The following is a 143,350-nucleotide window of genomic DNA, read 5'->3' as shown; positions in this document are numbered from 1 at the left end:
TGTAGCCACACTAAAATTTTCTAAAGAATAAATTCCACTAACTTAATAAATCATTTGACTCTCTACCCTCAGCTGGGGGCAGAGGGTGTGATGGGAGGAAGAAGAACCAACAACAAATCCTAAACTCTTTGTTTTCCTGTTGGTTTTGTAGTAGTGGTGGTAGTGGTGGGTCTCTTTATGTAGCCCTGGCTGTCCCGGAACTCACTATGCATAGACCAGGCTGGCCTCAAACTCACCCAGATCCACCTGCCTCTGCCTCCCCAGTGCTGGGATTCAAGACAAGCTCCACCAATGTCTAGCCTAACTATTATTTTTTTAAAGTTTTATTTACCCTTCTGTGCTGCTCTGCATTGGTGACTGTGACACTGTTGTGTAGAGTTCAGAGTCAACTCTGTGGAGAAGGCGCTCTTCTTCTGCCTTTATGTAGGTCTGGGGCCAAGTCTGTACAGGAAGCACCTTTACCCCCAGGATCCACCTCGCTAGCCCCTAAGCTCTTTTAAATAGCTCTGTTGTTTCCATGGTATGCATAAATCTGGTCAGACACATTTTAGACGCAACAAGGGACTGAGTTAATATGTTGATACAGTTGGAAGTCAGGGTTCTTAGAGGAAGAAACAAACGTGGAATAGGGGGAATCAGGTGAGGTAGTATATACATGCAATTTCAGGATTTAAAAAGCTGAGGCAGGAGGATTGCAAGCTTGAAGCCAACCTGGTCTCAATAGTGAGACCCTGGCTCAATAAACAAAATCAAAACACTGACTGTGTAAAGGGGCTGGAGGGATGGCTCAGTCCTTAAGAGCATGCACAACTTTGGTTCACAGCAACCATGTCAGGTGGCTCACAAGCATAGAGGCTCCATCTTGAAAGTGCTCTGATGACCTCTACTGGCCTCAAAGAGCACTGCAATCATGCACACACAGACATAGACATCCAGGTATACACACAAAAAAAAAAAATAAATAAATCTTAAGCAGAAAAATAAAACTGTATTACCTTCTAGTTGCAATGATGTCAACACCCTAAATCTGACATTGACACCATTCACTACTAATAGAAATTAAACTACTTCTTTTAACTATTTTCTTTTTTAGATTTATTTATTATATGTAAGTACACTGTAGCTGTCTACAGACACACCAGAAGAAGGTATCAGATTCCATTACAGATGGTTGTGAGCCACGATGTGGTTGCTGGGAATTGAACTCAAGACCTCTGGAAAAGCAGTCAGTGCTCTTAACCGCTAAGCCATCATTCCAGCCCCTTCTTTTAACTATTTTAAAGATGTAGTTTAAACCAGGTTTAAACACACCTTTAATCCCAGTGCTCGGGAGGCAGAGGCCTTCTTGATCCAGGGCAGCCAGGGTTACACAGAGAAACCCTATCTCGAAAATCAACCAACCAACAAACAAAAACAAAGAAGAAAAAAAAAAGTAGTTTAATCAGAACTGTCTAGAGATACAGCTGGAACATTTGGTTCTATCAAAAAGTCACAATGTGACTTCTTTTTTTAAGGATGGGTTTTTTTTTGTTTTGTTTTTATTTGTTTGCTTGTTTTTGTTTTGTTTTGTTTTGTTTTTTAACAAGCTACAGGAACCCAGAAGATATCTTGAGGGAGTTTCTAACAAATCTGAGGCAATTTGGACACCAAAATAATTTAGTGGAAAAAAATTTTGGAGCTAGTCTCCTAGAGACCAGGCTAGTCTCAAATTCACTATAAGCTAAGGATGACCTCTGAGCCTTATATGTGTACCATGGCATGCCCCCATCAATAAATAAATGTAATTTACAAACAACAAGACAAACAAACAAAAAAAGAGCAATGCTGGTTGGTGGTGGCGCATGCCTTTAATCCCAGCACTTGGGAGGCAGAGGCAGGCGGGTTTCTGAGTTCGAGGCCAGCCTGGTCTACAAAGTGAGTTCCAGGAAAGCCAGGGCTATACAGAGAAACCAGTGTCGAAACCCTCCCACCCAAAAAAGAGCCATATGTGGTAATATACATTTGCAATCCCAGAAGCCCAAAGGCAGAGATTGTAGACTGAATGCTACTAGACCAGTGAGAGACTGTGGCTGAAAACCAAGAGAATGGTTACCAAGGAACCTGAGGTTGTCCTCTAACCTCCACTTGCACACACACACACACACACACACACACACACACACACACACACACAATTCAGGAAAAATGTGCATTTATTTGCATATCACCTACTATTTTTATCAGGTTTTATAAGTTTGTTTGCACGTATTCTAAAAAGAAAACAAAAGGCCATGACATAGAACAGTGTCTGGGAGTGAGAAAGGGTCTTGACCCTCGAAGTTGTCTTCCATAGAGAGAGCCAGCCAAGGTACCACAGAGAAGCTGTAGCTTCAGGTACCGCAGCTGATGAGACACGGAAGCTAGGTCTTCCTGGAGCAAGGAGTAGGTATGGACCTGAGCATCCACCATAGCTGAGAGCTGAACACTGTCCGTGGAGCCTGAGTGTCACCCCATCAGTTGCTAGTCTTGAGCACTTCCAGCCCTGAGCCAATCAATCCACCAGCCTCAGGCCACTGTCCACCCTGAGCACAGGTTAGCAGCTCTGGGGATCTAGACACAGGTCGGCTTCTCCCATCGCAGTCCCTGAGATCTTGCCTTGCCAGGTTGGTTCTTGGCTCCAGGCTTGATCCAGATCCCCACTGGGACCTTGCTGCCAACTTCCTCCACAATAGTTCAGCCCCTGGCTTTCCTTCAGCAGTTCTTGCTTTGTGTGCCTTGCTCTAGCCCTGGCTCTGTGGCCCCTCTATGACTCAGGACATTGGCTCCTTGCCCCAGGACCCCACCCTGACTATGCATGCTCTGACTCTCCCAGCTGAGGCCCTCACAGGGGAAGAATTGGAATATTTAACCTGGAGTCTCCCAGCTTTCCAGGTTCCCCTAGCCTGCCCTGCAGAAGGATAACTTGGAACTTCTGATTCTGAAAATAAGACTGCCAACTCAACTATGGCCCAAGACATGTAGGTGACTGATGAAGCTTTAAGCAGGAATAGCTGTAGCTCTATCCAGGAACTGACTACAGAATGAAGAACAGACCCACCCAGTGCATCATAGCCTCCAGCCCCAGGATTGCCTGCGCTCAACCCTTGTGCTGGCTAGCTTTATGTCAACTTAATACAAGTAGTCTCCTTTAAGAAGAGGGAACCTCAATTGAGAAAATGCCCCTATAAGATTTTTTTTCTATATGCAAGTCTGTAATGCAGTTTCTTAATTAATAATTGATGTGGGAGGGCCTAGCCCATCTCTGAGTGGTGCTGTCTCTAGGCTGGTGGTACTGGATACTAAAAGAAAAGAAAAACAAACAAACAAACAAAAAAACTAGGTGAGTGTCTTAGCTAGGGTTTTACTGCTGTGAACAGATACCATGACCTTTTCAAGACAGGGTTTCTCTGTGTAGCCCTGGCTATCCTGGAACTCTGTAGACCAGGCTGGCCTCGAACTCAGAAATCTGCCTGCCTCTGCTTCCCAAGTGCTGGGATTAAAGGCATGCATCTCCACTGCCCAGCCACCAAGGCAACTCTTATAAGGACAACATTTAATTGGGGCTGGCTTACAGGTTCAGAGGTTCAGTCCATTATCACCAAGGTGGGAACATGGCAGCATCCAGGCAGACACGGTGCAGGAGGAACTGAGAGTTCTACATCTTCATCTGAAGGCTGATATCAGAATACTGGTTTCCAGGCAGCTAGGATGAGGTCTTAGAGCCCACACCCACAGTGACACACCCACTCCGACAAGGCCACACCTTCTAATAGTGCCATGCACTTGGTCTAGCGTATACGAACCATCACAGCGAGCAAACCAGGAGGGAGCAATCAATGAGTGTTCTTCCATGACCTCTGCATCTGTTCCTGCCTGACTTCCTCACTGACCTGCAAGTTTATAAGTTGCTTTGGCCATATTGGTGTTTGGTCACAGCAATAGAAACCCTAATTAAAACAACCCCTTTCATTTGCTTTCAAAAGTATTCAGGAACCCAAAAGGGAAATCAGAAAAGGGATGGTTACCAGGCAGAGAAGCAGGCTTGATAATAGATAGGCCCGACAGTCCAGCCTGTGGGGTCTACATCTGGAGCAGACAGTAGTCCCGGAGTGCATGCCCCCTTTTCTGCAGCTCGCTGGCTTTGAGTCCTCAAGCCATTCTTTCTCGATATCAGCTTCAGTGCTTCCATAGGGAACTCAGGGACAATGCACATGAGCCACCAAGCACTGCTCCTCCATACTGGAGACTTTTGTAGCCAAAGCTTGACAAAACAATATATGGAAGGATAGGCCTATCTTGGCACTGGTTCCAGAAAGGTCCGTGTGCAGCTGCTGGGCTGGCTGTTTCTGGGCCTAGGGTCAGGCATAGCATTGTAGTGGTGAGAGTTTGGGTAGCAAACAGGAAGCAAAGGGGGAAAATGACAGGAAGAGGACAGGCCAAACAGTCACCAAGCTTTGTCCCTTCTGGCCTATTTCCTCCCAGAGGAGTTTTAATATGCCCCAACAACCCATTCACATCTAACCCATCAAGGGATTAAGCCTAGCTCAGGCTTTAAGATCTCTCTGGAAACACGCTCACAGAAACACCCAGAGCTGTGACTCTCTAAATTTCCAGCTCTTTCTCCATCCCAACAAGCTGACCATCAGCTTAATCCTTAGCTGGGGATAGGGGTGCATTCCTTTAATCCCAGGACTAGAGAGGCAAAAATAAAACAAACAGACACACAAGCAAAAAGATTCATCATCGCTGGGGCTGTAGCGTGGCCCAGTGGGTATGGTGTGTTGAATGAGAATATCTGCCATCGGCTCGGAGGTCTGAACACCTGGCCCCAGAGGTGGTGCTCTTTGGGAAGGTGCAGCCTTGGTGGAAGTATGTCGCTGGAAACAAGCTTTGAAAGTTAAAGATACCACGCCATTTCTTGTTTGCTCTCTCTGCTTCATTCTTGTGGTTCAAGATGTGAGCCCTCAGATTCCTCCTGCTCCTGCTCCTGGGCCTGGGCTAGAGCCATAAACCAAAATAAACTCTCCCTAAGTTGCCTTTACCTCAGCAGCAGAAAAATAAGTAATACCATGGGTAAAGGTATTTGCTACCTAAGCCTGATGACCTGGATCTCAGACTGGATGGAAAGAACTGACTCCCAAAAGATACCCTCTGACCTTCACATGTGACCATGGTATGCAAATATCCACATGCACATGTGCGTGCACACACACACACACACACACACACAAACAGTGATACAATTCTAAAAGTAAAGAATAAGTATTTCAACCTAAAAAGTGGTTGGTACTCAAAGGTTGGCAGGCAGTCCAGTGTGGTGGCAGACACAGGAAGCTGAAGCAGGAGGATGCCTCAAGTCTGGAGTCTGAGCAACAAAGTAAGATCCTATCAGGACTTGGAGAGATGCTTCAGTGCAAAGCACCAAGTAAACTGCCCAGCCCTTGGGCAGTTTACAATCCCTGTAACTCCAGCTTCAGGGGATTCAACTGCCATGCTGTTCTGTCCTACAGGAGCACTGCATTCACACACACACACACACACACACACACACACACACACACACACACACACAAACACTCTCTCTCAAACAAAAAATGCTTTAAAAAGAGATCTCAAAACACCCAAAAGGAACTTATTCCCCCCTTCCCTACAACACACAGACATGCCAGGTATGGTGGCACACACTGTTTTTTGTTTGTTTTTATTTTTATGAGACAGGGTCTGTGTGGTGCTGGCTGGCATGGAACTTGCTTTGTGGACTAGGCTGGCCTCTGCCTCCTAAGTGAGTGACATACACTTTGAATCCAAGCATTAAGGAGGCTGAGGCAGAAGAATCATAAGATGTCTGATGAGGACAGACAGAAGGGACCGCATAATAAGTTCAAGGTCAATGTGGGCTGCAAGAGACTCTGAAAACAAATAAACAAACGCTTCTCATGTTTTGTAATATGCTAGCCTATGCTACCTGGGCACTCTGGCAACAAGAGGGCCATATCCAGATGCCCTTTGACCTTGGACCAGAACCAGGAGTCAAGATAAGCCTCTTTTTCTTGTCACTCACACAGGCTATAGAGTTGTGGGTTTTGCCACAGAAAATGGACTAATTTCTTTGTATGTGTGTGACATGCATGCACATTAGGTGTGTACACCAGGCTAGGCTCAGATTGGAGTTTTCTCTTATCTCCTATTCCGCCAAGGACATTCCTCTACAGTGAGCTAAGCTCTGGGTCATTTCCCCTAGAGCAGCTGTGTGCAGCTCTGAGAGCTGGTGACCATCTGAGTCCGTTCTCCCAGCTCCATTCTACCCAGCAGTGCCTGACATTGCCTACAACAGTCATCAAAGCGCCTGAATAGCTCCCACTGTGTACATGTGTGGCACAGGCCACACAAGCCTTTCTACCCCAGAGAGCTGCACAGTCATGTTCCCCCATCTTGCGCCCCTGCCCTGTTCTGACCCCATGTTTCTTGACCCCAAAGCACAAAGATTTCTTTTCATCTTATTTTTGTGATTTTTTTTTCCCCAACCAATTCTGAGATCAGGCATACTGAGAGAGGGGGTCAGGCCAAATAACGAGTTCTCTGAACATCCAGGAAATGGCTGCTGCAGCTTTAAGCTTCACGAACAACCTGGCCAGCTGCACGTCTATGCTGGCTCCTCCTCTTCCATAGCCACGTCATTGCTAGTGCTTTTGCTCTGTTCATCCTCTGGACCTGCAGGCAGAATGCTAGTGACAGTGTGCAGGAGGGCTTCAATCTGCTCCTCCGTGAGCCGTTCTTCACTCTCTTCTACCATCTACGAGGGAAAGGAAACCTGTCAGGGGTTAGGAAGTGAGTCTCCCATCACAGCCCACCCGGGCCATGCAGTCCACAGTGCCAGCCCAGCACTTGGTCCTGAGCCAGCCAGGGCCTCATCTAAGATCCACAGTAGGATGACACCAGGCCAAATCCCAGACCAAGCCAGAGCAGGCATACAAAAAAGCAGATTGTCTGTCCATCCGTCCATCCATCTGTCCCTCCCTCCCTCCTGCACCCCCTCTGGAGATTGGTAGTCCTGGCTGTCCTGGAACTCACTATGTAGAGCAGGCTGGTCCAACACACAAAAATCTGCCTGCCTCTGTGTCCTCAGCGCCGGAATTAGGGTTATGTACCGCCACCACGCCCAGCTTGTTTTTTTTTTTTTTTTTTAAATAAAGGAAAATCCTAACCTATTTCCATTCCCATCCATACATGAATATGTTGGATGTGCAAAGAAATTCACCTTTAGGGGGTGGCACGGCCCTAGATAAACTCATGGACTTCACAACAAGCACCTCTGTCACTGGAGTGGTGTCGCCCAATCACTTGACGCTGCTTCCCGGAGCAGCACTGTCTCTATCCCCAGCCGATGCAGATTCTACCTTTCATTAGTTCTCCTTACCCCTGCCACTCACCAGAACTCTGTAGGTGCCTCCTGTGTGACTGCAGGCACACTAAGAATTTTTACAAGCATGACCTCTTACAACATTCACTACAATCCTAGCAAGAGGCATTCCCAGGTGGAAAGCCTCCCAGCTAACACATGCCACATTGTGGTTTGGATCTTAAACGCCCCTCAAATGCTGTGTGTGGAAGGTTTGGTCCCCAGCCTATGGCACTACTGGGAGACGGAAGACCTGTTAATAGGTGAGGCTTAGAGGAGGATTCAGACTCGGGGTGCTGGAACCCTGGTCTTTTTTCCCCTTGCTCCTAGTTTCTCAAGATGAACAGTTCATAGCATGATCATTGTCACAGGCCCACAGCAAGAGGGCCATGTGTACTTGGACTGAGTCTGAAACCATGAGGCAAAATAAACCTTTCTTCTTTGTAAGCTGAATGTCTCAGGTGTGGTGTTAGAGCGAGAGAGAGCCAGCTAACACACAGTCCCACTTGTCTCCTAAGAATCCAGAACTGGAGTCTGACGAGTAGGAAGAGAGAAGCTGAAGAGAAGACAGCTCAGTGCTTAAGAGCACTGGCTGCTGTTGCAGAGGACCTGGGTCGGGTTCCCAGAACCAATAACAGCTCCTAACCACCTGCAACTCCAGTTCCAAGGAATCCAACAGCCTCCTCTGGCCTCTGCAGACCACGTGTACACTCATGCAGACACACACAAGACACAGGTACACATACACATAAATAGAAAATACTCTTTATAATTTTTAATTTATTTGTATTTTAATTAATTTATTTAATTTTATTTTAATTTATGTGTATGAGCATTTGCCTACATGTGTACTACTTGTGTGTCTGATGCCTGCTAAGACCAGAAGAGCATATCAGATTCCTTACAACTGAAGTTAAAGATAGTTGTGAGCCACATGAGTGCTGGGAACACATGGGTGCCGGCTCTCTAGCAACTGAGCTACATCTTAAGCCCAAGTAAAACCTCTTCACTGAATGAGAGCCAATTTTTAGAAGGAATGGCTGGAAGGGGCAGCAGGAGACCAAGTCCCAAGGGGACATCCCTCCTGGCACACCCCCATTCCTTTGTGTCCCCCCACAGACATGCTATCTACCAGGGACCCCACAGCCACTACACTCGGCTAGGTCGAAGACCAGGGCAACAGTAACTAAGAAGAGAACACCCAGCAGACAAAGGCAAGACCCAATATCTACACCAAGAAGCATCGGCAGCGACATGACTCCATATACATGAACAACCAAGACAATGTGCCTCCTCCAGACGGCAGCAACAGGTCTAGGGAAAGCAATGTCACCGAAGCACGAGACAAAGACTTCAGAACAATGATAAATATGTTCAAGGCCCTTAAAGAGGATGTGAATTGGGCTAGAGAGATGGCTTAGTGGTTAAGAGCACTGACTGCTCTTCCAAAGGTCCTGAGTTCAATTCCCAGCAACCACATGGTGGCTCACAACCATCCCTAATGAGATCTGACGCCCTCTTCTGGAGTGTCTGAAAATAGCTACAGTGTAATCCTATAATAAGTAATTAAATCTTTAAAAAAAAAAAAAAAAGAGGATGTGAATTAATGTCTTAGTGAAGACCGTGAGAACACCCAGGTGACTGAAATAACGACAACAATGTGGGATGTGGAAGTGGAATTTAATAAACAGATCCCTAAAGAGAAGCCAGACTTAAATAAAACTCAAAGCAAAAACTCAGGAAGTCAGCTGGGCGTGGTGGCCCACGCCTTTAATCCCAGCACTTGGGAGGCAGAGGAAGGAGGATTTCTGAGTTCGAGGCCAGCCTGGTCTACAAAGTGAGTTCCAGGACAGCCAGGGCTACACAGTGAAACCCTGTCTCAAAAACCCAAAAAGACATGGAGACAGAGTTTCAGGTTTTGAAGACAAGATAAAAGAAATGGGTAGCTCAATCAAAAAAGTTAAATCTAAAAAAAAAATTTAATTTAAAATCTAGGCATTAAACATCCAGGAAATCTGGAACATTATGAAACCCAAAATCTACAAATAATAAGTATAAAGGCCCAGAAAATTATTTTAACAAAATTATAGAAGGAAAATTCCCCAGTCTAAAGAAAGAGACACCTATCAGGTACAAAAGGCATACAGAACAAAGGAAGGATATTAAAAGCTGTGAGGGAAAAGACAAAGTTACATATAAGGGCAAACCCATAAGAACATTCCCATTCCATATTTCAAGATGTATTACAGTTATAACAATAAAAACAGGCTGGAGAAATGGCTCAGAGGTTAAGAGCACTGGTTGCTCTTCCAGAAGTCCTGAGTTCAATTCCCAGAAACCACATGGTGGCTCCCAACCATCTATAATAAGATCTGGTGCCCTCTTCTGGCATGGAGGCAGAACACTGTATACCTAATAAATCTCTTTTTAAAAAACGAACAAACAAACAAACAACAACAACACTGTGATTCAGAAGAATATCTTTAAAAAACAGAAAAATGTCAAAAGAAAATATGTCTTAAAAAAAACAGCATGGTATTGACATAAAAACATACATGCTCATCAATGACACAGAACTGAAGATGCAGACATAATTCCACATATCAACAGACACCTGGTTTCTTGCCACGTACTTTAGTTGAGTCAGTTTGACATAGCGAAAGCTGGGAAGCTGACCGATGAAGCAATGGGTTTCAAAGAAACTCTCTTCCTAGGGTCTGGCATTTTTCTCCCATTATCCTTATAAACCATAATATCCATTCTCCACTCCCCGCATTAGCCTAGTGTATAGATTCACGTGCACTCTATTTAGTATGACCTTAATGTAATGCCTTTTAAGATTGTATTCTAACATAGCTAGAGCCTTTTCCCAGTGTTCTTAGATTCCAGATAGTAGCAAGGAGTTTAACCTATTCAGTAACTAATTAAGCACTACCATAAAACAATTAAGCACTAGCCATAAATTCAGTTGTCTATAGAAAGAGTCTGAAATTCTCACTGAGATAAAAATTCTTATTACAGACTACATTCCATGCCAAGAGCAAATTAATATACTATACTGAATAATGGGAATTCTCCAGACATAGATAAGAATTAACAAGGCCGGGGCTTGTGAGATGGCTCAGTGGGTAAGAGCACCCGACTGCTCTTCCGAAGGCCAGGAGTTCAAATCCCAGCAACCACATGGTGGCTCACAACCATCCTTAATGAGATCTGGCGCTCCCTCTTCTGGAGTGTCTGAGGACAGCTACAGTGTACTTACATATAATAAATAAATAAATAAAATTAAAAAAAAAAAAAGAATTAACAAGGCCTAAGAATTCCAAGGTTCATGACACTACTTTATTCCTGAAGCCAGGCAAGAGTTTATACCCCCCTAGCCCAATTAACGCTGGGGTGTAAAATTCTTGCCTGGCCAGGGCTGGTTTGAAGCAGGCGCTAATCTCTAAGTAAACATAGTCCTTTTGAAGTCACTCCTCTTGCATCTGGAGGGATACTTATCTCTAACCTAAACATTTATCTGGTTCCTGCAAATTCTTTTTGTAGTCACTCCTCTTGCACCTGGAAAACTCCAATGTACCGTATCTGTTATGTTTTACAATTTATGATATTCGCTGTAATATAATTAGTCTAAGCTCGACCAGAAAATTACATTCAGATTCAACACCTCTCTTGTGTGTGTGTCTGTCTGTCACTCCCGTCCTAAGCTTTGCCCACCTACTCTAGAGAACCGTTTTACGCAGGCACGGGACCCAGAGGGTCTGCGGCAGTTTCTGACAAACAAGCCAAAAATATACACTTCATTTTCAACAAATGGCTCTGGTCAAACTGGAGAGTTGCATGTAGAAGAATGAAAATAGATCCATACCTACCACCTTGCACAAAACTCAGCTCTACATGGAATCAGTTACAGACCTCAACATAAGACCAGATACCCTTGCAGGGCAGTGGTGGCGCACACCTTTAATCCCAGCACTTGGGAGGCAGAAATAAGCAGCTGTGAGTTTGAGGCCAGCCTGGTCTACAGAGTGAGTTCCAGGACAGCCAGGGCTACACAGAGAAACCGTGTCTCAAAAAACCACCCTCCACCCCCCAAAAAAAAAAACAAACAAAAAACAAAAACAAAAAAAAGGCCAGATACCCCAAATCTCACTGAAATCAAAATGGGCAAAGGCATCAACTCATCGGCACAGGAAAGAGCTTTCTGAACAGAATACCGATACCAGAAGCATTAATAGCAACAATTAGTAAATGTTACTTCAGGAAGCTAAAAAGCAATAGAGAACATTATAATGTGTGCAAAGCAGCAGAGTACAGCATGGAAAACACTTTACTAATTATACACAAAATCTTTATTAATTATACATAGTGATAGGGGATTAGTACCTAGAACAAGCAAAGAACTAAAAAGACTGAAGAACAAGAAAACACCCAATTTCTAAGAAATGGGGTACAGAACTCAAAAGAGAGCTCAAAAGACACATGAGGGCTGGAGAGATGGCTCAGTGGTTAAGAGCACTGACTGCTCTTCTGAAGGTCCTGAGTTCAAATTTCAGCAACCACATGGTGGCTCACAACCATCTGTACAGCTACAGCGTACTCACATATAAAATAAATAAATCTTAAAAAAAAAAAAAAGACACATGAATGGCTGAAAAACAGTTATTGATGGCCAACACCCGTGGCCATCAGGGAAATGCTGCAAACTGAAACTGCTCTGAGGTGCCACCTCGCCTCAGTCAGAATGGCCAAGATCAATAAAGCAAACGACAGCAGATGCTGGTGAGCATGCAGCCAAGCAGAACGCCCTTCCACTGCTGACAGAGTGCAGATATGGCCACTAGGAAAACCAGTGAGGAGTTTCCTCAGAAAGCCGAAAACTGATGGACCTCGTGACCCAGCTATACACTCCTGGGCATATATCCACAGGGCTCTACATCTCACTACAAAGTCACCTGCTCACCCGTGCTCACTGCCTCTAGTCATGAGAACCAGGAACTAGACGCAGCCTCGGTGTCCATCAACTGATGAACAGGTAAGGGAGATGTGGTCTATTTAAGCAATGGACTATTGTTCAGTGGGTAAGGAATCTGCGTAAGAATGGCTACAGGTAGGAACAATCATCCCAGGTAAGGTAACCCAGACAGACCCTGAACACTTTCTGTCATTTGTCCATGTTAGCTGTAAGCTGTATGTGTCTTTCATTTAGAATGCTCATGGATTACATGCCCTTAATCCCAGCACTCGGGACAGAGGCAGGCAGATCTCTGAGTTTGAGGCCAGTCTGGTCTATACAGTGAGTTCCAAGACAGCCAGGGCTATGCAGAGACCCTGTCTCAAAAAAAACATGAACAAAACATCAACAAACGAGATGAATAGGAGGATTAAATGGGGGTGGAGGGCAGAGTGAAGGTAGGAATATGGAGAGCAACAATTAACACGAGAGGCCTTTTGAAAACCTGTTAGTATAGAAGCTCCCTAAAATGTATACACATTATAAAGAAATTCTCAAGTCGACACCTTATGCTACCAAGTAAAAACTCCAGAGCTGGGAATGGGCTACTTCTTAATGAGTCATTGGCCAAATGATTTAGTCCCCCCAAATCATAGGGTATTTCCAGGGCTACTGGTTACCTCCAGACCCCAAGGGTGAGGCCCAATTCCTGAAGATGCCACTTACTCATGTTATCCAGGATGGAGAAACAGAGCTAGTGCCCAACTGGAAGCTGCATGCCTACTGACTTACCACACAGCACTAGAAGGCACACACACTACCAGAGGAGGAAAGCAGTCACTAATAGTCACCCAGCCATGGAGATGTCTGCTGGGTACACTGGTACAAGAGTTGCAGAAATGTTATGGAAGTGACCAACTGCCTGGTGACTGGACTTAAGATCCACCCCATGAGATGGAGCCTATGTTACACTGCTAACGTGGCCAGGGACCTGAGACTACATAGGTCATGGTCCTAGGGGAAACCTACTGCAACTATTCTGCTAAAGGAACACAGCAATAACCTGACACTTAGTGGCATACTGCTGTCCCCATAGATTCCATAGCAATAACATGACTCCTAGTGGCATACTGCTGTCCCCATAGATTCCATAGCAATAACATGACTCCTAGTGGCATACTGCTGTCCCCATAGATTCCATAGCAATAACATGACTCCTAGTGGCATACTGCTGTCCCCATAGATTCCATAGCAATAACCTGACTCCTAGTGGCATACTGCTGTCCCCATAGATTCCATAGCAATAACATGACTCCTAGTGGCATACTGCTGTCCCCATAGATTCCATAGCAATAACATGACTCCTAGTGGCATACTGCTGTTCCCATAGATTCCCACATCACTCAAGCCCCATCAGAGGAGTTTCTCCTTGTGGTAGATAGGGATTAACACAGAGACCCATAACTGGACAGTGTGCCAAGGTCGAGAGATGTTGGAACTCTCTGCTCTAAATGAGATGACTTTATCAAAGCCCTCCCATCAAGGCTCAGGGATCTATGCTGAAGAGCTGAAGAGGAGGTGGGAAGATTCTGAGAGCCAGAGGTAAAGGATGACACCAAAGAAAGATACACAGAAGAACTCACAGAGACTGACAGTGCATACAAGACCTGCACAGGGGTAATCCTGTGGGCCAGGGAGAATGTGGGCCAGGGACACACATACACACACACACACACACACACACACACACACACACACACACACATACATGCTCTGCTCCGCTCCTAAGTCCAGCCCCAATTAAGAGGCAATGCAGCTGAAACCTGGGAAAGGAAAACCAGTTTCCTCCATTGGAGTGACACTAGGCCTATCAGTCACCCTCCAGGGCAAGCCCCATGCCTAGAGGCAGGGACAACGAAAAACAGACGCCATGCTTTCTATGCTTTTTGCCTTAGTTTGGTCATTTTTTGTCTTACTGAGGTTTTGTTTGTTTGTTTGTTTTAACTTTTGTAAGGCTGTTTTTTTCCTTTGAGAGAGAGAAAAGGAGAGAGAGAACATGAAGTTAGAATAAAATCAAAATATATGTTAGAAAATGTTTTAAAATAATAAAAAATGGGATGGAGAGATGGCTCAGTGGGTAAGAGCACTGACTGCTCTTCCACAGATCCTGAGTTCAAATCCCAGCAACCACATAGTGGCTCACAACCATAGGAAATGAGATCTGACGCCCACTTCTGGTGCTGTCTGAAGTCAACTACAGTGTACTTATAATAATAAATAAACTAAAAAATAAAAAATGAAAAAAGAAACAAATCTCTAAAAGTGCATTTTTATACAGATATGTTGTTACATGCCTAAATCCCAGTAGCTGGGAGGCAGGGGCAGAAGAGGAGGTGGGAAGATTCTGAAAGCCAGAGGTAAAGGATGACATCAAAGAAAGATACACAGAAGAACTCACAGAGACTGACAGTGCATACAAGACCTGCACAGGGGTAATCCATCAGAGAGGAGAATGTGGGCCAGGGACACACACACACACACACACACACACACGCACACATACATGCTCAGCCCTTCCTCAAATACATATTAAATTAAGTTTGAGACCAACCTAGGCTACATGAGACCTTATCTCAAAGACAGCATCATGTTTTAAGAGCAGACACACACTTAATAGCAGTAATCCAACACAGTGTGCCCCCAAAGAGGACTTGGAGGGAAATACCTGATCTGACTGTTTAACCCACAGGGAAGACTGTAAGCTCCTGAGTAAATGGCAAACGTGGCCAAAAACAAGCTAGCCAAAGCATCTCTGAAGAGCTCCACCGTACGAGGACACACTGGAACCACGGTGGCCAGGGCACTTTTGGGATGGAGTCCTCTGCTGTGAGCTGGGGCGGGGCCCTCTGACACCTTCCCTGGTAGATAAGAACCAGTGTCGCTGCCCTCACCACTGTCTCTAGGTCTGGTGGCCGCAATGCCAATCAGGAGTCACTAGGTGTGCCCGGAGCAAAGGGCAATAGCTCTCCATCTCCACCAGCTCTGGCCACAGCAGAAGCCTTTTTATCGCATGCAAACCCTCAGGGATAATTACAGTGGGGAAGGTGATTTTAAACATGATTCACAGTTCTCAGGCACAGAAAGAAACCTCAGCAGCAGGATGCTAACTCAAACCACTCCGAAGAGAATCCTTTCTTTCAAAAGAAAGCTTAACTACCCCTCTTACACCACCACAACGACATCAGGCCTCACATCCCCAACACAGGTCAACAGCTCAAGGCCCCATCTCAGCGCTCTCCAGTACATCAGGCAAGCAGGTCACAAGGTAAAGGCAGATGAGAACAGAAAACCCAAGTGCTAGCAGCCAGCTCTTGCTGAAAGATAAATCTCTGCATATACAAAGCTCTCTTAATCCCCGGAGGCTGCCAAACGCTCCAGAAGAGCCGCTCCCCACTGGAAGCCGCCAGCCCTAGCACACAGCTTTCCTCACATGACCCCAAAGCTAACTAAGGCCAAGCAGCTCTAATCAGAAATCAAAGGCATTTTAAAGCTTCTCTTCGTTTTCATTTTTCAAGGTTTTTTAATCTTTGTGTATGTATGCACATGTGCATGCTCAAGTGAGTGTGTCAGTGTGTGTGTGTGTGTGTGTGCGTGCGTGCACAGCCTTGGGTACGGTCCTCACCTACCTAACTTACTTGAGCTAGGGTCTCCTTTGGCTGTTCCTCCTGTGTATGTGTGTCAGGATAGCCGATTTTCACGAACTCTCCTCTCTCTGCCACCCATCTTCCTAGTGGAGCCCTAGGACCTCAAACACTACACAACCAGCTTTATGTGGGCTTGGGGGATTTGAACTCAGGTCCTTAAGTTTGTGGGGCAAGTACTCTACCCACTGAGCCATCTCTCCCATCCCACCACCTAAGAATCACAACCTGTGGTTAATACAGGGAAGCCTCCAGTCCTCTGCTCTCCAGCGTCTGTGAAACCCTCACTCCTCTGTTCTCTGGTGGACAGCATACTGCTCTAAGCCCTGGTAAAGGGCTTGTTACCTTCTGAAGCCAATTCTAGAGGAGGAATAGAAAATCTGACTAGAAAATGGTCTAGCTGCAGGGAAACAGAGTTTGTAGGAGGAGAAGCACCTGGGGTAACACCACAGCAGTCTTCTCACCGGGTGTGATGGGGGATTTTAGGAGTCAACCAGACGGTGTCCTAAAGGATCCTAGCCACCGGGGAAGGTTTTGGGTGCATCTGCTGTGTCTCTGGAAGCCTGTGTGTGAGGTAATGGACTTGGTGGAGAATATCTACTTCCAATGCAGGTGAGCGCCATCCAAGTGGCAGGGGCCAGGACAGCACCATTCTTACCCCAACTGTGTCCATTGGAGAACGTTTTACCCATATCCCAGGACACCCCAGCTCAGGCTCTGGCCTTTAGGCTGTCAGACACACACAGACCCTGTGTCAGGCTTCATACTGTTAAACCATCAGCTTCCATGATACTGAGGACTTCACTGAGCCAATCTTCTGTATCTTGGGGTCTTCAGCTTAGAGATGGCTTTCGGGGGGCCCTATGTGCTCCCATAACCTTGTGACCTACTCCCCTAAGGAGCCCCCTCTCATCTCTGTCTCTGGAAACACAGCTTAGAAGAGGAATAATGTCAAGGTCCTAATCAGACCCCAATCAGCCACTCTCTGGAATAAAAGGTGAGAATCTTGGTCCTCCTCCAACACTGAAAGTGACACTCACCAGGCCCTTGGACCGTGTCTGACATGGCTGAAGCACTCAGTATCGGCTCTCTCACTAAGAGACCCTGGAGCTTTCCACAGGCTCGGGATGGGGCCATGCTAATCCTCATGTCTCCTCTCCATCTGTCATTCAGCAGGGAGTGAATAGCATATGGTGCTGCTTAAAGCTGGAGGAGACCCAACTGTGATCCTTAGCCCAAGGGACAGGGATTGCTTTCTTGATCTTGCTCTCTCCTGTAAGCTCAATCTGTCTAATGTCTAGAACAATGAGGACACACAGACGGGAACCTGTGTTTAGCATAAAGGCTAATTCCCCCAGGAAGCTCCCTCCCAGAATGGAAGGAATTTTTATAATTTAATTTTGGGTGCATTCAGAAAGACAGAAAATACTCTAGGAAGACAATGAAGGTTTTAGTCAAAAATTAAGTACATTATAACCTCTGAAACGTTGTAAATAGGAAGTTCTCGAAGATCATAGAGGTAATTTAGCCATTGACTTCCATACTTTTTGTAAATTTTACAAAGAGCTGGCTGCTTTTGTCCCTGTTCTTGTTTTTAAATTTATTTTATTTTTTTTATTATAAATATTTTATTAATTATATTTATTATAATATTATTTATATAATATTATTTTTTTCATCATAGGGGCATATTATGTGACCCTGGCTGACCTCAAACTGCCATCCTCTAGCCTCTGCCTCTATAACATTGGGATTACAAGCATGAGCCACCAACCCTGAAGTCCTGGCTGTCCTGGAATTTACTCTGTAGACCAGGCTAGCCTTGAACTCACAGAGTTCTGCTGCCTTTGCCTCCTGAATTCTGGGATTAAAGACGTGCACCACCATCACCCAGCTAAGAACTGCATATTTCTAAGACAAGCATCAGAAACCAATTTACCAATTCTCAAAGCCAGTCTTTTCTGGCAGTGACAGGACCGCTTGCTGATGTTCTGCCCATGTAACAGGAGGAACCTGCCACATAGCTCGTGAGAGAAGCCTCTCACAGGCCCTCATCTTCACTTTTCCCCTAGAGCACCCCTGCTCTATCTCTGTCCCCCATTGCTGAAGCCCCTATAGGTATTTTTATGCAGGGAAATGAAACCATGTTTATGGTTTAGAAAATGATCTGTAAGCCAGGTGTGCTCACACTTGCGTGTAATCCCAGCACTTGGAAGGGTTCGAAGCCAGTGGGGCCGACTGAGACCCTGTCTGGAAGGGCAGGGACGTACAGAGGTGCAGAGGCAGGGAGAAGGATGAAAGGACTGCAGGCTGCCTTGGGAGATGTTGACAGAAATTAATGCTGTGTCGTAGAGAGAGCACAAGCAGAGGTGGGATGGAGAGGAAACGGCAACAACTGAGTATCAGCTAGAACCAGAACCTCACTTAGCGACTGGCCCAGGAGGGCCAGAGAGGAAGACAACATGTGGGGAGGAAACAAAGACCAGGAAAGGTGGGTGTGGAGACACTCTGAGTTTAATGTTTTTATGCAACATCTGGTTGGCTCTAACCCCTACAGCCATGGCCAGAAAGGCCTAGAGCAGCGGGACATAGGCTGCCAAACCCGCTTAAGGAATTAAATTTCTAGCTTCCCACTCCCTCATGTGCACATCAGCTAGGACCAATTGCTGAGGCCTCTGGTCTCTCGCTTCACTTAAGGCACGGGTGGCTGTGCAGGCTTTGCCTTGTCCCTTTTCTGCCTTGCTGCATCTCCGAGTGGCAAAGCATCCTTGAGTCTGCGCCCCTCCCCAACTCACCAGCTGGATCTCCACGGCGGTCATCGGCCTGTGATTCAGCAGCTGCAGCTTCTCCGCTCTGTCAAGAGAAAAGCACACATTGCTTACAACTCTCAGGCCCTCCACGACCTTCTCAGAAAGGAATGGAATATCGCTGCCACGTGGCCCTGCGACAAGGAAGAATCAGAGGTCCCCGAGTGCCAGTATCCTACAGGGTACCAGGTGCAATGCTTACTAAGACAGCAGCTGCAGAGCTGCAGTTTTAAAACCAGGCCTGAGCCGTAGTGCATGGGCTCAGTAAGTAGAGGGTTCTCCTGCAGATTTAATGACCTGAGCTCAGTCCCTGAGTTCTGCAAGGTGACAAGAGAAAACTGACTCCTGAGGGTAATCCTCTCGTCTCCCCAAACTGCACCACAGCACATACACACCCACACTCATACAACATAAAAATAAAAACACGTAAGGCACAGTTAAAAAGATCACTTGCCTGTATGGTGGCCCAAGCCTTTGATCCTAGCACTTGTGAGATAGAAGTAGGTAGATCTATGTCACTTAGTGGCCAGCCTGATCTATAAAGTGAGACCCTGTCTCAAAAAGCAAACAAACAAACAACAGAACTCCCATATTTGCTATATTAATTTTTATTTGGAAGAGGAGAATATTTTTAATTCATGTTTTCTTAATTTGATTAAAAAATAAAGATAAAATTATGTTCATTGGCTAGTCACTGCTTATAAATGACTAAGAATTCAGTTTGGAGTGTAAGATTATAAGTTGCTCAGGTTTGCTTTGATTACTTTTAAAAAGAATTTTTAAACGTTTATTTATTTATGCACGTGCATGTGCTTGCACTCGCACTTGGTTATGTGTGAAGCCACAGCATACTTGTGGAGGTCCAAAGACAATCTGCAGTTGTTTCTCTTTCTGCTGTGTGTATTCCAAAACGAAACTCAGGTGTCCAGGCTTGGCAGCAAGCACCTTTCCCCACAGGGCATCTCATCTCTACTTATAACAGGCTGGTCCTGAACTTGCTATCTAGCTGAGGGTGACCTTGAACTCCTGATCCATCTGTTCATTCTCAGATACTAGGATACATTCAGATACATTCTCAGTGTGATGCTCAATATGGATTGTCACCTTGACTGGATTTATCACCACCATGGGAAAACTACCTCTCGACATGCCTAAGTCGTTTCTAGATTGGGTAAATTGGGGTGGTGATATGGATGCCACCATCCCATGGGCTGGGCTCTTGGATTAAATAAAAAAGGAGGAAATGGGCTGAGCACCAGCACTCTTCTCTGAGTCCAGATGGAGGCTGCAAGGTGAGCAGCCACCTCGGACTCCGGCTACCATGCTTTCCCCTGATGACGGACATACCCCCATGATGGACATACCCCCATGATGGTCATATCCCTCATGATGGACATACCTCTATGATGGATATATCCCCCATGATGGACATAGCCTCCACGACGGACATACCCCCCCCCCCATGATGGACATACCCTTTCCCTCTCAAATGGGTTTTATCAGGCATTTTGCACAGCAAAGAGAAAAGTAGCTACCACACAGTGTTACTCAGATTTGAATTATCTTAGTAAGACAAAAAGAAGCCAGGCTTGTGGCTCCGGCTTGGTGGCTCAGCCTGTTACCTCAGAACGGAGGAGGCTGAGACAGGATAGTGAATTCGAGCCAGCCTGGGCTCTGAAGGTAGTAATCACCATGTGACATCAAGCTTGGTATAAGGCCCAGGATGACTTTAATACCTGATTTCCTGCCTCCTCCTCTTGTCAGGATTACAGCAATTATCGTCTGACACGAGATACACAGCCCACTGTTGAAGAGGTTAAAAGGTGACAGGGCTTCAAAGATTTATTTCATCTTATTTTACGGGTATGGGCGTTTGTCTGCATGTGTGCTATGTGCACTACACATGGATACCAGAAGAGGGTGTCAGAGTCCCTGGGTCTGGAGATAGAAAGTTATGAGGTTCCCTGTGAGTGCTGGCAACCAAACCCACGTCCTTTGCAAGGGCAGCAAGTGCCGTTAACCACTGAGCGTCTCTCCAGGGACAGGACGTCAAGGCAGAGGAATGGCTTCACCTTCTCCATCCCCACCCAGGTGATAAGTTCTACATTTCCTCCTCAGTCCAACTCAGCTTTTAGTTCTGTTCAACACAAATGGGGTTTAAAGATAATTCTGGATAAAGATGAAAAGCACACCACAGTTGCCTTAACCAGGTTTTTGGGAAGCAGTGTAAGCCATGTATTCCCAAGCCTTGGGTTCATGTCTGTAAAACAAACTTGAACTTACAGCTCATGAAGGTCACGAGAGGCAACAGTCTCACATCTGAAGTGGCTGCTATCATCACTTGCCTGTTTTCCACTTGGCATCCAAGCATGAAACACTTCTGACACAGAGAAGGAAATAACCTGTCCAAGCTTCCCAGTAGTCAAGATAACTTCCCGCTACTCAACCACCCCAGCTCACATTAGCCATATGCTTCTAGCAGAAACATTCACCATGGCGATGGTGACAACGGCCCCACAGCAGTTTCCCCACTGATGCAGGTGCTAACAATTACAGCCCGAGCACCATGAAGTTCTGCGCCTCAGCAACCCCTAAAACATTTAGCAGTCAATCTACTCAACAAATGAGATTTCACAGTAGAGAGGTGCTGGCCTCATACGCAGGAAGCCTTGTGCTCAGCCCATGGCGGATGGGAGGCAAAAGGGAGAGAAAAGATGAAAAGAAACAAAAAGGGGAGAGTGGAGAGAAGAGGGAAAGGAGACTTTGCATTGAGCCCTGAGAGTTGTCTGGGCAAACAAGGAAGCAGGGCTGGGGATGTGGTTCAGTTGCTAAAACTCCTGCCTACCATTTGTAGACCCTGGGCTCCACTGCCAGGACCGTATAAACTGAGTGTCCTAACCAACCTCTGATGGCCACTGCCAGCCACTGCTTCCTTCAGTCTCCTCCCATGGATCACAGCATCACTCTTTTGTTGTCCACTTGTCTTTCTGACTGTTCTTTGTGTCTGTCATCCTCCCCTCCAAATCCTCTTAGGGATTTCCTCAGACAAAAGGCACAATCTCAAGAGCTACTACAAGCTTTGATGGAGAAATTCATGCTGAGCTTCAGACCTCTGTAGCCATGTGCCCCTCCCCCCGCCACGTCTCCACGTAGATACACCAGATGCTTTGAAGCCAGCACATCTAAAACTACTGTGACTACTCTTTCCAGCACACTAGCTCCTCACTCTACTTCTAGTCTACAAGGACCTAGAGTCAGAAATCTGGGCGCCACCCCTCACCTCTCACCCAAGACTCAGCTCCCGGGTACTTGTACTTATGTGCCCTTCTCACCATTACCTTGAGTCTTGGTAACAGGACAACAGCTCCACCCTCTGAAACCTTCCACTTTTCAGTACAAGCAAAACATCTTTTACAAGACTGAAAGTGTGTGACTGGAGAGATGGCTCAGTAAGTAAGAGCTATTGCAGAGGATCCAGGTTCGGTTCCCAGTGCGCACACGAAGGCGACTGTCTATAACTCCTAATCCGAGGGTCTGACTGACACCCTCCTCTTCCCGCCATGACACCAGACAATACACATACATACACGCATGCTATTCCCAGGAGGTCCAGAAGGTACAAATCCTCTGGGGACTAGGAACTTAGCCCAGGTCCTCAGCAAGAGCTACAAGTACTTTCAATCGCTGTCTAATCTTTCCAGCCAAGGTCCTCCCAAAGGTCTTGGTATGAAGGTGAATTTTTCTAGTTCACCCCCAAGAATCCTGTGAACTCTGCCCTTCAGAAGTCTATCTTCAAATGTCTTCATTTCATGAAACTATCACAAACTATAGACTGACACAGAGAAGCCTCAGGCCAATCCCCAACTGCAGACTTTGCCTAGCACGCAGCACCCGGAGCCTCCCTTCATCTGACCATCTCCTCTTATACACAAAACACTATCCCTAACCCTGACACCCAGTGCCTCTCCACTCTGTCCCCTCCACCACAGCACTGAGAGCGTCAGCCTGGCATAACGCAAGTGTAATCTGAAGTGCAAGCTGAAGGAAGGGCTAGGGAAGCCCTGGCTTGTAATAGAAGTGTATGGGAACTCTGAAGAGGGAAGAAGCAGGCTTTTCTGTTCTGAGAGCAGATCTGGGAAGACAGCTAGGGAAACCTGAGAATCTACCATCTGTACTTGAGCTTGGCTGGTCTGAGGTCCATGTCCCAAAAACATGGTGTCAAACCCCTGGAGCAATGTGTGCGGAACAGAAGATGCTCGGTATGACTGCAGGGCTAACTGGGCTGGCCTGTGAGAGCAAGGGTCATTCTACATAGCTGTGTGCCTTACAGGGGCGATCTCAGGATAGGAATGGAGGCTACTAGTCAGATACTGAGAAACAAAGAGTGCAGGGCGAATCTAAAATATTCAAGAATCAGTTTTGGGTGGAGACTCGGGTAACACTAAATACAAAATTACTTAACACCCAGTGCCAGAGTGACTCGGAGTTGATCTCCAACTGTATTATGATGAAATCTACCAAGTCAATAAATCACAGCTCCTGGCCTTCCCCCAAGGACTCCAGCGGGGAAGATAACTACACAAAGTAATAAGCCCTGGAGCAAAACAGAAAGAAGGTGATTTCAAGATCAAATAAAGATGTAAAGAACATGTCAGCAGTTCCTCTGTTAAACACGGTTTCTGTCTTAAAATGCACTGGCCATCTTAGCTGGCATGCAGCCCCTTCACCAGCCACACAGGCCAAGAGGGAGAAGCCAGCCACTGTGAAAAAAGCTTGCTGGGTCCCTCTCCTGGCCATTGTGCAGCACTGCCAGGAGCTCTTGCCCAATATTATTTAAAAGGTTACATAAGCCTTGATAAATAATTAGTCTGAAGGCAGCAAAAGGGGAAGGGGGCCAATAATCCTCTGGTTATTGAAGCGTGCTTTATTCCTACGTAGATTACAACCAATTTTGAATCAGTTCGCAAGACAGTTCCTATTTTATAGGCTTCTTCTTCCCTTTCTCCAACTCCCCCCACTCTTGGGGGGGCGGGGGGGGGCAATACTGGTGATAGAGCCTTAGCCATGCCAAGCAGTTCTCCACCATGGAAAGGACACAGGGACCATATCCAGATAGTTCACACAAACACCTGAGAAAGGACTTGAAAATCAATCATGAGAAGGCTCAGGGGCTCAGAGAGGGCACCGCTCTTGCAAGGAACCCAAGTTTAGTTCTCTGAACTCATGTCAGACAGTTCACAACCACTGTAACTCCAGCTCCAGGGAGCCCTTGCCTCTGGCCTCCTGGGCCAGCTGCACTAACCTGAACTTCTCCACATACAGACATTTGCATAATTACAATAATTTTTAAAAGGAACTGCCATAGTCAGTGATAACCATGAAAACCCTCAGAGGTTTGGCTACACTCTACAAAACAAAGAGCCACCTTAACAGAGGCTTCTCACAGGATTGCCAGTCTAAACTATCTGAATATAATATTCAAAAGCCCAAGATACAATTTACAAAGTTATTTCAACCAGGAAAATATGACTTATTTTCAAAGGAAATGAAGAGATAGCAAACTCATGCTAACAAGGATCTTAGAATTATCAAAGATACTACTACAACATGAAACTAAAGTAAGCCGTCGTGAAATGAATGGACAACCAGGAGTTCTAGCAAAACGGAGTCATTCAAAAAAGGGAGGGGAGGGGATGAAGGCCACAGAGGGGGCACTGGAAAGATGGCTCAGTGGTTAAGTAAGAGTACTGGCCACTCTGCAGTGGACCAGGGTTCAGATCTCAGCACCCACATTAAGCAGCTCACAAACCCCTGGAACTCTAGCTCCAAAGGATCTGATGTTCTCTTGTGGCCTCCGAAGGCAACACACACACACACACACACACACACACACACCTGGAACTCTAGCTCCAAAGGATCTGATGTTCTCTTGTGGCCTCCGAAGGCAACACACACACACACACACACACACACACAGGATTTAGATTTTTGTGTTCAGCGTTCTTTAGAGAACAGAGGCAGAGAAGTGAGCTTAATACTGTGTGAGCTATGGTCATCCTGAGCAATAGGACAAAGCTTCCGTAGAACTGGACCAGTGATTCAGCGATATCCACCTAGCATGTGCGAGGCCCAGGTCTGATCCCCACTACCATCTAACACCAAAAAACCGAGCAAACAGACAGTGGTTTACAGAGCAACTTTTGGAAGTCATCAACATTAGCACTGATCCGCAGCTATGGGAAGGTTTTCTCCTACTGCAAACCCTGTGCTTTTAGCTTCTGTAAACTAAACTCACACATCAAAGGCGTTGGCAGGCACCTAATGTTCAGATAGACTATAATCAAGCTGTTTCTACCTCAAGCAAACACAAGTGTCAACGTCAGGTGACTTCATTGAGCAACCTTATAGAAAGTACTTAGGTTGTGTTGTGTTTTCGTTTTTTTTGCCTGTCTTCCCTCCCCTCCCTGCACCCTCCAGCACCCAACAGTGCTGGGGATGAAAGGCCCTCATACATGCTAGGTAAGCACTAGTACCGTGCTATGCTCTCAACTCAGCGCTGTAGTTCTGAACCCTGCTTTTCGTCTAGTGCAGCTGTGATGACAGGCAGTAAAGACCCTAAGACAAGACTCTGAGGAAAGCACGCTGTGGCTCTACAAGGCCATGGGTCTCACTCTCAGTTGTCCTTCTACACCACCTTAAAACAGTGCTGTGAAAAACTGTGAGGTCACAGTGACTGAATGCAGGTGCAGCTGTCACATGCAGCTGTTCAAAGGCCACATTTCCTGTTACCTGTCATCTCCTGAGGATAACTTACTTACTTGGTCAGCTTGTGGCTTTTCATTGCTGTGAGGAATTCTTGGACAATGGCTGGACTCTGGTTCCTACACGGTGTTTTTGATATGTACTTTAATGTCTAAAGATAAATACACAAAAGGCAAATATAAGATATAGAAATTGTGAGGTTTTTAAATAAGATCTATTTTATTTTTATTCATATGAGTCTAAGCATGTATGTACACATTAACACAGACACTTATGGAGGCAGGAGGCTTCGGAACCTCCTGAAACCAGAGTTCCAAGCAGCTGAGTCACCTTGCATGGGTGCTGGGAGTCAAACATGGGCCATTTCAAGCCCTAGGATATAGAGATGTGAATAAGCTGGAGACATGGCTCAGCAGTTAAGAGTACATATTGCTCTTGCAGAGGTCACGGTTCAATTCTTACTACCTACATGGTGGCTACAACCGTCTGCAACTCCAGTTCTAAGGATCTGATGCCCTTCTCTGACCTCCACAGGCAAACAGGCATGCACATGGTGCAGACATACATGAAAGCAAACATCCATATACAGAAAATCGTGACAGAAGAAATCTGAATAAGGAAAGCAGTGCTAAAGTTTAATATTCTAAAATGTCCAGAATTTCAAGTTATTTTTTTATTTTTAAATTCTGTTTCTCTGTGTGTCTGCGCGTGCCTAAGTTTGTAGAAGTGTAGGTTCCTGCAGAGAAAGAAAGCAACACTGGATCCCTGACACTGGAGTTGGTTACATGTGGGTGGGAGCCGCCCAGGGCAGGCGCTAGAAACCAACCTCGGGTCCTCTGTAGGAGCTGTAAGCACTGCACTGCTGAGCCATCACTCCAGCCAAGACAGTCAAGTGTGGTAGCACAGAGTTGGGTCTCTAGCCCAGCACCATATATGGCGCTTTGGTTTGGGTTTGGGTTTTGCTGACTCATCATTTTAATGTAATACCTTCTTGTCACTTCCTTTCAGTTCCCAACCACGTCAGGAGAGAACATCCTTAGGAATTAGTTTTGCTCTCTTCCTTTTAAATGCTTTTAGATTTTCCAGGTTTTCCCTTAAGCAAAGCATTGGGGGTTTTTGTGTGTAGAAAAGAACCTGGCCAGCCAGGTGGGGATACATGCCTTTAAACCCAGCTCTACAGACAGAGGCAGACAGATCTCTATGAGTTCCAAACCAGCCTGGTGTGTGAGTTCCAGGACAGCCAAGGTCTGTCTCAAAAAACTGAAAAAAGGAAGAATTTGTGCTTGCATAAAGAGAGTTTAGCCTTTGTCCTAGACCTGATGATCTCCAGGTCCTTGGAATGCTATACCTGGGCCCCCAGGTCATAAGCTTAACAGCATAACTTAGTGGCTGGCTCCACCTGTATAGTTTCAGAGCAAGGGTTAGCTAGCAGTGAGACCAGGGCACACAGGGCCTGCTGGCCACATTCCATGCGTGTGCCACACACTGACTGCAGGAAAGTAACATGGCCAAGTCTATGCGACCACAGAGGGAATTATGACTTGGGTATCCTCTGTTTCTTGATTCTCTTGGCTAATTTTAACCCTTTCCTCGTAGCAACTGTCACTGTGAACATAATAGCTTCCATCCTGGGACATGAGGGGGAACCCACCTCTCCCTGGGCACTGGACAGATATTAAGAATTGCTAAAACACTGTTAAAGTCAGTAGCAGTGTTATTTCTGTTCTCATTATAAGCACTAGCTCTGATGTCCATTGTCCTATAGATAAGCACAGACCCTGTGAACGAGACACCTTCACCCCCTCATGGGTAACTGCTGGGCTCTCCTGTACTGAGTTAAAGGACTATCAGTCAAATAGTCAGTGGGCTACCATGCCAACAGAGCCATTCTGACGTCTCCCTAGAGGTCCTGGGGAAATGGACCCACTGCTGCTTGCTGTGGCTCCTGAACAGATAGGACTGTTTCCAACAATCTATACTGGGTTTTTTGGTTTTGTTGCTGTTGTTGTTGTTACCGCAAGCCACAATGATGATCCTGCACACAGTGCCATGCAAGCCAGAGGAAAGGCACTTCCCTGATGGCACTGCAGAGGGTCTGCTGCGACGTGTGTGAAAGAGACAAGACTATGACTGGAACAAACATAAACCTGCGTGTGCATGTGAGGCCTGCTGTGGTCACTACAAACACTCCTCACTGTGGCTGGTCTTAATGGGATTTACCACACATTAGAAATCGCCTGGGAAGGCGCCCTCACCTAAAGAGGCATCCGACTGCCTTACCTGATGGGGGGAGTCCCACCTGCACTGTGGAGAGCACCTTCTGCTAGTGGTCCAGCTGAAAAGGATGTGGCACAAGGGGGAGGAGCATCTCACGCTTCTCACGTAGCATCCTCCTCCTGCTGAGTTAATTTGCCCTGTTGCTGATGATGCTTCCTAAGCTGTTATCAGAAACTGTTTCCAAGTTTTCATCAGGGACTAGGGACCAGCAGCTCTCCAAGAAACGTGTGGGCTTCCAGGCCTAGACAGAGACTACGCAGGCACCCAGCCCTGTGGACTGACCAACTACCAGTCGTCCCCATCCCAAATGACAGAGAGCCATTGTGGAACTATTCTGCCTGCTAGGTACTAAGTCTCAAGTACCAAGTAGCTACAGGGTTTTCAGTAACTGTGTTACTGTTTTAAAGCTGACAGTCTGCATGTGTGAGAGACATGGTTTTTTCATCTCATGAATTCCATCCTCTAGAGAACCCTGCCTAACTCAGTCCTTCTCTGGCTAGCTAAGCAGGCTGTTCGCCCAGGAGACACCTCCTCCTTCGGTGCTGCCTGCCTTCCCTGAGGTTACAACAGGTCTGATAAAATGCTTCTCATGGGTCGTATTTGTTTTTGTTTTTCTTCTTTGCTATTGCTTTAGCCCTTTCTGTTTCTAGTACAGCAAGCGGCACTGGCAACACAAAGACGCAGGAGACAGTGAAGCAGCAGCCCAGACAGCGGCAGGGGAGCAGTAGAGGGTAACTATAGAGCTGCTGGCAGCCCAAACTGTGGTGGAGGGTGGTGGGGGGACAACTGGAGAGGCCAAGCTGCAAAGGTAGCATGGACAGGCTGCTCTGACAACCAAAGATGACACAGAGCTGGCAGCAATAGCCATGAAAGAGCAATGGCAGCCACCTCCCCAAAAGCAGCCATAGCGGGAAGAGAGTACCCAGAAAGGAGCATGAGGGATGGTGAGGGTCTGAGGGAACAGAGGACTAAGGCCAGAGGACACAGGCTGTAAGAAGCCATAAGTGGCCAGGGTGTGGTGGCCATGCCTATAAATCTCCACACATGGGAAGTGCAAGCAGGAGGATCAGGAGTTCAAAACCCTTCTGGACTACATAAGAAGCCGAACCTATGTGAAAACCTGTCTCAAAACAGACAGACAGAGAGAAGAGAAACTGCAGGCACACACAGTTGCTAAAGAGTTCCAGAAAGCCAGCAAGTGTTTCGGGCCAAAGGTGTCAGGCAACCCAGGCCTGCAAATTGTCACACTGGGACTGTCAAGGGCTGAAGAGTCCTAGCTCCTAGTCCAGCTACAAAGTGAACTGCTGCCGAGAGCTGCAGAATCCTCACTCCCTAGGCCTACTCAAGACCTGGAACACTCAGAGCTGTTAGTCCCTATACCCAAAGCCTGCTTGAGGTTCTAACACTAGAGGGCGCCATGCGCTGCGGCTCCCACCTGCTAGCTATCATCTCCAAAGTAAAGAAAAGCTGCGGCAGACTAGCACTAGCTCTAGCACGCTGTAAGAGCATCCCTGCCTGCCTGCCCAGGACCCTCAGCCAGGGAGAAAGAGCAAAACGGTCCCAGCCAGGTGAATGGGACCAACTGATGGTGGTTCAGGTGGAGACCCCAAACGTGCACCTAGTGTCTACAAGTGAGGACGTTTTATTCCTCCCATTTCCCTAAGCAGCTGCCACCCTCCTGGCCGACAAGGCCCTCAGGAAGTCAAGCTTACCTCATAGGTGATGGCGTTCAAGTTCTGCTGCCCGGCGCTATGCTTGTTCTTCCCGCTCTCCTTCCGCTGCTCTTTGAGATCCGTTAGTAACTGGAACACCTAGGAAGGGGCATAAGAGACACTGGTCAGCAAAGTTGAGAAACGGGTCTCTTCCGAGGGTTTCAGACAGTCAGGCAAGGCCACTTTCTTTCTACAGCTTGCTTCCCAACAGTTGGTTTAGAGCAAGTATTATGTCCTAGAACCAGGCAACAGCTTTTCGATGCTCTCCTAGCTAAGTCAGTGGAAATCGTCCATTTGTTTAAAATACTGGAAAGATGGCTCAGAGATGATGGCTAAGAGCACTGTCTGCTCTTCCAGAGGACCTCACATCAGTCGGCTCACAACATCTGTAACTCCAACTCCAGAGGTCCATGGCCTCTATGGGTACATGCACATATACAGAGACATATTAAAAAATAATAATAATGTAATGTCATTATCTATAATAACATAGTACTAGTCCCTATTACAAACCAGAGTCTCTTTGCTTCTCTGATATAATAATATTATTAAAAATAAGACCCTTAAAAGATAACTGTGAAGACTACTTAAAAGTATCGATCACAGGCTCAGTCAGTAAAAGCACTTGCTATCAAACATAGCAACCTGAGTTCTATTCCTGTACCCTCATGATGGAGAAAACCAACTCCCACAAGTCCTCTGTCCTCTATGTGAGTGGGGATACACATCACACAGAATAAATAAAATGTAATTTTTTTTTTTTAGTTTTTCGAGACAGGGTTTTTCTGTGTAGCTCTGGCTGTCCTGGAACTCACTCTGTAGACCAGGCTGGCCTTGAACTCAGAAATCTGCCTGCCTCTGCCTCCCAAGTGCTGGGATTAAAGGCGTGCACCACCACCGCCCGACTAATTTATTTTTTAAAAATCATACATCACTAATCCTTTTATCTCAAAGCCTTTATAAGTATGTGAAAGCAAATTTTCCCAAGCTAGATATTTTAGGGGCTTTGCTCAATACAAAAGTCTAGTATAACAATTTCTTTCTATAACAGAAAGAGCATGAGATAAATGATATAATACAGCATTAAAAAAATAAGAGTCTGGGCTGCTGAGATGGCTCAGCAGGTAAGAGCACTGACTGCTCTTCTGAAGGTCCTGAGTTCAAATCCCACGACCACATGGTGGCTCACAACCACCTGTAATGAGATCTGACGCCCTCTTCTGGTGCATCTGAAGACAGCAATAGTGTACTTATAATAACAAATAAATCTCTGGGCTGGAGTGAGCAGGGACTGAGCAAGTGGGGCCGAATGGAGCGAGCAGAGGTCCAAAAATTCAATTCCCAACAATGACATGAAGGCTCACAACCATCTGTACAGCTACAGCGTACTTATATAGATAAAATAAATAAATAAATCTTTTTAAAAAAAAAGAGTCAAGGATATTGTTCAGTGGCAAACCATTTGCTTAATATGTCAAAATCCCTGGGCCTACAGCATAACAAGAAAAATGAAGGGAAATGCAATGGATTCTTAGAAGTCAACTTTCCTACAAAGACACAGACAGACACAGACACAGACAGGAACACAGACATGGACAGGGACACATTAGTGCTGGGCTGGAGACAAGTAGGACTTACTCCTGTTTCTGAGTTTCTATCAGAGATCTGAGGAACATACAAGCTCCTAGATCACTACTGCACACATGTGCAACACCGCCCAACAGTCCCCCAGCCCTAACAGTCCCCCAGCCCCAACAGTCCCCCAACCCCAACAGTCCCCAGCCCCAACAGTCCCCAGCCCCAACAGTCCCCCAGCCCCACCACCTTTGAAAAACAGCAGCATGAGACCCAATGAACATAGTGATTCCCCAGTGAAACAAACACCCAAACAGCAAAGGCCCAGCAGGACAAAGACGCTCCTAAGAGCCAATGTTCTGCCCAATGAACATTTCCCTGTGGTGGAAGCCACAGGCACTCAGGCTGAAGCTTTAGTAAGCAATACAGCAGACTGAATTAGTTCTACAAACATACACACAAAGTATAAAGCACAGACACAGAGAATACAGTGTGCAAGTGCACGCCAGTACACAAACACGCACACGCGCACACACGCGTGCGCATGCACACACACAGACAATGGAGACCTAGACCTCTTCCAACCTAGACCTCCTCCAAGACTCCAAGACTGAGTTTTCCCTTGGGACATGAAAACTGAAAGAGAATTTATCAGCCCGCCCTTGTACATCTGGAGCTGTCCTATGAGACTGCTTTGTTAGCAAACTAGATGCAGGCAAAGTTGAAGGCAGGTAAAATGCTAATACCTCCCCTCTCACCGATCTCCTTCCTCTTTTTCCATCAGCCCCCAAATTATGAACCTGCTCATTCTTTCCAAATTATTCACAATGGTGAGTCAACTCAACTTTTGTTCTCAAAATGAGGATATCAAAATGAGGCCATTTGAGAATCAAAGACAAGTAGAGAATGGTTATTATCAAGAAGCTACGCATTTAATATGAGACTTTTACAGCAGGACTGCGCTCTAAAGCAGCAGCCTTCTGCTAGGACATCTGCCTGCTCTAGAGACTCTGGGATTTTCGGAAGAGTGTGAACTATTGTGAACCAGAGCCTCCCGCTTCCCTGAAGAACCATGTGTAGTTCACCAAACTCAGATCACTCCAAGCTCCATCAGGGGCCACCTGCCCTCTCGTTTCTAAAGAAAACCAATCCAATGTCTTCGAAAGCAAAGCTAAACCAGAGAGGAAAACACAATGGCCCGCGTGGGGGTCCTCACCTCATAGTTGCTGAGCAGTGCTGCGTTCGCATCCTTCCTGCAAAAGAACAGTGAGCCGTCATCAGTTCACATCCATTTCAAGGTTAAGGGTCCACAAATGAACCCTCTAGTTAATCCCAGCTTTCTCACTCGCTCAGGAACAACCTGAACTAGAAATGCCTTAAGTTCTGCCCTGGTTAGCTGGCCCTGCACCAGCAATTTCAGATAGAGACAACTTTCCTTTTTCTTTTAATATTACTTATGTGTATGCTTGTGCCTATGAGAGTATATGAATGCACTACACAGGTGTACTGATGCGTATGTCTGTTGTGTTTATGCCTAAGTGTGCACAGAAGCCTGAAGACAGCACTGAACCCCTCAAAGCTAGAGTCTGCAGGATACCTAGACTTTTCTTACAGGTGCTAAGATCTGAATTCTGTTTCTTATTATGTAGCAAGCATTCTTAACCACTGAGCTATCTCTCCAGCACTCAGACTTTCATGTTCACAGACATAGCATATCACAAATTCATTTCCCTGTGGAAGACTAAGATCTATACCAAATCTATGTACATAGAAGTTGGGGTAGCTGACACAAGTTAGCTACAAGAACATGGAGGTAAACCCTCAAAGGAACCCCATCCCCAGAAGGGTCTGTAAGCATCAAGAGCATCAGAAATGCCTGGGGATCAAGTGCTGATTCGTCTTGAGCCAACATCCTTGTCTCGTTACCACCACCAGTCACAGGCATCTTGGACAGCCTTAGTCCTGCCATGTTGACAGAAATGGCCTATGTACTTTAACACTGACAGTGTCACTAGGAACTCCAGCAAGGGTCAAGGATCCTGTGAAAGAGTCACAGAGACGTCACTATCTAGTTGCTAAAAGCCTGGTTTTTCCCCTGTGTAACAGCTGATTAAGCAAACTGCTACCGATCCTGTGTAAGCACAGCTAGGGCACAAATAACTGATCCACTCCGCTGTACTACATCAGAGATATCCTACCAGTAACAACACAGACCACAACTGGCCCATTCCACACCATCCAGCAGAGGATGAACTGCTGGAAGCAGCCTGGAGCCACTATACTGTGACAATTAAGGAAACCAGACATATATATAGGTTCAGATTTCCTCGCTGCCAAGTGTAAGATGTAGATTTATTGGGCCAATTTCTTCCCAAGCTTACCCCAACTAAAACAAGATATGAGGAAATTTTAGTCCAGGCTGAGAGCTGGAGATGGCTCAGTCGTCACGAGTTCCTGCTGCTCTTGCAGAGGAATGGAGTTACGTTTCCAGCACCTACATCACACAGCTCACAACTGCCTAGAACTTGTCCCAGCACTCTCTCCCGACACCTAAGGGTACATGCACTGCACGGTGCACAGGCAAGCAGACACACACACACACATCTTTTCTTTTTTTTTTTTTTTTTTGGTTTTTTTTCGAGACAGGGTATCTCTGTATAGCTCTGGCTGTCCTGGAACTCACTTTGTAGACCAGGCTGGCCTCGAACTCAGAAATCCGCCTGCCTCTGCCTCCCGAGTGCTGGGATTAAAGGCGTGCGCCACCACGCCCGTCTAACCTTTTCATTTTTTAAAACACATTCAAGTGTAACTTGATTCAAAACCCCATGCTATCTATCACTGGCTGTGTGAGTTTTCTGAGGTGATTTCCTCTCTGTAAATAGATCTCACCAACAACATGGAGGGCACACTTTCTGCATTTGTAAGATCTCATAATGTAATTATCTAGAGCACTGCAAGGGCCTGAGAAATGTCATTGTCGTTACATTTTCCTGAGCTCCTAAACTTCTCACTTCAGAAAGATGCTCAGGTGAAATTCAATGACAGAGTTTAAGATTAGGACCTCCATGAATGGAGGCCCTCATTTACAAAAGAAAGAAAGAATGAAAGAAAGAAAGTAAGAAAGAAAGGAAGGAAGGAAGGAAGAGAAAGAAAGAGAGAAAGAGAGAAAGAGAAAGAAAGAGAAAGAGAAAGAAAGAGAGAAAGAGAAAGAAAGAGAAAGAAAGAGAAAGAAAGAGAGAGAGAGAGAGAGAGAAAGAAAGAAAGAAAGAAAGAAAGAAAGAAAGAAAGAAAGAAAGAAAGAAAGAGGGCTGGCGAGATGGCTCAGTGGGTAAGAGCACTGACTGCTCTTCCAAAGGTCATGAGTTCAAATCCCAGCAACCACATGGTGGCTCACAACCATCTGTAATGAGATCTGACGCCCTCTTCTGGAATGTCTGAAGACAGCTATAGTGTACTTACATATGATAAATAAATAAATCTTTAAAAAAAAAATAAAGAAAGAAAGAAAGAAAAGATTATTTCGGGCTAGAGAGATGGTTTAGTAGTTAGGAGCACTAGCTGCTCTTCCAGAGGACCTGGGTTCAATTCTCAACATCTACATACATAAAATAAATTTTAAAAAGAGCTAAAACCTCTTGGATGCAGGAACTACTGACATGATTTTAAGTCTACAGATGATGAAGCTGAGGTTCAGCTTCAAGGGACCTGCTCACACAGTAGGAAGCCCCAGTGAGACAGAAGACAACTATGACTAGGAAAAATGAGGCCAGACTAGGTGAAAGGAAACTAGCAACAGAGCCCCAAACCTTCAGACGAAGCAGTCGAGAGCAGACACAATGCACAACAAACCATGGTCTACTCCTTCACCAGAGTGCGCCTACACGGTGAAAGGACAGCACAGCATTGCAGAGCTGTGGGCCCGAGCAATGGCTGCTTTCCCCAGTCAACAACTGCAGCGGGCTCTCCCAAAGCTAACACGGGTCAGCTTAGGCCTCAAGTTAACAGCACAGCGATGGGAGCAGAGCCTAGCCACATGTTCTTGGTAACTCAGCAAACAGCCGCAATTTCACAAATCTGCTGCATCCCAAAGACACTGCACCCACGTCACAGGGTAGTCTTTTCAGAAAGAATCTAACACAAGGAAAATGGTGCATAGCTCAGCTGGGAGAGTGCCTGCCTAGCATGCACAAGGGCCTTGGTTCCAAACAGACCAGGCATGGCAGCCTGTAGAGATGGAGGCAAAATTATTAGAAGTTTAATGTCATTCTCAGCTACACAGAGGAGGCCAATGTGAGCTAAATGAGAGCCTGTCCTTAAAAAACAAAAACTAAAAAGTCAAATCAAATCATGTCCACTTAGTCATGAAAGCAGCTCACAGGCTTCCTGTTTCTGCCCCAAATTGAGTTACACTAGCTGTGCTCTCAGAGGAACATGGCTCCTGGGAGATCTCTTCAGGGCCAATGGCTCTATCTGAGTCACAGGTAATGTCATTTCCAAATCCCATGGCACTCTGCTTTCCTGATTGAGAAATGTGACCTTGGCCATTCCAAGTCACTGCCGGACAACTCAAGCCAGCACAGAAGGGGACAGGGCGGTGGAGGCAGGATCGCCTCAGTACAGACTGGGCCTTTTCATTGTGTTTTTGAGACAGGCTCTCACTATGTGACAGACTCCCAGGCTGGCCTGGAACCTGCTCTGCAGCTGCCACTGCCCTCAGCCTTGTGCTCCTCCTGCCCCCACTCCTAAGGAGCACGACCCTGGGCCCGAGTGAATTTTAAAGACTGTGGAGTCTGTGCAGTAGGTGGGTGGATACTCAGTGCCCTTGAGCAACTCCTTAGTGACTGAAGCTGACTTGCTATTTGAAATTTACCCTGCAAAGTTTGCTGAGTCAGTTCAACAGAAGTAAACAGGCATTTTGGAAAACAGAGTTCTGAATACACAGAACAAAATGATCTATTGACACTCTTTCCTTAAAAGCACACACCAAACAAGTGAGCAGTGCCTATTAATTGCCACACACCTGACTTGGGGACGGAGTGACGAACAGAATTGCTAAACTTTTCTAAGCTTGAAGCAGCGTGCCATCAATTCATGTTCTGAAAAGCTACCCTTTGATACCAGAAAAAGGGCATCAAAGTCAACGAACACTTCACCTAGAGCTCCCTCCCACCTCACAGCCAGCCAACAGGCACTCTCTTCTGAAGCCTATTGCTGGCTTGTTATGTATCTGTTGCCTCTCCTTTCCAAGTGCTAGCTGTACAAGGAAGATGAGGTCCAGTTTCCCAACTCTGACTATATATTAGACCATATATTAAAAGGCACAGGAGCCGGGCGTGGTGGCGAACACCTTTAATCCCAGCACTCGGGAGGCAGAGGCAGGCGGATTTCTGAGTTCGAGGCCAGCCTGGTCTACAAAGTGAGTTCCAGGACAGCCAGGGCTACAGAGAGAAACCCTGTCTCAAGAAAAAAAAAAAAAGTGTGGAAAAATAAGCTGACACGTAGCTTTGTTGTTAGTAGAGTGAGTGACTGCATGTTCAGGTCCCTTCCATCCCAAACACCACATGATGGTGTGTGTGTGTGTGTGTGTGTTAGTGATAAAGTACTTGCTTAGCATCCCTAGGTTCTATCCCCAGCACCACACCACATCATCATCACAATAATAACAGTGATAATAATGGTGTGGAAGGTGTCTGTCATTCAGTGGTACCTGCCAAGCACGTGTAAGACCGTGAGTACCATCCCCAACATCACAAAATGATGACCATAATGATGAGGAGAAGGAAGAAGAGTATATCCCAACAACAGCTGGGGGTACTGCTCAGAAATCTGCCTAGTTGCCAGGCGGTAGTGGCGCACGCCTTTAGTCCCAGCACTCAGGAGGCAGAGGCAGATGGATATCTGAGTTCAAGGCCAGCCTGTTCTAAAAAGCATGGTCCAGGACAGCCAGACCTCTACCGCAAAACCTTGTCTGGAGGGAGGGGGGGAAAACTTGGCCTGGTTTTCTGGTTGGTCTTAACTGTCAACTTGAAACAGCTTGGAATCATCAAAAGGAGACAAAGCTTCAGTGACAAACTGCCTCTTATCAGGCTGGTCTATGGGCATGTCCATGAGGGTTCATCTTGATTATTAAATGATGAAGGAGGGTACAACCTGGCCAACTGATGGTGGCACAGGCTTTTAATCCCAGCACTTGGGAGGCAGAGGCAGACAAATTTCTGAGTTTGAGGCCAGCCTGGTCTACAGAGTGAGTTCCAGGACAGCCAGGGCTACACAGAGAAACCCTGTCTCGGAAAAAAAAAAAAAAAAAAAATAGAAAATGACAGTAAACCAGACATCAGAGTCCTTGAACTGTTTCTGAAGCTTCGGTTTCCTGCCTGTGTCCTGGAAGTGTAAGATGTAATAAAAACCTTTCTATTCCTAAATTGCTTTGGTCGTGGTGTTTGTCACAGCAACGGAAAGAAAACTAGCACACCCAGTACGGTCACAACCCTGGATACCTTCCTCAATTTTCCAATAACAATAATAGCGATAATGGCTGGCGATGCAGGTCGGTGACAAAGCCTTTGCCCAGAAAAGTCCTGGGTACCATTTCCACCATCACAAAACGATGATGGTGATGATGCTGGCTGGGAATATGACTCAGTCAGTAGTAGAGTGTTTCCCTAGCGTATGCAAAGTCCACATCCCAAGATAGTGATAATGACTGGGACGTTATCTCTGGATCACACTACTTCCAGAGCGCGTACAAGGTCTTGGGATCCATTCCCAGAACCAAAAGAAAGAAAAAAAGGAAACCCCTCTATCCTTCCAACATTCCACTCCCCAAAAGATGTGGGAGGCGAGCGAGTTCCCACAGCAGCAGGGTCCCTCCCCTGCCGCCCCACTTCCAGGCACTTCCGGCCCGTGCACCCCGCCCACCCGTCCTGCTCGCGGGTCCCGAGGTCTAGCCGCCGGCCGCTTCACGGTCCCCAGATGATCCCGGCTTCCCCCGGTCGTGTCGCTTACACTTCCATGTTGCCTCTGCCTCGGCGTACGCAACCGCCGTGAGAAGAGTCTCACGTTGCGCCGGCGTTGCTCTGCTCACCAGTTCCGTGTGTGTGCCGCAAGGCACGCTGGGACTGCCGGGATGCATGCCGGGATCGCTGCGGGGCACGCCCGGTTATTCCTTAATTCTAGGTGCTCCTACCCTGGTCTAACTTCAGACTGTCAAGCGTTTTCGTAGTGCAGGTTTTGTTAGGGTTTGCCTTGGCCGCGTTAAAATCCCTAAACCGGGCATGCTGGCTCATACCTGTAATCCCAGCACTAGAGAGGCTGAGGCAGGAGAATTGTTAGGAGTTTCTGGCCAGCCTGAGCTACATAATGACTTTCAAGCCATCGGGGGCTATTTGAGACCTTGTGTTTTTGTTTTTGTTAAAAACAAAAAAACGTAAGCCAGGCATGGTAGCACAAGCCGCTAATTCCAACAAGGGGGGAAGAAGGAGGCAGAGAAAAGAGAAACCCAGTCTCAACAGACAGAGAACTGGGGGGATGGTTTAAGCACGTAGGGGGCTGAGACAGGTGGAATGCCTTGAGTTCGAAGACAGCTTGGGCAGCATGGTGAGTTCCAGTCAACGTAAACTATGTAGAGATCCCGTTTCCCATACAACCGTTAAAAATTGGGGGGGGGGGGAGAACAGATTTTCATAAAGTAGCCTTTCAGACTCAGAGATCTGCCTGCCTCTGCCTCCCAGTGCTGAGATTAAAGGTGTGAGTGTTAAAATGGTTTGCAGGGGATTATGTATTAGAAGTGGAGGGTGTCTGGAAGATATGGTGGCATATGCCTGTAATTCCTCCACTGTGGAGATGGAGGCAAGAAAATCAGTTTTTCATAGTCATCTTCAGCTACATGAGGAGTTTGAGGCCACCATAGGCTATATGAAAACTTTGTCTCAGCCGGGCGGTGGTGGCGCATGCCTTTAATCCCAGCACTTTGGAGGCAGAGACAGGCAGATTTCTGAGTTCTTAGTTCACAGCCAGCCTGGTCTACAGAGTGAGTTCCAGGATAGCCAGGGCTACACAGAGAAACCCTGTCTCAAAATACCAAAAAGAAAAGAAAAGTCTGTCTCATAAAAACCAATGTGTGTGTGTGTGTGCAACAGGTACATCCAAGAATGATAGTATTTGAAAATAAGAAAAAATTAAAACAAAATTAAAAATTATCAAGTAAATAAAATGTCATCGTAAGCCGGGCGTGGTAGCGCACGCCTTTAATCCCAGCACTCGGGAGGCAGAGGCAGGCGGATTTCTGAGTTCGAGGCCAGCCTGGTCTACAAAGTGAGTTCCAGGACAGCCAGGGCTATACAGAGAAACCCTGTCTCGAAAAACCAAAAAAAAAAAAAAAAAAAAAAAGTCATCGAAACGTTAAGACTGAATGGTGCCCTGTACCTGTCTTGAGGAGAATGGGTCCCATAATCGTGTTCATGGTGTTACTCCCTCAACAGTCTTACCGTGATTGCCCACTGGGTGCTGGTGATTCAGATGTGAATAATACACACTCTCCAGGCTAGCTGACAGCCCAGTTGGAGGACCAGTTCAGGGCATAAATAACACACTGTGTTTAGACTCTAGCACAGTCAGGGGAATGACTAACAAGGACAAAGAGGCGTCCCAAAGCCAAGAGTGTTTGAGGTGCGTTGAAAGCGGATCGATCAAAACCAAGGCTTCAGAGATAGACTCGTGGAAGACAGTGCCTCGGAGAGCCCCGCCATAAATTGGTTCAGAGATGAATGCAAGTAGGGGAGTTAATGCAAGTAGGGGAGTTGGCTGGCACCCAAGTTCAAATGGCATCCACCTAGACACCTGTGCAGTGAGCTCAACCTGGTTGATAAATCAGTGAGTGTCCTGAACTACCTGGTTTTTGTTTGAGTTTCTTTGTTTTGAGTCAAGGTCTTAAGGAGCCCAGGCTGACCTCAGACTGGCTATGTAGCAAAGGATTCCCTTGAACTCTCTATCCTCCTGCCTCTCCCTCCCAAGCAGTGCTGGGGATGCTTGGGAAGGCACTTCCTCAGTGAGCTGCATCGCCAGCCTTTCCTTGCCCTTTGTTTTCATCTGAAGGACTGGAAAGGCGGGTGATTGTCATGTGAGGCTCGGTGGGGTGGCAACCCTGTTAGCGGGTTGTTCATTAATGGGATCCCTCGGGTGACTAGCCAGATCTTGGAGAGCTTTCCTGGGCAGATGGGCAGATATTACGTGTGTCCTGAGATGCTAATCTTTACACTTCCTGCCTCCGTGTCTCCTACTCTCCCAGACTCTCCTTTCCTCACCTTGAGGAGCGTGGCGATTATCAGGGCCGCCTTCTAGATGTGCTCCATGAGAACTTAAAAAGGCTATCCAGGGGCTGGTGAGATGGCTCAGTGGGTAAGAGCACCCGACTGCTCTTCCGAAGGTCCAGAGTTCAAATCCCAGCAACCACATGGTGGCTCACAACCATCCGTAACGAGATCTGGCGTCCTCTTCTGGAGTGTCTGAAGACAGCTACAGTGTACTTACATATAATAAATAAATAAATCTTTAAAAAAAAAAAAAGGCTATCCATTAAAATATTTAACGCAGTGCCTACAATATGTTAGAACTCAAGATATTTCGAAAAACCAAGAGAGAGAGAGAGAGAGAGAGAGAGAGAGAGAGAGATCTAGTTAACTCTCCTAAATATTTTTCATTCGTTTCGTTTATTTGACACAGGATCTCATATAGCCTAGTCCCACCATGAACTCACCTATGCAAGTGAGGATAAACCTGAATAGATCTGAAACTCCTGACCCTGCTTCCACCTCCTGACAGCTGAGATCCCAGGCATGAGCCACTATGCTAGCTTTAAGCAGGATTAAGATTCAAGCCCTGAGCTTCATGCATGCTAAGCAAGCACTCGACCAGCTGTATCCCAAGGCTTCTCCTAAGGTTTCCTAAACTTTCTCTGCTCTTTGGTTAAGAACCAGAGCTTGAGGTTTCCGGGGCTGACGTTCACAGGGTGAGAGTGAACTAAGACTCTCTATTCCTCTTGCTCTGAGAGGGCTCTACTCTGACACATGCCACCAGCTTCTTTTGACAGGCACAAACTCCAAATCCTCCCTGGGCAATTCTAGACGAGTGTCCACTGCTGAGCCATGCCCTTCTCATTTCATAGATTCTAAGCGAGTGCTCTATTTCTGAGCCATACCAGAACTCTTAAGCACTTACTATAATCGAGGTCTATTTGGCATGATTTTGAAAACTTGTTTCTACACAAGGCATGGACGTTTGATTAAAGTCCTGCATTGTGTGATACAGACATTCTAGCAACTACTGAGCATGCTCCCCGGATGCTCCCAGTCCCATCTTGGCTATCTCTAGCATCTCTGGTCTATTGGTGATTTAAAAACATCCATAGCCCATAAGGGGCTGTAGGGATGACTCCAGGCTTAAGAGGATGTGTTGCTCTTGGAGAGAATCCAGTTTCAGTTTCCAGCTTGCCGCATACAGAGGCTCACTGTCGTCTGTAACTCCAGTTCCATGGATGCCCATGTGCTCCTCTGACTGCCATTGACGTCAGGCACATACATAATGCACATACATACACGCATCCTTCTCCATGATTGGAGGTCTATCATGACACACCTGGTCTCCACAGTGGCCGCTGCCCACTCTTCCAGCCATGTTCTTGTGCTGATTCAAGGTAAGCCCAGACCTCCTGCTTTGAGAATGAACATGATAGACTGAAGGAAGCCCTGAGTTTTAACCCTCAATTGCCCATTAGAATCCCTTTCTAGACTCTCTAGAGAAATACCAACTGGGCTACATCCCAACTTTTGGGTTTGGTTTTTTTTTTGTCCTTTTTTTCGTACATTTATGTATGTAGTATGCATGCACGTGTATGTATCATGCGTATGCGTAGAGTGTAGAGGACAATTTGGTGAAGTCATTCTCTCTTTCCACTATGTGGGTCCTGGAATCAAACTCAGATTGTAAGATTTGACAATAAGCAGCTTTACCCACTGAGGCACCTCACTGGATCCATCTTTTCTTTAGGTAGGCATTTGTTTGGGGGTGGGGGAGGGGAGGTGTGCACCACTTGCCACAGAACATGTGTGGAGGTTGGAGAACAACCATTGGGGTCCGTTCTTGCCTTTCCCCTTATTGAGGCAGGGCCTCTCTTATATTTGCCACTGCTCCAAGTCCCAGACTAGCTGGCCCCCACATTCCTCCAGTCTTCTCGCCCGTCTTGAGTAGAAATACTGAGACCACAGATGAGTCCCACAGCTGACCTTCTATATGATTTCCAGGGATCGAACTCAGCCGGCCAACCTTTCAAGGCTAGCTCGTTGTGCCGAGCCATCTCTCTAAGCCCTGATTCAAAGTCTTGACATTCCTACCTCAGGCTCCCGACTGCTGAGATCACAGGTATGTGCTAACAGTTATCACTGGTAACTTAGCATTTAGCAGATAGCTAGCTTTCCACAGCCTGACTGCCAGCCTTTTTTTTTTTTTTTTTTTTTTTTTTTTTTTAATTCCATAACCCAGGCTACCTTGAGCTGGCTTATGCAGCTCAGGATGACCTAGAACTTCTGGTCCTCCTCCCTCAGTCTTCCGAAAGCCGGGACTACTGGCGTATACCACCATGCTTCATTAGTAGTCTGTATTGGCCTGGAACCTAAAGCAAGCCTTTTGCCTCAGCCTCCAGAGTACTGGTATAACCGGCATACAAAACCATACCTGATTTAGCATGGGACCCTACCACTGCCCCCTACTTTGAGACAAGGTCTCACTCTTTAGTCCCTGTTGCCCACCCACCTACCCCTACCTGCCACGCCCCACCCCGGCCTCTGCCTCCCAAGTGCTGAAACTGTTTTGAAACAGGTTCATCTGCAACCCAGGCCTGGAACCTCCAGCAATCTTCCTGCCTCAGCCTCCCGGGTGCTGCTGGGATGACAAACCTGTCATCTGTCTTCACCTCAGCCAAGGTTTTATGTGCTTGGACCTCAGCACAGCTAGTGCTGACTCCCTGGAAATCACCTCTTCCTGCTGCTAGTAGCTTAGCCAGAGGTGGTCCCGCCCATAAGCGTGATTGATGAGTCACACCCACCTCTCCCAATTGGCTCTACTCTTCCAGGAGGCGGGGACAAGACAGAGGGGCAGCGGACGCCATCCGGACCAGAAAAAGCCAGGAGAGACCAGAAGGTAACCTGGTCCCTGAGGGTCTTGATCCACTAGGTCCAGGGAACGTGGGACAGAGGGAACAAACAAGAGGGAACGCGAAGTCTGTGGTGCGCTTGCTGAGTGCTGCCCACGTCCTGCAAGCCGAGCAGGTGTCCAAACTCCGTCCCTGCCCCGTAGACCTCCGGAGCCGAGTTGGTCAGTGTGGTCTTGTCTTCCAGATTCGTAAGACAGAAGCTCCAGGAGGAGGAGGAACCGCCCAACATGGCATCAGAGGTGTGTAGGACTGAGGGGACCTTGCAAAGGAGAGGGGAGGAACCAGTCGGGTTGAACCGCGTATGGGGGCCATCTCCTGCCACACAGACCTGCAGTGATCCTGAAATTCCCGACCACACTTCCAAAGACTGGCTTCACGTAGACTCAGGGATGTCCGCGTCGCTATCTGCCCATCCTGCGCCACCTAGTGGCTAACGTAATGATCTCACTATTGGCCACTTTGTCGGGCGGTTTTCCCCGCTTTTTGTTTTTGTTGTTGTTTTGTAGTTTTTTTTTTTTTCGTTTGTTTTTTGAGACAGAGTTCCCATGTGGAATCCTGGAACTCGCTCTGTAGACCAGGCTGGCCTAGACCTCAGAGGTCCACCTGCTTCTGCCTCCCAGAGCGCTGGGATTAAAGGTATGAGCTACTGAGCCCTGCGTTTTCCCTTTTTAAAGAATTATTTTAAAATGTATATTTGTATGGATGTTTTGCCTGCATGTATAGACGTCTGTGAACCACGGGGCTGGCTGCTCCCTATGTGGGATCTAAAGGAATGGAGTTACAGATGTTTGAGAGCCACTATGTGGGTGAAGACCAAACATCCGTGCTCTTACTGGCTGAGCCCGGCTCTCCAGTCCCTGTTTTTCTTTCTTTGAGACAATGGCTAACTTTTAGCCCAGGCTAGACCGCTTTTCACCCCACAACTTCTTGTCAGGCCCCGCCCAACAGGATAACGGTCCTCCTATTCACTTGTTCCCATGTATAGGAAAACTTGAGTCCCTAAATTGTCCTTGAGGTCCATCATATAGAACCGGCCAGGAAGGAGGGACCTCTCTCCGTGGCCCCAGTGACTCCCTAGGGTGTCGCTGTCCTCTCCCCCGGGCCAGGAATCCCTGGCTTGTCTTCCTATTTAGTGAAAGGTGTGCAAGATATAGGTCTCCCGTGGGCTTGGTTGGTTTATCTGGTAAATGGAATGATGACAGCTATTGGGCTTCACCTGTAAGGGATGGATCTCAAGAGTCATCGCTCTGAACTCTTAGGGAATGGAGGCTGTAGGGAAGCAGATGCCTGCATGTGTGGTCCCTTCTGGTCTTCGTTAGCTGGCAACTCACCTCCTTCCTCGTAGCTCATCATTCCGATTAAAGATTTAACTCACTTGAGTTACGACGGCCTGATCTACTTAGCTGCTGGGTCATGCGGAGGGTCAGGAACAAGGGCTGGACTTTGGAGCCAAACAGATATGATTTGTACACCAGGGTCCTTGACCTCTTAGTTCCTTTGTGAAGTAGGGGTGTTGGTGTCCACTTCATAAAAGGATGTAATTGCAGTACCATGTAATTGCAGTAGCCCATGCCTCAAAACCCAGCACTTGGGAGACAGAGGCAGGAGGGGCTCCATAAGTTCAAGGCCAGCCTGGTCTATAGAATGAGTTCCAGGACAGCCAGGGCTACACAGAGAACCCCTGTCTTGAAAAACAAACAAAGGGAAAAAAAAAAAACCCATACTATTAATCCTCCTGCATCTGCCTCCCTAATGCTGGTATTACAAGCGAGCACCACTACACCCGGCTAACTAACTATTCCGATGCTTCTCTTGTGCATTTAAATGGAATCTTACTCATTCCACTCGGCCCTCTCCCCCTTCTACCCGGCTTCCAGCTTGCAGCTATACCCTCTCCATTTGTATTGGTCCAGAACTGAACCTATCTCCACAAGCCAAAACACATGGCTGGGGTTGTAGCTCAGTGGTAAAACACCAGCTTAGAATCTCTCACTAAGGGACTGGGCTATGACTCAGTGGTAGAGCACCTGTGTTTCACAAACAAGGCCCTAGGTTAAATTCCAAATATAGGAATGGGCCTGGTCAAGGGGGAGTGTGTGTCTGGAAGCCTGCTGATGGAATTGGAGCTCAGAGTTCTGCACTCCTGGAACACAGTGGTCTGGGCTGCAGATGGCCTCAGCTTGCCTAAAGCCATTCTGTGGGTTGATACTAATTGTTCTGGCTGCTGTCCTGCTTATTAAGGAGTTGTTATTACCAACAAACCAGGCACAGAGGCTGAAAATCTGGAAAGGAAGGCAGTGGCAGGATGCTTCCTGGGCCTTCCCCTGCAGCCTCCTGACTTGTTTCTCCATACTGACTGTCTGGCCCTGACCCACAGGCCCCAGGGGCCCAGGGGGAAGGGTGTTGAAAGAGATCCTTCGAAGGTCAGGTGTAGATCCTCTCACAGAGCTGAGGATGATGCTGGAGGCTGCTTCTGCGGTTCAGAGTCCTTCTGATGGTTGAACACGGAGGGGGTGGGCTCCTAGCCAGGGGCCAGAGCAAAGTGCCTGCTCCCTTGAGACACTTCAGGGCTCAGGAGGCAGTGTTGGTAAACTGCTTGCTTTGCAAGGGTAAGGACCTGAATTTGGGTCCCAGTGCTGAAGAAGTTGAAGCTGTTGACCAGCCAGCCTAGCTGAATTGATAAATTCAGGATCAGTGAGCAACAGTGTCTCTAAGAACTTGGTGGTACACTGTAATCCCAGCACGGGGGGGGGGGGGGGGGAGGCGGGGGGGTAGAGGCAGAAGGTGAAGATCCCCAGGAATTCCAGACCAGCTTCATGTATATAGTGAGTTCTCAGCTAGCCAAGGATACAGAGTGGGGCCCTGTGTGATGGTTTGAATATTAACTAAGACACCCTGTCTCAAAATTAATAGTAGCAATAAGTAATAAGGTAGAGCACAATTAAGGAAGACACCACTGACTCCAGCATTCTTGTGTGTGTATGTAGGCACACACACACACACACACACACACAAAGCAGAGAAAACAGAGAGCACACACCCTAACCCTGAACACCCCCCAGTCTTCCTTCAGTATGTATTCGCTTTGCAAATGATATCAAACTAAATGCTTATAACATTGGTTCTTAATCTGTGGGTCATGACCCCTCTGAGGGTGGGGCTTTCCCAGGGGTTGTGTGGAGCCATCAGAAAACACAGATATTTACATTGTGATTCATAGCAGCAAAATTACAGTTATGAAGTAGCAACAAAAATAATTTTATGGTTGGGGGGGTCACCACAACAGGATGAACTCTATTTAAGGGTCACGGCTTATAACAAGCCTATCTTGTGGGTATAAACCTTCCTTGCTTTGTAAAGAGGCAAAACTGAGACTTCAAGGAGTTATATGTATACCCAAGGGGAAGAAACCTTATGTTCCCTGTGGCTTTTGCACACACACACACACACACTCACACACTCCATGTCCGCCACCAGTGTCCCTACCATGCTTTTCTGCTGGTCCTGGGTTAGCTGTTTCCTGTATATTCTGCATCCCTTCCTATGGCCTGTCCATATCCTGGCCTGTGTCCTTCTCTTTCCAAACACAAGCCTCTCTGACCTATCCTGCTGCTCTCTGGTGGCTGGAGGTGGGGGATCAGGGAATGTCGTTTTAGAAAAACAATGATACAAAAATAGAGGCTGGACAGAGTGGTGATGATGCACGCCTTTAATCCCAACACTCTGAAAGCAGAGACAGGTGGATCTGTGAGTTCGGAGGCCAGCCTGGTCTACAGAGTGAGTTCCAGGATAGCCAGAGCTACACAGAGAAACCCTGTCTCGGAAAACAAGGAAAGCAAAACAAAATAACAACAATTACACAATGTGATCTATTGGCTAGAGAAAAGTAATTTTGGTGTGGTTCCGGGAATGCCACTGTCCCCCTGGTCCATCCCACGTGGTGAGAAAGAACCCTGAATTGTGTTTCTATCATATCTCCTTGCATGCCCACCAAGTTCCCAAGCCTTTGAGCTTCAGCTGCCCTATTTGTCCAGTGAGAATAATGTCTAATGCCTAGGACGACGACCCCACGCCCTTTCTGGCTAACTCTCTCAAGGGTCCCTTTTGAGAGTCTGTTTTGTTTTGTCCTCTTGGCCAGAGCGGGAAGCTATGGGGTGGCCGGTTTGTGGGTGCTGTCGACCCCATCATGGAGAAGTTCAACTCATCTATCTCCTATGACCGGCATCTGTGGAATGTGGATGTGCAGGGGAGCAAGGCCTACAGCAGGGGCCTGGAGAAAGCGGGGCTTCTCACCAAAGCCGAGATGCAGCAGATACTGCAAGGGTTGGACAAGGTAATCTCCCTGTCACAAGCCACACCCTACATCCATTCCCCTGGGAACCCAGGCTCCTAGCCCAAATCCCTATGCCTGACATTCTCCTTCATTCCCTCCTGCTGATGCTGAAGCTGGAACCCTGGGCTGTGTGCATGCAGGGCAAATGCTCTATGCTGAGTCACGCCCCCAGCCCGTCATTGGGAGACTCTACGCAAGTGTTCTGTTCTATCACTGAGCCTGAGCCTTGTCCTGGCTCTCATATCCTGGGGCATAGGAAGTAGAATTCCAGGCCTGTTGTGTGACCTTGGAATAAGTAGATGGTTACTGCCTCAGATGGCTGGTGCTATAGTTATCACCTCTCTCCTTTTTATTTATTAATTTATTTTTATTTCGCATGCATTGGTGTTTTGCCTAAATGTATGTGTGTCTAAGGATCTCAGACACCCTGGAACTGGAATCGCAGATGGCTGTGGTCCTCAATGTGGGTGCTGGGAATTGAACCTGGGCCCTCTGGAATCGCAGCCAGTGCTTTTAACACCACCCCACCCTACCCTCTTCCCATCTCTGTCTGTCAGTGACTCCTCATTGCTCATGACCAAGGTGGACTGGGTCTGAGAGCATTCCTCAGGGATGGGGAAGTAGTCTATGGATCAGCTGCCATACAAGGGCATTTAACCGTGGTGGAACCGGGACCAAGGCAGGGAGACTCCTGGCTCCCGGTGCCCAATCAACCTGATACCCTGGGTTGCTGCTACCTTGTTCAGGTTGCTGAAGAGTGGGCCCAAGGCACCTTCAAATTACACCCTAATGATGAAGACATCCACACAGCCAATGAGCGGCGCCTGAAGGTATAACACACCCTTCTTCATAACTGATCTCTCTCTCTCTCACCTTATCCCATCACAGGCATCCTTGGCAGAGTAGAAATGGCAAGAGACTTGGGCAGGATGGGGTTGAGGGGGAGGTCCCTGGCATAGGGAAGGAGCCACAGGGTCGGCAGGGACCCCTACCTGGATGGAGTGTCACCACTTGAACTGTGAGCAGGGAGTTCCTAACCTCATGCCTTTTCACTCCAGGAACTCATCGGTGAAGCTGCGGGGAAGCTACACACAGGACGAAGTCGCAACGACCAGGTGTCCCTATCCCTCCTGCCCTCTTTTACGAACATGTCAACCATGGGCGTCCAGGAGGCTCTTAAGGCTCAGCTGCTGTCCTGGTTCTCTAGGGAAGCAGCAAACATTACGCCCTGAATCCGCCCTTCTCCTCTCTACAGGTGGTCACGGACCTCAGGCTGTGGATGAGGCAGACCTGCTCAAAACTTTCCGCCTTCCTCCGGGTTCTCATTGGAACCATGGTCGACCGGGCAGAGGCGTAAGTCTCCCGGGGATACTGCCATGGGAATTTTCTCCTTGGAGGGGATCTAAGCAAGGAATGAGTGTGGCTAACCCTAAACCAGCCATGACAGGAGGTCTGCACACAGCATGGACGATGGTTCCCCCAGGGCTGCATAGTAGATAGGGTCTGGTCTTCCCTGGTCTTCCCTAGTCTTCCCCGGTCTGTATACTCTAGCTCCTTCTGGGGCCAGAGGTGAGTCTATGTCCAACTAAGGCAGAATTACATCTGAACGCCTGGGAGGAAGAACACAATACTCAAGCGAAGTCCAAAGACTCCCGAGCCCTCCTGAAGGAAGAGAATACTAGTATTCCACAGGCCCAGTTGGGTTTGGGTTTTTATTTTCCAGGGTATTTGTTTATTTGTGTTGTTGTTTCTTTTATATGTATAAGTGTTTTGTCTGCACATGTGTATATGTGTGCTGCCCGCATGCCTGGTGCCTGTGGAGGTTAGAAGAGGGCATCAGGTCCTCCTTTCACTCAAGCAGTGAATTAGCCATGAGCCACCATGTGGGGACTGGGAGTCAAATCCCAGGTCTTTCTGCAAGACCAAGGGGCCTTAACCAATAAGCCACCTTTCCAGGCCCACAGGCCCAACTATGACAGGCTCAACGCCCCTCATGAACATGTCAGCAGTTTGACTCAGAGGATAGAGCCCAGGGGGCCACCAGGCTCTGTTCTCTGAATGTGAGATCTAGATGGCCGGGGTGAAGAGAGTTGGACATGAGGCCCTGAAGTATTAGGTGGGCTCAGAGCTCCCAGAGCAATAAGGAGCAGGGTGTGACTTATCAGCTCTATCCCCTACCTAGGACAGCCCAGAGGGCACCAGGCGACAGCATCTGTTTAAGGATTTTTGGAGACTGAAGCTCCAGGTGCCCAAGGAAAGGGCTTGACTAAGCGCAAAGCAGGCAGCCACTCTCCAATCTAGGCTGTCCCATCTTACTCCACTCCCCACCCTACACAGAAGGCAGATGACAGAGCCAAGGGTTGCTTCCTGCCAGCCTCGTCCCATGCATCCATGTTCTAATGTCCTTGGGACTGGCTTTGTCCCCTTCAGACTTGACAAAGGAGACCCTGAAATATCTTAGTATCAGAATTAGGGCAATGTCTCCCATTTCTTAACTCTGTGTCCCCCATTCATAGACCTCTGCTAAGTGTGAATGCAAAGGGATATGAACTGTGTGTGTGTTGGGGGGGGACTGCTGTTAAGAATGAGGAGGGGGTAGTGAATACAGGAAATTGAACATATTGATGGTTAGACACTAAGTGTAGCCTGGGGCTTGCTATGTAGCCCAGGCTAGCCTCAAGTTTCCTTTCTTCCTTTCCTTCTTTTCCTCTCTTTCTCTGTCCTCTCCTCTCCTTCCCTCTCCTCTCCTTTTATTTTTTTATTTTTTTATTTTTTATTTTTTTTATTTATTTATTTATTTTTTTTTTGGTTTTTCGAGACAGGGTTTCTCTGTGTAGCCCTGGCTGTCCTGGCACTCACTTTGTAGACCAGGCTGGCCTCGAACTCAGAAATCCGCCTGCCTCTGCCTCCCGAGTGCTGGGATTAAAGGCGTGCGCCACCACGCCCGGCTTTTTTTATTTTTTTTTAAAGACAGCCCAAGCCGGCTCCAAATCCACTGTGTAACTGAAGCCACCCTTGAACTCCTGGTTCTCCTGCTTCAGCCTCCCAATCGCTAGGATTACAGGTGTCCACCACCACACCCAGAGCTTGGGCTTTGTGTTTGAGACGGAGTCTCATCCACAACACAGACTGGCTTAGAACTCAACATATATAGCCAAAGCTGGTCTCAATCTTACTGCAGTCCTCCTGCCTCAACCTCCCGAGCACTAGGACCGCAGACCCGCACCATCATGCCCTTCCTGGTTTAGTCTTTGAGCTCACTGACTCACTTCCGGTTTTATCCGCAGTGAGCATCTGCTCCCTTTTTATAGGCGGAGCGCCACAGGTCTATTCTTACCTTGCCTGAAAAGAGTGTTCCGGGTGTGCCCTAAGCAAGCCTTACCTGTCCCTGCCAGACCCCAGTCCCTCAGGTCTCCTGCTTCTCCACCTGCTACAGGGAACGTGATGTCCTCTTCCCAGGGTACACACACTTGCAGAGAGCTCAGCCCATTCGCTGGAGCCACTGGATCCTGAGGTGAGTCGTCAGAGCAGGGGCGGTAGGAAGCGGCCCTGACCAAGGGCTTTGATGGAAGAGGAGGCTCCCTGTGTCCTACCACCAACCATCCACCCCTATTTCCCAATTTCCCACAGCCATGCTGTTGCGCTGACACGAGATTCAGAGAGACTCTTGGAGGTGCAGAAGCGAATCAATGTCTTACCACTGGGGAGGTAAGGCAGTAGCCCTCAGTGTCCCCTTATGGAAGCTGAGGGCAAATTGCTACCCAATCAAGACTGAGGAAAGCGTGGAGATTAGAGGGAGGGGCCTATGAGACCCTGCCTCTTCCTCAGGGTCTATATATAGACAGCCGTGGTTGCTAGGAGACGGACATTTCTTCATTGGTTAAGTTGCCCGTGCTCTTGTTGGTAACCACTCACACATTCGCCTATTAGCAGCCCTAGTGAAACTCACTGGGTCACCAACAAAGACATGAAATGTTGAGAAAAGGAAGGACTCGTCAGGGTAGTAAGAGGACAAGAGAGGGTAATGGAGGAGCAAATATGATTAAAATACATTCCGCACGTGTATGAAAATGGCATAATGAAACCAGATTTGTATAATATACATTGCTAATTGAAAACGTTAGGGGCTGGGGAGATGGCTCAGTGGTTAAGCACACTGACTGCTCTTCCAGAGGTCCTGAGTTCAATTCCCAGAAACCACATGGTGGCTCACAACCATCTGTAATGGAATCTGATGCCCTCTTCTGGTGCGTCTGAAGACGGCTACAGTGTACTCATATACATAAAATAAATAAATCTTTTTTTAAAAAAAAGAAAACTTTAGGGTAGGCTGGAGAGATGGCTCAATGTTTAAGGGCCTTGCTGCTCTTCTAGAGGACTGAAGTTCAGTTCCCAGCACCCACCCTGGGCAGAATATAACCCACTTGTAACTTCAGCTCCAGGAACTCCAGTGCCCCCTTCTGGCCTCCATGGGCACTGCACACATGTGACATACATTCACACATGCATACACACACACACACACACACACACACACACACACGTAAGAATAATAAAAACAGGTCCTTAAAAATAAAATAAAACTGTAAAGGCTGGAGAGATGGCTAAGAACATCAGCTGCTTTCACTGAAGTCCCAGGTTCGGTTCCCGGTGCTCACATTGGGTGCTCACAACTGCCTCTAAGATCAGTTCCAGGAGCTCTGAGGTCCTCTTCTGGACTCTGTGGACACCTGAGTGCACATGGTTCACATACAGACAAGAACACATGCACACACATACACACAATATTTTTAATAGAAAAGAGTTAGACCCTGCTCTGCCTTTCAGGTCTCTAACATGGGGATAACCAAACAAGAAAAACGCTGAAACCCCAGCCAGCTTCCCATCTCGCACCATGTTCCCTGCATGGTGAAACTTTTTGGGGCCTTAAGGTGGCCAGGCCAGGAAAGCAGCTGAGTAACTAAGGCTTGCTTCTGGGTGTCGCGTGTGACTGGTACCCAGAGCCTCAGTCTCTGTGAACCCTTGTCTCTCTACAGTGGGGCCATTGCAGGCAACCCTCTGGGTGTGGACCGGGAGCTACTCTGTGCAGGTGAGGCACCTTGGTCATCCTTCTCTGGAGACTGTCACTCTTAGCTTCTGCTGGTCTCAAAGACACACAAGATGACATGTGAGAGGCACAGAGAACTCGTGCCCACATATAAACAGTAGAAGACCCAGGAATGTCGTTTCAACATGACTCAGTAGCCGGTGATGGTTCAGACTTCTGGAGTGTGGCCCCGAGTAGTTTATTTTAGGCATATTTAAACACAGCACAATTTGGTGGAATTTTTCCTGGTGATAAGTAACTCAATCCTATATGCGCAATAAAACTTAAAACATGGTTACATTGAAATTCTTTGTAAAATACACATGACAGCTTCCCTGAAGATGGGTTCCGCAGATTAGGATCTGGGGGAGGATCTGGTGTGGTCTCAGCTACACAGTGCGAAAATCACCAGGCAATTAACCACATCCATTCCCTGGCTTCTGGGCAGAAAGCAGATTACACATCCGTCCCTTTGTAGTCTAACCGCCTGTGTAACCTTCTGGTCCCCCCAGTGCTTATCCATGAGCACCAAGAACCTCCCTCACATCTTGCCTATGGGTATTGAGACCAGTGCCTATGTCAGGGGTACCTATTGCTAGGGAAATTAGACCTCCTTCCGTCCTCGTAAGATCTGTAAAGAGACCCTATTCCCCTCCTCATACCCCTCTTCAATTCCCATTTCCAAGAAGGGGTCAAGGGTGAGTCTGGGCGTCCAGATGTGGGCACTTCTTGCCTTCCAGTTTAGCTGTTTTTCCCTCTCTCACCTCTAGAACTGAACTTTGGGGCCATCACACTCAACAGCATGGATGCCACCAGTGAGAGAGACTTCGTGGGTAAGACCCCAGAGTCCAGGGCTGGGGGTGTACATCAGATAGGGGTGTGCTTGCTTAGTGTGTGTGAAGCTCTGGGTTTGATCCCCTCTGCATGAACTGGGTATAAAATGGGACACACCCATAGTCCCAGCACTTGGGAAATAGAGCCAGGAATATCAGTGATTGACGGACATCCTCTGCTAATTAATTTGTGACCAGCCTGAGCTATGTAAGACCTTGTCACAAACAAACAAACAAAACCAAAATAACTACTACCAACCAAAAGGGGCAGCGAGGTTTCTCAGTGGGTAAAAAGGCACATACTATGAAGCATGGTGAACCTGACACCCTGATACCCTGAGCCCCAAATGGTGAATGGAGAGATCTGACTCCTGCAAGTTCTCCTTTGACCATCTCTGAGTGACCACACAGAGAATAAATGAAAAGAAAAGGCCTGCTGTCCCTTCCAGCTGAGTTCCTGTTTTGGGCTTCTCTGTGTATGACCCACCTCAGCAGGATGGCAGAGGACCTAATTCTCTATGGTACCAAGGAATTCAACTTTGTGCAACTCTCAGATGCCTACAGGTAAGGTCCATATCTCATACCAACCGGAACCATTTCCTCCCATCCCATTGCACCGCCGCCGCCTTTGCCAGACTTGCCTGGTGCCTCTAACAGCAGGCCAGCCAGGCATAAACAGACCCATCAGTCCTAACGCCTCTGTCCCCCCAACCCCCCAGCACCGGAAGCAGCTTGATGCCCCAGAAGAAAAACCCAGACAGCCTGGAGCTGATCCGGAGCAAAGCGGGCCGAGTATTTGGACGGGTGAGCTGGGCAGAGATGGGGTCAAGGCTTCCAGACATACCCAGCGGGAGTCCTTAGGGGACTCCATGTCTGACTCTGGTGTCCCAGTTGCTCAGTGTCACTCCCCCTGCAGTGTGCCGGACTCCTGATGACCCTCAAAGGACTTCCAAGCACCTACAACAAGGACTTACAGGTATGAACCTGGGAGTGTCGTGAGGAATCCTCTGGTCTATACCACATAAATACTTCTCAGAGTTCTGAGAGAGCCAGACAGGTACCCTTAGAATGGCTCCCTCCTGTCCTGGGCACACAGTCTGTGCCTACCCTCAGTGCTAAGGGTACCCAGTGGAACAAGGAATGAGGCTTGGGTGAAGGGCGGGGCTGCGGGTCCCTTAACTGCCACACCCCTCCCAGGAAGACAAGGAGGCTGTGTTTGAAGTGTCTGACACCATGATAGCTGTCCTCCAAGTGGCCACCGGAGTCATCTCTACATTGCAGGCAAGACTAGCCTTCACCTCCCCCACCTCTCCCCCACTAGGCCCAGACCAGGATTTGCAGGGGAGGGGATGAGGCCAGCAGGCCTGGGAGGGGGAGGGATGGATGGGATGGGTTAGATACCAAAGCCCCAGGTTTGGGCTAGGGTAGGTTTTCTGTTTTGGTTTGTTTGTTGGTTGGTTTGTTTGTTTGTTTGTTTTCTGAGACATGGTTTCTCTGTGTAGCCCTGGGTGTCTGGAACTCACTCTGTGCACCAGGTTGGCCTCGAACTCAAGAGATCCACCTGCCTGCCTGTGCCTCCCTAGTGCAGGGGTTAAAGGCCTGCGCCTTAGCCATAGCCACCTGGCTTAGCCCTATCCCAAAAGATAAAAACAAGCTAATAATGAAAATGTTTAAACGGAGAGTGGATTTCTCTTGGGGTGGGCTGGGGTTGGGGCATAACTCCGTTGCTGAGGACACAGTAGGCCAGGCTCCAGGGAGTCTCCCAAGCTCTCCTTTTGCTGGTCTTACGCCTCCAGATTCATCGTGAGAACATGAAACAGGCGCTCAGCCCTGACATGCTGGCCACGGACCTCGCCTACTACCTGGTCCGCAAAGGGGTGAGTGTGAAGCAGCCGGGCTTGGGGACAACGGTGTCACAGGAGAAAACAAACTCCCAACCACCCTCTGCCTATGTCTATAATAGATGCCATTCCGCCAGGCCCATGAGGCCTCAGGGAAAGCTGTGTTTATGGCAGAGACTAAAGGAGTGGCTCTCAACCTGCTGTCGCTACAGGAGCTGCAGACCATCAGGTGTGGCAGACCCCTCCCGCTCACCACTGCCCTTACCCCCTATGTCCCCTCACTCCCAGCCCCCCCCCCATCTGCATCTCCATGCTGTGCTGCATCCCAGAAGCTGATCCTGGGCAGCTGCAGGCTGGGATGCCCTGGCTACTCTGACCCCATCCTCTTTCTCCCCAGTCCCCTGTTCTCAGGTGATGTGACTCACGTGTGGGACTACAGTCACAGCGTGGAACAGTACAGTGCCTTGGGTGGCACAGCGAAATCCAGTGTCGAATGGCAGATCAGGCAGGTGCGGGCCCTACTGCAGGCCCAGGAGCCCTAGATCCCGCCCACCCAAAGCTGCTCCCCAATAAAATGGAGCCCTGAAGAAGCCAAGACAAGCATATGCTTCTGCCTGTGATCCTCATGAGTGGGCTGTGGGATTTGTTGAGCTAGCCAATGGGGTCATGAAGGAAGTAGGAAAAAACAAAACAAAACAAAACAAAACGAATGCCAATGCAAAGAGAGACAGGAACAAAGGTTTTTCCTCCTACACCTTAAATCCCAGATCCCCACCCCCCACCTTGCAGGTAGCATAACTGTGAATGCGAGATTAACACAAAATCATAAACTTAAAACATCCTGAAGGAATGATGGAGAGATGCGTCAGCGCTTACCCTTGCAGAGAACCCAAGTTAGGTTCCCAGCACCCACATAAGGAGGCTCACAAACTTCAGGGAACTCCAGCTCTGAGGGGATCTGGTGCCCTCTTGTGGCTTCCATGGGTACTGCACACACGCCCATCACACACTCATCAAGTACACATCATTTTTTAAAAATTAATAATCTTTTTGATCCAGGCTATGGTGGCTCACTACTTTAATCCCAACATTCGGGAGTCACAGGTAGGCAAATCTCTGAGTTCGAGGCTAGCCTGGTCTACAGAGGGAGCTCCAGGATAGCCAGGGCTACACAGAGAAACCCTACCTCAAAAAAGAAAGTAACCTTTTAAAAACATCACAAGGGCCAGGCAGTGGTGGTGCATGCCTTTAATCCCAGTACTTGGGAGGCAGAGGCAAGCAGATTTCTGAGTTCGAGGCCAGTCTGGTCTGCAGAGTGAGTTCCAGGACAGCCAGGACTGCACAGAGAAACCATATCTCGAAAAAACAAACAAAAAACTCCACAGGGGTCTAGAGCTACATGAGATCCTTTCTCAGTAAAACACATCAAATAAAAATACAGTGCAAGGCCGGGCGTGGTGGCGCACGCCTTTAATCCCAGCACTTGGGAGGCAGAGGCAGGCGGATTTCTGAGTTCGAGGCCAGCCTGGTCTACAGAGTGAGTTCCAGGACAGCCAGGACTACACAGAGAAACCCTGTCTCGAAAAACCAAAAAAAAAAAAAAAAGAAAAAAAAAATACAGTGCAATGCCAGTGGGGCACCACCAGTCTCCACCTGACATAGATCAGGAAAAGCAAGAAAGGAGGATGGGGTGGGGACCTCACTTGCCGTTGGAGGCAGACTGATGCAGAGGCTAGGGGAAGCACCCTGATCATCCTGGGTGGAAGAAACACGTTCTTGGGGACACACAGAACAGGTTGGGGGACCTTCACTGTAACCTTGTCCAAAACGTCACAGAAAACAACCTTTGGGGCATTCCTGGTAAAATAGAGCACCTATGTGCATAGTGTGAGCTTGACCTTGCGCGGTATGAACTAGAGCTACAGGCAGCGCTGTGGACATTTTTGTTGTTTTGTGGACTGCGTATGTGAGGGTTTTGAATCAGGGCTTCACAGAGCCCAGGCTGACCGTAGGCCAGAAAGATGGTTTCCCACCAAGCCCAATGACCAGAGAGCAATCCTCAGGAGATGACCAATGAGTCCTCACATGTTGTTCTCTAAGGTCACATGCATGTCAGGGCATGAGCACTCCCAGGCTTGTAATTCAGCAGCTCACACACAAACAAAGACTTGGTTGGTTGGTTGGTTGGTTGGTTGGTTGGTTGGTTGGTTGGTTAGTGGCCCGGTGGTTAAGAGTACTGGCTGCTCTTCTAGAAAATCCACATTCTGTTCCCAGAACTCACATGGCAGTTCACAGCTCCAGCTCTAGGGGACCCAACTCCCTCATCTGGTCACCTTGGACACACACACACACACACACACACACACACACACACACGGCATCTATTCACACATCTGTTTTTAAAAGAACTAAGGGCGGGTAGAGAGAGGGTTCACCAAAATGGCTCAGAGGTTAAGATCATTGACTGCTCTTCTAGAGGTCCCGAGTTCAATTCCCAGCAACCACATGGTGGCTCACAACCATCTGTAATGGGATCTGATGCCCTCTACTGGTGCGTCTGAAGATAGCTACAGTGTACTCATTATCTGTATCAAATAAATTTTTAAAAATGTTAAGCTGGACAGTGGTGGCGCACATCTTTAATCCCCACACTTGGGAGGCAGGCGGATTTCTGAGTTCAAGGCCACCTGGTCTACAGAGTGAGTTTCAGGATAGCCAAAAAAAAAAAAAAAAATAGTTAAGAAATATATTTGTATCTAACAGATACTGGAGAGAGCCTGAGGTCCTGGTTCTCTTCCCCACAGGAAAGGACTGGGTATCCAGTCTCAGCTAAATGTATACCTGCTCTGTTCTCCGTGAATCATTAGATACCAGAGGTGCATCAAAGAGGAAATTAGACTTCTCTTTTACTTATCACCAAAGTATAAATTAATCCATTTTCCTTTTAGCAACTTGTTTCCTAATTTCTTTGAGATACAGGGAAAGTGAGGCAGTAGGTTAGTGAAGTATAAACAAAGCCAGTCATAAGAGTTCATGCTTAGGGCTAGAGAGATGGCTCAGCAGTTAAGAGCACTGACTGCTCTTCCGGAGGTCCTGAGTTCAAATCCCAGCAACCACATGGTAGCTCACAACCATCCATGATGATATCTGACACCAGTTACTGGGGTGTCTGAAGACAGCTACAGTGTACTTACATATAATAAATAAATCTTTAGAAGAGAGAGAGAGAGAAAGTTCAAAAGCTTGAGGCAGGAGGATCACTTTGTGTCAGGCTAGGCTGATCTACATAGATGGCACACACACACACACTCACACACACACACCAAGACCACATGCAATTAGGCCAGAACTGCATAAAAATGGGTGGGAAGCTCATCTGGAAGTTCAGCTTAAGATAGTTCTCCTTCGGAAGTTAACCAGCTATTTTTTCAGTGTGTTAATTTTCCATATAAATAATTGTATTTTTATTACTTACTTTTAATTTTTAGAAAATATTCATGTACATGAAGTGTTTTGCACACCACATGCGTGCCAGGTGCCCACAGATGTCATTAGAGAGTGTCAGATCCCCTGGAACTGGAGTTTTGGACAGTTGTGAACCTCCATGTAATTGAACCTGGGTCAGCAGGTTCTGTGTTTTGAACTACCTTAAAACCATGGGTCCAAATCCCAACACAGAACCGGACAGAACAGGATGGATGGGAGCCTAAGGTCACTTGGCTCATCGACTTCCTGGCCAGTCTGGGCTATGTGGGACTCTGTCTCAAAAAAAAAAAAAAATCCTCTAGCCAGATGTGGCGGTGCACACCTTTAACTCCAACACTTGGGAGGCAGAGGCAGGCAAATCTCTGTGAGTTTCAGGTTAGCCAAGGCTACAAAGTGAAAAACTATGTCCAAAAAAAAAAAAAAAAAAAAAAGTCCCCCAAAGTCTCATGTCTCAATGGGTCAGCTGTCTAGCTGGTAGACTTTCGGGAGACATGAGCATCTAACTTGAACAGTGGATTAGCCTATTCCAGTGCCCAGCAGGAATTTGATCATCTATAAGATGACTGAACATTAACTTGCATCGCCTAATTATCCTTAATAAGAATTTAGCAGCTTTAATAAGATTAGGACTTGGGGCTGGAGAGATGGCTCAGAGATTAAGAGCACCGGCTGCAGCCGGGCGTGGTGGCGCACGCCTTTAATCCCAGCACTCGGGAGGCAGAGGCAGGCGGATTTCTGAGTTCAAGGCCAGCCTGGTCTACAAAGTGAGTTCCAGGACAGCCAGGGCTATACAGAGAAACCCTGTCTCAAAAAAAAAAAAAAAAAAAAAAAAAAAAAAAAGCCGGGGTGGCGCACGCCTTTAATCCCAGCACTCAGGAGGCAGAGGCAGGCGGATTTCTGAGTTCGAGGCCAGCCTGGTCTACAAAGTGAGTTCCAGGACAGCCAGGGCTATACAGAGAAACCCTGTCTCGAAAAAACCAAAAAAAAAAAAAAAAAAAAAAAAGAGCACCGGCTGCTCTTCCAGAGGTCCTGAGTTCAATTCCCAGGAACCACATGGTGGTTCATAGCCATCTATAATGAGATATGGTGCCCTCTACTGGCCCGCAGGCATACATGCAGGTAGAATGCTGTGTACATTAGAATTAGTTGATTAAAAAAAAGATTAGGATTTTATATTTTTTCTGTTTTTCTTTTGTTTCATTTTTTCCTTTATTGAATATTTTCTTTATTTACATTTCAAATGCTATCCCCTTTCCAGGCCTTCCCTCCAGAAACCTCCCATCTCATTCCCCTCCTTGTGTGGTATCTGCAGATGGAGGCAAACAACCTGAAAAGCTTAAGTATTTGTTAGCTTAGAAAGTCATTAAGTTGTAGGATAGGTATCTATAACCCAGAGGTTTAAACAGAAAGGAATAAAAACTGCACAGCTACAGGAACTCAGAAAAGGTTGGCATCAGGTTATCTTGTTTTCTTTATGGATTTTTGTTTTACAGATTGATAGCGCATACCTTTGATCCCAGCACTTGGGAGGCAGAGGCAGGTGGATTTCTGAGTTCGAGGCCAGCCTGGTCTACAAAGTGAGTTCCAGGACAGCCAGGGCTACACAAGGTTTCAAGCCCTGTCTTAAAAAACCAAAACCAAAACCAAACACCAAAACCAAACCAAACCAAACCAAAAAATAGATTTTTAACCATATCCAACAAGCTTATAAATCTTGAGGTACAGAGAATTTACATGTTAAAGATTTATTTATTTATTTTATATGAATACACTGTCGCTGTTTTCAGACACACCAGAAGAGGGCATCCAATCCCTTTACAGGTACTTGTGAGCCACCATGTGTTTGCTGGGAATTAAACTCAGGACCTCTGGAAGAACAGTCAGTGCTCTTAATCGCTGAGCCATCTCTCCAGCCCCGGAGAGTTTATATTTTAGCTTTTTAAAACTATATGGTATCCTTTCCTGGGCTATTTTTTTTCCCTTTGTCCTGGAGATGGCCTTATGACCCAGAACACAGATTTTGTACGAAAAATTTTCAAACAATCAATCATGCTTGGGTTGGAAGAGGGATACCATACTTCAACTCCAGAGCCAGCTTTTTAATAAAGTACAACAATAAAACAATATCTTATTGAATAAACATACTGGAAAAAAAAAGACCTAATATCTGCAAAACGAAACACAGTGATTCATAGGAAAGATCAGAGAAAGGTGAATACAAAGAAACTTGGAGATAAGAAAGTCTGGGTACAGGCCAGCTGCAGCAGCACAGAAAGCAGTGGCTTAGAGTATCCAGGAGGGTTGCATGCCAGAAGTGCCCATATTACCCCAGCCTAACTGCAGGAGAGTGGCCACAGCCAGAGTTCCATGGTCAGAACTCTGGGAACAGCGGGGAGATAGAACAACCTGGAAAAAGGCATCCTTTAGAAGCAGAATAAGGGAAAAGGATTTCAAACAGGAAATTTCTCCACAGGTGTGGAGAAGCACCTGTGGGATTTCAACAGCAGACTCCTGCAAGCCAACAAGAGGGCTAGAGACAGAGCAAGCTTCAGTGGGGAGCTAGCCTAGAGGTGGTCAAGGGCAGTTTACCACCCTAAAATCCTGAAGATGTAGATTTGGCTGTGCTCAGTTTGATTCCCATCCCTAAAGCAAAACTTGAAAACATAAATTCAACAGACAACAGAGAACAACGGAAAGACAGTACAACAGCACAATCAGAAAGACAAAACAAAACAGCAACCCATATGAATTCAGACATATGGTGGCCACCTTCACTTACACACAAAACCAGAAAGACTGGAGACTGGGTCTAGAATCTCATCAGATCCCACTTTTTGTCTCTCCAAATTTCTAGACACCAAAACCAGAACAACTCACCAATGGGCCCAAGCTTCGGAAGCAGGTTGGTCAGCAATTCTTACTTTCAATATGCAAATTTGATGTGGTTGTAGTCTGGGATTCCCAGGGTCTATCAAGCAAACTTTAGACTTGCTTCTTCTGGGGTCTATGCCAGAACCCTGGCCCTGAGTCTGAGGTCTCTCAATAATCTTGCTGGGGCCTCCAAATATTATGGAGTTTGTGACCCATGGAAAAAGACCATAGACTAGAGCCAATTATAATTATTTAAAAATTTATTGATCAGCTGCTAGCAGGATGAGCAGTCTCTGACTCAAATTTGAGATTGCCATGAAGGAAGGCTATGAGTAAGAACTTTTAGAGGGAAAATCACAGGAAGACCTTCAGTATCTAGGCAAGCAAGTAAAAACTGTTCTCTTCTGCCAGGTTAAGCAGTGAAGACAACTCAGAACAATCTTTGAATATCTACAGAAGCAAAACCAGCAGTTAGCCAGGTTATAACAAGTATATAGACACAGCTGTACAGTTTTGGGTGGGGGTCACTGAGTCAGGGTGACTGGGGACTTATCTTCTAGGGACGATAGCCAGAAACAAATGGCTGGTGAGAACCAAGATGGATGCCTAGCGTAAAATGGAGCTTCTTTAGCCACTCATTCATTTACTCGTGATTGAGAGAAGTTGAGTTTGGGACAGTTTACTCATTAAGGACAAGTGTTGGGAGTGACCCTGTTTAAATGTTAACTTAAACATAAGCGACCCTGTTTTAATGTTCACTTGTCAGCCATAAGTGCTTACTTACAAAGTCTTGGCCTCAGTGAAACAGTCCTAGCTTAGTTGGGATTTCTGTGGGAAAAGTCGAGGCCTCTGTGGGAAAGCACTACCCCCAGTTAAGAACAAATAGCTAGCCGGGTGGTGGTGGCGCATGCCTTTAATCCCAGCACTTGGGAGGCAGAGGCAGGCAGGTTTCTGAGTTCGAGGTCAGCCTGGTCTACTAAGTGATTTCCAGGACATCCAGGGCTACACAGAGAAACTCTGTCTCGAAAAAAACAAACCAAACCAACAAACAGAAAACAAACAAAACAAAAACAACAAAAAAAGAACAAATAGCTATACATCTTGGGGACAGGTACCTAGCAACCCATTCTGTTCTATTTCTCCTGCTGAACTTTTTACCTAGCTAATATCCTGCTTTTGGGAACAGGTGTGTTCCCCCAGATACAAAGCGATTCTGCGTGATCCCCCTCCCCATACCCTGCTTCTGTGAGCATAAAACCTGGAATAATAAAATTTGACAGCTTGATCAATCAGACTTGCTGTCCATCCTTGTGTTTCTCGCCCCCCATTCTCTCCACAGGTGGTTCCTCAGCCCCTGTTCAGCTGTCTCAAGGGCTGGGACAGACAAGGATACAAAGGCTTCCAGGAGGAGGGAAAGTCAAAACCCGGAATCACATCAATTTAGTCAAGCATAGATGTTTGTATGCTGTTAATGGGATTGCAACTTGAGAAAACACAGATTTAGTTACAATAGTAGGCTCAGGTTCTTCAAAACAGCACTGGTATTTATAGCTTAAACAGCCTGGACTGGGAGGTGGCCCAGTTGGTAAGTTGAATTGCTGAGCAGGCATGAAGAGTTTGAATCTGAATTCCCCAGCACTCACATAAAAATCAGGACACAAAGCACCCCTAACCCCTTAGCTGGGAAGACAGTAAAAGGTGAATCTTTGGCTCCAGCCAACCAGTTTAATGGGGTTCGTGAGCTCCAAGCTCAGTCACAAAATACAAGGCAGAGGGGCTTCTGAGATGGCGTAGTGAATACAGGTGTCTGCTCCCAAGTCTGATGACTGAGTTCAGTCCTTGGGACTTACAGGGTAGAAGGAGAAACAACTCCAGCCAGACATCATCTGATCTTCACACAGTGCAGGCACACATGCAAATTAATATATAAATAAATAAACTAAGATATAATAAGATGGATGGGACTGCAGACATGGCTCAGGGTTTAAGAGCACTGGCTGTTCTTTGCAGAGGTCCTGAGTTCAGGTCCCAGCACCTTCAAGGTGATTCACAATTATTTGTAACTTTAGTTCCAGGGGATTCAATGTCCTCTTCTGGCCTTCAAGGGTACTTCACACACCTAGTACACACTGATAGGTGCAGGCAAAGCATCCATATGTTATTTATATCTTTGAGGTTGCTATGTAGCCTATCCTTCTTCCTCAACATCCTGAGAGCTGGCCATAGATTAGAAGCACCATGTCCAGTTCTAGGGGAGTTTTTTGTAGCTGCTGCTGTTCTTAGTGTTTCTGTTTCCCAGGGTTGCACTGGCATGTATGTCTATGCACCACATGGTCCAGTGCCTGTGGAGGCTAGAAGAGGTCACTCGATCCTCTAGGAGTGGAGTTAAAAATGGTTGTGAGCTGCCATGTGGGTGCTGGGAATCAAACGGGGTCCTCTGGAAGAACAGCTAATGCTCTTAACCACTAAGCCATTATCTCTCTAGCCCTCCCCAGCAAATAAATAAATAAATAAGTCAGTCCTTTAAAAGAAAAGGATTGACCTTTAACCTCCACCTGCACATGGTCATGTGTATACACACATCTGAAGGCAGGCACCTGAAACAGAAACACTCAAATATAAATAAGTGGATTGGAAGCTAGCATACCTGTGCTTGGCCAGTCTTACTCATGCTGAGAATCATTTCTTCTGTTCAGCGTCACCCCCAACCCCTTAACAAGCATACTGGTAATTGCAACAAAATGTAGGTATTTGTAACAACAACAACAAATGGGGGCTTTTGTAGGAGTGGTTGGGGAACCTTCTCTTGTGCTTAAGTTCAGCAGGCTTTAACAATGCTTTAGGGAGCGGGGCAGTGGTGGCGCACTCCTTTAGTCCCAGCCCTCAGGTGACAGAGGCAGGTGGATCTCTGAGTTCCAGGCCAGCCAGTTTAGACTAACTAAACAGAGCTCTCTGGAAAAGCCCAAATCAAAACGAACCAAACAAAAACATTCTTTAGGGAACTTCCTTTTGGCTCAGTCTGAAAATCCAAATGCACACCTTGGGGTGGTTGTACCTTTAGTTCAACGCAAAGATTTAGGTTGAAACCTAAATAATATTTACCTCCGTTTTAAGAACTGGAAACTAATGCCGGGGCCTAGCAAACACAGAAGTGGATGCTCACAGTCAGCTAGTAGATGGATCACAGGCCTCCCAATGGAGGAGCTAGAGAAAGTACCCAAGGAGCTAAAGGGATCTGCAACCCTATAGGTGCAACAACATCATGAACTAACCAGTACCCCGGAGCTCTTGACTCTAGCTGCATATGTATCAGAAGATGGCCTAGTTGGCCATCACTGGAAAGAGAGGCCCATTGGACACACAAACTTTATATGCCCCAGTACAGGGGAACACCAGGGCCAAAAAAAAAAAAATGGGAATGGGTGGGTAGGGAAGTGGGGGGGAGGGTATGGGGGACTTTTGGGATAGCACTGGAAATTTAATTGAGGAAAATACGTAATAAAAAAATATTAAAAATTAAAAAAAAAAAGAACTGGAAACTAACCAGGTGGCATATGCCTTTAGTCCCAGCACTCAGGAGGCAGAGGCAGGAGGTATCTCTGTGATTTTGAGCCTGGTCTACAGAGTTCCAGGACAGCCAAGGCTTCAAGACTAGCTTAGCTGTATATGTACTTGCCCAAGAGTGAAATCTGAGCACTGTTAGCTCAAGTCTGTTAGCTAGAGGGGCTGGAGTGATGGATAGGGGGTGGGGGAGGTGGGCGGTACTAAGACCACTTTCAGAGAATGGCTGCTGCAGGTCATGTGAACCGTCATCGCAACCTTCATTTGTGACTCACACAGGTCATCACATGACATCACACAGGTCCAGGAGACACTTCTTTCATGGCCAGTGCTGTCAGTTCTACTCCCTTCCTCAGAGACCTCTAAGAAGAGACCTCGCTTCGAACCTGCCTGCGTGTCCTTTCCAGGCTTTAATAACGCCTTTAACAAACTCCCCAAATCCTTCTCAGTGTCTCTTTTGAACTCTCATCCTTTCACAGGAGTTGTGAAGAAACAGTGGGATCAGGGACTTCAGGGCTTCTTTCAGATCTTAGCCTAGTGGTCCTGAGAGGCAAGCCCCAAAGTGTGAGGGAAGGAGGGGGAGATATTAATAGATGTGAGGCAGGCAGCGGCTGACGTCAGGCATATGGGGAAACGATCCAGGACTTCAAGTCTTTGGGACTTCCTCTTTCTGCAGAGTCCAGCCTTGGGGCCTCTAGATAGCCTTGAGCCAGCAGCTGTGCAAGCGCTTGCCCTCAACCAAGTTGGCGCAGGCGGCTTCTCTAGAGAACATGTGACTCTCCCAGGTCCCGCCTCTGCCCTCCCAGAGAGGAGGCTAAAAAGCCCAGCCGCTGGTCGGTGGGCAGCCTGGCCAGTATGTCCCTAAAATGGAGTGCGTGTTGGGTCGCGCTGGGCCAGCTGCTGTGCAGCTGCGCGCTGGCTCTGAAGGGCGGGATGCTGTTCCCGAAGGAGAGCCCGTCGCGGGAGCTCAAGGCTCTGGACGGACTGTGGCACTTCCGCGCCGACCTCTCCAACAATCGGCTGCAGGGCTTCGAGCAGCAATGGTACCGGCAGCCGCTACGGGAGGTGCGCGCTCCCTGGAACCCGGGGTCTGGAAGCTTCCAGAAGTCAGGGGATGGGCGGAGGGATGCCTGTACCTGGAGATCCCCTTGTGCTCACCTAGAGGAGGTTAATATGGGTTTGCAGGCTGGGGAGGGGAGCGACCAGAGGAGGAAGTGGGACCTGGCATGCTGAGAACCGCATGGCTTCTGCTAGGCAGGCGCTGCCCCAGGCAATGGATTTTTTTTTTTTTTTAAGCTTTTAATTTTACTTCATAGTGCTGGAACTTGAACCAAGGGCCCTGTGTGTGCTTGTCACTACTGAGCCTTTTGTTTATGTTTTGAGGCTGTGTCTCCTTATATAACCTAGGCTGGCCTGGATATCCGGGTGAATCTCTTGCTCCCACTTTAACTTTCCCGAGTGTTGTAGGAGATGTTTGTACACACGCCTCCAGCATCCCGGTGCACATACCTCCCATGCTCTTTCCCATCTTGTGAAAAGTAGAATCCTAGGAGATGCTACCCACCACAGGGATTTGGGGGCGGGGGTAGAGGAGGGGGAGCAAATGTGACTTTGCACAGAGCTAGCAGAGGACCCTCATCCCTGCTCTCCTTTCCTACCTAGGTAGGGTTGGCACAGAAGCAGGTTGAAGCAAACCTGTGTGCTCACAGTCTCCTCCTCTCTCAGATTTCATTCATTCATCCTACCTCGTTTCCTATTGGGCTCTCTCCTCTTCCTCGTCTCTTCTCTCTCTTTGTTTATTATTTATGTGTGTGTGTGTGGGGGGGCACCCGTGTGCTACACGGTACATGTGGAGGTTGGAGGATAACTTGCTGGGGTCTGGTCTCTCCTAGGTCACCAGGGATGTAACTCAGGTCATCAGGCTTAGTGGCTAGTGCCTTTAACCCACCGAGTCATCTCACCAGCTGTGTGTGTGTGTGTGTTTGAGACAGCGACCCACATTAACCTCCGACTCCTAGCCATGTGGCTCCCTTAGCCTCCCCGGTTGCTAGAGTTGAACCACCACACCTGGCTTAGACTCTCCGTTTTCAACGGCACTGCCCAGCATTCAGCAAAAGAGGAAGTAAGGAGGGGACACTGCCACCGCAGGCCTTCTCTGTTTCCTTGGGGGCCCCTGTTCCCTGCTGTTGGCCTTCCTCCTTGTGGCAATGGTCACCTGCCTTTTATGTCAGGGTCTGGTCTTTCCTGTTTTAGACTGGCCTGTGGCTCTTTCCATGGAAATCTTGGCTCTGGTACTATCTGCCCTGAGAAAGAACTTGGTTTGAACAGTCTTTTGCCATCAACTGTCCTGCAGAGTTCACTTGTGGATGCAGCCAGTATTTTACAGTCTCTCCCCTGTGTCCCCTATGGTTCTCTAGGGTGCTGGAGGCGCAGTCGTGAAGAATAGACCCAATCCTTCTCTTTAGCCAGAGTCTCCTGTATCCTCGGGTCAGCCTCAGATATACTATGAAGCAGAGGATAGCCAGGGAATGACCCTGAACGTCCATCTTCCTGGCTGCACCTCTCATCTGCTAGGATTACTGGTGTGCTCCGCCATGATTGGCTTATGGAATGCTGGAGTCGGAACACAGGATTTCATCCGTGGTAGGCCAGGGCTTTACCAGCTGAGCCACATCCCCAGCGCGTGACTCCACTTCTTCTTTCTCTAGTCGGGCCCAATCTTGGACATGCCTGTCCCTTCTAGCTTCAATGACATCACCCAAGAAGCAGCGCTTCGGGACTTTATTGGCTGGGTGTGGTATGAACGGGAAGCAATCCTGCCATGGCGATGGACCCAAGACACCGACATGAGAGTGGTGTTGAGGATCAACAGTGCCCATTATTATGCAGTTGTGGTCAGTATAGGGAGAGGTTGGCTGGGGGCAAGGCAGTCTGGGCTGTCCAGAAGGGCTCTGTGTCATGGGTCGGAGAAGGGTTACTTTGTGGGCTCCATTAGAACACCATTCTTCCATCTGATGGCGGGGACCCTCTTCTGGAAGGGGGTACCCGAGACAGACAGCAGAGCCCTGTGGCCATTTACCCTCTGCTCATCTCTCCTTGTGTCTGCAGTGGGTGAATGGGATTCATGTGGTGGAACATGAGGGAGGTCACCTCCCCTTTGAGGCTGACATTAGCAAGCTGGTCCAGAGTGGGCCCCTGACCACCTGCCGGATCACGATCGCCATCAACAACACACTGACCCCTCATACCCTTCCACCGGGGACCATCGTCTACAAGACTGACACCTCCATGTGAGCAGCATCCTTCCTCTCCCCCCTCTCCTGCCCAGCAGACTTCCCCATAGGGAGAATGATTCTAGCCCTGGATCTGATGAGACCGGGGTCGCATGCTAGGAGGGAAAGTGATTGCTGGAAGTTCTCAGGCCAGCTAGATCAAGAGATCCTGTCTAGGGGTAGAAGGTAGAACCAGTGCCTGAGGTTGTCTTCTGATCTGCACATGTGGTACACACACACACACACACACACACACACACACACACAGAGGAGGCGGATTTAAAAAGCCACACAGATAATGGACCTTTGTTTTCCCACCCTAGGTATCCCAAGGGTTACTTTGTCCAGAACACAAACTTTGACTTCTTCAACTATGCGGGACTGCATCGATCTGTGGTCCTCTACACCACCCCTATGACTTACATCGATGATATCACTGTGGTCACTAATGTGGAGCAAGACATCGGTGAGGAATCCCAGCAGGAGGCTCTGTGCTAAGCTGGGTCCATTTTTATCTCAATTCCCAAGAGGAAAAAAATCCCTAAGGAGAAAAAGGCTTCAAGCATCTTTTAGCCCTCCCCTGCCTCATTATCCTCAGAAGATAAGACTCAGACTGCCCAAGCTGACACCTTTCTGGTGGGTCTTCCTTTGCAAGGAAGTGAGGACAAATGACAAGTGGGGTCTTGTCTAAAGTGACATCACTCAAAATATTGGGTCACTTCCTTCCTCCCTGTAACTCCTAATTTCTGCACAGTAAGATTTAAAAAACTAAATAAATAAAAGGACAAGCAGTTGTTCGCTATTGTCTTGGGACCTAAGGGGACTTCTGGGTCTGGTATGATATCTGTTTCTGTCCCACAGGGCTGGTGAACTACTGGATTTCTGTGCAGGGCAGTGAACATTTCCAGCTAGAAGTACAACTTTTGGATGAAGATGGCAAAGTCGTGGCCCATGGAACAGGGAACCAGGGTCAACTTCAGGTGCCCAGTGCCAACCTCTGGTGGCCTTACCTGATGCATGAGCATCCAGCCTACATGTACTCCTTGGAGGTAACGGTGATGTGGGACTGGGGCTAAGGAAGGTCCTTTGCTGCCACCTGGTGACAGCAGGCAACCAGGACAGGTAGCTAAGTGGGTACTGTCTGAGATTTCTGGCTTTTTCAGTCACTTTGTGGGAGAGTCCAGCTGTGAATTGTGAAGGCCCTGAGATCATGTTTTGGTTAAAGACAGAGACTGTCATTTCTGCATCTCAAGTGCAGGCTTGTGGGATACGTAAGCCCCAGGGGTATTGGAGAATAGAATCAAACAAGCAGTAGCTGAGGTTAGCCTGGTCTCCCTAGTGAATTCCAAGACAACCAGAGCTACAGAGTGAGACCCTGTCTCAAACAATCAGTGTGTCCCTCCAACCCCCACCTCCCAACAAAACAAAACCCAAAACCAGCCGAGCTGTGGTGGCACATACTTTTAATCCCAGAATTTGGGAGCGGAGGCAGGTGGATCTCTATAAATTGGAGCCAGCCTTGTCTATGGAGTTCCAGGACATCCTTAGCTACAAGTGAGGCCAGCCTGAGCTACATGAGACTCTATTTAAAAAAAAAAAAAAAAAAAAAAAAACCTCCAGTGGTGTGGGGCGAGGCCTTCCTGTTGGGTGACGCTCAGTCCACCTGGATGTTCTTGCCTGCCACATTGGCTCTCCTAGGTGAAGGTGACAACAACTGAGTCTGTGACTGATTACTACACCCTCCCTGTCGGGATTCGAACAGTGGCTGTCACAAAGAGCAAGTTCCTCATAAACGGGAAGCCCTTCTATTTCCACGGGGTCAACAAGCACGAGGATTCAGATGTGAGTTGGAGCTGTGGCATCAATGTGTGGCATGTTGGGAGTCATTGATATCTCCTTCCCCTACCTCTGTGCCCTGGGAAGACAGCATCGTGTGCTGCTGTTTGTGGTGAGCCTACATAGGGTGGAAGGGCTGAGTCCAGGGGCGGGGCTTTAGAAGAAAGTGCGAACTCTCCAGTCACAAGGGTAGAGGTCACGCAGCCCTGCTGTCTCCTAGATCCGAGGGAAAGGCTTCGACTGGCCGCTGCTGGTAAAGGATTTCAACCTGCTCCGTTGGCTCGGGGCAAATTCCTTTCGTACCAGCCACTATCCCTACTCAGAGGAGGTACTTCAGCTCTGTGACCGATACGGGATTGTGGTCATCGATGAGTGTCCCGGTGTGGGCATTGTGCTACCGTGAGTGCCCGCCCCCTCGCCTTCTACACTGCCCAGCTTCCCTACCTTGTCTTCGAGCCTTTGGTGACCTTTTCCTCTCTGCCTCCACAGTCAGAGTTTTGGCAACGAGTCCCTTCGGCACCACCTAGAGGTGATGGAGGAGCTGATTCGCCGGGACAAAAATCACCCTGCGGTTGTGATGTGGTCTGTGGCTAATGAGCCTTCCTCTGCTCTGAAACCTGCCGCATATTACTTCAAGTGAGTGCTCTTTCTTCCCTGGGCTGAGTCGGGCCTCTGGCCTTAGCGCTTTGGCCTGGGTCAGCCTCTGTAGGCAGCCGGGACCATGGAAGTCAACCATAACCAGGTGGATAGGTGCTGTGATGTCAGTATCCCCTTCATCACTACTGGAGACCCAAATCAACCCACCAAAATTGTGGGTTTTCTACCCATTGACCCTCCTGATCATACTTGAGATGAAATCCCGAGTTTCCTTGATTCACACAATTGTGGAGTTGTTTTTGTTTTGTTTTGTTTTGTTCAAGACAGGGTTTCTCTGTGTAGCCCTGGCTGTCCTGGAACTAGCTCTGTAGACCAGGCTGGCCTCGAACCCACAGAGATCTGCCTGCCTCTGCCTTCCTATGGCTCTGATGAAAGCCATGTGTTACCACCATTCGGCAGAACTTTGGATTTTCTGTAATTTTAGTAAATTTATTTTTGAGATAGGGGCTTTGCTGGGTTTCCCTGGCTGGCCTCAAACTGGCACTGATCCCGTTGGTCCCAACTTCTGAGATTCTGGGATTACACGCATGATCTACCAAGTGGATTTTTTTTTTTCTTTTTGAGGCAGGGTTTCTCTGTATAGCCCTTGCTGTCCTGGTACTCACTTTGTAGACCAGGAATGGCCTCAAACTCAGAAATCTGCCTGCCTCTGTCTCCCAAGGGCTGGGATTAAAGGTGAGTGCCACCACGCCCAGCTGGATTTTTTTTTTTTTTTTTGAGATTGATTTTTAATTTATTTCTGTGTGTGCCATGACACACAGGTGGAGGTTAAAGGACAGCTTATAGGAACCGGTCCTCTCCTTCTACCATGGAAGTCCCCAGGCTTGAACTCTGATCACTGGGCTTGGCACTAAGGGCCAGGTCACTTCTCCCGCTTCTCTATTTTTTTCCAGACAAGATCTCAATCAAATAGCACAGGCTGGTCTCAAGTTTGCTAGGTAGCTAAGGCTGGCCTTGAATTCCTATTCCTCCTGTCTCTGCCTCCTACTCAGTGCTAGAATTGCAGTGTGCTCTCTCACACCTGACATTCATTCATTCATTCTAGATGGAAACGCATGCTAAAACTATAGGAAACCACTTTGTGATGCTTTGTGTTCACGTGTATAAAACCGATTGATTGATTGATTATTGATTGAATTTATTTATTTAATGAATGTGAGTACACTGTAGCTTTCTTCAGACACACCCAAAGAGGGCACTGGCCTCTGTTACAGAAGGTCGTCAGCCATCACATACTTGCTGGGATTTGAACTCAGAACCTTTAGGAAGAGCAGTCAGTGCTCTTAAGCGCTGAGCCATCTCTCCAGCCCCAGTGGGAACTAATGAGACAAAATGTTTTAAATGTATTTTCTGGTGCTGGGGATCCAGTTCAGGGCCTTGCCTGTGCATGCTAGGCCGTGCTCTCCCATCGAGCTCCATCTTCAGCCACAGTCCTTCATCTGCCATTAGACTGTCACAGCCTTCTGGATGAATTATACTGCTTGTCACATAGAGGCAACCAAAGCTTCTTAATCGGCCGTTCTCAGCCTTCCTAACGCTGCGGCCCTTTAATACAGTTCCTCATGTTGTGGTGACCCCCCCGCCCCCCAAACATAAAAGTATTTTTTGGTGCTACATCGTAACTGGAATTTTGCTGTTAGGAATCCTAACCCTAGACTAGCCATTCTATTGGGTCCTCTCCTCTCCATTCCTCCTGGCTCAATTGTTAATTCAATTCAACACTAATGCCTTTCCTTCAAGAGGCTTCCCTGACTCTTAATTTAAATCATGCACCTCCACCCACAGCCTTACAGGGAGCCACACCCCCTTTTATTGCTGCCACCACCTCTTGCCATTTTGGTTTGTATTCATCTCTACTCTCATGGCTCCGGACAGCCACAGTGTTAGCTGTGAGCCACCACTGATGGGGAAGACGGGAAGGAAAGGGAAAGAGACAGGTGTCTGAGAGCCCTTTCCAGACTGATGAGCCTGTCTTCTGCCTTTCATGGACAGGACGCTGATCACCCACACCAAAGCCCTGGACCTCACCCGTCCTGTGACCTTTGTGAGCAACGCCAAATATGATGCAGACCTGGGGGTGAGCCTGGAGTGGGGGGGTGGTCTCCACACTCCACACCTCTGCTTGGTCTTTAGGCTTGTGCTTACTACCAGCTAAGCAGCAGTGGCCAGTCCAGCCGTTTCATGAGTCGGCTTCTGGGTTAAAGGGACTAACTTCCTGTTAACTCACATGGCGTAGCCAATGTGGCTTCTAACCCCAAGAAGGCTGGACTGGATCCAGGACAATATACTTGTTTAACCCTGACAAGAGAAAAGGTCTGGTAGTCAAGAGTACTTGTTGCTCTTACAGAGGGCCAGAGTACGGGTCCCAGTCCCCACATGATGGTGACTCATAGCCATCAGTCCCGGGGGACCTGACACCTCTTCATGCACATATAAAAGGGGAAACAGCCATTTATAAATTTTCTAAAAATAGTTAAAAGTAATAGTTAAAATAGTTAACTAGTTAAAATAGCTAACTAATTAAAATAGTTAACTATTTAAAACTAATAAGTTAAAATAACAAGAGCCCTTGTTAGCCCTGGCTTCTCTGTGTCTCTAGAACCCACCCTTCAAAGAAGCAGAGGTTGCAGTGAGGCCCAGGTGCCCTAGCCTGGCCGCTCTAGTGCTTGCCCTAACTTCTGTGTGGACTCGGAAGGCTTTGCTGGCCGACCCATGCCTGACCTCTTTCCCTAGAGCGTGCTTTACTAAGTGGCTACTTCATCCAGTCACCACAGCCTGGAGAGGGTCTGTGGTCCCTTGGAAAGACCTCATCATTCCAAGGGCGGTTTTGAAATTGAGCGTTGTTTCTAGAGAGACATGCTTGGGTGACACTGGAGGCTAGCTAGCTAGACATGGAACTTTTTTTTTTTTTTTTTTTTAATTTTATGTGCATTGGTGCTTTGCCTGCATGTGTGAGGGTGTTGACTGACTGCTGCGAGCTGCAGATTGAACCTGGAAGAGCAGCCAGTGCTCTTAACCACAGAGTCAGCTCTGTAGACTCAGAACTCTTTGATGCTGTTTAGACCATACCTATCCCTGTCCCATGGACACCCCCACCAGTGTCTGGGAAGAAATCTAGCCACTCACAGCATTACCTTCTCAATTATAAATCAGAGGAGACTGGAGACATGGCTCGGTGGTACAGCTTGTGCTCAGCACATGCAAGCCCTTGGCTTGTACCCCCACCCCTCCAATGCTTGGCCCTAATTTAAGGACCAGGAGATGTAGCTCAATTGATGAATGTTTGCCTCGAATTCCCAAAACCCTGGACTTGGGTCCCCAGGGAGGCAGAAAGGTAGGTGTGAGCAGTGCACACCTGTGGTCCCTAGCACTTGTGAGGTAGAGGCCAGTGGGTCATCAGTTCAAGGCCAGCCTTGGACACATAGAAGTTTAAGGCCAGTTTGGCCTATATATAAGTCTGAACTCCGAAGAGAAAAACTTATCCACTCTCCCTGTTGGATCACATCCCCAGGCAAGGCCACAGGAGATCAGGAACAGAACTAGAATGAAGTAAAATCCAACAAAGTCAGGGGGTGGATGGATGGTGGCTTTGCTTCCAGTCATGACCCAGTCAGCAGCCTTAGCCCCAGTATTATATATTAGCCCCGTTTGGGTCTGGTCTTGACTTTATTTCCTGGGTGGGGCGGGCTAACCTGTGTCATTTGCATGTGACTATTCTGACCTCAGTGTGTGAGGGGTAAATTCACTCGACCACTCTTGTCTTAGGCCCCGTACGTGGATGTTATCTGTGTAAACAGCTACTTTTCTTGGTATCATGACTATGGGCATGTGGAGGTGATTCAGCCACAGCTGAATAGCCAGTTTGAGAACTGGTATAAGACGCATCAGAAGCCGATTATCCAGAGCGAGTATGGAGCAGACACAATCCCAGGGATTCACGAGGTAAGCGGTGAATTATAAATTCACGCTGTCACGATGGCAATGGGTACTTAGTTACTTACCTCTTTTCCCTTTCCCTGCCAGTGACCCGGCCTCAGCTCCCAGGCACCTCTCTAAGCCTACACACTTTGGCTGCTGCACGCAGGCCTCTGTTTGGCTCCTGCGCATCCCAGAGACAGCCCATTCTTTAATGTTTCCACCCTGCATTTTTTTGTTCTGCGTTTCTTTTTTCCTAAGAAAGCCTCCGTTCAATGCCGAGGCTGGCCTCAGATTCACAATCTCCCTTAGCCTCTGGAGGGCCGAGATGACAGGCGTCCCTCTGCACCTGGCCCAATGGCAACTTTATAAAATGAGCCTGTGAGCAGGAGAGTGGGCTCAGTGGTTAGCGCTTGCAGCCTTTCCGGTGGACCTCAGTCTGGTTCTCAGCACCCACACTGGGTACTTTAAAACTGCCTGTAACTCCAGTTCCAGAGGATCTGATGCCCTTTTTAGGCATCTGTGGGTACCTGCATGACTGTAGTGCACACAGATGCACAATTAAAAAAAAAACGCACAAATCTTTATTAAAATCATTTCTCAGCCTGGGAGAGGGTAGCTCAGTTGCCTGAGTGTTTGTATAGCATGCCTAAAGCTCTCTATCCTACCCCAGGACTACCTAGACCAGCTGTACTTAATGCATGCCTATAGTACTAGCCCTGGAATCAGAAATCCGGGGTCATCCCTGCCTATGTAATGAGTCTGAGGCAGTCTCGGATACAGAAAACCCTGTCTCAAAACAAACAAACAGGGGCTGGTGAGATGGCTCAGTGGGTAAGAGCACCCGACTGCTCTTCCAAAGGTCCAGAGTTCAAATCCCAGCAACCACATGGTGGCTCACAACCATCCGTAACGAGATCTGGCGCCCTCTTCTGGAGTGTCTGAAGACAGCTACAGTGTACTTACATATAATAAATAAATAAATCTTTAAAAAAAAAAAAAAAAAAAAAAAAAAAAATTCTTCCTATGTCGAGACAGGTGTTGGTAGATCCTTGGTGATGATGGAAATGTCTCTATCTGTCCTCCCCAGAATGATAGCAACCAGCCAGGAAACAGCAACAGGGAATTTGAAATGTGGGCAATACGACTGAATTGGTTTAGTGTGATCCTAATTTGGATAGCCACGTGTGGCTTGTGACTACTGTATTAGTGTGGGTATGGGACTATTTCCATTAAAAAGTACGATGGGCAAAGTGCCCTGTGTCTGTACTGCCACTTGGGTGGAGGCAGTTGAGTTGCAGGACAGACAGCCTGGGCTCTGTGAGATAAAGTGCTTGCTATACAAGTGTGATGAGCTGAGTTCAAGTCCTCCCACCCCTTCCTAGGACCCACATAATGCTGGGAGCAGTGGCACACATCTGTAACTCTGTTGTCCTAATTAAAGGATGAGAATTAGAGACAGAAAGATCCGTTAGCTCTCAGGCCAGCCATGTGGTGTACACACGGTGGTGAGCTAGAGACCTTATCTCAAAAGAAGTGGAAGTTGAAGACTTTTTTTTTTAAAGATTTATTTATTATTATTTATAAGTTCACTGTAGCTGTCTTCAGACGCACCAGAAGAGGGTGTCAGATCTCATTACCGGTGGTTGTAAGCCATCATGTGGTGGCTGGGATTTGAACTCAGGACCTTAGGAAGAGCAGTCAGTGCTCTTACCCACTGAGCCACCTCATCAGCCCGGAAATTGAAGACTTCTACAAGCATATACCTGTTCATATTCATACACATGAGTACCTACGTCATACACAAGATTTTTTAAAAAAAGAATTCATTATGTGTATGTCTGTGTGTCTGTCTGGATATGTACGTGTGTCTGGGTACTCACTGAGGGTAGAGGTATCAGACTCCCCTGGAGCTGGAATCACAAGTGATTTTCAGCCACCTCGGGTGCTGGGAACTGAACCTGGCCTCTGTGAGGACAGTATACCCTCTTTTTAACTTGTTTTGTTTATGTATGTTATGTATGTATGTATGTATTTTGCACACTAGTGTTTTGCCTGCATATATGTTAGTGTGAGGGGAGCAGATGATTCCCTGGAACTGGAGTTGCAGATAGTTGTGCGCTACCGTGTGGGTGGTCGAAATGGAACCTGGGTCCTTTGGAAGGACAGCTAGTGCTCTTAAGCACCAAGCCATCTCTCCAGCCCCAACAAAAGTCAGTCCTAGTTCCACACACAGGAGTTAGGTCTGGATGAGTCTGCCTTCGAGGCCAGCCTGGGTTACATCCAGGCTATGTGGTAAGATCCTATCTTGAAAGACCCACCCCCTATTTTAAGACACACACACACACACACACACACCCCACCCAAACTTCTCTAGAGTTGAGTTAAACATAGTTTTACTCCCAGAGTTCTTCAGCTTTAAGAACAGCTGGAGGACTGTGCCTTTAGAAGGGAATGTACTTGTTCTGTGCAAGGCTGGTGTGGCAGCGTTCCTTTCACCCCAGTGCCCTGGAGGAGGAGATGGGATCCCCAGAGCTGAATGTCTCACCAGGCTTGCTGAAATAGCAAGAGACCCTGACTCGATTAAGGTAGCATAAAATTAAGCAACACCTGATTCCCAACACAGGCAAATGAAGAGTTATGACAAACACATTTACTAATTAATGTTTTTACTTTCTTGTTTGGTTTTCCAGGCAGGGTTCCTCTGTGTAGCCCTGGCTGTCCTGGCACTTGATCTGTACACCAGGCTGGCCTCCAACTCACAGAAATCCTCCTGCCTCTGCCTCCTGAGTGCTGAGATTAAAGATGTGTCTCACCACCACCCTATAGGTTTTTACACTTTCAAAGATTGTTCTTAAGACGGGGTCTCACAGTGTAGCCCTAGTTAGTCTTGAACTCTTGATCCTTTTTTTTTTTTTTTTAAAGATTTATTTATTATATGTAAGTACACTGTAGCTGACTTCAGACACTCCAGAAGAGGGCGCCAGATCTCGTTACGGATGGTTGTGAGCCACCATGTGGTTGCTGGGATTTGAACTCTGGACCTTCGGAAGAGCAGTCGGGTGCTCTTACCCACTGAGCCATCTCACCAGCCCCCTTGATCCTTTTTTGTGTCGGCCTCTTGGGTGAGTTCTGAGATTAAAGACATGGGCCACTTTGATGACCCCCTCTCCAAGACAGGGATTCTCTGTGCAGCCCAGGCTGTCCCAGAACTCGTTCTGTAGACCAGGCTGGCCTCAAACTCAAGAGCTCCTCCTGCCTCTCCAGTGCTTCGACTAATGGCATACATCACCACAGCCAGGCGTGTCCTTTAAAGTCTCTTTAATGCTGACATCAGACAGCAGGGTCTCTGAGCCAGCATCAGTTGAGTCCTGCGCTTAGTACAGCCCCGCAACAGGACAGATCTTTTAGTGGTGGTCAAGTGGATCTCCCGTCAGGCCCGGCTCTGATATTCCTTTTGCGTTGAATCCCAGGACCCGCCTCGCATGTTCAGTGAGGAGTACCAGAGGGCTGTTCTGGAGAATTACCATTCAGTTCTGGATCAGAAACGAAAAGAATACGTGGTCGGAGAGCTCATCTGGAATTTCGCCGACTTCATGACGAACCAGTGTGAGTGTCTGTTGGGCTTACGGGTTGTTCTCAGGTCGGCGTTTCCCCTTCCCGGGCATTTGTAAGAATCCTAGAAATGGGTCTGCGGAGATTACTTGCTTTGGTCTAGTTTACAGTGGTTAAAAGGAGGAAAGTAGGCTTCAGATTGGGTTGTACCTCCCTCCCCAGCTTTGGTTGGGCATCTCACTGTAGACCAGTTTGGTCTGGGACTCAAAGTAATCCAATTGCCTCTGCCTCTTGGGTGCTAGAATTAAATGTGTGTGCCTCCATAGATTTTAAAACGTTATTACATTTCTATTTAGTCAGGAGTCAGGGAGTCGAGTATGTGTGTGCGCATGCCATAGCATGTAGGTAAAGGTTAGACAACTTCAGGGAGTCTGCTTCCTCCCTCCACCACGTGGGTGCCTGCGATCGAACTTTGGAGGGTGAGTAGGTTTCATAGCAAGTATCTTTACTTTCTGAGCCATCTTATCAGCCCTCCTTGGTGTGTTTGGGTTGTTTTGTTTTAGCACCACTGAGAGTAATCGGAAACAAGAAGGGGATCTTCACTCGCCAGAGACAGCCCAAAAGTTCGGCCTTTATTTTGCGAGAGAGATATTGGAGGATTGCCAACGAAACCAGAGGTCACGGTTCAGTGCCAAGGACCCAGTGTTTCGGAAGCAGACCGTTCACGTTCTAAAGTTACAACTACCTCACTGCAGACTCGGGCTGATGAAGTAAAAGGTATTCTCCCAGCAGAGCAGATGTCCCCAGACACTTCTTGACACTAGTGTTTCTACTTGGGATTTTGCGAACTGGTACAAGGGGACTTTAGAAGTGACATCAAAGCTTTTCTTCCGTGGGGATAATAACTTACAGTGCCTTAGGCTCAGTATTATGTCCTGCTGAGAGGTGTCCAAGATAATTTCTGTTAGTTTTTTGGCCTTGGCTTTGTGCACTCTTGAAAGCCTGCTGTGTGAACATTCTCACTAAATTAAGAGCAACTGGTGAGAGGCTGGAGTGATGGCTGGCTCACAATTTGAAAATTTTTTTTTTTTTTTTTTTGGTTTTTCGAGACAGGGTTTCTCTGTGTAGCCCTGGCTGTCCTGGAACTCACTTTGTAGACCAGGCTGGCCTCGAACTCAGAAATCCTCCTGCCTCTGCCTCCTGAGTGCTGGGATTAAAGGCGTGCGCCACCACGCCCGGCTGCTGGCTCACAATTTAAGAGCACTGACTGTTCTACTGGAGGTTCCAGATTCAATTCCTAGCACCCACCTGGTGGCTAACTATGAGCTGTTCCTCCATTTCCCAGGTGATCCAAATGCCCTTTTGGTCCCTGAGGGTACCACATGTATGTGCTATGTAGATCTACATGTGGGAAAAAAAGAATCATACATGTAAAATAAAAATGAATCTAAAAACTGTTTTCTTTCTTTTGTTACTATTATTGTCGTCGTTGTTTGAGGTAGGGTTTTTCTGTGTAGCCCTGGCTGCCCTGGAACTTATTCTGTAGACACACTGGCTTCAAAATCAAGAAATCCACCTGGCTCCGCCTCCCAAGTGCTGGGATTAAAGGTGTTTGCACCCGGCCGCCGCAGCCTCCGCCTCCACCTCCACCTCCACCTCCACCACCACCACCACCACCACCACCACCACCACCACCACCACCACCACCCAGCAAATTTGTTTTAAAGTGCTGTGACAGATTGTTTACTGCCCTGGGATGACCCCCATGCTTGAGCTTCTAAACAGGCTAGTCTTGACCCAGTGAGAGTGAAAGAGTCACTCACCAAATGTCACAGAGGAGCTGGGAGTGGTGGCACATGGTTTGAATCCAGCACTCTGTTAAGTTTAAGGCCAGCCTGGTCTACAAAGTGAGTTCTAGGATAGCAAGGGCTACACAGAGAAGTGTAGTTTGCATGTCTTTAAAAAACAGGGAAGGGGTGCAGGGGAAGAAGAGACAACTTAGTTCAAATGGGAAGAAATGTTAGGGGGTTCTGTATTTCATGTCACCATGGACCTCTTATATTTTTCAAAATACCCAAGTTTTGTGTCTTAGTTTAATATAATTTTTAAAATATTTTATTATTTCCTGTGTATGACCCTCTGGAACTGGAGTTACAGGTGTTTGTGAGCCACCATGTGGATGCTGGGAGTTGAACCCCAGTCCTTTGGAAGAACATGGTCACTGGGCTGACCTTGGATGCTTTGGTCCTCCTGCCTGCCAGACGTGATGGGATCATTCCCAGTTTACACCAAACCTAGGGCCTTACGCATCCACCCATACAAACTATCAACAGGACCGACTCCTCCAATCCAAGGCCTAAAGTTTCATGCAGAACACATCATTTGTTCAGGGAAGGATGGATAAGTTAGATTTCAAAAGGATTCATCTTGTTTACAGGATGTTACCTCTGTAGAGGACTGAGGGATGGAAACCTCAAAGCTATCCAGATGTCTTAAAACATTCTATGTGACATCTATTGTCTGCCCCCGCCACCATCCCTTTTTTGTGTGTGAGTGTTCTGCCTGCATGTATGTCTGGGCACCACTGTATCTGCATGCCCTGTTCCTGTGGAGACCAGAGGAAGGCATCCGATCCCCAACAACTAGAGTTACAGATGGTTATGGAAATGTTACATGGGTGCTGGGAGTTAACCGTAGGTCCTCTCAAAGAACAGCCGTTAACTGCTAAGCCTTCCTCGGTTGTTTCTTGAGACAGGGTGTGGCACAGCCTAGGCTGGTCTCCAACACAGTATGTAGCTGAAGATGACCTTCAACTTCTGTCTCCCGGGTACTGGGATGATAGGCATGTGTCACCAGTATCTATCTGGCTTACTGCCCCTCTCTCCCTTTTTCCTTTTTTCTGCTAGGAATGTAAAGCCCACTAAACAACTGCTCTCCTATTGAGCCGTGTCCTCACTTCTCATGGCTTCTGTCTTACCCCTGGATCTATACTTACAGGTAGCTATGGGCCACCATGTGGGTGCTAGGAACTGAACCTGGGTCCTCTGCAAGTGTTCTTAACTATTAAGTTCTTTCTCTACTCTCTCATTATTTTCGAGACAGGGTCTCACCAAGTAACTCTGGCTGTCCTAGAAGCTCATTATGTAGATAAGGCTGGTCTCAAACTCACAAAAGTGTGTCTGCCTCTCCTGTGATCAAAGGCCTAAGCCGCCAATCACAGCATCCAACCCTATCAAGGATTCTTTAAAAAAAAAAAAAATTCATGTATATTGGTGTTTTACGTGCCATGTGTGAATGAGTCAGATCCCCTAGATCAGGAGTTACAGGCAGTAATGCTGCCATGTGGGTCCTGGGAATTGAACCCAGGTCTTCTAGAAGAACAGCCAGTGTTCTTAACCACGAGCCATCTCTCCAGCCCCATCACGGATTCTTGAGAATCACAGGAATCCAAGAATAGGCCCTAAAAAAATCTGAATAACAACTTAAGAGAAAAGGCTCTCAATGAGTACCTATAGGGATGGGATTCCGGTACCAGGGATACTCAAGCCGTCCCTGACTCTAGATTGTTTCCTCCGGCTTCATTTCTGAAGACTCCACACTGAAGTAAGAACGATGGCAGCACAATGTCCACAGGTAATGGCTACATTTATTTTATACCAAAAAAGTTATGTGCAACAAATAAACATTCTTACATATGTACATCTGTTTCTATTTACCAGTTAGCAAAATGCTCTCCTAAGTCTCTGATAAAGAATATCTCTATCTATAGTAAAGAGGGAATCGTCCCGGTGAACTCCTTCTTACATGAAGGCCTACTCAGGAGCTTTCGAAGCAGGAGGAGTGTTTTAGATGGACCACACTTCACAGGTCACTATTATCTATGCCACACTTAGTACAGCCCCATAACACTTCACCTCTCCTGGGCCAATCGGTTTAAAAGGGGGAAGGGAGGGCCTGATCACATTGCTCTTTATGCCAAGGTTGTTCTCACAAAATAGGATTCATACACATACTGCCTAAAATGCTAGAAGGCGGAGAGGGGCGGCTTCACTGATGTATGCGCACTGGAAGGAGTTGGGGAAGTTCACAGCCCCAAACAGGTTCCTGGACAGAACAGTGGGGGACTCTGCTGACATCTTTCTGACTTTTAAGGTCAGGTCACCCACCACCTGCCAGTATCCACCAGAATCAACTGGTGGTACCAGCTAGAGCTTAGCAAGTAGCTGCTGAGCAGTTTTTGTGGTTTGAGTTTTTGCTTTTCTAGAAACATGGTCTCAAAGTAGCCCAGATTGCCCCTGAATGAACTTCTGGGCTTCCTGCCTCTACTTCCCAAGTGCTACCATGCCTGGCTGCATTTTTTGTCTTTTGAATATAATTATAAGTAAAACAAAAAAGCAACAATATTAATTTTATTGTCCTCTATCTTACCTCATCGGTACAAGAATCTTTTGTAGCAAACGAAATACTTTCATATCTATGTGGGTGTTTTGCCTGCATGTATGCCTATACACCATATGCATGCAGGGCCTTCAGGGGCCATGAGAGGGGGTCAGATCCCCAGGAATTGGAGTTGCAGCTAAAGGTTGTTAAGCAGACATGTGGGTGGTTGGCACCAAACCTGGGTCCTCTACAAGTGTTCCTAACTGCTAAACCACCTACCTCCCCAGCCCCCAAAACTTGTCTCTTTACTTGAAAAAACTCAAATGCTTTTCAACATTCCTTCTGTATATGAATCTGAGCCACTCATCCTAGCACTTGGGAGGCTAAGGCAGGAGGAATGTCAAGTTTGAAGCCAGCCTGGGCTATGTACTGAGCTCTAGGACAGCCTAGGCTACAGAGAACAACAACCACAACAAAAGAGCTGAAGGAGAGGCTACACAACAGATGAAGCAAAAAATAATTCTTGGAATATAGCTAGTGCAACTAGTTAAACCTGAGTTGTACCAGAAGTTTACCCTCCCTGACAGAAACTAGCTGTGGGAGAGGATCAAGGGAAATCCCACACGCCAACCCCAGGCTCTGGAGCACACCTAGCCAGAACTTCTCTTCCTCCCTCAAATATGAAGTGAGGCTTCCAATGTCATCAATCACTTCGAAAGCATCAAGCACAGAATTACTGCAGGAATCATTTTCCCCCTGGTCTGCCCTTCCGTATTTATTGTTAAATCAACTAGCAGTGTTATTATTTTGTGGGTAGGCTTTTTGAGTCAGGGTTTCACTATATAACCCTGGTTGTCCTGGAGCTCATTATCTAGGCTAGGGTGGCCTAGAACTCAGAAATCCACCTGCCTCTGCTCCCCAAGTGCTGGGTGAGACTTAAGGTGTGTGTCACCAGGCCTGGCCAAACCCTGCTTCTTCAGTGTTTAAATACTCTGTCTGAAACAGTCATAACAATATTAGCAGTTTTATAACACAGTGTTTTTTCTCCCCCGTTCTATAAGGTTTAATAGATGGTACAGAGAGAAGCCTGGATTCCCTCAGGGCAAAACTACCAAATAAAACACAACAGGCTCGCTTATAGAGAACATATATTTTAGCAAAAAAAAAAAAAAAAAAAATTTTTTTTTAAAAGCTAGGGTCTCCTGTAGCTAATGCTGGTCTCTATTTTGCTATGTAGTCAAGGATGACCTTGAATTCCTGATCCTCCTGCATCTATATCCCAAGTGATGGGACTGCAGGCAAGCATGAGCACACTGGTCGGCAAATGCTGTCATTTCCAACAGCACCTGTTAACGCTCAGTGAGAAAGGGGTATTCATCCTATTAGGTCACAGGAATGTAACAAACAAACAAACAATTCATACAATCAGTAATGGTGGTACTCCCAAGACTTAGGAAAGCAAAGGGAAGCCTTGAGGGGTCTGGTGGAGGGAACCCTCTCACATTTTCTTGAGTAAGGGCTGGAGACATCTGTAATGTCAAGACAAGCTTTAACTCCACTCTGCTGAGTGATAGAAGACAGAAAAGGTCATTTGGAATTGGGACCCCAGGGACTTGTTTAGCAGAGCCTTGATATGTAAGCAGCAGAAGTCTTAGCGAGTAGCCATTCCACTGCCTTGGGAGACCTGGACACGGGGCTATGAGATGAGCTCACTGTACAGTTCTCGAACGAGGACTTGGTTTACCATAAAGACCATTCAGTACTTTCTAGACGTTCTTTAACTACTTCAGAAGACAATAGCAATGCATACACAGTAAGATAGTCACAGAAATGTTCACATTCACGGGGAAACACAACCTTTGATGAGATCAGAATTAAGCTGTCTTTGAAGGAACTGGTTAGAGCCTCCTAAAGGAACATTACAATTCCCATTTTATACCTGCCCCAGGCCAGAAATCCTATGGTGCATCAGTTTCGACTGAAAGTCGTAAACCACTCAACCATTGCTGTCTCAGAGTACCCTGTCTAGTTGCCTGTTTTTTAAGATATTAACCAAATCATAAAAAAACACTGCCACTTCTCCAACCCAAGGAATAAAATGGCCGCACAGACCTTTCTGGTAGAATGCAGGTTCAAGTTCTCTGCTTCGTGGTAAGGCAGGGAAGGAGGGATGCTTCTGCCCCAGTTCTACACACAGAATGATTTGGTTTGAGATTTAAGACAGAAGGCACTTTTAACATCTCCTCTAAGATGCTAACCAGAGAAACACAGTCGCCATGCCATTGGGGTGTGTACTCAGATCATCTCTGGGTTTCTTCTAACTGCTTCTGTGTGGCTACTGGAGTGGGACAAAGTTTCCACGTTTCTCTTCCAGGTCTTTCTACATTTGTGTTTCTTCTGAGTCAGCAAACAGTTTCTCCCGACAGTCCTAAGGTTTACAAATTCAGTATGTGATTCTGAAACACTTACTGACCATCCTTAGTGCAAGAAGAAACAAGAAGGGGAAACACTATGGACCGACCTCAGAGCACTTGGCTTGTGCCTACTTCAGTCGTAATACTGTTGAGCTGACTGGCACTGGAATCAAGGGAACACATGTGTTGAGAGCTCAGCTACTGTTTAAGAGGCTTTGCTCAGAAACGCCATAGTGGTTTTTCTCCAAAGACTACATCCACTTCCCACATCAGTGTCCTGAGAGCCTTGAAATTAAAAGGTCTAGTCACATGACATCCTGTACAGTTACGATCCATCCAGTTCTGACTAGTCAAACTTGAGCTGGGTGTTCAGACTGTTTCTTCCTCTCAGAGTGGGAGATGGAAGGGAATCAACCACCCTGTTTCTGCTGTCAATACTGCACCAGGGCTGTCAGCGCATTTCCCAAGATATTCTGTTTGCCTGTTCTTTCTTCACTATGTATCAGTCACAATGAGCTGACAATTCCTTTCTACACTTCAACTAAACTGTACAGTAAGTTCTGCAGGGGTGGATCCAATGTTTCTACCTTTATTTACAAATATCACACAAATGGACTCTAATTGAATCTACAGGTTTAAATCCATCGGCTAAAAACATATTACATATTGTAAACATGGCAATATTTAATACAGTATCTATTCTAAAATATTTTCATGTTCATGATCACATTTGTTATACCTGAAATTGAATTTATACACATTAAAGAATTACTAGCAATGGCTGCTCACTTTAGTTGAGGACTGGGGGCTAGGGCTACATTTTATTTTCTCAGAAACATCTTCAAGGTAAAGTTAAAGCTTGTCTTTGATTGGCTCGGTGTATCCTTTTTTGTATCCAGATTTAAAATGAAGACCGACACAGGAAATAGCTAGGGCCCCTTCTAATTTACAATATTTTAAAAAATCAGTTTAAGATTCTGAGGGAAAGTGTCTGTTGTGAATTAAAAAAACAAAAAACAAAAAACAAAACACCTTGCAAAATAAACTTAATGAAAGAAGTTTGAGACGGTTGGGTGGTGATCCGCTGGCCGTCAGTCTTCTTTAGGCTGCAGCTGTCTCTTCCAGGCCTCATTCAAATAAACTAGTCGTTTGTAATTGATGATGAGGAGGAGGAAGTTCAGCACATACGTGGTGACGCAGATGATGCAAAACTCTTTCAGCACAAAGTACAGAATGTAGGCCAGGTACAAAGAGCCCACCACAGACACAATGGAGGAGGTCATGAGGACCAGAGCTGCAACTGCGCTGGCTGTCATGCCTGCAAGAGAGAGACAATGGCTAGGTCAGGTCAGGGCTGGATCTGGACAGACGCTTCTCAACTGACAAGTGACAGGCTATAGCTAGAAGCAGTGTATCAATACTGACCTTGCCTTCTTGCCTGTGAAAGAAAGCAGAGTGCAAACACTGCCCATCAGTCTTAAAGCTAAATGGGCTGAACTGTACCGACAGGAGGGTTCTGATCTGTTACTACTGCACAAGGAAGTGTGCACACCAACTACGCAAGCTCTCAAGCACATGGAGTAAAGATGCTGTTGCAGTCTATTATGAGCACAGGAGCAAGGGCACCAGCTTTACTTCCAAGCCACGGACTGGGGAAGGTCCACTCTTGTCATTTCACTCTAGGTTTCCTATCTGGGGAGATGCTGCCTTTCATGTTTAGATCAAATTGACCAAAAAGCCAGACCAGGTGATTATGCCTTGTCTACACTGTGCTGAAGAGGAAAAAAGGTCGAGAGAGAGAGAGAGAGAGAGAGAGAGAGAGAGAGAGAGAACGCTTTGACACTTTAGAATGACTAATTGGGAGAAGGGAAAGTAAACCAGGCCAGTCAGCCACATCTGCATCAAAACACATCAGGCAAAAGGCAGCTGGAGTGGTATGGTGGCATATGTCCATCTGCCAGCATCCTGGGGGCTGAGGCAGAAGGCTCAGACTGGAGGCCTGACTGGATATATAGTAAGATCCTGTCTCAAGGAGAAAAAAACAAGTAGTCAGGTATTAAAAGCTAGGGCTCAAGACAAAAGTATCTGGAGTCTTCACTACCTTCATATGCACTGTCCTGTAACTTCCTAATGCCAGCAACACAAACACTATACATTGATTTTCAAGGTCAGAGAAGGCAAGAACATATTAAACTCCTGACCTATCTAATTGCTAATGAGCCAGAATTTAATCAAATGTCAGATTTACTCAAACAGTACTCCACTCACCTGTGCCAAATCATCTATGCTTAGAATCTAAGTCCGAATAATTAGTGATGACACCTTAACTTTATTAAAGAAAGTTAGTTTTAAAATGATGCAAAGGCAGGCATGACAATCTACTCCATAATCCAGTACTCAGGAGGCTATGGTAGGAAAATCTAAGGACAGACAAGGCTAGGAATGATAAATGTTTTGAAAAACAACACTTGTGAGCTAGAGGTATAGCTCAGGAGCAGATTTCTTGTCACCGAGATGCACAAGGCTATGGGGTTCAAATCCTAGCACAGCAAGCAAAGGAACAAAAAAATGCAAACATAAAATAACGTGTGAACTATTTACTGTGTTTTTCTCTGCTCCAATTTAAATAGCAGAAAGTACCTCTTACGTCTGCTATGAGAATGAAGTGGGATGCCCCGTGAGTGCTGCTACTGTAATAATTGCAGTGTATGCAGGCACTGTGATTTGTGGAAAAAGTGTGGACTTTTATAATGTGCCATTACTGTAACAATAGAATATCTTATAGCTATAAAAACTTCAACCAAAAATAAAAAAACAAAACAAAAAAATAATATATCCATTCCATATAAAAAATATAGATTAGTTTAAAAAAAAGAATAAAAGGGGAAAAGGAAAATACACTGTAGGAAGGACAGGGAACACAGCATTTGCTTTTTATGTTGTGAAAATAAAGAAAATTAAGACCGTCTGTTTGTTTGCATTTTCTTATCTATTCAAAAACAAACTCCAGAAGCACTGCTGGGGTAGGGGTGGGGCGGGGGTGGGGTGGGGCAAAGGAGCTGAGCTGAAGTGGATCTGAAGTAGGATTCCCTTCACCACACAGCAGCCTGTTTCTTTAACATTTGAACTATGTGGAGGGAAAAATGTCCAATGGTAACTGTCACACAGTCTTCAAGGAAGGGAGGTGGCAAGCTCTGGATGTGTTAGATGAACTCAGAAGAGCTAACATTATGAAAGCACGTGGAAACTAAAGTCAGCAAAGGTAAGTGGGTCTGCCTGTGATGGGACTCGCACGTGAAATGGAGCCAACACATTAGTATCATAAATGCAAACCACCTCACCTTGGTCTCCAACAGGAACCTGCATGCCTTTTTTCTCTAAGCCCTTTCTTTCCTATTAAGGGAAAATGACTGCTCCCTGAGTTGGGGTTTGTACTTTAGAAATCCCACAAAATCAACAAGTTGGAGATGAACTTCTCCCCCCCCCCATGGGACCCCCCATTTGCACACACGAACAAGCGTAATTACCATATAGCTTTAAACCCCATTTTGCTTCTTTTACTGAACCTTGCTCTCTTCACACTCCCTTCTTTAACAACTGCACACAACTTTCTAAGATGGAGATGCCTCCGCTCCCTCTGCCACTGCTTACTGCTGAGCCCCACCCAGGAGTAGCCTGCTGTTTTAAACTGCACTATCCTGAGTATCTTGTCTACACCTTCCTATCTCCGCAGGGTAAATACATACACTCAGAACTGGGCAACCTTGATAAGATTTTTTAGAAAAATTCATACTCCAAATGTGAATTGCATGCAGCAAGCCAACTCCAGACTTAGGTTAGCCAATGACTGTACAGAAGAGCTGACAAACAATTCCTAGCTGAACTGCACAGCACAAATGGGAGCACAAGCCCACCACAAAGCTAGAGTTTCAAAGGACTGTCACAAATAAGCTAGGGGGCAGGAACAGAACAGTAAAGTACAATATGTCAAAATGATGGCTACTGATACCTGACAACTAGAAAATTTGACAAAAACAAAACAACAAAAAGCAAAACACTTCTAAAATGGACATTAGATGGAGACCAGACAATTGGAAGAGAGGAACAATTTGGCAATAACTGTTAAAATCCGTTCTTTAAAAAAAAAAAACTGGGCTTTTTTTGGGGGGGGAGGGGGTGGGGGGTCTCATTAACCTCATGCGTGGAAATTGATTTCAGGGAGATAATTCAAGGAAGGAAAGGACCCCCATGGCATTGTTTAGTACAAATGTGAACCTAAAATGCCATGGACCCCCATGGCATTGTTTAGTACAAATGTGAACCTAAAATGCCCAGACACTTAGGACAGTAATATTGAAAATGAGAGGCTACAAAGTTTGTTGTTGTTGATGTTTTCTTTTAGCAAAAGGCAGGGCTGAGGATGCAGCTCAGCTGTCCAGTACTGGGTTCAATTCCAGCACCAAAGGGACAAGCAAAAGACCCACAAGACAGGGGACAGTAGAGAAATAGACATGCTGGGGGGTATGACAGCTTACTGCTACTGATTTCTTAAGATGCGATACCTTAGGATAGCTAGAGTCTATAATACAACTTTAAAAAAACAAGCTCACAAGAAAGACTGGAGTAATAATTTCCATGAATGGGGCTAGGTTTCTGGACATCATGACACACTACTAGCCATGACTAAACGTCCACTGATACCAAGGTCACCACATGATAAGAAGCAGTGACTCACACTTCACAATACAAAACTGTGCTGGACTCTCATGGTTCTCTATTACTAGCGTGTACGTTTACTATGAAGACACACTAGGGTGAAGACACAAGCACTGAATGGGTATAACAAGCTTATTTCTGTATCTCTGTATCAATACTTACCAAGTAATAACTGTAGTATATAAAATATAAGTCCAAAGACACTGTTTGGCTGGTTTAATACACCATCTTTTCCAAAAATGGAACCCAAAAGACCAAATCCTCGACCCCATCTGTAAAATAAGGAAAACCAGTAACCCTATATTTGAGATTCCCTAATTTTTTAAATGTAAAATTATTTGAGAATGTTATCCAATTCCACAATCAACTATGTTTGCAAAACACTTAAATATCTTTTTTTCCGTGACTGATTTGTGCAAGGGGAAGGCCAAACATTAGATTTCTGTACTGTGTCTGAATTAAATTGATGGTTTAATACAAATATCCCTAAAAGCTCTGTATTTCCACCTAAGACTCCCCAGGGTCAACTTTCTTTTCCTAAGGTAGGCACCCTGTTTCTTTACTGATAGTATTAGCATTTGCAAGAGAAAGCCTCTCTCAATTCAGGTCACCCTGAGACCTTTCCAAGTAGGTAGTTCTCTGTGGTAGGGGCTGTTCTTACATTACAGCGCTTAGCAGGGTCCCTGGTCTCCACTCACTCCATTTCCCACCCTAGGCTGTGACCATCAACAAAGCCTGCAGCCACTGCTAAGTTGCAGCAGCTGAAAACCACTCATGCGGTCGGTCCATTCCATAGCTGTGCTCAAACCAGTCAGGTCTCTGAGAAGCTGCTTATCGGGACATTTCACCAGGGTCAGCATGAGGAGACACACCCTCATCTCTGATGCAGAGGAGTATCAGAAACCATAAGTCTCTTCTAGAATCCTGTTTCCAAAGTAAAAAACTGGTATTTCACATTCCACTATACATTTTCACTCAAAGTTTTTCAAAATTTGTGTGAGAGCACATTTCAGAATCTTTTAAAATAATTTTTATTGAATTTGTATAAAGTTCATTCTGTCCGCCCCTGTAATACCTTTCCCACCTCTATAACCCCCTAAAATCTTACCTTAAAAAATTATTAAAATCCAATTTAATAAGGTAATACAAAGAGAGCAACAGTAACTAGATAAACCCTCAAGACACTTCAGCTTTAACCCAGAATGACAGTGCTTCCTAAACACAGACAGGAACTTACGCCTGAGAACAGGACTGAGTGACTGAGTCATGTTGCTTTAAAGGAACTCATGTCCAAGCAACAGAACAAAACCCCTTCACAGTCACACTGAAACAATAACCACCCCAATCTTGGAACTGAGCGCTGCGGAGGATGTTTATTACACAGACGTACACATTTCAAATACACAAAAGCAAGTTCCATTCCATTCCATGCACGAATTCTCTCACCCACCAAATACTCAGTGAGCAGTGGAGTAGCACACCCGAGCGAGGCACAGGACCAGACAGGCAGCACTGCCCTCATGGAACGTACATTCTAGTTACGGCCAAAAGACAAAACACCAAGTACATTACCTTCAGGACTGGACAAGCCTACTCAGACAGACAGAAGGACGGGGGTGGGACATTCCAGGTCAGCACTTGGGAAAGTGAAGTCGCCTAGTGAGCACTTGTCAAAATGCAGATTTTACTTCAGTGGGCTGGCAGTGAGGCTAGGACTGCATTCAACAAAAGGAGCAGGGGCTGGGGTGCATATCTGTAATTCCAGCACTCTGGGGGCTGAAGCAGAAGGAGTATCATGAGTTGGAGGCTAACCTGAGCTACACAGTGAGTCCTAGGACAGCCTGGGTTAAAAAAATGAGACCCTGTGTCAAAACAACAGCAAAAATAATCAAGTAGAAATAGCTCTCTCACTTGAGCTCTAGCTGTGCCACTCAATCACTTCTAAATATTTATCAGAATGATTCCAAGCTTCACGTCAATGTCTACTGCATTATGGGTAGTTACATACATGTAATAACCTGAGGTCAACGCCCAGAACCCACATAACCGACTCTAAAATGTCCTTTGACTTGCACATGTGGGCTGCGGCATGGACCTCCACACCCATCCCCGCACACATCATGTGTGCATATCTATACACAATAGTAATACATTTAAAAATTTTAGGCCTAGTAAGATAGCTCAAAGGATAAAGGCCTTTATCACTAAGCCTGACAGCCTGACTTCAATTCTCAGGACTTACTTTGGTGGAGAGAACCAACCCCTAAATGTTGTCCTCTGACTGACACACACATGCCCATACACCCAGAATAAGAAACAACACACCAATCTTGTCTGAAAAACAGCCAAGGAACCGGTATGTATGGAACATAAAAGAGAGGAAAAAAAAAGAATTTGATAAGTTGGCTTTAAAAAAAAAATCTCACTGTGTAACCCTGCCTGGCCTAGAATCATGTAAACCAAGCTGGCCTTGAACTCATAGATTTACCTGCCTCTGCCTCCTTAGTCCTGGAATTAAAGGTATGTGTCACTCTGTCTGGCTTTACGCCCGTGTGTATTAAAGAAAGATCATTTTGAAATGGGTGTCAATGTATAATCCTAGGACTTCTGAGACTCAGGAGGAATAGGAGAAGTTGAAGCCAGCCTGGGCTACATAGTGAGGATCTGTGTCGAAAAAACCAAAAGCATTCTAGGGGCTGAAAGATGATTCAGCAGTTAAGAGTACGAACTGTGATCAGTTCCCAGCACCCATGGTCAGGTGGCTCACAACTGTCTGTAACTACAGCTCCAAGGAAGCTCCCTGGCCTCCTTGGGCATTGAACTAACATGTGCCCCCCCCCCCCCCCGCCTCCAAAGAAAACCCATGCACAAAACTTAACATAAAAAAAAGGTGGGGGGCTGGAGAACTGTCAGCAGTTAGGAGTGTTGGCTGCTCTTCCATAGAACCTGAGTTTGCACATCAGTGGCCACACAGCAGCTCACAACTGTCTGTGGCTCCAGTCCCAGGGCATTTGATATGACTCCCTCTTCTGGCCTTCTCAAACACCAGACATGTATATGATTCACAGACATACATGTAGGCAAAATACCCACACACATAAAAATATATAAAATGTATACATAAAAATAAATAAAAATAATCACGACGTAGTGGCACACACCTTTAATCCCAGCACGCAGGAAGCAGAGGCAGTTGGATCTCTGAGTTTGAGGCCAGCCTGGTCTACATGGCAAGTCTGAAGTCAGTCAGAACTACACAGTGAGATCTGTTTCAAAAAAATAAGTAAATAAGTAAAATAATTTAAAATTCTATTTTAGGCATTCTAGCTTCAATATTGAAAATAGACTGGATGGAGACAGCAGTGGTAAGATGTCCATTTAACCACCACTGAAGGATTCTCAGCAGAGTGTGCGGCTGTGGCCGCCATGTGCTAAAAAATGAGATCCAGGCTATTTGGAAGGTGCAGCTCCCACAACTTGCTCACAGATGGAGCATGCAGTATGACACAAAGAAATGATGCAACACGACACTGAGGACTTTGACTTGAGCAGCTAGGCAGAGAAGCTGTGTTTTCTGAGCTAGGAAGGAGGATATGATCAGAAACTCAGCGTTGGACACAGGCTCACACTGCCTTTAGCAGCTATGGAGAGATGACAGATAAGCAAGTATAAACTTGCAGTGTAAGCTAGAGATAAATTTGCTGGTAGTCAGGATATGGGTGGCATTTCAGAGTCAGGAGACTTATGACAGCAGTAATAACCTTTGATAAATTAATGGCTATCAATCAACAATTGACAAATGACTCAGCTTCAGAGATGGCAAGGGTGAACACGTGGCGTAGGACTTTGGTGGCTTATGCTTCTGTTGACATGAACCCCAACTGTTCTTGTTTCAGTTGTCAAACTTTGCCTTCCGATGTTCTCATATGCACATTTCAGTAAAACAACACCCAAGTACATTAAAACACTGAGCTTCCTCAATAAATTCTAGATTTAAGTGGCTTTCCCTTTAATTGGCCCTCAAAGTTAAATGCACTTCCTATATATGTTGAAATGGAGGCTATGGATATCTTCTCACAACTTGCCTGCAGGGATGGGAAATGGCTCATAGGGTAAAGTGTTTGCCATGTAAGCAAGGAGATCTGAGTCCAACCTATGTAAAATGCTAGATGTGGTGGCACCTATGATACCAGCCATCGGGGAGAGCCTGAGGCTGGCTGCCTAGACAGACAGTGAGACTGTGTCAAGATTAAGGTGGGACTACCGAGATGGTTCAGTGGTTAGAGGTGCTTGCTATGGAGCTTGACAACCCAGATCTCGGTTCTATTCCTGGGACCCACATACACGGTGGATGGAAAGAACTGATTACTACAAGCTGACCCTTGACCTCCCAATAACACATAAATAATAAAATCACTTAAAAAAAAGGAAAGGAAATTGAGGAAGTCATTAAACATTGAGGCCCTGCCTTCACGAACACTGTCCTGTACAAACACACACACACACACACACACACACACGCACGCACGCACACACACACACAGGCTGAGAAACATTCTATGGACACAACTGAAAGTCATTCTACCTACTCATTTCTTATGAGCTTTTTTTTAAAATTTTGACACATGGCCTCTCAATTTGTAGTCTAGACTGGCCTAGAGCTAAACTATGTTCCCCAGGCTGTCCTTAAACTTGTGACAACCTCCCTGCCTCAGCCTCCCATGCACAGGGATTACAGGTGTGAGCCACTATGCCTGGCTGAGTTTCACTCCTAAGTCAGCCATAACCACCAGAAAACTGTCTTTGGACAGCACTGTCTTTTATATGCAACTATTTCCATGGAGTTTAATGTTGGTATTATGTCTTTTTTTTTGGTTTTTCGAGACAGGGTTTCTCTGTATAGCCCTGGCTGTCCTGGAACTCACTTTGTAGACCAGGCTGGCCTCGAACTCAGAAATCCGCCTGCCTCTGCCTCCCAAGTGCCGCCGCCACCACCCAGCTTGGTATTATGTCTTAACTACCAAAGGAATATTTGTATGAATACTTCATTTGCTAAAGGAATACTGCCAAAACACCTACACCTACATATCCTTATGTTAAACTTTTAAGACTACTAATTAATAGAAGGTTTTGCCCTCTCTTCCTTCCAGGGCTTTGCTCTGTCACCCAGCTAGCACCAACTCATTCAGGACAGTGTTGATCTAGCAGGAATGACTTGCCTCAGTCACTCAAGTCCTAGGATTGTGGACATGTCCCACACCTGCCCTTAATGCATCCCTCTGCAGGCAGCCGGCCAGCTGGGCATGAGGATGCAGCCCTATAACCCAGCACTCTGGAAGTGAGGCAGAGCACAAGGTCTAAGATGAGTGCCAGGAAGTATGTAAGGCTTAATTCCTTTTTTAAAATTTTTTTAATCATCTTCATAAAAAACAAAACTATAGTGCTAGAGGAAGAAAGCCCAACAGTAATTTCCACTAGAAGGCTTGGAGGCAGATTCCTGGGATTAAAGGTGCACATCACCATGCCCCACTATTGAACCCAGAGTATGTTGAACCAAGAATCTATCTGTCACAACTTCCCCGACCTCCAATATTTTGTGTGGGTGCTGATGGTCTAAACTCAGTTCAAGCTTACATAGCAAGCACTTTGTTCACCGAGCTATCTCCCTACCGGAATTCTCCATGTAAAGAAAAGACCTCACCATGTAGTATGTGTGTGTGTGTGGGGGGGGGGGGGGTTGTCGAGACAGGGTTTCTCTGTATAGCTCTGGCTGTCCTGGAACTTACTCTGTAGACCAGGCTGGCCTAACTCAGAAATCCGCCTGCCTCTGCCTTCCAAACCATGTAGTATTTAATGTTTGTTTTTTGAGACAGAGTCTCACCCTGATGGTCAGGAACTCATTATGTAGACTAGGAGGGCTTCAAACTCAGACATTATGTAGACTAGGAGGGCTGCAAACTTAGAGTGCTGCCTGCCTCTGCCTCCCGAATGCTGCTACTAAAGGAGTACATCACCCACACCTGGCAGATTTGGTTTTTAGCATTTGTACACATTTTTCTTGAGTTTTGCTATGTAGCTCCAGCTAGCCTGGTACTTGTTTATTGCTGGCCTAAAATTAACAGCAATCCTTCTTGCCAAATTCCTGTGTGGTGGGATTACAGACACATGCTATTATGCTGTTTATTCCTAGCTTTCTTTATCTAATATTCTTTAAATAATTATGTTTTGAGTTTTTTGGGTTTGGTTTTTGTTTTTGTTTTTTCCCCTCAAAACAGGGTTTCCTTGCTGTGCTGGAACTTGCTCTGTAGACCAAGCTGGCCTCAAACTCAGAGAGATATGCCTACTTCTGTGTGAACCAACACCACTCAGCTTGAGCTCATTTTTATACTTTTTTTTTCTTTTTTTAAAAATGCCTCCAAAACTGGGAAGCAGAGACATACAGCCAAATCTGTGAATTCAAGGTCAGCCAGGTACTAACAGTGAGACCAAGTCTCAAACAAAAAGTTGGTTCTAGTTTGTCTCCCATCATCATCAGTCCTCTTAGAGAGCTTAATACTTTGTCAATGCAGACAAGTTTAAAGAGTGAAAATGAGGGACTTTCAAGATGGCTCTGCGGTTATTATATTATGGCTGGTAACGTCAACTCCCCGGAAGCTTCACTTGAGAGCACACAGCAGCACAGACAGAAAGGTTGTGGCTGAAGGAGACTGCTCACCTTTTGCTCCTTTGGCCTTCTCTGTTACCAAGGTGATCTGCCCTGTTGCTGGTGCTGATTCCTTCACTGATACCAGAACCAGTCTTTCCAGGCTTCCCTCGTGGACTAAGGGCCAGTGGATGTCCAGGAACCTTTCAGATTTTCTGCACCAAACTGTAAGTGCTCAGGCACACAGCCTTGTGGACTTGGCAATCACTGAGTTGACCAGTGAGAGATGGCTACTGTAGGTCTGCTCTGGGTGCTGAGTCACTCACTCAACCTCAAAAATGAACAAGCCTGATGTGGCTGGTGGTCCATACCCTTAGGGCCAGCACTCAGGAGGCAGCTGCAGTTCCTGCAGAGGCGGCTGGATCTTCCTGCGTTGGAGGTCAGCCTGGAACAGTGAGTTCCAAAACAGCCAGGGCTATGTAGACACTGGGTCTCAAAAAACAGAACACAAGTTTAAAAAGCCTGAGCAACTAACAGGTTCTCAACCTCTGGGATGTGATTCAACTGTTACTGTTTTACTGGAAGCTGATTGAAATTCTTTAGTATATACAGATATAATATGTAATATATATTAATCACATTGAATCCAGAACCCTGGATAATACAAGCAAAAAACATCTGCCACCAATCCAGATGTCTTGAGTTTGACTCCAGGATACATATGGTGGAAGGGAACTGAGTCCAGAAAGTTGTCTTCTGGCATCCACTGGATTGCTATGGCACGTGGTGCCTTCTGACCTCCATATAAAATTAAAAGGTATAAGTTTTTAAATAGTGAAAACAAATTGGAAATCTCAAAGAAGAGAAAAAGCTCTGAAAAATGCTTTTCAAAGATTATCACTGCCTTATAAATTCAAACTTAACTTTTCCAACCAAATAAAACCTACTTATTTGTAGTAAGAACTAGATCTAATCCTTTTGTCTAAAGTTATTTTAATTACTCACACCATAAACTCTAGGAACTGGCTACTGTTCAAAGATGGGGCTACATTAGAGGCTATGATGTTACTTCATTTTGTATAGAATTCCGAATAAGTAGTCTAAATAGAATCCAACTGTTAATCTCTTCTCTTAATTCTATAACAGAACTTGCTAATAGTGGTCTGGGACTTATGAGGATTATTAAATTAATGCACTGCCAAGTTCAGTCACCATCCAAGAGTGGCAATGCACTGGGAAAATCAAGCAGAGGCACTCTCGACTGTCATATACAGGCTTTAACTACTGCTAGGAGGAGTGCATGCAAAAGGAGGCAAGGGAAACAGGAAATGAGATAATTATGGTAAATCACAAAAACAAAACTTAAAAATTTAAAAACCCTCTTAACTGTTGATGAGCTAGTATTTGTTAGTACAAAGGACTGCTTGTTCTTCTGTAGTTTTTTGTTACACCTGCAAAATAACTATGCATGTGACTCTGTCCAGTTTTGTAATTCTCCATCTTGCTCTATGTATTAAGCATTGAAATGTGATTGTCAGTTGATTAAACTACTTGAGCTTATATTTTACATGTCTGCTTTTCATTGCTTCAGTGATACATTTTATAAACATATCAGTCCACAAATGGATTGGAAATTAGAATTTGTGTGTGTATATGGTGCGTGTTCACATGGGTGGTGCACACACACATACACGTGGGGGGGGGGTCAGAGGTCAACCTCTGGCTTTGCTCTTCAGACACTTGTCAAACCTGCTTTTTCATTTTTCAGACAGTCTTTCACTGGGGCCCAACACTTTCTAATCATGTCAGGCTGGCTAGTTGCAAGAATTTGATGGTCTCTGCCTTCCCAGCACTGAGCTGATGAAAGCTCACTACACAGCAGCCTTTTTACATGGGTACTGACTGGGAGTTGAATTCAAGCACTCATGCTTGCAAGACAATCACTATACCAGCTGAGCTACCCCCAACCCCCACCCCGCCTCCGAACTGGAAATTAAAATTTGGCCAGGCAGTGGTGGCCAACACCTTTAATCCCAGCACTTGGGAGGCAGAGGCAGGCGGATTTCTGAGTTCGAGGCCAGCCTGGTCTACAGAGTGAGTTCCAGGACAGCCAGGGCGATACAGAGAAACCCTATCTCAAAAAACAAAACAAAACAAAAACTTGTATTAATTTACTTTACGAGTGTTTGCTTATATATATGTCTGTGCACCCACAAGTGTTACCTGGTGCCAGAGAGGACTGGAAGAGGGGGTGCTGGATCCCCGAGAGCTGTAGTTACAGATAGTTGTAGGCACCATGTGATTGCTAGGAACTGGACCTAGGTCCTCTGCTCTAAATGCTCCAGACTGTAAATTTTACAAACTTCATCACAGTTTGGGAAATACTGGCCTAGTCATAAGAAGCTACATGTATCTTTTGATGGTCAGCAGATTAATATAGATAAGATTCCAAATAAAACCCTATCACTTGAGACTATGTTAACAGATCAAATAATTTAAATTTTTAGTATTTAAAAATTAGAAATGAAAAAAAAAAGAAATGTGGAGTTTACAGGAGCACACTTTTAACCATGTCGATATTTACAGGTAGAATAATAGTATGGCCTTCACAAACCAGTGAATTAACAGTCTCACATGGCTTCTCTGTTTCTCCAGATAAGTAATAAAAGCAGAACCAGGACACAGTGGTTCCTATTTAATCTAGCAGTGTGTCCATAGGGACTGTTGAAGAAGAGACTAATACAAAGTTATCTGAAAAACCCGAGCCCTTTCCGTGAATGTTCTAGGTGCCTGTGGAGGCAGAGGTTGACGTGAGGCATCATCCTCAGCCACCCATCTAGATTTTTTGAGACAGGGTCTTTAATTAACCCTAGAGTTCACTGACTGGCTAGGCTGGCAAATCCAAGGGATCTTGGCAAATCCAATGTCATCCAGCCATTTCTGTGGCAGCACTTTATAAACTGAGCCACCTTCCCAATCCTCCCCCAAACAAAACCTAACTCTGTCAGACTACTAACAAATAACAAATCATTTTTGGAAATACCAGAATGTTCTGTTAAGCCTAAACTCCCTAAGATTTAAGTAGATTTTAATTCAAACAACAATTAACCATAAGGCTCAAAGATCTGAGGATGATTAGCTCATCAGGAAGCAGTGAAAATACTCCGTCTCTTCGTGAGTAAGAGAACACAGCAGTAGTGTTTGTTACGCTCTGAGTCTACAGAGGCTTCTGCTTGGATGAGAATCCCGCTCTGCAGACTCTTTCAAGCTAGCTACCAGGAAGAGGATATCAGAACACTGCCACTATGAATAAGTTTTCAGGTATGAGGGAGGAAATCAAAAGCTGGTTTGAAGGATGACTTTTCAGTGAGACCTCTGACACTCATATACCTAGACTGAGGCGTAGGGTGGAACACAGAATCCCTGTCACTGAGTAAACCTACCACTAGTCCAATGTCCCACCTGCAGAGGAAATCCACTCAGCACTGCAGGAGCCGCTGGCGGGGCTGGGTATGAATGAGAATGTCCTTTTTTTTTTTTTTTTTTTTTTTGGTGTTTTTTTTTGGTTTTTGGTTTTTGTTTTTTTGGGTTTTTGGGTTTTTTTTTGAGACAGGATTTCTCTGTATAGCCCTGGCTATCCTGGAACTCACTTTGTAGACCAGGCTGGCCTCGAACTCAGAAGTTCGCCTGCCTCTGCCTCCCAAGTACTGGGATGAAAGGCGTGCGCCACCACTGCCCGGTGAGAATGTCCTTGAATCAAGACCTCTCTCTGCCTTAGCTTAAGCACTGCTCTCTAATCTTTCTCTCAGGTAAGAAGTTTATGTAGGGCCTTGCTAGTCCAGGCTAGCCTCAAACTCAATGTAGCAGCAGTAGGCCTTAAACTCTCCTAGCAATCCTCCTGCTTCATTCAGCCTTCCTATGGTTGGGTTTACACATGTATGCCACTCGATCCAGGTATAATTCATTTTACTCACAGATTATCCCAAAACAAAATCCCAAATTTCCATTCTGCATGAAATTCCTGCTAAACTAGGCAGACATCTTTAATCTCAGCATTCAGGAGGCAGAGAGAGGCAGGTAGAGCTCTATCAGTTGGAGGCCAGCTTGATCTACAGACAAGAGTTCCAGGACAGCCAGGGCTACAAAGAGAAACTCTGTTTCCAAACACACACACACACACACACACACACACACACACACACACACACACACACAATTAATTAATTAAAAATAAATAAATAAATTTCCTTCTGGCTCCTCAGTAGAAAAATGCAGGCTATGGGGGCTGGGAAGATGGCAGTGAAGAAGGGCACTGCTCTTGCAGGGGATCCGAGTTTGATTCCCAGTATCCGTGTCAGGTACCTCACAACTGCCTATAATTCCACAATGAGGGTATCAGAAAGCCTCTTCTGGCCTCTGCTGGTGCCAGATATTCACACATAAGACAGGAAAAACATTCATACTCAAAAAACATGTTAAATACATCTTAAAAAATAAAAATTAATGTTTTGGGGACATTTTCCTGTCTATAGATCATCATAAAGTGAGAAAGTAACCGAGAGATCAGGGAAAAGATTTTAGAGAGATGAAAGACTGTTCAACCTGGGCTTGGTGGTGTGTCTGTAGTTCTAGGCATTTGGGAGGCTGGGGTGGGATCAAGGTTTTAGATGACAAATTCAAGGTCAGTTTAAGAAACACAAAGTGGAATCTCATCTTTTAAAAACCATCCCATCTAAGAAGCATGTCTTGGCAAGTTTAAAACAGTGACAGAAAGTGCAGAGCAGATACAATCTAAAGAAACAAAAGCTCAGTAGTAAAGTTCTTGCTTGGCACGAGGCCCTGGCTGTGTCTTGGTGTGGTCACCTTTCTTTCTGTTGAGCTTCTTGGAATCGGTGTGTCGGTAGTTTCCCTTGGCCTCACTTACAAATGTTTTACATCTCCCTCTCTTAATTCTTTCAGGGGCTCCAGATGCTCGTTAGACTGCTTTTGTCTTAAACTGTTGCCCCTGGTACAGTGCCTGATGAGTTATTACTATTTCCAGTTTTCTAACTTCCATTTCTGCTTAAATTGTTACATCTTTATAGATGCCTTCCTCATCTGTGTTCTTTACCATCTCTAAATGTTTTATTTGAATAAAATATACATTTTTACCTCCATTTCTTCTACCTTCTCAAACAAACAAACAAACAAACCCATTAATTGTTTCAAGGTCTTTCTCCAGTTTGTCATCTCTGAAACTGATTTTTCTCCTCATTTGAAGCACTTCCCTGGTTCTTTCTGTGCTTGGTAATTTTGAATGCTAAAATACTGCTTTCTCTTTTGAGTTCGAGGTTTTTTGTTTTGGCACACAGTGTTAAGCTGCTTGGGATCAGCCTTCAAAATTGCTTCTGTACTGAGAGGGTGGGTGCAGCACAACCTTTAATTAGGGCTGAGTTAGCCTCATCCCCAGGGCCATGCATACCCTTTGATGGCCTGCAAACACTCTGGCTAGTAGGAACAATCCATGTCCAACTCTGTGTGAGGTCCTGGATCACTCTGCCTAAGGCTTTCCCAGTGCTGAAGTAGCTCCCTCTCAAACAAGTGCAGATCAGTGCTCACCCGGACCTAGACCCTCTGCCTGTCTAGAGTTCTCTGTATCTTTTTCCCCTAGGTAATCTACTCCCAAATTTTCTTCCTTCTCTCCTACTCTAGCCAACTTTTATGTCTAGCCTCCCAACCAAGTTAAGACCACCAACTTTATTTGGGGTCCTTTAATTCATTCTGCAGCCTGCAAACTTCTACATGAACTGACAACCCAAAAGCTCAGGTTTGCTTCTTCCTCTGAGAAATCTCTGGTCAGTATTAACCAGTACCTACAAACTGCTATCTTGTATGCTTACTGGTTTCTTTTTCTTTTAGTGTTGAGGACAGGACTAAGGATTGCACTATATATATATATATATATATATATATATATATATATATATATATATATATACCACTGAGCTAGTTGTCTGGGCTTGGTGGCTCTGGCCCAAGTGCTCACCATAATACCTGGCTTGTTCTTTGAGATAGTCTCACTGTAACAGACTAGCCTCCAGTTTGAAAGGTTCTTCCTCTCTCACCCTTCCAAGTGTTGGCATTACAGGACAAGGCCACTATGCCCACTAGTTTTCTGGTTTCTTTTCTTTCCTCTTTCCTACGTATTTATGGGGAGAGGCAGCTACGTGGATGTCAGAGAACAATTTGCAGAAGTCAGTTCTCCACTTTGAACATGTGAGTCCCAGGAACTGAACTTAGATCATCAGATACCTTTACTCCCTGAGCCACCCATCTCACCAGCCCTGTTTGCTTTCTTAAGGTAGCAAAGTATGATGAGTACGGTCAACATCCCAGGATTTAGACTTTCCTGGAAGATGGGCCCCTGAGCATGCCTGTAAGGGATCCTCTTGATTATGTGGATTGGTGTGTAAAGACCCATTTTAACTGGAGATTGGACTAGTCCTTGATCTATATAAAATGGGGACTCTATATAAAATGGAACTCGGGCATTCATTACTCTCTGGCTGCAGACAAAGCATCCCTGATGTTTCAAGTTCCTGCAGACTATAAGCTAGAATAAACCCTTTCTCCCTTAAGTCACTTTTGTCAGGATGTCTTGGCACAACAATAGTTTTCCCTCTGGAAACTAAGCCAGGGGATTAAATTCAGCTCTAGTTTTTCTACTCTCGCTAGATAGATTACTGCAAGTCCAATGGCGATGCCTTCACTTCACATCTAAAGCCTTTGTTTTACTCAGCCCAATGCATCCTCTTTAGTAATGTCTGAGCAGTGACTTCCCTCCTTTTTCCTGACATTTGCTCCACTTTCATGTCTAATACTGAACTCTCTCCTTCATAGTGCCTTAGTGCCTTGGATTTCTTCACTTAGCAACAGCACAGAGAAGAAAAACAAACTTTAGAATGTAATCAATTAGTTTTTTTTTAAAAAAAAAAATCAAGCCTATCCTTTTTAATATATACATAACCAGAAGTTAATTCCTTTCCAATGTTAAGATGACCTGTTCTGGGTATTTTAATTGTTATTGTTTTATTTATTTTGACACAGTTTCTTTGTGTAGTCTGGTTGTCCTGGAACTCCCTTTTTTGTGGACCAGGATGACCTCAAACTCAGAGATTCACCTGCCTCTGCCTCCCAAGGAGTGCCCCACTACAGACTCACTGTTCTGGGGTTTTGGTTTTTGTTGAGGTTTTTTTTTTTTTTTTTTTTTTTTAATGTACGTAAGTGCTCTCTCTTCAGACACAACAGAATAGGGCACTGGACCCTATTATAGATGATTGTGAGCCACCATGTGGTTGCTGGGAATTGAACTCAGGGCCTCTGGAAGAGCTTCTGAGCCATCTCTCTAGCCCCTGGTCCCCCTCCCCTCATTCTAATGATGCACAGCCCTCCAATTAGCCTCAGTCTTTTCAACTCTTTCCTTTGTTTCCATACCCATTCATAAACCCTGCCATAGCAAGGCTTGGGGGTGCATGCCTATAAATTCTAGCACTCAGGAAGAGCACAACTTGAGGCCAGAAAGGACTACATAGTGAGACGATATTGCATAAAACCCAATTTAAAAAACAAAACAAAACAACACTAACCAAAGCCAGACTTAACTACCATAAACAATTCACAGGAATTGCAGTGAATACTGCAGAGGGTGTTAGAAGAGTGGTCTTAAAGTAGTATTGAAAGCCACTTTTTTCCAGGTCAGAGATTCAGAAATCATCAAATATGAAGCAATAACCCTGGCATACAAGATTGTGTAGGGAGAAAGAAGTTGATATTGAGGATAGGCCCAAAGCTGGATAAGCCCAGAGGAAAAATTGAGTGGGCTGGGAGGCTGGGGATACAAGTCTGCCTTTCGTCTTGGTGCCTACTGATAAAGGAGAAACACACAAATCAGGCTTCAAACAGCATTTTGACAGAAGCTATTCTGACAAATAACAGTCAAAATGGTTGATTGAATAATGAACACCAGTCATCAACTTCCTAACTTCAGAAACGGGCTCCGATTGATGGTATCTTTTTGTTTGTTTGTTTTCAAGCTAGGGTTTCTCTGCATAGCCGATGGTATCTTTTAGTATTATCTTAGAAGTGGTAAATAAAAGAACAAGGGACAGAATTCAAAAGTTGTAAAATAGTATGGATGAAGTCTGAGGCATTATATAAAGTAAAATAAGCTTTTCAGCCTGATATGGAGCACATGCCTACAATCCCAACACTCCGAAGGCAGGATGGTCAGGAAAGACTGAGGCTAGCCCTGCTGCATGAGACCTCCTTCCAAAACAAAACAAAACATAACACAACTTACTCACAAAACGACAACTACTAAGTAAGCTTTGCTGTACACATTTTACCTCTACTTTTAATTTTTTTCACTATTCAATTCTTGAAGTTTTATTTTACTAAACTTGTTTTTTTAAAGAGTCACATGTAGCCCAGTTTGCCTTACACGATGTAGCAAAAGATGACTTTGAACTCCTGATTCTCCAGCCTTTACCTCCCAAATCCAAGTAAACTCCATGTCCAGTTTAAAGTTTTATTCTCATTAACTTTGTCTCCTCCTCCTCTTCTTCCTCATCCTCCACCTCCTGCTGCTGCTTCTTCTTCTCCTTCTTCTATGTGCCTTTTGAAACAGGACATCATTCTATAGCACAGACTTGCCTCAAATATTTGGCAATCCTCCTGCCTTAGCCTCTTGAGTGCTGGACTAATTAAAGGTATAAGCTACCACACCCAGACAAAGGCTTTATTTTAGTTCTTGGTTTCTCTAGACAAGGTATCTCTGTGTAGCTCTGGCTGTCCTGGAACTCACTCTGTAGACCAGGCTGGCCTCAAACTCAAAGAGAAACACCTGCTTTTGTCTCCTAGAGTGCTGGAATTAAAGGAGTGTGCCACTACCAACCAGCTACCAGCTACAATCTTAACTTTACAAAATACTATACAAAGAACATATCTTTCAATTTTGCCTCCCAGCCAGTTCCAGACCTTTGGATAATACATTCTACTCCCTCAGAGAACTTCTCTATATGCTTGTATGTCTGTTATTAAGAAGAATACACGTAGACTTAAGAAAAAGAAAGAACTCCCATGAGTATGAGAGATTCCAGGGAGGAAAAGAAGGCCTCCTATCTTTTAAATAAAACAAATTACATAGAAGTATACTACTTATTAATAGTAGTGTATCTATTGTTTATGTTCTCTAGTCTTTTCATGTAATGTATCTCAGAGACTTCTGAATTAGTTCATATACAACTACCATTCTCATTATAAAAGCTAATTCAACATATGACCAAATCATCATTTTCCTTGTTTTTCTTATTGACAGGAATTAGGATTTGTTCAGACTTTTATGATAACCAATGCAGCCCTGCCTGAACCCTTTTTAACCCCTACAAACACTGTACATGCCTACAATGGATTTACTGAATCACAAAGTAGTTGTTTTCACATTACTACACTAGTGAAAAGTATTTTTCACATAGGAGTTTTACAGGTGGCCCTTGTAAGCTCTACATCTGCAGGCTAAACTATCTGTGGACAAAAAATACTTAAGGGGGGGGGGGGGATAGGGAGGAAAGTGGAGGTGAGGTTTAACTAGGCTTTAAGTAGCTATAATCCTAGATCCTTGGAAGACTGAAGCAGGAGGATCACAAGTTCAAGGCCTGTCTGGGCAACGTAGTGAGACCCTGCTTCAAAATAAAAACTCAGCTGGCATGAATCTAACTAAAACACCTGCCTAGCACAACTAAGACCTTAGGTTTAGTATCTGATACCATAAAGAAATCTGTACTAAACATGTATACCACCGGGCAGTGGTGGCGCACAGGCTGTAGAGAGACTTGCACTGGCTGCTCTTCCAGAGGACCTGGGTTCAATTGCTAGCACTCACAGAGCAGCTCACAACTGTCTGTGACTCTAGTTTCAGGAGATCCAACACCCTCACACAGACATACAAGCAGGTGAAACACTAGTGCACATAATGTAATATCATTAAATAAATAAATCATTAAAGACAAGCTTCAAAAAGAAAAAACAATGCCAGTACATATTTAAAAAAAAAAGGAAACAGAATAAATAAATAAATAAATAAATAAATAAATAAATAAATAAACCATGCGTGGCTGTGGTAGTGCACACCTTTAATCCCAGCAGTCCAGCACTCAGGAGACAGAGGGAGATGGATCTCTCTGAGTTCTTGGCCGCCTGGTCTACAGACTGAGTTCCAGGACACCCAGAACCACACAGAGAAACCCTGTCTCAAAAAAACCAAACCAAACCAACCCTTTCTCCCCCACCCCCCACAAAACTTACTCATTTGGTCCTTGAAAATGTATGTACTATATTATATCTCAAAAACAATCTTTTTTCTTTTTCCCAAACTGATACTCAGAATGCCAAACACAATGTCTATTTATTTATTTATTTATTTATTTTTGTGGTTATTCGAGACAGGGTTTCTCTGTATAGCCCTGGCTGTCCTGGAACTCACTCTGTAGACCAGGCTGGCCTCGAACTCAGAAATCCGACTGCTGGGATTAAAGGCATGCGCCACCATGCCCGTCCCCAAACACAATTTCTTGAAGGACTCACTTTTTAAAAAAAATATATTTTTTTTATTTATGTGTATATGTCTGAGCATATGCCAAATGTATGTGAAGGTGTCACCACTGGAGCCTTAAAGAGGGAATCAGATACCCTGGAGCTACAATTAGAGTTGTGAGCCACCTGATGCGGGGACTGGGAACTGAACTCAGATCTGTTTTCTGATCAGCTATGACAGAAAAAAGCCGGTGTGATTAAACGAGAGACCAGCATCACTGAAGTGAAACCTCTGCTTTATTAGGACAATAGCTGCTGGTTAGCTGGGGCTGAGGAATCTTCTGTGGTTAACAAGAAACCAGCAAGACTGAGACAAAATCTGGGAAGTGGAACTTCATCAGGTGAGTACAAAGAAGCTGTAGCACAGAGGGCATCAGGTCTTTGGGGTATTTTCTGCATTAATGACTGATGTGGGAAGGCCCAGTCCCCTCTCAGGAGAGCCAGGATGGAATAAGAATGCAGGCTGAGCAAGCCATTGAGAGCAAGCCAGTAAGAAGCACTCCTCTGTGATCTCTGCTTCTGCTTGCATTCCTGCCTTCAGATCCCTGTCCTGCCTTGACTTCCCTCAATGATGACATGTGTCTGAGATACATAAGCCAAATAAATAAACCCCTTTCTCCCCAAGTTGCTTGTAATAAAAACAAACTAGGACCTTATGTAAATTATTTTGACTTGAAAGACTCTCTGAAATGGCCTCAGCAACCCTATGTCTCACATAGGGTTGAGAACTCTTGAAATAGAGTACTTAAGAACAAAGAACATAAGCCCAATTTTAAAAAGAAGGAAATTACAAAAAGAATGAAGAGTTACCTGATCTATAACAAAAGAGGTTCTACAGTGCAGACTAATGGTTTTCTTAATTGTACAATAGTAATTCTAATTCTAATGACAATATAGAAAAAACAACTGACTATCTTATACCAATAAAAAGATGTTTGCCTGTCTCAAGGGGTGTGGGGAAGAGGGAAAGAAAAGCCAGGCATGGTGGCACATACATTTAATCCCAGCAGTCAAGAGGCAGAGGCAGGCAGATCTCTGTGAGTTCAAGGCCAACCTCGTCTACATGATGAGCCCCAGAAGAGTGGGGCTATGTAGGTAAGAGTCCCTTTCAATAAATAAATAAACAAATAGGTGCCAAGAATACACTTGTATTCCTAGCACTGAACTCAGGAAGCTGGCACAGAAGAATTGAGTTCAAGGTTAGCCTGAGCTGTACAGTAAAAACCATCTTGAAAAACAGGGAAAGGCTAGAGAGATGGTTCAGCAGTTAAGAGCACATACTGTTTTTCCACCTGTAACTCTAGCTCCAGGGGACCTAACGCCCCTGGCCTCCTTGGCACCCGCACTCACATGCACATGCCCACATGCAGACATGCACACTTGCACATAAGAATTTTAAAGTTCTTTTATTACAAATTTATTTATTTACTTTATGTATACGAGTACACTGTAGCTGTCTTCAGACCCCAGAAGAGGGCATCAGATCCCATTACAGATGGTTGTGAGCCACCATGTGGTTGCTGGGAATTGGACTCAGGACCTCTGGAGAGCAGTCAGTGCTCTTAACCACTGAGCCATCTCTCTAGCCCCTAAAGTTCTTTTAAAAGGGAGAAAAAACCCTATAAATTGTTACCTAAATACAAAACAAAAACAGGAAGTAATATGAAATATTTTCACATTAGAAGACGAAAACCCCTTAATTTCAAAGGGGAATGTGGGTAATATAAGGATTTAAATTAGTTGGATGTGTCAGCTTAAGCCTGCAATTCCAGCATTCAAAAGAATTTCTAGCTGGGGACCAGCAAGATGGCTCAGTGGATAGAGGCACATGCATACAGGCCTGACAGCTTTGGTTGGATCCCTGAATCCTATAAAGTGACTTGAGAGAAATGACCCCCAGAGCTGTCCTCTAACCTCTATAAGCTCACAGCAGCAACACATGGACACATGCATACACAGACACAAGCTTGCAGGTACACATGCACACACTCACAGAAGCAAAACTGTCATTTCAGCACCGGAGGTCAGGAGGAGGAGGAAAAGGAAGAGGAGGAGAGGAAGCAGAAAATCAAGAGAACAAGTTCATCCTCTGCTAGAGGCCAGCCTGGGCTACATGAGATCCTATTTTAAAAAGAGCGGTTGGCACAAACCTATATAATTCCAGCCACCTGGGAGAAGGACTGCAAATTCAAGGCCAGCCTGGGTTACAGTAAATTTCAAACTAACCTGGACAACTTACTGAGCCCATTTCAAAGTAAAAATAATTCTTGGAATGTAGTTCAGTTGGAAAGCACTTGCCCAGCATGGGTGAAGTCCTAGGTCCAACCCTCAGAATTGCGGAGTGTGTGTGTGTGTGTGTGTGTGTGTGTGTGTGTGTGTGTTTCAAAAGGTTATCTTTAAGAAAAAAGAAAAGGCAAAGCTATATATAGGAGTGAGTATGTGAGTGTGGGGAGAACGTGTATGCATATGCCTGTATATCTCCTACATACAAGTCAAACAATGACAGAGTAGTTGCTAGAAAAATAAGCATAAGATTTTAATGAGTCAAGCTGGGTGTGGTGGCACACGCCTTTAATCCCAGCACTTGGGAGGCAGAGGCAGGCGGATTTCTGAGTTCGAGGCCAGCCTGGTCTACAGAGTGAGTTCCAGGACAGCCAGGGCTATACAGAGAAACCCTGTCTCAAAAAACCAAAAAAAAAGATTTTAATGAGTCTTTCAAAAAAGAAGTTATCTAAAGAGCCAAAGCCCAGGTGAAAGGCTGCTCAATTTCTTTAGTAATCAGGGAAAAGCAAATTAAAACCAAAAAGAGTGTTAAATAGTACAATCACTTTGGGAAATTGTTCTATAGTTTCTAAAGAACACTCACTCTCTGACCCAGAAACTATTCCTAAAGACATACCCAAGAGAAATGAGAACGTATGTAAAAAGATTTGCAAGTGACTATTCACAGCAGCTTAGTTCACCACAGCCAAACTCTTCGAACCAGCACTCAATAGAAATGAAGAGAACTCAGCAACAGTAATAATGGCTTTAAACAAATTATATAGCCAACCAGTTCAATGAGAAATCATTATACTGAGTGAGCAATGCCAAACAGCAAAGAGTAAATACAATATGACCCCATTTATAAGTTCACACTACAGAATGAATTACCAGTGTTAGAAGTTTACCTGGAGCTGTAAAGACTGCTTAGAAGTTAAGAGTACATACTGCTCTTGCAGATGATCTAAGTTTGATAGCCAGCTCCTGAAGATGGATGGACAGACAGACAGATGGGTGGATGGATGGGCGCACACGGACACACACACACACACCTTTAAAAAAAAAAATCCTGAGAAACATCTTTTAAAAAATATAACAGTTTCAGCTGGGTGGTGGTAGCACACATCTTCAATCCCAGCACTTGGGAGGCAGAGGCAGGAGGGTATCTGTGAGTTCTAGGCCAGCCTGTCTACAGAGTGAGTTGCAGGACAGCCAGGGATACACAAAGAAACCCTGTCTCAAAAACACACAAACAAACAAACAAACAAACAAACAAACACAAAGTAACAGTTTCAAGGGTTTATAAGAACAATATGAATTCCCACATATTATTAGAAATCTCTTGAAAACAACCACTTGGTTAGTTGGTCTGACATTACCAACTAACACTATACACAAAAATGTTCATACAAGCAGTGTTCATAACTGCTGTGAACTAGGAGCAACTGAACCATCCATCAAGAGCACTGGCTGTTCTTCCAGAGAACCTGAGCTCTAGTCCTGCCACCCAAACGGTGACTCACAACTATCTGTAGCTGTAAAGGAGTCTACACTTTTCTGGCTGCCACAGGCACCAGACACACATGTGGTACTCAGGCATACTTGGAGGCAAAATACCCATACACATAAGCCAAAAAGTTAAATGTCTCAATCAACTATCCTATTCATAAGAGAACTTTACCCAGCAATGTCTGACTAATGAGCAGGTCCATAAACAAAATCTTACAATGATTTACTGAATGAGGTGAGCATGGGAGTGTACTTAGCAGATCTGAGTTTGAAACCAGCCTGGTCCACATAGAATATCAATCAGGCTACATAGTGAGACCTTGTCTGCCCATCTTTCTTCTCTCTCTCATCTGTCTTTTTCTCTCTCTCTTACAAAAAGAATCACTGAGAAGGCAGAAAAAAAACAAACAAAATTAAAGATTCTATTAATAAAGTTCAAATGAGGTAGGTATAGTGATACACACCTATAACCCTGGCACCTGAGAGCCTGAAGATAAAGAAGGAAGACCTAATGTTCAAGACCAGCCTGGTCTACATCTGAAAAAGTCAACTTCTGCCTTTCAGCTGAGCAGCCATCTTCCAGACATGCACCAAAATGACAAATACGCAGGCAAAGAAGAGAGTCACCCATGTAAAAAAATTAAATTTATTTTTCCTTTTCTTGTTTTTTTTTCTTCTAAGGCCTATATCTATTTTTTATATTTTTTCCTTTTCTTGTATCTCTTAGTATTTCCTTCATTTTAAATTAAAAATTTCTTCTATTGCTTGTATCTATATGTTTATTATCTAAGTATCCTCATTTCTATTTACAAATTTTTCTAATTTTTCTTTTGTCTACATCTTTCATTGTTTTCTTCGTCTATCGGTTATCTTAGTACTTTTCTCCTTTCTATTTATAATGTTTTCTAATTTTTATTCTGTGGCTTGTATCTGTTTTTTATAGTTTTCCTTTTTTTGTATCTCTATAACCCTCTATAAGAAGGTATAAAGAACTATCACGATTATTAAGATTGAGATAATAAATATCAGCATAATAATCATCTTATTTGTCTTATTCCCTTTATTAATTTTAAATTTTCACCTGTCTACAATTTTTCTACAGCCAGTCTCCTTTGCTTAACATGGAAAGGTAACTTTAAATATTCTTACTTGGTCAGACGCTTCAATGCTTTGGATTTTCCTGGTTTTCTCTCAGTCTCTCTTCTCTGTTTAGTCAGACGTTGCACAGTCCTTGCCTGCCCATCTCTCTCAGTTCACCGGGAGAGGCATTTTCACCTTTCTCCTATAACCATACCCACCATCCATCCATCCATCCATCCATCAGGAGCTGCTCCCCGTTCTCATTCCTCCCGTCTCCCTGGGAAGTTGTCTTAAATCGGATCCTTGGGGCACCAGCACAATGTCTCCTCAGCATGTGTCAGGCCAGCCCGAACCTCCTCAGGTCTAGTCTCCCACCTAACTAGGAAACTGCTTTGAGACATTCTTGTTTATAGATAGAGCCAAGCTGGTTCTCTTTCTACTCAGCCTGGTCTTCTCAAAAGCACCCATTTTTCTATTCAGCAGGCTCCTTTTTTAAAAGTGCCGAGGTTTTGTTTTTTGCATATATACATATATATGTGTGTGTGTATACACATATATATGCATATGTATATATATATGTATGTGTGTGTGTGTGTGTGTGTATACACAGAGAGAGAGAGAGAGAGAGAGAGCGAGCGCGCGCACCTAGGCCATGGAGGTGCTCCTTTGGCCACATGTGTCTGGAACTCAAGAAGGGTGGTGCTAAAGACATCAAGGGAATGGGTACTGTTGAAAAGGAACAGCCCATAAATGTTCTCACGGCAAAACTTGAGTCAGCGGTGCCAACACATTAGCTGGCACTGCTGTAAACCAGCACGTTAATTAAGGGCAAGATTCTTATCAAGAGAACTACTGTGTGGACTGTGCAGATAAGCACTCTGAGGGCAGAGACAACTTTGTTAAACTGAGAAGAGGAGGGGAGGGGAGGGGAGGGGAGGGGAGGGGAGGGGAGGGGAGGGGGGGGGAGGGGAGGGGAGGGGAGGGGAGAGGAGAGGAAAGGAGAGGAGGGGAGAGGAGGAGAGGAGAGGAGAGGAGAGGAGAGGAGAGGAGAGGAGAGGAGAGGAGAGGAGAGGAGAGGAGAGGAGAGGAGAGAAATATAAAAAAAAAAAAAAAATCAAACAAAAACCAGCATCAACAAAAAAAGCACCAAACTTGCAAGTGTAGATGAATCTTAGCTTAAAAAATAAGTGGTTACCATGAAAATTAAGACAGATACCTTGTTGAGCTAGAGGTCAGTTGATCAGGAGAGAGTCCTGCACTTATAGATCTGACTGTTGGTTATGGGTATTATTATGCCTTATGAATATTACAATAAAAAAGATGCAAAGCTCAGGGACTTTTACACTGCATTTAACAAGTTTAAAAGGCAACAATCTATTGGGACTGCTGACTCAACTACACTTGGTAAGGGAGGGAAAGCTCAAACAAGCCACAGGTTACTTACTAGCTTATGCAACTGCCTGCCAAGTGATGCCTTCACTGATAGCATTTTCAGGGGAAGAATACAAACTATTCTTGGGTATGCTGAATTTAAAGTACTTTTATATAGCCGAGCAGAGAGGTCCAGTAAGAAAACAGACATGCAGATCTGTGCTCAGGATAGGCCACAGGTGGAGATTACAAACTTTAGATTCCTAATTGAACCTGTTAGAAACAGGAGAGACATGACGGCTAAGGAAAAACAGTCACTGGAAGGCCCAGATCTAAGTCACTCCAACATTTAATGACTAGACACAGAAGAAGCCAGTAAGAAAAGGGAAGGGACCAAGTGGTAGGAGGAAAATCAGGAGAACGTCATGAACCATTGAGCAAGATAACACAGCATGAGAAAGCCACTCTTCAGGTTGATTCATACTTAAGAGAGGATACAGATTATGGGTAATACTTAGCAAGCCAGTTTCTACTCCACCCTTTCTGGTTGACTGGAGACAAGCAGCATCCCACCAGAAAACAACTGCTTCTGAGAATGGATGCACATGTAGTTCTTGGTTATCTTGTGAGGAGACAAATAACAGCTCTTCTGCTCTGCTCTGCTCTGCCTCTCAACGAGGGAGACGGCAGCCTTCTAAGGACTAAATCTGTGCAACCAGACAGTATCACTATTAAAAGGTCAGCAAGCAAGGGCTGGCTCACGCTCTGTTTCTTCCATATCTGAAGTAGCCGGAGAAGGTTCAATACCATCCACCCCCACTCTTCTCCAGGAGACACCCAGGGCCAGAGCTACTGCTTGTGCAGAACAAGCCTGGGGCAGGTGGCCAAGGCAGGTCAGCAGTCGGCCAAGGCAAATGGGCTCCTCCTGTTACAGCCCCAGGGTAGGTGACAGGATCTAGTGAAATCAGGCTTTGCTCAGGCCTCCAGGGAAGAGCTAGTCTTATTTGAAAATTCCATGGTTCACCTCACATATCTTAGTTTGAATAATTTAAGTTAGAGTCTAAAAAATACCATTTCTACATGTACCAGCTGAGCTTATGCCAGTCTTCTGTCCTAAAGTTTGGTGCCAAAGTCTTAGTTAAGAATAAAACAGGGGGTGGGATGGGGGGCAGGGTGGGGATGGGGAAGCTGGAGAGACAGCTCAGCAGTTTACAGCACTGGCTTCTCTAGTAGAGGACACAGATTCTGAATGCAGCACCCACACATTGGTTCACACTATCAGCAACTCCAGTTCTGCGGGAATCTGACCCCTATTCTGGCCTTTAAAGGCACCAGGCATGCATATGGTTCACATATATATACATGCAAGCAAAATATTTATATATATAAAAGTTTCTAAAACAAACAAAGCAGAGCCATTAAAACAGCCAAGGGATTTATAAGTCTGAGATCATCCTGGGCTATACAGCAAGTTGCTGGCTACGCTGAGCTATAAATATAAAGCAAAACCCTGCCTCAATATATAGTAACAACACGAACCACAAGAGATCCATCAGTACGTGAATTCATAATTTTTAATGCAATAGCTATGGAATAGCTTTTTTCCTTTTCTTTTTTTGAAACAAGTTCTCACTACTTCTGCAGGTTCTAAGATCCTCTAGCCCAGCACAAGTTAAGCAGGACTGAGCTCGCACACCAAGCCTACTCTAGCACTCCTTCAGTGAGCTTGTACAAAACTATCACAACTAAATAGTACAGACGATGTAAACATATGGAAAGGAGAACAAGGAGGCGCACAGGGCTGGATTTGGAAAATGACACATCTTCAGAGAGGTGGCACGCTCTTTCTTACACTCTGTCATAATGTGTGCACTGTTCACAACTACAGGTTACCTAAATACTTTTCTTTCTTATCTTTTGAGATGTTTTCCAAAAAACTAAAGCAAGTTCTTGCAGGACATTTTAAAATAAAGTAGAAGGGTGAACAATATTAGTTTACACTATCAGAACTTGGAAGTGAATCTGGGGAGGTGGGGCAGTAGACGAGCATTTGCAATGCTTTCTCTGCTGAGAACACATGACAAAGATATGCCTATGGCAGGCCCCTGCAACCCAGAGACAGGAGACTACTGGGCTACACTAGCTCGAAGTGGCAAGCTCTGAATTCAGGGGTCCTGTCTGAATAAATAAAGTGGAGAGCAATTAAGGAAGACACCCAACATGCATTTTTGGGCCTCCACCCACATATGTGAACACGCATACATGCATGTACCCCATACAAACACATGCAAAAAAAGAAAAAAAAACTTGAAAGTATCCTTAATATCCAACAACAAAAAAGTATGAGTTCAGTTATCAAAAATGATAAAATATCCTTAACCATTATATTAATAAATGGCATTAAGAAAAAAAGATCACAGCTAATCATGGTGGTGTATGCCTTTAATCCCAGTACTGAAGAGGCAGAAGGGAGTGGGAGGCTAGCCTGGTCTACATAGCAAGTTCCAAGATAACCAGGGCCACAGAAACTTTCTCAAAGAGAGCAAGAAAGGAGGGAAATCACAATGTGGTGTCAACTAAAAGACACTTGAGTACAGATTTCACAATAATGTCTCTAGGCTTCAAATTAAAAGACTACAGAAAGCTAATGGACCCCAATAGCTATCTTTTTAATACATCTACTTAAGAGCAAAATAAAGACATACACAGAATCTAGATTAAAAAGTTATCAAACAAGCAACTCAAGAATAATAAGATGCACTCTATCACTTGATGGAAGGATTGGTTGAAAGAACTGGAGAAAATGGACTCCTTCCAAAGTCATCTCCAAAGCCAATACAATTCTAATCAGAATCTCAAAAGGGACATTTTTAGAACCCAGATCTAAGATTCCCATGATCGTATAAGCATGCAAATAGCTCAGAAGAACTTGAAAACAAACACATTAACACTATTAGATAACAAATTTACTATGTAAAGTCACAGGGGTCCCAGGAAACTGTGGTAATGGCATAAATACAGATAAAAAATTTTCCAGAACAAGAAGTCTTATCTATCCAGGAAAGTCTGTACTAGCTCAAATACAGACAAGTCTGTATAGTGTGTGTGTATGTGTGTACACGTATGTGTATGTATGTATGTATGTATGTATGTGTACGAGCATGTTTGTAAGTGGGAGTTAGACAAAATGCTATTTAGAAAAAAATAAGCCAGATCTCTTCTTAACACTAAACATAAAAGTTCCATACAAGATAAAATTGTTAGCACTTTTTTTTTCTTTTTGATTTTTCCAAGACACAGTTTTCTCTGTGTGGCCCTAGTTGTCCTAGAACTTGACCTATGGACCAGGCTGGACTCAAACTCAGATATCTGCCTGCCTCTCCCTCTGTGATGAAATTAAAGGGGTGTCCTACCATACCCAGCCAAGCATTAAAAAGATTTTAATATTCTAAATTTTGCTAAATACTAAAGGGAAAAAAATTCAAAACCTATACAGAAGTAGAAGATCTAACCAAATATTTCACACTTCTATATATAAACAAAGACATCATAAACAAAATTAAAAGGTAAGTGACAAACTAGGAGGAAAATAAATGTATAATCCAAATATAACAAGTCCGTACAGTTATTGGGTATGGTGGCACAGGAGTTTAATCCTAGTACTCGGAGGCGAAGCATTTTATAGACTAGTTTATAGGCCAGACAGGTGGAGCTCTGTGAGTTCAAAGCCAGCCTGGTCTACATAGTAAGTTCCAGACCACCTAGAACAAAATATAGTGAGATCTTGTCATTTAAAAAAAACAAAAAGGGCTGGTGAGATGGCTCAGTGGGTAAGAGCACCCGACTGCTCTTCCGAAGGTCAGGAGTTCAAATCCCAGCAACCACATGGTGGCTCACAACCATCCGCAACGAGATCTGGCTCCCTCTTCTGGAGTGTCTGAAGACAGCTACAGTGTACTTACATATAATAAATAAATCTTAAAAAAAAAAAAAAAAAAAAAAAAAAAAAAAACTACAACTACAATCATACCTTAAAAAAGAGATCTACTAAAATAAAATAAAATAAAATATTCAAATCCTTTAAATACATACCGGATGTCCAAATCAATACAAAGGATCTATATAGCTAGATTTTACAAACAAACAAACAAAAAACTGTAAAATACAAACAATCAATAAAAAAAGCTGGGCATGGTGGCGCACGCCTTTAGTCCCAGCACTCTGGAGGCAGAGGCAGGCGGATTTCTGAGTTCAAGGCCAGCCTGGTCTACAAAGTGAGTTCCAGGACAGCCAGGGCTACACAGAGAAAAAAAAAATGTTTAAATAAAAATCAGTTGGTAGAGTGTTTGGCTATCCTTGGAGTCTTAGGTTCCATTCCAGTACAAGCATAAACAAGCCTAGTGGCATACACCTGTAATCCCAGCACTTTGGAGATAGAAGCAGGATTACAAATTCAAGGCCAGCCTGGACAACAGACAATTTGTCCCAGGACCCACATCAGTTCCTAGCAACGCCAAGGCAGCTCATAGCTATCAGTTATTGCCATCTTAGGAATCTATCACCCTCTTCCGGCACCACACAGTTGGAGATGCACACAGGCAGGCAAAACACACACATAAAATTAAAAAGTAGATTAAAAACAAAACAAAACAAAGCCCATTAAGCTTCACAGGTCCTTGGGGAGGGAGGACCGCCAATCAAGACAACAGAAGAACAGTTTTCATGTACCAAACTGGCAAAGACGTAAAGCGTGAGACTGCCAACACCAGCAAGGGTACATACAAGGTTGCTGACGTTCTCTCACATCACTAGTGTGACTTTTAGTGACAAGGGAAAGAGCTATGATGTGCTAGTGAGAAGAAAAGATATTAAATACACATATGGCTCAACTATGTTCTAAAATGACGTATGAAACGCCCTTTATGCAGGCATGGTTCTTAGACACTGTACATACACTAACTAGTGTCCTTCACGTTCCCGACAGTTCTGTGAAGTGACACTATTATGTCCCTCATTGGAAGAGGAGGAAGAGACAGAAACAGTGATGAAGTGATAGAGCCAAGGTTTCAACCCCGCTTGACTCCTGTTGACACTCTACTTCATGCACAATGTACAGAAATAAATCAAATCCCAAACACAGTGGCACTGACTTTACAACCTAATTTAGCTCTTCATTTTGTCATAGATTTTTTACTATTTTACTTCTCAAATACATTTTGGTTGACAAAAAAAAAAAAATCAATAACCACAATACAGCAACAATATGTCCCTAAAATTCCAGCAGAAAAGTTGATACAGAAATAAGTTTATAGGTCAGGTATGGGAGAGCTCACCTGCAAACACCTGTATGAGGAGGCTAAGATAGAAAGGTGGAGAAATCAGGGCTAAACCTGGGCTAAGCTTCTGTCTCAAAATAAAAACAAAGACAAAACTGAAACCAAAATTCTAAATGATATTTTATGTGGATTGTGAATGTATGAAAAACAAAGCAGATTTTACTCTAATTTCATCCTTAAGTTTTTTAAATGCATTCATTTATTTGTGTGGAAGAATATTTATTTGTATGGAGTTCAGAGGACAACTTGAATGAATCTGTCCTCTGCTTACACTATGTAGGTCCCAAGAATCAAACTCAGGTCATCAGGTTTGGCAGCAAGTGCCTTAATCCATGAGCTATCTTGCTGGCCCTTTAAAAAATCTGTGCACTTGATAAAATCTGTAATATTTATGGTGAGAATAAAGTTCTTCTGATGAATAAAAACTAAGTAATGATTAATGGGGCAGTCTATGACAAATTTGTTTTGATCACATAGTATCAAGAAAAACCTGATTCATCAGAGACAAACAGCTGCAAATGATAAGTATTTTGTTCTTTAAAACAACAAAAACAAGCCTTCAGCCCTGGCACTTAGGAGGCAGGGGCAGGCAGATCTCTGTGAGTTCAAGGCTAGGCTGGTCTACACATTGAGTTCTAGAACAGTCAGAGCTTCAAAGAGAAAACCTGCCCCCCCCCAAAAAAAAAACAGTGAAAACCAAAAAGTGCATTAAGGCTAAATTTACACCTGTCTAAAAGACTACAAAGTATATCTCCAAGTTAAAAGTATACATAATTTAAAAATGCAAATACTTGCTAACTGCAAGTATTTTAGTAAAAATAAATATGTGGTAACTGTGATAAAGAGATATATGCATATATGTTCCTATTTATTGCACAATGTAATGGCTGAATTAGTTCTGCATTAGCTTATATAACTTAACATGAACAACCACAAGCATGATTCTTTTGTGTGAGAGACAGAGACAAGAGTCTCCCTAGGTGGTTCAGGCTGGCCTATGACTCTCTTGCCCCAACCTCCCTAAATGCTGGGATTCTAGGGATGTGCCACCATTCCTGGCTTGAATTCTTAAACTACTACCGTAAGTCAGTCTTTACAGTAGCTTATGCACAAACTGAGAAACTATTCCAGGATGCTGTTCCTGAGTGGTAGTAGCATTACAGATCACTTACATTTTCTTCCTTTTGCTTGTTTTTATTTGCCCTCCAAATATTTAGAATATATTGCATTTTTTTTCCTTTTTAAATCTCTGTAATTATAGACACAGAAACTTGCAAAAAGAAAGAAAACTACTGGACGCACTCTTCAGCCAGTCTCCTTGATGACATAACTAGTTCACTCTCATAACCAGGCCTTTGACCTTGATGTGCTGCAGTGGTACTCAGATCTCACATCAGACACAACTCTATCACATTCAGACCTTTGTGCAGTCACAGCTAATACCGAGCTCCTTCTGCCCCTCAAGACCCTTTATGCTACGTCTGAACCACACCACCTCTTGGCTTCCATTACTAAACTCCTTGCTGCATCTACCCCTCCATCTCTAGTTTTGTTATTTCAGTGTTACATAAATGCTCTCATAACACATGACATACACTCTTTCAAGACTGGTGCTCCAACTTGATGTAACTCAATTGTGATAATCTGGCAGTACAAATCAGTGGTCCCCAATACGTTAAAGGCTAGTGCGATAATGCGTTTGAGCCTACTTAGATGCTTATAGTGTTCAAAGCACTAAGATAGGAATCAAACACTTGTGAAATTCTGACATAGAACAAGGATTCTGAGGAACAAATTTCAGATAGATATTGGTCTAGCAGTTTTATACAAGTACTTTATAAGAGAACAATCCAAGGCTCAGTGCTCATGTTTCTTACATGAACATGATGTGAAAGAATGCCTGGTCTTGCATTTTTCTGTTGGAGCTCTAGATTTCAGTCCTTTCCTGAGGTAAATCTGTCACATTCAAAGACAACACACGCTGTTTAGTCTTGCTAATGGCCAGTTTTCCAATATCCATGCCCTTCCAAATGCTATTTCCTGCAGTTGTTTCTAATCATACAGGAAACAATGCCTGTATAGTCTTAGTTCTACCTAGTGATTTAGCCAGCTTACCACGACCTGATCCTCTATGTTCACAAGACTCACCACTCTCAGAAAGGGTTACCCCAGTGTCCTCAACCTGTGGGTAGTAACCCCCCAAAAAACATCAGAAAACATAGATTTTACTATTCCAGTAGCAAAACTACAATTATGAAGTAAGAATGATAGTAACTTTATGGTTGGGGGTTCACCACAACATGAGGAACTGGATTAAAGGGTCACAGAGTAAGGAAGAGTGAGAACCACTAGGCTACCCCAACACAAATTCAAAACATCCCCTTCTTTGCAGGTGCATAGATTATTTTCTTTCTTCACAGGGTTAACCTCCTAAGTCCTCATGATAGCTACTTTGCAGAGTATCAGTTAACTACTGGGTGTGACAAAGGGCAGGCCTTCACAGATCTAGGCTTAGAGGGCAAACACTCCACAAATTTTCTTCTTGAACACCACACCTTAGTAATGTCCTTCTTAGTCCATAAGACTGCTGTAAAAAGCTATACTAAAAACTCAGGCATTTTCTTATGCATTTCTATGGAAAAAAAATTGTCAACACTTCTTATAGTTGTTTTTTGTTTTGCTAATACAGACACCACTAATAAACCAGTATTCCATCTAAATGGAATTTAAAGTCATGGTAAAAGGCTAGGCAAGGTGGCACACACCTGTAAACTGAGTAACCAGAGGCCGAGCAGGAAGATTATAAAGTTCAGGCCAGCCAAGGCTATATAGTGAGACCTTATCTCAGAGAACTCAGGCCAGTGAGATGGCTCATGGGTAACATCCACTGATGAGCAAGCCTAGAACCCAAACAGAGGTATGAGAAAAGCTGCTTCACAAAGTCCTCTAACCGCCACATATGCCTCCCCTCCCCAATAATAAGACAGAGAGAAATACAAAAATAGTAAAGTTGTTGGAGTCCTGAACCAGTCTGCTTGCATTTGAGTCAGCCAGGCCTTGCCATTACACTCGCTGGAATACATTCTAGTCACACACTGTGTGCCTCAGTTGCTGTAAAGCAGTGATGAGCTGAGCTCAAAAGACTGTTCCAAAGATAATAGATGTGCAGTATTTAGACTGCTGCCCAGCAGAGAAGAAGCCCACCCTGGAAGCAAACATCCATCTTTATCACAGGGTAGCCATTCACATTCATCTCTTTCTATTCCTCGTTTGGCTTCAGTGGCTTCTGAGATATTGTTACAAGTCACAATAGCAACACAGCAATCTGGCTCTTAAATTCACCTGAATTCATGAAATTAGGAAGTTTTCTCTCACAGACTCACAGTTACTAACGTTTCACTGATATGAATACAACACAAAGTACAGAGTGGCAGAAAAAAATGCTTATTACCAAAAAGCAAGCGGCAGGTCAGAACATATGATGAAAACACAGCCTTTGAAGATTCTATTCTTTCAAATTGCTTAAAATACCTAAAAATGAACCAATGATGGTGACAGGCAGTAGTAGCATTACTACTTTTTGTTTTTTGAGACACGGTCTCTTCTAGGTAACCCTAGCTGTCTTTAAACTTGCTATGTAGCTTAGCCTAGCCTTGAACTTAGCAATCCCTTCTCTACCTTGTATGTGCTGGGACTAAAACCATGGGCCACCATGCCAGGCTCCTTTGCTAATGCTGTTATTAGCAATTCTGCTGCCTCTGAACATTGAGGGAAATGTCTCTCTTGAAATCCAAAAGTCTGGAACTACTATTATGTAATTATACTTCCCAAAACAAACCCACAGGCCTTAGACATACAGACTGCTTAGGAATCTTCTTTTCTGTTAACTTCCTTTACCATTTATTCATTTCTTTTTGTGAAATAGCAAGATCTTTGAATACTACTGCTATCTGGCAGTCCATTTTCAAACAAAATTAACTAATGTAAAGTATATGATAATGTTTCATTTAAGGGCTTTCCCACATTGTCAAGAGCATCTTGCAGATACTTATTCTACCCAATCTGAAAGGAAATCAGTTTATAAAGGAAATTTTGTCTAAATCCTTTTATCTTCGTTAAATACACACACATCCCCCATACACATACATACATACACACACACACCCCTCTCTCTCAAGACAGTTAATAAAAAGGCTATTTCCTGAAAATAGTTTTAGTGTACATATGAAATATATTTACTCTTATTAGAATGCCTTACTTCTTACCTATCCTTTGGCAGACATCAAATTTAAAAGTGTTAAAGACTTTATGTTTAATTATGTGTATGTATTTGTACATAGGTATGTGCACAAAAGTGCAGTTATCCTCTAAGGCCAAAGAGGGTACTAAGGGCTGGAGGTGGCTCAGGGGTTAAGAGCACTTGTTTTTACAGAAGACCAGGGTTTGATTCCCAGCACCCACTTGGGCTGTTTACAAATGCCTGGTAACTCCAGTCCCAGGAGACCCAATGCCATCTTCTCATCTCTGTAGGTATCAAGCATGCACGTGGTGCATATACATATGTACAGGAAAAACACTCATATACATAAAATGATAAAATACAGATAAAAAAGAAAAAGGAAAAAAAAAAAGAGGGCACTGAATGCCCTGAAACTGAAGTCACAGGTGGCTGTGGACCACTCAGTATGAGTGCTGACCATCAGACTCATCCTCATCGGACTTAGCTCCTCACTGCTAAGCCGTCTTTCTAACCCCTAACTTAAGTAGTTCCATACGTCACTATATAAGTAAACACTAGTTTTAGCCACAACATCCTAAATTCATACTTTCTATATTATAGAGAGATAGGAGCTAGACATGATGATGCACACCTGTAATCTCAGAACATGAGGGATTAGTAGAGAGAGGATCTTAGGAGTTCAAGGCCAGCCTCAACTTACGCTACAACACAGCAAGTTCAAGGCTAACTTGAGTTAACCAAACAATGCCAGGCATGGTGGCATAAACCTTCAATCTCAGCATTTAGGATGCAGAGGCAAGCAGATCTCTAGGAATCCCAAGCCAGTCAAAGCTCTGACAAAAATAAGCAAGCCGGGGATGAAACTCAGTCACAGAGAGTTTACCTAACACTGGTCAGGCCCTATGTTCAATCTCAAATGCCACTGATCGAGAAATTTTTAGTCTAACATATTTTAAATAACTTTAATTCATTAATTGATGTTACTAAATATCATGCTAATGTGTCTTATTCAAAGCAAAAACTTGACAGATGTGCAGGCAAGGCTATAATTCCAGTACTCAGGAGACTGAGACTGAAGGACTGCTTTCAGTTCAAAGTTGGCAGATCTACAAAGCAAGAAACAAAACACATGAAAATTTGTTTCTTGTGATACATATTAACTATGAGAATATTTAGTGTATAATTAAATGGTTCAGAAACAATCTCTTAGAGAAAAGCCCACTAGAAGAACTCAAAACAGTGAATTACTTCTTACATGACCAAATAATAAAAGGCCCAGTAAGATTTTTGTATAGACTGCATTAAAAGAAAAATTCTAAAGTTGGTAATAATTATATTTCATATTAACCTATCCAGTCATTTTTATTTCATGGTTTCTAAGTATTTGAAATATGCTCCTGCATGCTTTTTTTTATTCTGCATTTATTCATTCAACTAATTTGGGGTGTTAAAAACTTAAGTTTAAAAATCCTTTCCAAAGCCAGGCAATGGTGGCGCACACCTTTAATCCCAGCACTTGGGAGGCAAAGGCAGGCGGATTTCTGAGTTCGAGGCCAGCCTGGTCTACAGAGTGAGTTCCAGGACAGCCAGGGCTATACAGAGAAACCCTGTCTCAAAAAAACAAAAAAACAAAAACAAACAAACAAAAAATCCTTTCCAAAAGTGCAAAGAACATTTAAAAATGTGTGCATAAAATATACTTGGTGGGCTCAGTGAGAGGGCTCAGCTGGTAAAGATGCTTGCCAGCAAGCTTGATAACCTGAGTTCAATCCCTAGGACCCATCTGGTGGGAAACTGACTCCCACATGTTGTCCAATCCATAAGTGTGTGTGCTACCCCACTCCCAACATAAATATGTGCAATAGAAGCAAGATACACTTAGTGGTTCTCAAGGTGTCTGAAGAAAGTCTAGGAGGCCTCAACCTGGATGCAAATAAAACTCCTGAGGGCTCTTTATCACAGATACATTCTGCAATATAAACTCAATGCATTAAAAAAAAAGAAAGAAAAAACTGCTTAATGCCATTTTTCTACTAAAAAGTTACAGGAATTCCATTTATATGCACGAGCTAGCCTAGCCTAGCTGGTCTATGAAAAGGGCTAAGTGGGAAAGATCAACAGCCTTAAGTTTGCAGATAAGAAACTCCAACCCTAGCTTCTTCAAATACTCCTCCACCAATATGGAGGGCAAAATAAACTAGTGAGCTATATACATTTGTGTCTCCCTAGCATTTATCAAAAGGAGGGAATGTAGTGAAATGTTAAGCACTGTTAACAAACATCAAAATATTAGGGGTAGGACTCTCTATTAAAATGTCAAACTCTCAATTCTGCAATAATTCTTTTCACTTTTGTTGGTTTTGATGACTACTATCGTTTTTTTAAAAAAGCCTTTTTTAAAAGTGTAAAATAGCCGGGCGGTGGTGGCGCACGCCTTTAATCCCAGCACTTGGGAGGCAGAGGCAGGCGGATTTCTGAGTTCGAGGCCAGCCTGGTCTACAAAGTGAGTTCCAGGACAGCCAGGGCTATACAGAGAAACCCTGTCTCGAAAAACCAAAAAAAAAAAAAAAAAAAGTGTAAAATATTTTTTTTCTAAGAAAAAAAAACTAGCGCACTACATAAAATGTTAACAGGAAAAAAAATTGATGGTATTTTCAAGAAACAAAAAAATTGTTTAAATAAACCTGCTTAGCAAAGTTTCGTAAATCTAATCTTTTGCGGATTATTCCGCTAATACTAATCAGCAACATTTAAAAGTCATTCTAAGTCACCCACGGTGGTGCATGCTTGTATTTCCCTTCTCAAAAGACTGAGGCAGGAGAATAGCTGTAGGGGTTATAGTCCGAGTTTCAGGCCAGTGTAGGTCACAACTCAGATCCTTTCATGAAATAACAGTCATCGTAGTACCTAAAATATCACTATACACAAGGTACTCATCTTTTACTCTAAACTTAAAGTAGACCCAAACTCTGGCCATTTTCCCCCTGCTGGGCACACTTCGTGAAATACACAAGGGAGAAAAATCCAAGAAATCGGATAGGGTTAAGTGCTGGTACCTTCCTCTTCCAGAGTAGGGTCAAATGCGTGTCTACCCGCAAATGTCACTGTCGCCTCCAGAAGGCTGCCAATTCTCCTTAACTCTGAGTACAAAGAGGCCTGAGCACCGAAAACACCTGTCCCGAACAACCCTGAGGGTGGTGATAAAAGCCACCCCCGGACGTATAGCCCCGGGGTAGCAGAGGTCCCAAGACCCCGGGGATGAATGCTGGCTTCGCCGATCTCTGCATCGGGGGTCTTCACACGCCTCTCTCGGCGACAACAGGGAGAAAAGTCACACTGGCCAGGACGCGCCCGCGCCCTCCCGGCTGCACTGTGCCACCTCATTCCGGAGGCCTGCCCTCGGCCGCCGCCCCCCGGTCACCGCCGTCCGGGTCGCGGCCCGGGCCCCGCTTTCTCAGGCCGGAGCTCCCCGCGCGCTCCCCGCCCCCCGCCGCCGCCCGCGTCGCGCTCCCCTCACTCAAGCCGGGCTACCTGGAGGCCAGGGCGGCGGAGCACTTCACCCAGGGCCCCAGGTCGCAGAGGGCCCGGTGCTCCGGGTCCCTCTCCTTCTCCCGCTCCACGTGGTAGGCGTAGATGGAGAGCAGGATCCCGGCGGCGCACACTGCATACCGGGCCACCCGTTCCCACCGCGGCACCGACACTCTCAGCAGGACGGGCGCCGCCATCTTCCCCCCTCCGCCGCCGCCGCCGCCTCCCTCCGCCTCCACCTCAGACGCCGCCGCCCGTCGGGGCCCGACCCAGCCGCCGCCGCTGCCGCCACCGCCTCCGCCGCCGCCGCCGCCGCCGCCACCACCGCCGCGCCCCATTGGCTCGGTCGCCTCCTCCGGGCCCCGCCCCCACAAGCGCGCGGCCCAACCGCCCCGAGAGGAGTGAGGCGGACTGGGCGGGGAAGGCGCGCGCGGACACAGAGGGAGGGGCGGAGCGCGCAACCGCCAGGTAGGCGGTGCGGCGCATGCGGAGGGCGGAGTCTGAAGGAGGGAAGGGCTTGAGGAGGGGCGTGGCTTGACCAGAATTGGGGCGGGGCGAGAAAGGCGCTCATAAGTGTGGAGGGAGGAGGCGGAGCGCGCAACAGCAGGGAGGTGGTGCGGCGCATGCGGAGGGCGTGGCTGAAGGTGGGCGTGGTTTGATTTTAAAGGGGCGGGTGGGAAAACCGCGCGCGGGCGGGGAAGAGGCGGAGGTTGTAAGCAGCCAGGGTTGCGTGGCGCAAGTGAAGGGTGGTGCTGAGAAATGGGGTTCGTTACACTGGAGGGCGCGGTCAGAAGGGAGGCGGAACAAGGTGGGGCGGGAGCGAAGGAAAGGGGCGGAGCGCAAAAACTCTGGTGTGCTGGTTGGGGCAGGGGCGTGACCAGGAGGGATGAGGGGTATGGCCTAGGAAAAGGGTAAGGCGAGAGGTGGCTTAATCTTAAGGTCTGTTACAAGGGATCAATTTCAAAGATGCTACCACAATGCTTGACTGGGCAAGCCCTTGGCTCCTGGTAGCAATCAGTTGCCTTTCTACACACACATTTCCGTCGTTATCACTTGATATTTCTTATCCAATCCAAATTGTCCCTGACCAATGGCTCCAGAGCTCCAGAGACACGTTTGCGTGACATGATCTTCCCCAGGCACCACCTCCAGGCGTCTTGTGTTCAACATGTGAGAAACTTTTTTCTTAAATGCGCAAAACTATTTTTACATTTAGAAAAAAAAAACAAACTATTTTTAAATGGGTTCATGAATACTTCTCTATAATTTGGATTTGATGTGGCTTTAACATAATCCATACTAAAAGGATAAAAATGAACTTAAAAAAAAAAAGCTCAAAAACTTGGAGAAAGGGAAATCAGAAGAAAACGAAACGTGAGGAGGTCATAGAGGCTTGCAAAATTGTTAAAATTGAGCCATAACTGATTCTGAGCTTCCTGGCAGTCAAAACTGGACAGGAAAATCCATGTATGGGTAACTGTGTCTACAAAGAAACAAGCTGTTGATGGAGGTTGCTAGCTTTTGCTTCAATGAAGCTCTTAGGCTTTGGGGGCATCACCTAGTGATTTTGATTAATAAGGAATGTTCTTCAATTATACAATGTTGGATAACAAATCACCCCAATTTTTTGCAGCTTTAAGCAAGCTAATAAACTGGGTGTCTGTTTTGTTTGTTTTGGTTTTTTTTCTTTTTTTTTTTCACTTTCTCTGGGTTAGGCATCTTCCCGCTCAGTCTCCACCTTTCCCTCTCTCTTTCTCTTCCTCTCCTCTACCTTGGATCAAATTAAGATGTGAGGCATGGCTGTAGTCATCTCAAACCCTGAGAGTCCTGTTTCAGGTTCTCTCCTCTAGCAGTGAGAAGGCTGCAGGCCCTCCCTGGGCAGTAACAACAGCTCCAATTTGCACCTCCAGAAAACACAGCTGGCTTCCATCCCACCCCCCACCCCCAAAGTAAGGGGTTGAAGAAAACAAGATTTAGCTCAACAGTAGAATACTTGACTAATATATGTGAAGCTCTAGATTAAACCTCCAAAAAAGGAGAGAGAGGGAAGAGATGGGGGCAGAGTCTCTAAAAATGACATTATTGTTTTTTGTGTGTGTGTTCACATATATGTGGGTACAAAAAAAAAATCACTGACTATAATCGTCCCTGACTTACCTCCTTGAGACAGAGTATCTCACTGAATCTGGAATCTGTGGTTTGCTTAGCTAGGCTGGCTGGCCAAGTACCGAGAATCCATCTGTCTCTGCCTCCAGTGCAAGAGTTACAAGTAAGGACAGCCACAGACAACCACATTAAATAGGAGGAGCTAAAGATTTGAACTCAGGTCCTCACACTGAGGCAGCAAGCATTTTTACCGAGCCATCTCTCCAGCTTGAGTCTTTTGGTATTCCATGATCAGAAATGATAGTCTATGACTTTCATACATTCTGTTACTTAGAAGGTCGGTGCACCAGGTGGTGTCATCTGCGCCTCAAGCTAAGCACCCATAAATGCCTATGACTGAAGCTCTGAGGAATCCAATGACCTATTCTGACCTCCATGACCCAGACACATATATGCCTCTCTCTCTCTCTCTCTCTCTCTCACTCTCTCTCTCTCTCTCTCACATACACACACATACACTTTGGTAAATTTTAAAAAGCAGAGCATTGGGCTGACAAGATGGTTCAGCAGGTAGGCTCAGCGGGTAAGAGCACTAACTGCTCTTCCAAAGGTCCTGAGTTCAAATTCCAGCAACCATGTGGTGGTTCACAACCATTCATAATGAGATCTGACACCCTCTTCTGGCACATCTGAAGATAGCTACAGTGTACTTATGTATAATAATAAAAAATAAATCTTTTTTTTTTAAAGGTAGAGGGAAAGTATATAGGACTTAAGTTCATCTGCTTGCTACTCCAAAGCTAATACTTGAGAGAAAATTGGTTGAAAGAAAACAGGTTTAAGAGCAAAAGATGGCTGGGCAGTGGTGGCACACAGCTTTAATCCCAGCACTCAGGAGGCAGAGGCAGGTGGATTTCTGAGTTCAAGGCCAGCCTGGTCTACAGAGTGAGTTCCAGCTACACAGAGAAACCCTGGGGGGGGGGGGGCAGGGAGAACCACCTGAAGGGGCTCAGGACTGCAAAGAGTTGTTTATAGGAAAGAGGGAAAGAGACAGTGGGACAGTAGGCAGAAAAGCTACAAAGATCAGAGCACCTCTCTTACTGGGCACTCCCCCACTCCATACCACCTGGAAATTTTTAGGCAGACACACTGCCTCTCTACAGGTTAAACTCTATAAAGGACCAATCAGTCCCTCAAAGGAAGAAGAAAGTGCCATTTCCAAAAGCAGGAAGAGACAACCAAAGAGATAAGGCAGGAGACCGGGGCTGAAGTATAGTCTGTGGTAGAACGCTCAACTAGCAGACACAAGAATGGCAGGTGCTCCCAACCACACCTTACTGCCACTTCTGAGGTCCGTCTATTTTTCTTCTTTTTAAATCAGGTCTCACACGTCCTAGGCTGGCCTCAAACTCACCATATAGGTAAAAGTGACCTTGAAGTTCTGATGGTTCTCCTCCACCTACCGAGTGTTGGGATTATGGGTATACACCTCCATACCCAATTTATGTAATTCTAGGGATTGAAGTGAGGACTTCCTGCACACTGAGAAAGTGTTCTGCAAACCGAGCCACATTCTAAGCCCCAGGTCCCTGTTTTCTGACAAACTCAGCTTTCTATTCCAAACGGTCTTCTTTTCCTTCGAATCCTTAGTCCAATATTCCCGTGTTTGTACAAAGAAAGAGACGGTTGCCGGCTCAACTCTGCTCCAGAACAAAAGTCCCAGGAGCTTCCTGCCGCCACCTTCAATGACCTCAGACTTGATATGCTGAGTTAGAATTCTGTGCTTTGCCCCAACACTTTGAAAATACAGCAAGGATTGAACGAGAACTCTTGAGGTGGAGTGGTAGCTGAGCTAGAAAGCTTTAGAAGAGAGTCTAAATGTCCAAGGCTGCCCAGGTTCCTTTGGGAAAGCAGCCTATGGAGAGGGGACAGGTGTTATTCTCATATTTGAGAGATAATTGGTTCTCTTATCATTCCATTAATGTGAGTATGGCTACATAGTAGGCATTTACACACCTGCAAACAGAGCACTCAGAAGGGTTAAGGTGGGATGATTGTAAGTTCAGGGCTACCCACCCTGTTTCCTAAATAAACCTCTTTTAAGAAAAAAAAAAAACTGTAGCATGATCTAATGGATATAAAGAATTACGATTTTTTAAAAAAAGATTTATTTATCACTACATGTATATATGTAATATACTGTAACTGTCTTCAGACACACCAGAAGAGGGCATCAGCTCTCATTATGGATAGTTGTGAGTCACCATGTGGTTGCTGGGGTTTGAACTCAGGACCTTCAAGAAGAGCAGTCAGTGCTCTTGACCACTGAGCCATCTTTCCAGCCACAAGAATAAGGATTTTATCACTATATAACAACCAAATACCTATTATACTTATTTCTCTTGGTTTCTCCTCTTTCTCTTTCTTCCTCCTCCTCCTCCTCCTCCCCCCTCTTCTTCCTTCTTCTGTGTCTCCCCCTATGCTACAAGTCTCCCAAATGAGAGGTCTCTGTTTTGTTCACTGTCTTGACCAATATATAAGTCAGGAAGACAGGATCTGGCCCAAGGGTACGGACCTAGTAGGTCAATTTCGAATGAATGAACGATTCCTTTTTTTTTTATTTATTTATTATATGTAAGTACACTGTAGCTGTCTTCAGACACACCAGAAGAGGGCGTCAGATCTCGTTACGGATGGTTGTGAGCCACCATGTGGTTGCTGGGACTTGAACTCCAGACCTTTGGAAGAGCAGATGGGTACTCTTACCCACTGAGCCATCTCACCAGCCCGAACGATTCCTTTAAAAGGTTAGTTTATAGTTGAAAAGCCAAATGAGGAGGTTCACACATGTAATCTCAGAAAGTGTTCCATTGCTTAAGGACAGGATTGGGATTCTGATGTTTCCCCAGCTCTGTGTCTGGCAAGCTTCTTTGTCCCTCTGCCCCATTGTCTTCGTCTATAAATTAGGAGGGCTGCACTACTGACCTAGAGGGCTTAAGGAGGATTAAATGTGTGGCGCCTGGCACAAGGGAGTATTCAGTAAATACTCCCTATTGTTACCTTAATCCTCTCCATGGGTGAAAACAAAACACAGCACTAGGTGAAGTTAAAATCTTCCAGAACCAATGGCTTAAAATAAACATCTGACCAGCACTTGGGAGGCAGAGGCAGGCGGATTTCTGAGTTCGAGGCCAGCCTGGTCTACAGAGTGAGTTCCAGGACAGCCAGGGCTATACAGAGAAACCCTGTCTCGAAAAAAACCAAAAAAAAATAAATAAATAAATAAATAAACATCTGAAACTTAACTGATCTGTAACTCAGCAACTATGAGATACATAATTTAAAATGTGATTCCTAGGGCAGAGGCCTAGAAATGGGTTTTGTTTTGTTTTGTTTTGTTTGGGGATTTTTGTCTGTTTGGTAGGTTGGTTGGTTTTGGCTTTTGTTTGATTTTCTGGTTATTGGTGTTATTGTTTTCTGAAACAGGGTTTCTCTGTGTAGCCCTGGCTGTCCTAGAAATCATTCTGTAGACCAGACTGATTAAGACCCTGAGATCTGACAGCCTCAGCCTCTCAAGGGCCTCAAAGGCATGCGCCACCATGCCGCCCGAATGCTCTAGGTTGTTTGCTTGCTTGGTTTAAAACAAGGTCTCCCTAAGTATCCCAGAGTGGCCTCAAACTCATGATCTTCTTGTCTTAGATTCCCAGTAGCTAAGACAAGATACAGGATACTTTCAGACCGGTATGGTGGCAAAGTAGAAGTTGTAGGATCAGGAGTTCAAAAGCATCTTCAGCCTCAAAGTGAGTTTGAAGCCACTATGGGGCACGTAACACCTTTCTCAAAAACAACAACAACAACAACAAAAACACACACACACACAACAAAACAGTAATAACAACAACAAAACCTCAGAGAATAGGCAAAACACCTCAGTGACTAGAAAGTGACTCCCATGTGCACACCCACACATAAACACAATAAATAATAAATAAAAATATTTGCTGGAGCCGGGCAGTGGTGGTGAACACCTTTAATCCCAGCACTGGGGAGGCAGAAGCAGGTAGATTTCTGAGTTCAAGGCCAGCCTGGTCTCCAGAGTGAGTTCCAGAACAGCCAGGGCTACACAGAGAAACCCTGTCTCGAAAAAGAAAAAGAAAAAAATGATGGAAACACCAGACACTTTGTTAACTTTAGATCTGTTGGAGGGAGAAGGCAAGGAGACCCACAGACTCTGTCTCCACAGGGAAGGAAGATGCAAAGGGCCACATATATATTGGGGTTCTGGAGGTGGCAGAGCTAGTCAGAGGCAATGTCTCCAGCATTAGCTTTTTGTCAGTGTGCTCAAAATGCCAGACTTATTAACTTAAGGGAGAATATATTTATCTAGCAAATGGTTTCCAAGGGTTCGGCACATGGCCACTCAGCCCCATTTAGCATCACGGCAGTAGGAGCACATATGACTTCATGGTTCCTAGGAAGTGGAGAGAGAAGACAAGACTACATTGTTGGCATTTTCTTCAAAAGTACACCCCTGGTGGCCCTTCATTCATCCAGCTAGGCCTCCTTCTCAAAAATAATTGGGGGCCAAGCTCTCAGAAATCTACAAATTACCTGTGTCCTCTGTCTCAGAGTTCCTCACAATACCATAGTCTTTTTTTTTTAAAGATTTAATTATTTATTATGTATAAGTACACTGCAGCTGTCTTCAGATGCACCAGAAGAGGACATCAGATCTCATTACAAATGGTTGTGAGCTACCATGTGGTTGCTGGGATTTAACTTGGGACCTCTGGAAGAGCAGTCAGTACTCTTAACCACTGAGCCATTTCTCCAGCCCTTGACAATGCCATACTCTTTTTTTTTTTTTAAGATTTATTTATTGATTATATGTAAGTTCACTGTAGCTGTCTTCAGACACACCAGAAGAGGGAGTCAGATCTTGTTTTGGATGGTTGTGAGCCACCATGTGGTTGCTGGGATTTGAACTCCGGACCTTCGGAAGAGCAGTCGGGTGCTCTTATCCACTGAGCCATCTCACCAGCCCCAATGCCATACTCTTAAGGTCCATTGTAGACATAAAATTTTTGCAGTCTACTTTTAATAAGGGTTCACCCTCTGCTCTAGCCAACCACCTAGCAGAGGTAGTAGAAGAGAAACATTATTAGGATATGGGGGAATGAGCCTGTTCAGCAATAAGTCCTTGGGGGCAAGCTGGATCTTTGGCAGCAGTGCAGTCCCATAGCAAACACCAAATAGGACTCAGCAGCTGCAGACACCAGGAACAAACTAGCAGCTACAGTCCAGTCCTTTCAGCTAGCAGACATTAGGCACCAACCAGCAACTGTAGTTCAATCCTGAAGAAACCTCCAGGCTCACCAACTGACCTGAGACAAGGCCGCAAAAGCAGCAAGCTGCCACAGGCACCTCACAAGCTGTTCTTGGCGAGTTTCTCTCAATGGCAGCATTATCACAAGTTGAGCTCAACAACGCTATATAAAGCAAACCAGTACTGTGTGTGTCTTTAGCAAAGAATAGTGGAGGGGAGCAAATCCAACCAAAGCTCAGTGCTCACTTCCTACTGTGGGCTCATATTTATACTTCTTCATCAAGCATCCTTGCATGTGTTGGCTCTAGCAAGACATCCTTTCACCTGTGTGCCCCAGCAAGACATCATTTGATGTGACTAACTTTCCAAAGAACTAGAAGGTTTCACTTCAGTCCCCCTGCAGAAGAACCAGGTTCAAAGCCAGCTCACATGCTCTGATCTTAACTCACCTCTGCCTTCGATGGACAATTGTCTCAGGGTTGTGACCGCAGTGGCCGTGAAACTACCCACTCAGTCCCAAGCCATCTGATCTTCCCAAAATGATGGCTTGTCTCCTCAGCATGAGCAAGGCAGGTGCTGGGGGGCTGGGGGAAAAAGGAAGACAAACAGGCAGACAGAAACCTCGATATTTCATAATCAAATCATCAAAATGGCATCCTATCATCAAAATGGCATCCTATCGCTTCTGTTGATTTTGTTGCTTAGAGGCCAGTGCACAAGCAGATCTGACCTATCCCAGTGAGGAAAAGATCACAAGAAAAAGGGACTGCCAGGAGGTAGAGGAGCCATGTCAGAAGGTGACAACTACAGGTTGTATATAAGAGAACAGGAAGGGACCAGCACCATGGTTTGGATGTGGGCTGTCCCTAAGAAGGCTCATATAGTGAAGGCTTGGTCTCCAGATGTTAGTGCTAGTGAGAGACGACCGGATCTAATGAGGGTGCTAACTTTAATAACGGGTTAATCCACTGATAAACTGTCTGGACTATAAGTAGTTGCGGCCTGCTTGGAGGAGGTGGGTCATTGGAGGGATGTGCTTGAAGAGTGTGCTTCTGCCCCTCCCCCACCCGTCCTGTCTTCTCTCTTCTCTCCTGGCTGCCATGAGGTAAACAACTTTATTCCATCATGTCTTTCCACCAAGGTGTTCAGCAGCCCCCATGGTTCAAAGCAATAGGGCCATCCAACCATGGCCTGTGACCCTCGAATCGTGAGTCAAAATAAGTCAAAATAAACCCTTCCTCCCTTAAGCTGGCTTCCTCGGGTATTGGGTTAGAATGCTAGAAAACCTGTACAGTGCAGGTCATAGAAATAGAGAATTCTCTGAGTGAAAAGGCCCCATAGATTCTGCCACTCCTGTGAGGCCTGTAATTCACTATAGTCCCATGTTAAGTAGCTTTCATTCTACATCCACAAGACCTGATTAGAAATGGTGTGCTATGAGCCAATGAGATGACTTAGCCAATAAAGGTGCTTACTATGTGTCCTGGCTAGTCTTACTTCAAACGAGAGGTGTCTGAAAGGAGGGAACCTTAATTGAGAAAAAATGCCTCTATACCTCCCAAGGCTTTTTTTGTTGTGTTTTTGTTTTTGTTTTTGTTTTTGTTTTTGTTTTTGAGATAGGGTTTCTCTGTATAGCCCTGGCTGTCCTGGAACTCACTCTGTAGACCAGGCCGGCCTCAAACTCAGAAATCCACCTGCCTCTGCCTCCTGAGTGCTGCGATTAAAGGTGTGCACCACCACTGCCCGACTTACAAGGCATTTTCTTAATTAGTGATTCATGGAGGGAGGGCCCAGCCCACTGTGGGTGGTGCCATTTCCTAGGCTGGTGGTCCTGGGTTCTCCAAGAAAGCAGCCTTTCTTGGAGCAAGTAAGCAAGCAGCATCCCTCCATGGCCTCTGCATCAGCTCTTGTCTCCAGGTTCCTGCCTTGTTTGAGTTCCTGTCCTGGCTTCCTTCAATGATGAACAGTGATGTGGAAGTATAAGTCAAACAAGCCTTTTCCTCCCCAACTTGCTTTTTGGTCAGCAATCGGAACCCGAACCAAGACTCTGTGCAAGCCTGACAACTTGAGTTCAATCTATAGAACCCACAGTAAAAGGTGAGAACCAACATCCAAATGTTGTCCTTTGACCTTCACAAGCACACCATGGCATGCATGTGCCATCACCCATACACCCATGTATCACATACACGTGAAATAAACTTTAAAAGAAAATAAATGGAACTTTGTGTTAGGGGTGTTGCTTAGTGGTTGAGATTGCCTAGAATCCCCTAGTGAGGGGCTTGGAGTATGACTCAGGGGTAAAGCACTCGTCTACCACGCTCAAGGAAGCCTTTGGGTTCAATCCCCTGCACTGAAGACAGATAGACAGGCAGACAGACAGACACAAAGACAAAGCAGAATTCCAGAATGGAGATATAGCCTAGTCTGTAGAGTGCTTGCCTAGCATGGACAAAGCCTTTGGTTCATTTCCCAGAACCACACAAAATTGAGTGTTAGCACAACATGCTTAAAACCCTGCACTCTGACGTTGGAGACAGAGGATTAGAAGTTCAAGGTCATCCTCAGCTTCGTAGCAAGTTTGGGGCCAACCTAGGATACAAGAAAATGAAAAGAAATGGAATCCTCGTTATGCTGGGACAAAAACTGTGTGCCTGCAGCATTCACTGTGCCTATGCAAGCATCTATATATATATATACCATGGACCCGGTAAAAAGTCAAAATGTACTCTATCCGCCTAACAGTTGTGATGAAAGCTAAAGAGTGCATTGCCTACCACTTGAGAGGGTGAGGTGGGACATCCAGTTCAAGGACAGACTGGGTAACACACTGAGACCCTGTCTCCCAACAAAAAGTGTGTAGGGGTGGTAGTGGCACATGCCTTTAACACCAGCACTCAGGATGCAGAGGCAGGCAGATCTCTGAGTTTGAGGCCAGCCCGGTCTACAAAATGAGACAGTGAGTCTCAGGACAGCTGGAGTTGTTACACAAACTCTGTCTTGAAAAACAATTAAATTAAATTAAATTAAACAAAATAAAAATCCCAGATTGAGGTGGCCAGGGAAGGGAAAGAGGATCATAGGAGAGTTGAGAGGGAGAATATGGTCAAAACATGTAGAATGAAACTTGAAACTCTCAGATAACTAATGTTTAAAATGTAAAAACTAAAAGAAAAAATGATAAGCCCACAAGGTATTGGCATCACTGAACCATTCCATAATGTATACGTATTTTAAATCAATATATTATGCATGGTAAATACATATGATGTTTGTTAGTTAATTCAAAGAAAATAAATGTGTGTGTGTGTGTGTGTGTGTGTGTGTGTGTACAAAACGGAAAATGAATAAAAGTTTGTTCTAATTTTAAAATAAATCTGGAACATGATGAATGTTAGCGAATATAATTTATGGATTCCCAGTATTGATGAGGTAGAGACAAGAAAATCGTGAGGCCTCAGTAGTGGCCCACACCTTTAATCCCAGCACTTGGGAGACAGAAGCCAGAAGATCACGCTGAGTTCCAGACCAGCTTGGTCTATAGAGTTCCAGGGCAGCCAGAGCTACATAGAGAGATCTTGTCTCAAAGAAACAAAACAAGAGCCTGGCATGGTGGCGCACACCTTTGATCCCAGCACTTGGGAGGCAGAGGCAGGTGGATTTCTGAGTTGGAGGCCAGCCTGGTCTACAGAGTGAGTTCCAGGACAGCCAGGGCTACAGAGAAACCCTGTCTGGAAAAAACAAAACTAAAACCAAAACCAAAAAAAACAAAAAACAAATAAAACAAAACAAAAACAAAAAAATCAAAACATTATGCAAACTCACCCTCAGCTACACAGGAGTTTAAAGGCAGCCTGGACTACATGAGACCCTGTCTCAAAAATGGGATGGACAGCGGTGCCGCGTGCCTTTAATCCCAGCACTCGGAAGGCATTGAACTCAAGAACTTCAGGAAGGCTGAGATTAAAAGGTGTGCACGTTGCACCTCCACATCCAGCTAAGGCTTGTGGCTCACACCTTTAATTTCAGCACTTGGCAGGCCGAAGCAATCAGATCTCTGGATTTGAGGCCTGCCTGGTCTACATAGTGAGTTCTCTGTATAGCCAGGATGTTTCCATGGAGTAAGATGACCACAGAAACACCTAAAACTGAGTCAAACATCCTCCCCTCCCCCCACCCCACCCCCATATTTTCTTCCTCTTTGTTGGTTTTGAGGCAGAATTTCTCTGTGTAGCGCTGGCTAGCCTGGAACTTGCTTTGTAGACCAGGCTAACCTGGAACAGAGAGAGATCCACCTGCCTCTGCCTCTGCCTCTGCCTCTCTGCCTCTCTGCCTCTCTGCCTCTCTGCCTCTCTGCCTCTGCCTCCTCTGCCTCTGCCTCTGCCTCTGCCTCTGCCTCTGCCTCTGCCTCTGCCTCCTCTGCCTCTGCCTCCTCTGCCTCTGCCTCCTCTGCCTCTGCCTCCTCTGCCTCTGCCTCCTCTGCCTCTGCCTCCTCTGCCTCTGCCTCCTCTGCCTCTGCCTCCTCTGCCTCTGCCTCCTCTGCCTCTGCCTCCTCTGCCTCTGCCTCCTCTGCCTCTGCCTCCTCTGCCTCTGCCTCCTCTGCCTCTGCCTCCTCTGCCTCTGCCTCCTCTGCCTCTGCCTCCTCTGCCTCTGCCTCCTCTGCCTCTGCCTCCTCTGCCTCTGCCTCCTCTGCCTCTGCCTCTGCCTCTTCTGCCTCTGCCTCCTCTGCCTCTGCCTCCTCTGCCTCTGCCTCCTCTGCCTCTGCCTCCTCTGCCTCTGCCTCCTCTGCCTCTGCCTCCTCTGCCTCTGCCTCCTCTGCCTCTGCCTCCTCTGCCTCTGCCTCCTCTGCCTCTGCCTCCTCTGCCTCTGCCTCCTCTGCCTCTGCCTCCTCTGCCTCTGCCTCTGCCTCCTCTGCCTCTGCCTCCTCTGCCTCTGCCTCCTCTGCCTCTGCCTCCTCTGCCTCTGCCTCCTCTGCCTCTGCCTCCTCTGCCTCTGCCTCCTCTGCCTCTGCCTCCTCTGCCTCTGCCTCCTCTGCCTCTGCCTCCTCTGCCTCTGCCTCCTCTGCCTCTGCCTCTGCCTCTGCCTCTGCCTCCTCTGCCTCTGCCTCCTCTGCCTCTGCCTCCTCTGCCTCTGCCTCCTCTGCCTCTGCCTCCTCTGCCTCTGCCTCCTCTGCCTCTGCCTCCTCTGCCTCTGCCTCTGCCTCTGCCTCTGCCTCTGCCTCTGCCTCTGCCTCTGCCTCTGCCTCTGCCTCTGCCTCTGCCTCTGCCTCTGCCTCTGCCTCTGCGGTACAGGGATTAAAGGCATGAGCCAACACCGCCTGGCCCCTCCCCCTTGCAAAGGACTTATGCAGAAGGTCTAATTAGCCAAGCAGAGAAGGGCAGTTCTTAGGTCTTCTGTTATCGCAATGATAGTCTTACTAGAAGTCTAGTGAGACTGGGTCCTGCCACCATTTCCAGGATCCTGCCTCTGTTTCCAGAGGTGCAGTGGGAACTCCTCCCCTTCTGTGAAATTCCTCCCTTCAGAGGACTTACAAGTCACCAGTGTCCTTTGCCTTTCTTACACCCTTTCCTAAAGTGCTATTTCTCAACTTTTTGTTTATGCAAGCTCTTGAAAGGCCCTGCCTGAATGGGGAGACATTCTGCTTCGGTTTGCAATGGAGGCCAAAGGCTGGAATGGGTTGGCCACTCTCCAAATGCCTTACCCAGAAGGCCGAGGTGGTGGAGGGGAGGGGTTGGGGGAGGATATTTATTTATTTATTTATCTTTTGTTCATTGTGAGTGGAAGCTAGGTTCATCAAGAGGAGATCATTTTGCTTTACTCATTTTTGCTTCTCTGTCAGCCTCTCTGTCTCTCTGTCTCTGTCTTTGAATGTGTGTAGATGTCATCTATCTCCCTCCCTCCCTCCCTCCCTCCCTCCCTCCTTCCCTCCCCCTCTGATGTTTTGAAGCTGGATTTCATGTAGTGCAGGCTGGCCTCTCTGACTTGCTATGTAGCTCAGGATGACCTTGAGTCCTGGTCCCCTCCTAAGTCATTCTGCCACACCTCCGAAATGTTAGGATGACAGGGATGTGCCACTATGCCCTGTTGCAGTGCTGAGGATCAAAACCAAGACTTCATTCACAGAAGGCAAGCACTCTACCAGCTAAGCTAAATGCCCACCTTCAATTGTCTTGCTCTTGATGTACAAGAAATATTCAGATGGAGGGGGAGCATTGATTAAAATATGTAAATAGCGTGGGAATGGGTGGGTATGCCTTTAATTCCAGCACTCTGGAGACAGAGTCAGGTGGATCTCAGTGAGTTTGTGATCAGCCTGGTCTACAGAGTGAGTTCCAGGACATTGAAGGCTACACAGAGAAACCCTGTCTCAAAAAACACATCCAAACAAACCCCCCCCCAAAAAAAAAAAAACAAAAATAAAGCAAGCAAAAAATAATAGTAATTGAAAATTAAATTAAAACAATTTATTTTCGTTTTGCTTTAGGAATCCAATAACAGGCATAAGCAGCAGATGCCTGTCATCTTAGCATTCAAGACGCAGAGGTAGGCTTACCGTGAGCTCAGGGCGAACTTGGGCTACATTATGAATACAAGATCAGACCAGGTACAGTTTTGAGAACATGTCTAAAAGAACTAAAAATAAAAGGAAGGAAAAAGCTGGGCATGGTGGCACACGCCTTTAGTCCCAGCACTCGGGAGGCAGAGGCAGGCGGATTTCTGAGTTCGAGGCCAGCCTGGTCTACAAAGTAAGCTCCAGGACAGCCAGAGCTATAAAGAGAAACCCTGTCTCGAAAAAGAAAAAAAAAAAAAAAAAAAAAAAAGGAAGGAAAGAGGGCTGGTGAGATGGCTCAGAGGTTAAGAGCACTGACTGTTCTTCCAGAGGTCCTGAGTTCAAATCTCAGCAACCACATGGTGGCTCACAACCATCCATAATGAGATCTGACACCCTCTTTTGTTGCTGTCTGAAGACAGCTACAGTGTACTTAGATATATGATAAATAAATAAATCTTAAAAAAAGAAAGAAAGAAAGAAATACATTCTACACCAGTGGGTCTCAGCCTTCCTAATGCTGCAGTTTTTTAAAACAGTTGCTCATGTTGTGGTGACCCCCAACCGTTACTTCAGAATTGTAATTTTGACACTGTTATGAATCTTTTTTTTAAAGATCTACTTATTTATTTTATGTGTGTCCACTGAGCCATCTTACCAGATGCTGTTATGAATCTTAATGTTTTTTTTTGTTTTTCAAGACAGGGTTTCTCTGTATAGCCCTGGCTGTCCTGGAACTCACTTTGTAGACCAGGCTGGCTCGAACTCAGAAATCCACCTGCCTCTGCCTCCTGAGTGCTGGGATTAAATGCGTGTGCCACCACGCTCCGCTTAAATATCTGTGTTTTCCAATGGTCTTAGGCAACCCGGGTGAAAGGATCATACAACCCTCAGGTTGAGAACCACTGTGCTACAAGAAAGACAATGAGCCCAGCAAACGTGCTTGCTGTAGTCACAGTGAACTGAGAGAGCAAAAGAAACAGAGTGAAGAGACTGAGATGCAGCAATAACTGAAGAAACCAGGTACGGCGGGGCGGGGCTGGGCTGGGCTTCGCTGGCTCTTTTGGAAAAGCTCTTGCCGATGGTGCACCAGGCCCTGGGTTTGGTGCCCCAAACCACAAAAGATCAAACAAGAAGACTCCTTAGCCAAGTGTGGTCACATACGCCTGGCATCACAGCACTCCGGAGACAGAGGCAGGAGAATGGAGCTGTCAGGAGCATCTCCAGTTTCATGCTGAGCTCAAAGTTAGCCCGAGCTACATGAGATCCTGTCTCTACAATCCAAAACCAAGCCAAACCAAACCAAAACCACCAACACCACCAACACCACCACAAAAAAACCCACAACAAAACAAAACAAAACAAAACAAACAAACAAACAAAAAAAACCCTGAGATTGTAAGAAGGATTTGGGGATAATGGAAAGAAAAATGCTCAAGATACATTGAATAGATCAATGAAATTGTCAGGCAACAGATTTTAACATTACTCGTTGTTTTGTTTTGTTTTCCCAGACAGGGTTTCTCTGTGTAGCCCTGGCTGTCCTGGAACTCACTCTGTAGACCAGGCGCTGGCCTCGAACTCAATGATCCACTGCATCTGCCCCTGGAGGGCTGGGATTATGCATCACCGCCACTTGGCTAAAAATACTATATTTTTTTTAAGTAAAGAAAAAATAAATTAGCTAAAATTGGGATTGTTATTTGGGATCATCCTCCCCTCAACAGTAAGAAAACCTAAAAACTAATCAGGAAATTTTGGTAGAGCTATAGAAAAATGAATCCTTCATTAATGGACATATCATATGTCTGTAAAAATTAATATAGAATTGGCTTAGGCCTGGTGCTTCTAAGCTTTTCAACTTGAAAGATAAAGGCAGCATTCCCCTAACCTTTGCACTTGGTGCAGCCCACCATGGAGGCCTAATTCCCCTGGAGCTGGATTACAGTCAGTTGTGTGCTGTTTAACGTCCATTCAGAGAACTAATCTCAGTCCTCCGCAAGAGCAGCACACACTCTTGGCCACTCCGCTATCTCTGGGGCCTCCTTAATTTATTTACTATTTTATTTTTAAAATTTATTTATTTATTTTATGTATGTGAGTACACTGTAGCTGTACAGATGGTTGTGAGCCTTCATGTGGTTGTTGGGAATTGAATTTTTAGGACCTCTTCTTGCTCCAGTTGGCCCCACTCGCTCAGTCCCTGCTTGTTCTGGCCCAAAGAATCATTTATTATTATACATAAATACACTGTAGCTGACTCTTCTGGTGTGTCAGATCTTATTATGCGTGGTTGTGAGCCACCATGTGGTTGCTGGGATTTGAACTCAGAACCTCTGGAAGAACAGTCTTCCCCACTGAACCATCTTGCCAGCCCTATTTAGTGTTTTTTGTTTGTTTGTTTGTTTTCAAGACAGGGTTTCTCTGTATAGCCCTGGCTGTCCTAGAACTCACTCCATAGACCAGGCTGACCTCAAACTCAGAAATCCACCTGCCTCTGCCTCCCAAGAGCTGAAATTAAAGGCGTGTGTCACCACTGCCCCGACCTTCTGTTGAGGTTTTGTGTTTTACTGTTTGTTGTACTACTAAATGCTGGACTCCAAG

General features: G+C 45.5%; 4 protein-coding genes across 9 annotated transcripts; 2 read left to right on the top strand and 2 right to left on the bottom strand.

The window, feature by feature from the left end:
• Window positions 1-5,703: 5,703 nt before the first annotated feature.
• Window positions 5,704-44,793, bottom strand: Crcp (CGRP receptor component). Of its 3 annotated transcripts, none has more exons than XM_085837221.1 (6): window positions 44,742-44,793; window positions 32,422-32,458; window positions 29,631-29,729; window positions 25,698-25,792; window positions 18,868-18,925; window positions 5,704-6,811 (listed from the first exon to the last, which is right to left on the bottom strand). In XM_085837221.1, the coding sequence occupies exons 4-6, from the start codon at window positions 25,718-25,720 to the stop codon at window positions 6,662-6,664; spliced, it is 231 nt and encodes a 76-aa protein (XP_085693347.1). In that variant the 5' UTR covers window positions 25,721-25,792; window positions 29,631-29,729; window positions 32,422-32,458; window positions 44,742-44,793; the 3' UTR covers window positions 5,704-6,661. The 3 variants fall into 3 exon arrangements, with proteins under 3 accessions (XP_085693347.1, XP_021019633.1, XP_029333154.1); XM_021163974.3 differs by lacking the exon at window positions 44,742-44,793 and adding an exon at window positions 38,211-38,329; XM_029477294.2 differs by lacking the exon at window positions 44,742-44,793 and adding an exon at window positions 38,124-38,142.
• Asl (argininosuccinate lyase) lies at window positions 43,300-56,103 on the top strand. 2 transcript variants are annotated; one of them, XM_021163972.3, is made up of 17 exons: window positions 43,300-43,397; window positions 43,595-43,649; window positions 47,549-47,743; window positions 48,490-48,573; window positions 48,802-48,858; window positions 48,999-49,096; window positions 51,180-51,257; window positions 51,374-51,451; window positions 52,780-52,832; window positions 53,600-53,662; window positions 54,112-54,226; window positions 54,382-54,466; window positions 54,579-54,638; window positions 54,860-54,943; window positions 55,459-55,539; window positions 55,626-55,732; window positions 55,901-56,103. In XM_021163972.3, exons 2-17 carry the CDS (start codon window positions 43,638-43,640, stop codon window positions 56,043-56,045), a joined length of 1,395 nt encoding a protein of 464 aa, XP_021019631.1. In that variant the 5' UTR covers window positions 43,300-43,397; window positions 43,595-43,637; the 3' UTR covers window positions 56,046-56,103. The 2 variants fall into 2 exon arrangements, with proteins under 2 accessions (XP_021019631.1, XP_021019632.1); XM_021163973.3 differs by having other exon boundaries at window positions 43,343-43,483.
• A 10,049-nt stretch (window positions 56,104-66,152) lies between these two features.
• On the top strand, window positions 66,153-80,119 carry Gusb (glucuronidase beta). Its single transcript, XM_021163750.3, has 12 exons — window positions 66,153-66,486; window positions 68,130-68,315; window positions 68,530-68,711; window positions 69,017-69,159; window positions 69,555-69,742; window positions 70,392-70,535; window positions 70,750-70,928; window positions 71,019-71,165; window positions 73,179-73,263; window positions 74,952-75,128; window positions 78,575-78,710; window positions 79,220-80,119. The coding sequence occupies exons 1-12, from the start codon at window positions 66,277-66,279 to the stop codon at window positions 79,387-79,389; spliced, it is 1,947 nt and encodes a 648-aa protein (XP_021019409.1). The 5' UTR covers window positions 66,153-66,276; the 3' UTR covers window positions 79,390-80,119.
• A 2,165-nt stretch (window positions 80,120-82,284) lies between these two features.
• Window positions 82,285-127,102, bottom strand: Vkorc1l1 (vitamin K epoxide reductase complex subunit 1L1). Of its 3 annotated transcripts, none has more exons than XM_021163859.2 (3): window positions 126,768-127,102; window positions 90,329-90,438; window positions 82,285-86,768 (listed from the first exon to the last, which is right to left on the bottom strand). In XM_021163859.2, the coding sequence occupies exons 1-3, from the start codon at window positions 127,100-127,102 to the stop codon at window positions 86,542-86,544; spliced, it is 672 nt and encodes a 223-aa protein (XP_021019518.2). In that variant the 3' UTR covers window positions 82,285-86,541. The 3 variants fall into 3 exon arrangements, with proteins under 3 accessions (XP_021019518.2, XP_085693346.1, XP_029333313.1); XM_085837220.1 differs by having other exon boundaries at window positions 126,906-127,102; XM_029477453.2 differs by lacking the exon at window positions 90,329-90,438 and having other exon boundaries at window positions 126,768-127,051.
• Window positions 127,103-143,350: the final 16,248 nt, after the last annotated feature.

Source organism: Mus caroli, unplaced genomic scaffold (genome assembly GCF_978045245.1).
Source record: "Mus caroli unplaced genomic scaffold, Mus_caroli_1 scaffold_4, whole genome shotgun sequence".
Lineage (NCBI taxonomy): Eukaryota > Metazoa > Chordata > Mammalia > Rodentia > Muridae > Mus > Mus caroli.
This window is presented reverse-complemented; position numbering and strand designations above follow the sequence as displayed.

Coding starts and splice junctions, on each gene's coding strand:
- Asl (XM_021163972.3), top strand. Junction 51,452..52,779: donor AATGTCTTACCACTGGGGAG/GTAAGGCAGTAG, acceptor GTCTCTCTACAG/TGGGGCCATTGCAGGCAACC. Junction 54,467..54,578: donor CGGGCCGAGTATTTGGACGG/GTGAGCTGGGCA, acceptor CTCCCCCTGCAG/TGTGCCGGACTCCTGATGAC.
- Gusb (XM_021163750.3), top strand. CDS start 66,277: ATGTCCCTAAAATGGAGTGCGTGTTGGGTCGCGCTGGGCCAGCTGCTG. Junction 69,160..69,554: donor TAATGTGGAGCAAGACATCG/GTGAGGAATCCC, acceptor TCTGTCCCACAG/GGCTGGTGAACTACTGGATT. Junction 70,929..71,018: donor GGTGTGGGCATTGTGCTACC/GTGAGTGCCCGC, acceptor CTGCCTCCACAG/TCAGAGTTTTGGCAACGAGT.
- Crcp (XM_021163974.3), bottom strand. Junction 29,730..32,421: donor CACTGCTCAGCAACTATGAG/GTGAGGACCCCC, acceptor GCCCCTTCCTAG/GTGTTCCAGTTACTAACGGA. Junction 6,812..18,867: donor CCGCCGTGGAGATCCAGCTG/GTGAGTTGGGGA, acceptor TTTCCCTCGTAG/ATGGTAGAAGAGAGTGAAGA.
- Vkorc1l1 (XM_021163859.2), bottom strand. CDS start 127,102: ATGGGGCGCGGCGGTGGTGGCGGCGGCGGCGGCGGCGGCGGAGGCGGT. Junction 90,439..126,767: donor TCCGCCGCCCTGGCCTCCAG/GTAGCCCGGCTT, acceptor CTTATTTTACAG/ATGGGGTCGAGGATTTGGTC. Junction 86,769..90,328: donor TATACTACAGTTATTACTTG/GTAAGTATTGAT, acceptor TCTCTCTTGCAG/GCATGACAGCCAGCGCAGTT.